This window comes from Gymnogyps californianus, chromosome 4, assembly GCF_018139145.2.
Source record: "Gymnogyps californianus isolate 813 chromosome 4, ASM1813914v2, whole genome shotgun sequence".
In the NCBI taxonomy this organism is placed as follows: domain Eukaryota; kingdom Metazoa; phylum Chordata; class Aves; order Accipitriformes; family Cathartidae; genus Gymnogyps; species Gymnogyps californianus.
The window spans coordinates 27244809-27388987 of NC_059474.1; the positions used below are offsets into that span (position 1 = coordinate 27244809).

Genomic DNA, 144179 nt, shown 5'->3' on the forward strand with positions numbered 1-144179 from the left:
ATTGCTAAGTGATAAGTCCTCTGATAAGCACTACGCAAAGCCAAGACAAATAAATATTTGATTGACACAAGTTTTATTTTATTGCATGAGCTGATGCTCACAGGTGAAAATAATTAAATTTTATGGTTTATGCCTGAGACACCTCTGGTTTAAAACTGTTGTAAAATAGCCTGATCATATTTAATAGTTAGAAGTGTACACTGCCACTATAGGATAGTAAGGTCATTAGACCAGCAAATGTTATCAATATTAATATTTGTTCTGGAAGAACATTTGTATTTGTTTCTTTTATGCCGAGGTCTTCATAAAAGCAGGTGCACTGGAAAATATTCTTGGGGAAGTGGGTTTTACATAGGACTGTAGTTAATTTGGGCAGTCAGACCTGTTATGGTTACCATGTTTTGAACTCTACAGTTCTGACAGCATCCTTATCTTGGCCATGGACAACTCCAGAAAGTTGGTACCCTGTTAACTGGGTAAATAATTGGTGTCCTGGCCAAAAGTTGCACATCTTTGTTGTGGATTTCAAGAGGGCAAGCTCCATGACCTACTCTCTCTTCGTATTTCAGGCTGTTAGCTTAGCTATACCTTAGGTCCAAAGCATCCATATGGTACTGAGGAAAGGCTGATTTTGGGATTACAGCTGACGGACAAGGTTCTGACTTGCTTGGCTTGGATGGTGCCCAAAATAGGTCCAAAAGGAGGCCAAAGACTGGGACTTGACCTTTTCAAAGATTCAATGAAGTCTGAGAGATGGGTGTTTGGAAATTCAGATGAAAGCCAAGATTTTACCTTGTGCTTGGAGACAGCACTGACAGACCTTTCTCCTGCCTGGTGACTTGTATTCTAGACACTTCTAAGAGGCTTTGTTTCCAGCTCTGAAGTGGGGGGCAAGTTTTTAGTGAAATTTTAATCATTTGACTATGGGATTCACTATGGCATCTCATTTTAGCCACAGAACCTCAGAGATACTTTTTTCCAGACATCTTGCAAAACTGTTTTCCCTCAGAAATTGCAGGCTACATTTTTGTTTTGAGATTATTAAAAAAAAAATCACAAAAGAATTTAATTTCCATCTGTTTGAATAAAAACTCATGATGGAGATATATTTTTGCTCTGAAAAATTAATCATTATTAGGAATTTTAACATATCAGCACTATCAGCATTTTTTTCAGGTAAAAATGAAAATAGCAGCTGATCTCAAAGGATGCACTAACCACTGAAATTTTCTTCATTTTGTGGATATGTTCATAGTGTCCTTTAAACCAAAACAGTAAACCAATCATGTCTAATGCTGTTTCATGCCTCCCAATGAATGGATATAATTAACTGAAACCCTTTAAGGAAGATTCAAAGAGAGTTTCTCCTTAACATCCCAGGAGGAACCATCCGGGTTGTCAAGCTGTATAAACTTACTAAACTCCATTTTAAGAGTATTTAGATGTTTTAGTTCCACTGTTCTCACTGGAAGGCTGTTACAGATGGCGATTGTTTGGTTAGGAGGCTGCTTCTTGTTGCTACTCTAAATACATGAATAGCAATTTATACCCATTTATTTTTGTATCAACTTCAACTTAACTAATTGCATGCCTGTCCTGTTGTTACCTAACTAATACAGAGCAATTCTCTTCTACTGTCCTCTCATAAAATCAGCTATTCCCCTGAAGAACACAACTCTCTATACTCCTGTTTCAGTTCCGTATTCTTGAACGTATGTTGCCAGAACTGTACAGTGTGTTCTACACGAGGTTTCATCTGTGCTACATACAATGGCAATAATATTTCCCTATTTCTTCTTATTGCCCAGAGGATCATGTTTATCTCTCACACTGCCTATCATTTTGGCAGCTCATATCCGTGCTTTGGTAGTCTGGTACCTTCAGCTCCACCTAGGTCAATTCCAGATGATGCTTCTTTCCACTTGAGACCACACGGTTATGATTTTGTATTTAGTACTACTGAATTTGATGTTGTTTCTATTTCTCAAGCCCTTGAAGCCATCCAGATTTTTTCTGCATGATAAAGCAATCTATTTGTCTTGAAGATGCCTCCTATCTTTGCAACACTGCAGATAACCCTATCTCCATACGAATACCTATGCCATCATGCAATTATGAGCATAATGAACAAGAACAGTCTTGCAATTTATCTTTAAGGAACTACATTAGTAAGTACCCATCAGTCTTCCCCTTTTAATCTTTGCCATCTTTGCCAGAGCCAGCTCCTTACTTACCTGCAGTTCCTCTAATACCCTTCTTCTCCATTTCCACTAGCAGTGCCATGCAGCATCATGCCATTTTTTTAAACTGATGAGATAGCTGAAATCTACATTTCCTGTTTATAGAAAAACAACTCCATTTGACACCTTTCATAAACTTACATTGACTTTTAGCTGATTTACAATTTCATTCTTTTATTTTTTAATTGTTTTTTACATTACGAAATCTCATCCATCATGTTTATTTCCAATATCTTTTCTCTAGTATGTATTCATTCAGACCTATGTGGGGGTGGTGGCATCAGTAGCAACTTCCCTGTCTTCTCCTCCAGCAGCCTACACTACCTAAAATTGAGATTTGTTCCGCCTGGCCATTTTAAGAGACTGGGGAAGGAATTACAGACATCCTGCTATAGCACATATAATTTTTATTTTCCTATTTTACCTTTACTTGAATTCCTCTGTACAGATGACCTCACTAACCATTTACTTAATTTATTGATGGATATTCTTGCAAAATATAAAAAGCTTAGATAAATATCTTTTTTTTGTTCTTCAATTTATTTTAAACTATATCAACTTGCAATTGCTCAGTCCAGGGTTATTTTCAATAAATGGTTATCTTACAATATCTGTATGATTTCCAAAACCAAGATTGATGTAGCAGCTCAGCTTGTTGATGCAGTATTGATGAGGAAGTTTGTGAGCTGTAACACTTCGGAATAGCTGCACTGTATGGTTACAAATAACCTGTATTCTTTCATCCGTGTCTTAGAAATCAACATTTTTCATAATGACGGAATTCCTGAGAACATTTATTCTGTTATTAACCTTCACTGTTACTCATCATTTTAATTTCTATGAATCCTTAAGAGTCCTTATCCTTCAGTACCCCTTAACAACCACGCCTGCTATTCCATCATGTATTTGTTATCCTGACAATGGTGGATGTCACACCCATCACTAGTTGTTCTGGTTTCTTCATTTTTGCTGCTCAAGACCCTCACTTTTCACAGAATCATACAACTATTGATTGGAAGGGATCCCAGGGGCCAGGTGGTCCAACCTCCCCCTCGAAGTAGGACCATAGCTGAGTCTTGAAAATCTCCAAGGATACAGATTCCACTACCTCTGAGCAATATACTGCTGCATGTAAATTATTCTCTCATTTCTTATTGTTCATCTCCCATTTCTCAAGCGCATTCCTGTCACTAAGCCCACTACCTGCTACAGCTTTCTTCTTACACTTCAACCTTCTCCTGACTGATGTTCCTTTATCTATTTTAATACCTCTGTTTCTCTGATTTTTTCTACTGGTGCTAAAATTAGTGTGCAAATTACACCTTTCCCTTCTCATCTTCTTTTCCCATTTTCCTTTTTATCCACCCTGCCAGTCTTAATCTAGAATGCCGCTTAAAATCCTTACCATGAATGACTCTTAGTGGCCAAACATCTTCATATCTTTCCTACCTCACTCATCATGAATTTACCTGCTAAGGACCTCGTCTCATAGCTTCTGCCTCCCCAGTGGACTATCGGAGGAATTACACTGAGCACTGGCTGGGTTCCTTTTCCTTTAAGCATCTTTCCCAGGATATTAACTACCCATGAAGTCATTGAATTTTGTTGCATCAGGTGAACTTCCAGAACTTTTTTCCAGCTCCTGTCAGAATTATTTTAAACTTTACATCTGCACATTGTTTCTTGCTGCAGACAAATGACTCTGAAGGAATCACATGACAAGCTTGCCAGACTTTTTAGTATTTCGAGGCTTTTAATAAAGACCCTCTCCCTAATGTCATCCATGAAGATTAAAACAAAGGTGCCAGATAAGAACTATTCATAGTGGTCTTGAACAAACTGTAATGTAAAGCAATCTTATCTATGACAAAGAAGATTTTTTTTTAAATCTCTGTTTTATCTTTTGATTAGGAATATGAGATCAAGGATATTTGCTTACTTTTCAGAAGTGTGCAACTCATCAAAATTCCTATCAGCAAGAATAAATGGTATAACGCACCAAAAGTCTCATTAAACCTCAGTGAAGAAACTCAGAGTGAGTATAGACAGGTTTTTACAGACATGCCCTGAATTCCCTGTGCTTCTCTTCCCACGCCGCTGACTGATACAGCATTGACTATTATATTTCAGAAGCTGTCATCCATGTCAACAATCTTGCTCTGTGTTTAACTCTTCATTTTACTTGTGACTCTCTGTAGATTGCTTACCATTTCTTTTCTATAATGCCAAGTATCTCCCTTGAACCCTAGCGCCCCTGTATTTTGCCTTCCTAATAAAGTAATTACTAGTGGCTATATATAAGCAACCAAAGATTGCCAAAGAAGAAATGTAAGATAGCTCTTTTCTGCGAAAGTCATAACATGGAAGGCTGAATTCAATAAGGAATTATGACCCTCAAGGAATCAGCTTCCGTTACCAGTCACCATGTTCAATATATAAATCGGAAGCATTGTGACTGAGTGAGAAACTTATCCTTGACTTATCAGTAGACTATCTATCTGACTAATTGGTATCCTTGAGGATTTTTATATCTCAGTAAGAACATTTTCTGGATATGGACAGCTTGATTTCATTCAATTTCACGCCACTTCAGCACATGATTAGATCAGATTTAAATGGATGGACTTTACGTATGACTGTTTGGAAGGACAAATCTAATTAACCCGATTGTCTTTCCATGTATTCTTTATATTTTCTAAGTTCTAAGCCCTTATTGATTATCAGTGGCCACAAAAAACAGTTGGATAAAATATGCATATACTTTTTTTGGCAATGATTATAAACCTAGATTAATCTAATTAAATTATATCAAATAAAATAAAAAATAGAGGGATTAATTATATAAACTGGAACCCCTGGAGCATTTGCCTCCTATGTTTGGAATTGGATATGCTGTGAATGAATAAACACCAATGAATAAAAATACCCCCTCCAAAAAAAAAGCAAGAAAATGTCTACAGAAGACGTCAGTCCACTGTGTTTAAACAACTTAATATCAATATCAAACGTTAAAAATATTTCCACATATCCCTATCATGTAATCATCCATCCAGTTTTCTGTGACTGAATTTCTGAATGGGATCTCACAAAGAATGCAGGAAGTTACTGATTTCAGAGTTTATCTGTACTGCAAAGCGCTTTTGAAAATTCAGCCCCTGGAGTATGTGGTAAAGGATCAAGAAGAATTTATGTAATATAATAAATGAGACCACTGGAACCTACCCTGGTTAGGAAGACATACCGGATTGTGTAAAAACTGTCCAAAATCAAAAGCTTCTCTCTGAAGCCTCCTCTAATTTTAATAAGGATTTCTATATACACCTGTGGAACATTTACTGCCTAGGTACTTTTGTAATGATCTTAAGAGTGCAGATGATATTGACGGACATGAACAAATGCCTAAAGATGCTTGTGGATGAAACCAGAGGCAGCTTTGGGGGTGCAGAGAACAAAAAACACGCAGCCCCCACATTTGCTGTAGTTGTGAGAAAAGTTTTGTGTGTGAATGGGGTGGGATTCTCCACATTCTGACTGGTACACTTACGTCAAGGGAAGTCTTTGGCTTGTGTCATCTTCAGATAAAAGCAGAAAATTTCTTGGTGGTTCATTTTCATTCAGCGTATACAGCTCGCAACCCTAATTATTTATCTGCAAACATCTGCTTACGCTGAATGAGCGGCAGAAATGTAACCCTGTTCATGAATATCTCTGCTGAAAAAGACTGGACCACAGATTATAGTGTTATTAGTCTTTAGTTATTAGTGCAGTACCGTGTCAAGTGTTACTGTCACCAAACTTTGTGAGTTTTTTGCTCAGTTCATAGACAGTATTTCAGAAAGGGAATATTTCTTTGCACATTTCTATGCATGCATACAGCTAACATTCCTTGCATCATGAACGGAACTTCTCCTTAGGAAAGCTCACAGCTTTGGGGTTTTGTCCCTTGTCCTCTTTTTATTCCCTCGTTGTAGCCTGTGATTAGTAGGAGAAAAGAAGCCTTTTACCAACATCTCAGTACTGAGTCCAGCATTGATCAATAGACCTCCAGATACTTCTTCAAGCTTGAAAGAGGATGCTTATCAATCTTTCCTGCTGCGGTATTTCTAATCAGGCAGTAAAGATAGTCGAAAGTTCACAGCTATAATTCACCGTGTTCCTCCATTTGTTGATACGGTCTCTTGCTGCAGAATTCTAAAATCTTCCTAACCTTCCTTGCATTTATTAAAAGAACACTTGCCCATCTTTCTTTCCATTCTTAAGTTTCCAATATTTTTCATGTCCTTAGTGGGTTGGACATTGCAAATAAAATACATTGGTAAGGCTGCTCTCTGATTCAATCACATGCCAAGCCTTGTGCCATACCTCCAATCTTTAAAAAAAAAAAAAAATTATCATAGTTCTTTGTACCATCTTAAGCTTACACTTGCAGTTTCTGTGTCACATATCTTAATAACACAGGGATATACCAAAATGCTGAAAGTTATGAAAATGCTGACACAGAAAGCAACTGGAAGGAATATCTTCCTATTTTGCACATCTTCAAAAAGGTTGTGGTTTCTCTTTTTCACTGCTTTGGCAGGCACTCAGTGATTAAAAGGGTAATCCTTCCAGGAAGGGTGAGTAAATGGAAACTCCAGCTGTGAGGGAAAAGAAAGAAGACAATGTTTGATATTGCTACAGACGATCGAGCAAAAATCACAAAGCAATCTGGAAGAGAGAGACAGAAGACTTCTGTTTCTTTTTCTGAAAAATGTAACAGGCATTGACCCGATGTCCTTTATTGTTTCTTGAGATTTGGACAGCCAGCTTGAGATAACCACAAACAAGAAACAAATTGTTCATTACAACTTTGCATAAAAACTTATTTTAGCTTTGCGTTATACACTACTGATACAAATAATGGAGCTAGTTTGGCTATGAGGAACTGCAATCCTATCGACCTTGGAGGAATGTTCTCTCTTTTATTCGAAATAAATGACAACTGTGTACAGATGTTAGCAACAGTACCTTCTTTCAAATCAAGGAGGACAAAATAGATAAATCATTATCTGAACCTCAAGTGCTCCATGCTGCAAGGTGGTGAACACCACCTAAACAATGTCACATCAACTTCTGTTAAAATGACTGAGAATTGAGGCCACTGGAGACCACAAAAGATTGCATGCTTCTGATGGTGACGCTATTAAAAAGACAATAAAAAGTTTAAATTTAAAACAACCTGTAATGCAAAATACTGGTTCTATAAAACACTTATTATGGGTGTCAAAATTTATTTAATAATAATTGTTGTTCATAAAATATTTCCATATTGTCTGTAATGAGGTTCTCAGTAATTAATTTGAAACACCATAAAAGCCTCCTTCTTCTTCGGATATTCAAACTGGCTTCAAATTACATATGGAGTTTCGCATATGATTTCATCTGAAAACATACAATGACTAAGAAGAAAAGTGGCAATGCGGACTCAGGAGTTGTGGATTCCATTTCCAGCCCAGCTATGCTACTGCTTGTGTGCCTACAAGCAAATTACTAACCTTTTTGACCCGAAGTCTTCATTGAACTTCTAACTAATAGTGATGTTGTGAGCATTAGTAAACTTGCACTATGTCTGGAGAGTCTCAGCCGGAGCTAAACAAATGCAAAGCATTGCATATTTTCTTTCATATATTTCTAAAATATGTGAATTATTTTACAGACATACTAAGGTGTTCTATTTTTTTTTTCCCTGACACTTAAAAGGGGGTTAGTGGAAATAGGTGTATACGTTTGGGCCCAAAAGGTCAAAACATATCCCTTTGCATCCATAATTTTTTAAATTAAGAGAGAGCTGATCCCAGGTATTGTCACTGCCAATAATTCTGATAGGCTTATAAATTTACTGGGGGGAAACAGAGAGATGTGTTAGTCACAATTTCAGATATGTCTGTGCTGGTGGTGTTGGACTGCCACAGAGGAGAAATGGGACTATATTGCTAATGAGGTAGATAAGTCCTCAGCAATTACAATGATACTCTTCTAAATATTTGAACTATCAATCATCAATGAAAGCAAACTAGTGCCTTGATGGTCCGGAAGAATCCCCTTACAACTGTCGGAAAACAAATCATTAATAACACAGGAACCAATTCCTGCTCCTCCTCTCTGCTCAATCAGCAATATTATAGCAGAGGAGCATTGGAAAAGGGAGAAGCCAACAGCTGACACTTGATTTCTTAAGATATAATTTCATGTCTTCTCTCAAGTTAAACAGTAGTGTGGTCCAAATTGCTCAACAGGAGAGACTGTATCGAACAAGAAACGACAACGGATGCAGAACAAAAGTGAAGGGGAAAGTTGGGAAAAGAAAAATTGATATAAACCAAAGGGGACTTCTTGGCTGTAAAGGGCCAAGTGTGATATTCCTTATTAAGTTTTCCAAAGTATGGCACTTTTAAAGCCATTAACTTTTGGGAATAAACAATGGTTTAACATTCTATTTAAATGAAATAAAGGCCAATCTGTGAAAGTCAACTTTTGCTAAAAAAAAATACAAACTTTAGTGTTATGACTGATAGACAGCAAAGCAGACTCTAGAAATGAATGCTTTGCATGCCTGAGTATTCAGTCCTTCCTAAATTACAAATGCTAAGAAATAAATAAGCATTCCTGATAAAGACATGGATTTGTCATCCTAGGTCCATTTAAGAAATACATGATCTTGAAGACTGATCAAGTTTTTTCCCTTGTGACATTTCATTTTGGCAGCGTTAAACATCTGGTGGTCTTCGATGTGTATTTCCACATTTCAGTTGTATCCAAATAAACCTCCTGGATATATTAATATTTTCTTTTGGAATAAAATAATCTGGTAATGGTTAAACTTAATTTACTGAGGCTATATTCAAAGCCTTAATTTTTGTATAGCATAAGCGTTTGTCAGTCGTTTTATTACACATTTGCAAACACCCAGCAGACACACTGAGAGTTCTGATTCTCTAGTGCTGTTTACTGCAGTCTCCTCCACCCGTACAAAAATGGTCCCAAAATAGCAGGTAGTTCTTGTGCCTACTTCGCAGCCACTTTAGTGAGAGATGAGTGGTTGGGAAAAGAAGTGGAAAATCAGGTTCTGCATCTTCAATTTAAAAAGTGTTAATTAGCCTAAAGTTTACTTGTAATTGTTATGGTATTAGAATCCCTATCAGCTGACTCTTGCTCCTTCCTCGTCAACAGACTTCATTACACATTCTCCTGATGTCTTCCCGAGTCTCTTCCAATCAATCTTCAAGTTTAATCATCATAAGCCAGAAATGAGGCTGATTGCGGATGTTGATTCCAACATCCTTGGTCACAAAAATATGTCTTTTTTTGCGGCTAAAGAGTAATTGAAAGCATCTGGGAATGATTAGAAAGCGGAGCAGATGGCATGCTGTCCTGGAACCCATGCTGCCAGAAGGGGGAACCTGCTGCACATCCTTGAGAGAAACCCAGCCGTACAAACCGCATGAGGCTGCAGGAGCCAAAAGTCAAAGGTGTCGGTCTTGAGGCCCGCACTTTGTTTCCTTTTGCTTTGATACCACTTCAGCCGAGTTATAGTAGATTTACAGGCTTCCAGCTAAGAACAGAAACATGTTCGCATAGCTACCCGGCACAGATCATTAAAAAAAAAATCGATATCAAGACAAGGGTCTGATTAACGAAGGGAGGATTAACCCTTTCCAAGACCTTGCAAATGGCCTATGCTACATGTTGCAGAGCGAGCAGGAGGCTTCTGCTTTGTGCTATCCAGCTCAGCCCTCCCGTCAACGTTGCTGATATACCTGTACTTGATTAAAGCTCCTTAGCTTTCAGGTTTAATGATTTTTGACCAAAGATTTCAGAAACTTATTTCAAAGCTGCTGCATTTTAATGTAATACCACTTACAGTATGAATGTTTGGGCGCACACAGCTTTGAAGAGGCTTTTTGCCTTTTTACATTATAGGGAACCAGTAACACTAAAACACAGCAACACAGCCTGAGGTGGCATGGTATTTAATTTGCACATTGCATCATTTTTGTGTGACATCACGATGCTACCACAGCATCGGGGAACCGGAGAGCAGCCTGTCTGGGACCTGTGACCTTACGATTCCTGTTCACACTGCTGTCACGCAGCACTAAGTCTCTGTCTCGCTAAACGGCTCTGGGAAGCCTGTTTGGCCCTCAGTGAGCAAACACGCCCCAGACTAGCGCCGAAGCGAGCATTCATATTGTTGCTGTTACTGTCACAACACAGAAGCACCCCTATATAGACCCTATAGAGGCAGCTGAGAAGCAGAGGTCGGGCCTGCCGCGGGCAGCAGGGCCCCAGGGGCCGGCAAGGCACTGCGGCGGAGGAAGCGGCGAGCCTCCTCCCCGACGGCCTCGCCCTGGCGGACGCATTCCCGGACTGGAGGGGGTGCCGCTCCCGGGAGGGGCCGGACTCCGAGGCAGCCCCACACTACTCCCAACAAGGCCTTGTGACGTCGCCAGGCGCGGTCGGAAGCGTGACGTCGCCGGGCCTACATTGCCCAGCAGGCCCCGCGGCCCGCTGGAAGTGACGTCCGGCCGTGTGCGAGGAGCGCGCGGTGGCGGTGGCGGCGGAGGCGGCGGCGGTGCCTTGCCGTTTGTGGCGTTTGCGGTGGGTCGCGGGCGGCCGGGCCAGGGGCGGGAGCTCGGGAGGCGGCGGCCGCGGTCGCCCCTGCCCCAGCTGAGGCGCTTCTCTCCCCGCAGGTGCGGCCATGGCGGACTCCACGCAGAATGGGCCCATGCAAGGCGGGGCCGCCGGCGGAGCTGTGGTAAGGAGCCCCCGGCCGGGGAGGGGGAAGCAGGCCGCGGCGCCGGCCTGACTCCTGGGGGGGGGCAGTGAGGGTCCTGGGCCGGCCACGGTGCTTCTCCAGCAGCGCGGGCGCCCCTTGTGCTGCTGGGAGGGTCCTGCTGGAATCGCAGTATGGCCGACTGGTCGCCCGGGTACGGGCAGGGGGAAGCGGCTCTGTAACTTTCTGATTGAAAACGTGCTGTTGCTGCGCCGCCGTTCTTGAAAACGTCTCAATCAAAGTTAATTCCGCGTGGCAGCAACTATGTGTCTGTAGTTATGTTGTGCAAGTAAGACAGTAGATAATGATATGAAGATGCTTGCAGGTTAGTTTGGTTAATTTCTGGTCACTTTGATAAAAAGGAGTCTAGGAAGACAGAGGAAAAGAGCAGTCTTCAAAAGCTGGTTAAAATGAGGAAAAAAAATTTGAGCCCTTTCAGGTGAAAAGAAGCTGATGTCCTGACTCTTAGGTACCTAATAGCCAAAAGCATGCTGTGTTTCGTTAGAGCCTTTCTGGTACGGGGCCTATATCAGGAGTGAAGAGGGCTGTGGTTAAGGAGAACACAATGACAGGAGAGGTGCTAGATTACCGTTAAATGCTTTTTGCTTTTTTGAGGCTAAGAATATGTAGGCCAAAACGATGCCACTTTCCTTATGGTGTAGTTACGCTAACTTTACCTGACCACTTCTTTTTTTCCCCTCAGTAAGAATTGTGGAGATTTAGCATGAGGTGTGTGCAGTGTACTCTAAAAGGAACCTTGAAGCAATAGATGCAAAAGTCAGTCAGGTCTGAAGACCTTGCATGATAACATTTTTGAAGCTGGTTGTTTAGTGAGGTTGGTTTGTGTAAAACCAACTACCTCCACAGAAGATCTTACCACTATATTTGGTTGTAGCGTACAAAGGAGCCTTTTGGTTCTGAGGAAGCCTAGCTATTTTTGATCTGGTTAGTAACATCATATGAGTCAAGTATCACAGAACAAAAAGGTGCTCTTTGCTTCAAGCTATAATTTGTTTCTATTCAAGGTTGGAGAAAGACTTGCAATTTAATATAGAAGGGAAGAATGTTCGTTGTATGCAAATATTAAGATACCAACTTCTGTGGGGGTTGGGTTTTTTCTTTTCTTCTTCTAATGTAGCAATTTCTGATGGCTAACAAGTTGGATACAGCAATGTGGATTTCCCGCTTGTTCACAGTTTACTGCTCAGCTTTATTTGTCCTGCCTCTTCTAGGGTATGTATTGTAATATTGTAAAATAGTATTAAAAATTTACAAGGCACTACACTCCCTTTTCATAGAGTTGTTTTTCATGTAAGGGTAAATTTCTATTATTCAGTTTACTTGGATGCTTTTTGTCAGAACAGTTTACAGATTTTAGATTGGTTTAAAACACTTTTAGATGTGTTTGAAAAATGTGTTGAGCAACTGTAAAGTAGTGGCAAATGCATGTTTTTGTGTGTAGTTATGGAGTAATATATTGAGTTGTTTTACCTTTGGCACCTGCAGTAAGTCAGTGTTACCAGTTTTTAAGTTGTATTTTGGTAATAGTGCTTATGTATGATAATAGAAATACTTCAGGTATTGTGCAATTGTGATGCAATTCTCAGGGGTGGAAGACTTCTGAGCAGGGGCTTGGTTCATATGGTAACGTCTCCTCTGATGATTTGCAGGTTGCATGAAGCAGCAAGCTTTTATCAGCGTGCCTTGCTGGCAAATGCTCTTACTAGTGCCCTCCGACTACACCAAAGGCTACCGCACTTTCAGCTTAGCAGGGCATTTCTGGCCCAGGCTTTGCTGGAGGACAGCTGTCACTACCTGTTGTACTCTCTTATCTTTGTGAATTCCTACCCTGTTACAAGTATCCTTTACTTGTGTCATCCTGGTAATGTTTTTAAATATCTTAAAAACTCGATTCTTTTCATCACCTGTGCCATGATTTGAAAAACCAGTTTAAACTAGAATATGTTTGCTATTCGTAGAACATACTCTATGTAAAATAGGAGAGACTTATGTTGATTGATCCATATTCAGGTTAATCACCTCTATAACTAGTGCACTGCAGTCTCTGGCTACGTTGATTTTCTTTTCCTGAGACTTAAGTTCGGTGGATTTTATGACCAGCCTCAAGTGATACTTTGAGAAGTTGGTAACTTTCATTTATTACCAGTACAGGGCTTATATATGACTCCTCACTGTAAGTAGTACATGTATCACGTAGAGAGACAATTATTCAGTAGTAGCTTTTTCAGATAAGTTACTAAACAGATAAAGTCTGCAAAAAAGACTTACTCTTGTGGCTTGTCAAAGGTGACACATAAGAACAGACTTTTCTTTGTGCCACTTTGTATGTACGCTTAATGTCTTACTCTTAAAATGTCTCTGGCAGAGGAATATCTATGTTCTTGCGCTCTAAAATCTGAATGGCTGGCAACTGCATGTTCTTTGGTAAAGAAATGCATTTTGTAGCATCTTTTAATAAAAAAATATTGTGACTACATGTATTTGATAGATTTTAAATAGTAACTTCACATGTGTCTTTCATGCAGAAGGAATGCATTTCAGTGGAAATGCACTGGTGTGTAACGGCATATGTTGTGTGTATGCAGGTATGCAAAAGTGCAAATTTTGAAGTTAATAAAAATGCATAGCGAAGAGGTGTAAGAAACAAAGGGAAGAGCTATAAATATAGATGTCAGACATACACCTGTCTTAATCCAGTATAGGTCATTCCAGCCAACCTCTTGCAAAGAGCTATCAAGCTAGGACTTGTGTGTTAGCATAACATCATGGAGAAATGAAGCGCTTGTGCAGCCTTTAATTTTCCTTATCACTTGCTTCAGTGAGTATTTTTCCAGTTCTGCTGTTCTCTTTGCTTCATGCTGCCACATATACAAAGAAGGTTCTTGATGTAAGTATGAGGTGATGCATGATACGATTAATACTGTTGGTATTCTTGGGGTTTATGAACAGGTTTGAGTTGCAGCTGTGGTTTCCTTTAGCCACATTAGAGGAGTTAGAGTGAAATTGTAGTATGGAATCTCAGCACAGAGAATCTGAGAAGTCTTTTTTTGGGTTGGTGGTTTTTTTTTTTCCCCCTTCTGTTATGACTCTATGTTGGAGTTGACGCTAATTATTTTTCTTCAAATGCTGTTCTTTGAAGGAAGCAAAAGCTGTGTAACAGTTGAGACTTAAGACGTCTTTTCAAGCTAAACCATAGCCTGTGAAACTTAATGTTCTATTTCAGTAGTAAAATAACAAACTGCAGGGTGAGGCTAGCAAGCAAAATACTTGCCAGTTGGACCTGCTGCTCAATGAATTGCCTTGTGCAGCTTAACGTAACTCCAGCCTTTGGTGTTCGTAACTGGGTTATCTTGCTACCATAGGTACTTCCTCCGAGTGGCCAGAATAAGGCTCGTGGCCATCTCTATGCAGTTGAACCTAAAATGGGTGGGTGAGGGAATTGCAACACCTCATGGTTTTAATTGAACTCTATGTAATTATGGAGTTCCAAGCTTCCAGTAGTTTTCTTTGGGATACTAATCTTCATACCTTTAAAGGATCTAGTCTTAAAATGCTGAAATGAGTTATGAATGGTAATTGTTAGTATTTTGATTTCTTTGTGCTAGAGAAGATAGGTGTAACTTGTATGTTTTCTGGCAATCTTTTTTCTTCTTTAAAGGCACGAAGTTCAAACAGTCTGCCCTTTCTGAGAAATCTTTTAGAGAAACTGAATGCTAATCAACAGAATATTCTAAAATTCATTGCTTGCAATGAAATTTTCCTGATGCCAGCTACAGTTTTTATGCTCTTCAGGTAAGAATTACAATAAGTATTTTCAGAATTAGAAACTTTCTACACAAGATTACTTTTTGCAATTGAGTTCTCTGTGGGTCACAGATCTCCATTTGTATGGTTCTGGGTGACCAAGGCTTGAACTTAGAGTTGAATTTATTTGATTCCTAGGCTTCTGAAGTTGGTGTATTATGAAATCAAAAAGCATTCACTGTGATATAACTGAGCACCAAAAACCCCTTCCCTTTCATAGCATGGGTTGACACTGTTGGGTCAAATCCAAGATTTTCAGGCCTGTAACTTGTGTTCTCCTACACTGTTCAGTAAGTTTAATTTTGGTCAATGTAATAGAATATTAAGATCTTCAGCTTCACTGAAAGTGAACTCTTATTTTTGACTGTTAGATTCCAGAAATTTAAGTGGCATGAAATTTCATTGTGCTAAAAGCGTGCAAGTCTGAGTAGGTTATGTCCTCTCCTGTGTTACTTCTGACCAGTGACCCTTGTTTCTTTTTTTGATTCCATTTGGTTTTGCCTGCTGTGCAGCCTGTTGAATTCATTTTAGGGATCTGAGCATATGCATGGTGGAATCCTACTGAAGTCATATAGGCATAATGACCTGCCAGTCACTGAAGTTTGGGTCATTGCCTTTTAATATTTGGAGGGAGAATAATGCCCTTTGTTCTATACAAGTCATAGCACAGTGAGAGCATTTGTCTTGAGTGGTCTCACAGGCAGCAGAAGGGAGGCTTTATCTGTTTGGAAGTTCATAGAATGCATAATTTGTCTTTATCTTTTGATACGTCAGCTGAACACTTCAATGCTTCAGCCCTGAAGGATTCCATTTCATTTAAGGCCACTTGCCAAATGACAGATACACTCTGTCCAGTATCTGAAACTTTCAAGTGCTTTAAACTTCTCTTTAGGAGAACTTTTTTTTTCCTCTCTATGGAGAATTTAGTATGTGAAGTGTCGCTACTTGATACGTCATCTAGTAGATACCGAAGCTTATAAAAGATCATATACCAAATTTTAAATTGTATAATGGTTAAATGCAGCTCTTGTGAGAATTTGTTCTTTAAACTCTTTTAGCATATTAAATTGCTTGTAAATACTGTACAGGTGCAAGATTTCCTCTTTTCCCTCTCCTGTATGTAGCTCAGTTTCCTTTTTTCACTTTATATTTTTTCTTCTGGGTAAAGATATTGCTCATATTTGAAGGAGCTCTAGTTACTGGAACTGTCACGTTCAGCTTCCAACAGAGCTTTTTAATATTGTGCTATATGAAGAAGCTTCAGTCATTAAAATTAAACTCATGGTATTTCTGTGCTTTGCTATGTATCGTTTGTATGCTATCTCTTCACTATTTTACAGCACAGTCATGTGAAACAGCAGCTTTGTAAAGTATCGAAACCTGATTTCATTGTAACTGAAATAGTCAGATATCAGCTTGGCGTTAGTATCTCAATACATCTATAATAGTCGCCAGTGCATTCTGAGAAGTTTTGCAAAAGATACTAGGAATACGGTCCAGATAGTCAAAGTGCTACGATTGGAACTGAAAAAGTTCGCTGTAACTGGACTATTTATGTCAGCCAATTTATGTGCTTGACCAGCAAGCTTTTTCTTAATACTGAACAGGCGTCCACCATCACTTCTCTGATTCTTTGCCCACCACCAGAAATGAGGCATATAAAAAACTTCATAAATATAAAATCAATACAAGAACAGCACTTCTTTAACTGCTTCATTGAGCAGTTTTATTGTATAATGTAAGTTTCTGCTTTCGTAAGTGTATGGTTATGTACTCTTTCTTGTCAGATCTAGATTATCTGAACTAATGTGACCCCAATCTAGCTTTTTTTGAGCCTAAGTAGTTTGCTTACTTTTATTAGGAAAAGTCCTGATTTTTTTTTTTGGTCAGTATTAAGCTCTACTTCTCTATTCTCTTTCAGTGGGCAAGGGAGTCTGCTCCAGCCGTTCATTTACTATAGATTTCTTACATTACGCTACTCCTCTCGGCGAAATCCATACTGTCGGTAAGCACTAAATTGATTTCGGAAGTTAGTGTTTAACTGCATAGTGTTTAGGCATTCAGAAATTTTTCATTCTAAAATGAATGTATAACTCATAATACTAAATCTGCAAATGGTAATTAGAGAATGTGGAATACACCTGGATGCTAAAAAAAAAACCCCAGCTGGTTCAAGGTTACATTTATTTCATGTAACTGAACTTTTCTGAAATGCACCACCGTCCTTGAATGGGAGCTTTCAGAACATGCTTGTGTGATTATCGCTACGCTTTGGGAGAAGAAAGTCTTTTAATTGCTCTGCAACCATTTACCAGAAAGATATCCTTATTTTTAGATTCCAGGCCTATCTGAGGCTAAGTCCATATATGAACAGGCACTTCTGAACTTGTGTAATGTTGACAGAAAAAAAATCTGTGGATGATCTTAAACATGTTCATTACCTCCTTTACTTAAATTTGTAAGTCAGGTTAATTATAATGGAAATAGAGCCTTATTGATTTGGTTTGAAAGTTGGTCAAGCCAGTACTATTGCTTTAAACTTTAAAACCATAAATATTTCTATGAGGATTTGCTCAGGTCAGTGCTTTCTCAGAATTTTCTTATGACAAGCGTTGCATAGCATAAGATTTTGCGAACATACTTTCCAGTCTGATCACTACTTGATTAGAAAATGGTTTGCTAAATTACCAAGGAAGTGGCTTTGGCTGCCATGGTATGCAAAGGCAGGTCTGAGAATCATAAACTTAATCGCCTACTATTTTGTAAGAAATCAGTTGTTCCATCTTAGTACATGTTTGGGTTTTTTAACAAAAAAAAAAAGGCGCTTTACTACTTTGGCATCTAAAAATAATTTAAGTTGTGCAATACTAAAACTAACATTCAATAGAACTAGTTTATCCAAGATGTTCTGCTGGCCTTTGTGTAGTTTTAAGGGAAACTGGTGTTGTGGGTTTTATTTGTCATGTCTGTCTTCTAATAGTCGCTTCTAGAGTGCAGAGTTCTTGCATTCTGGCAAGAAGCAGCGCAAACACAAGGTTACCTCCCAACTCCTTACACTCTTTCTGATAAAGAATTAATCTTTCTTTTTCTATAGTGTATTGTTTTTTGCTTGAAGGTGGAATTTTTCTGCTGTCTTTATCTGTCCTCAGCTGGAAGCTGCTGAACTAAAGTTAATTAAAATGTTAATGTTTAAAGGACAAGAATTCTGAAGCTCTTGCAAGATACTGCAACACTGAGTTGATCTAAAGAACTTGCTAACTAGAGTGTGTGTGGGGTGTTGAGAAAAGTAGTGAATGAAAAAGATAGATTTAGATGATACTTCTGATAAATGCTGTAGGATTTTAAAACTCTCTTTAAATCTGATTTTTTTTCAGGACTCTCTTCACTGAGCTGAGGATTGTTGTTGAACACTTAATAATGAAGCCCTCATGCCCTGTTTTTGTAAGAAGACTATGCCTCAGCAGCATTTCCTTTATAAGCAGATTGGCACCAACTGTTGCATAGCCAAATTTCAGGCACTTGTGTTTTGTGAACATTATGAGCAGCTGGCACTTCTGCTGATGATTATAAATTCCTGGTTTTACACTGATCTCATTCCAGGCTGTATAAAAATGTGTATATGCTTTTTTTGGAGATAATATGAAATTTAGCATATCAAAAGCAAGTCATGGAAACTTAAAAATACTGTGCTGTATTGCTAATTGGTGAAAAGAAGTAGCTGCATCCTATCCAAAACATGCCCAGTCATACAGAATTGGTTTTTTAGGAATCAAGGATTGTTTGAGGTTGATTAAAACTTTAAGAAGTCTGTGCTCAGTAGGTTTATGTTAGTTGGAACTATAGCTACTGTAAGATGTCTCCAGTGGATAGCAGTTGGTACACATGCCTATGCAGTACGCCTATGCAGTACACTTTGGACAGTATTCTTCTGCTTACTAAATGTATCTGTAGAACCATTTTGTCTAAATTACTGTACTCAGTGTAAAAATATGGCCCACTTTGAATTTAACATTAAAATCTATCAAGCTGACATAGTTAACACCTTTTCTGAAGGAGAGGCTATTTTTATTAATATTACTTAAAAAGAACTCTTCCAAGTTTCTACCTTGTGACATAGTCTTATATTACGTTGTCAGAAGAAATCTCAAGACTCTGATCACGGAAAGCTGCGGTTATCTTGTTGTAACAAGATGTTTTACCAAGCCAAATTGCTGACCTGTAGGCTTTTCAGACAAAGATGCAATGCTTAAACTTTTAACCATCTCTTAAGTGAACTAATCAATGTAAATGAAGTAACTTTTGCAGAATCATTGCAGATTTGTTCTTGTGTCTACACAAATGTGAGACTGCAGTAATTCAAGCATGTCAGCTTTTTAGAAAATTAATCTGTAGCTAGCTATATAAATTGTTCTTCCAGTTTCTGAGACTCTCATTGTGATGGGAAATTTGCATAAAGGATTGCACCTGTTTAGGCAGCTTCTGAAACAAATGGGTGTAGGATTTTTTGGCATAAATCCATCTGACTGATCTGAAGCCAGTGTCATGACTACAGAAGTGAATATTAATTTGAGTGCTGATTATGCATTCACCCAGCAGCTGAGAGGTAGATAGTGGCAAAAGAATATTGTCTGTCTGAACACAGCTTCTTTCCATAAATTCAAGGCAAAGTATTTGCCTAATCTTCTGTAGTTAATGTTAGTATTCTAATTGCATAAAATTAAATGGATTTCATTGGCCTTTTGTAAACTTCTATAGCACTGTGCTTAACTATTCTTCCTTGGTCAGAGAAATCTTTATGTGAAACACTTTCAAAAACAGTCTTGAAGCAAAGTATTTTCCTGTAACTATTGAGTTATCTTGTTTGTGATGTGAATGTCATTCAGACTTTCCAGTTGTATTAGTTTGTTAGATCAGAGCCATGTATTTATAAAATTATTTCATTTTTTGCTCAACCTCTTGGTACTGATGAACCAATTGGTAATTGAATATGATATTCGTTGACTACTTGTCTTGCTCTCTGAACATGATTAGCTATTTATAGAACACTTGCACACTGCAGAAGCAACTGCATGCAGTAATGCTCTACAGCTGCTAAAGACTTGCAACAAGATTCACTATATGTATATCCTGTAATGTGAGGATTTTATAAAAACTAAAATTTCTACTGCAATAAAAGGAGTGTTAAATGTAATTTGCTAGGCTCTTCAAGCTTATTTTCTCTCTAACAGAACATACTGATGCTTGAACCTGGAAGTTGAGCAGAATGCTGTCCTGTGTGTATGTGTGCATGTTCTTGTATTCCCACTGCTGCTTCTGAATTGGGTCATAATGTCTTGTGCGTTTCTAAATTATTTTATAGGGAATTTTTGCCTTCTAAAGTGCAAAAATTTATGACCCTTTCCTTCAAAATTTAACCCAAGAATAAGCACTGCAACAATGGTATCTAATCAGAGCAGGAATCTAGACCTACTTATTACCATTTCAATTCTTCAGCACTATTCTAGGCCGTCTTTCATGTTACGTGGTATATTTTTCGAGTGGTGTCATCAGACTCTGTTCAGCTCTTTGCACCACTGTGATTTAAAAATTAATTTGGTCATCTAAGTTGGTCCCCCATACTGGGAGCGGAAGACAAATACTTTTGTAATTACTGTAAACAAAATAACATGTTACTTTGAGCAAATTTTTGTGGTCTAAGACTGCTGTTATGGGTGCAGTCTACTGTTCCTTTAATTGTATGCTGTTATTAAATTAGAGAGGAGTCTAAATTGGATCTGATGTATTGCAGCTGTAACTGAAGGATGCTAAGTCTTGAGATACAACTCTATGAATAGATGAGGAAGATTAAAAGGAGTAAGTGAATGAGATTTCAGTAAGTAGAGAGTTGGAAGACAGTGCCATGAAGTAAAGCTTATATATGGATACTGAATTTCTTGTTAACTCTTTCTATTGAGTCTTAAAAAATACATGAAGAGGAGGAAGATGTTTCATAAATGGGATTTGATTTGATCTGGCTAGTAGTACATTCTTGGCTTTGCAAGGAGTTGCTTGACAAATGAGGCCTGGATTTTACTTGTGGCCTGGTAAAACTTGCCTCTCTGATGTGCCAAGAAAACATGGAACAGTGGGGTAAGAATAACTTCCAAGCAAAATAAAGAGGGCAACTGACCTGCACTCTGCATCAACTTTGATTTTTACTGCAGCCTTTAGGCTGCCTGAGTGATAACACCGAATTTCCTCAATACTGGCAAAAACATTCTGTCCTTGTGCCTGCTTCCTTACCACAGTTTGTGACTGTTTCTATACTAACGATTAAATTAAAGACATGAAATGCTGGTTGTGTCCTGATAGCTTGAGATTTTTCTGGTGAAAAGAACTGTCTGTTCATGCTGCTGGGCTGTCAACAGCTAGCCGTGATGCAGAGGCTGTAGCAGAAGTCTCTGGTAGTAGAGAAATTTTGAAACTGACCATAAAATATCCGCCAACCCCAAATATGAAGCAGAGGAGTCTTTGTCCTATGGAAAGGTTGGCTACCTAATGTGGTAATTGTTTCCACTGATATAAATCACACTGATTGTTTTTGTCATCTTAGCTTTCATAAGTTAAAGTGCTGTTGCATAGATTCTGTGGGTAGATCTACCCCCTGCTGTACACAAGCTTGCTGTAGAAGTGGTACTCCAGCTTAAGACTTGTCTGTTCTCACCTGTAGATAAATAAAGCATCAGGACCCACTAGGTATGGAGTAGCTAATGCCAGTTGGGATTTCTTACACACAAAGTAATTCACTAATGCATCCATACTTTGCTTTATTGTCTTTAATTTTATACTTTTATTGTCATTTTTGTGCTGTCAGTTTTATGTTTTGCTCCCTCCTTTGAGGGATGTTCAAGGGGAGCAATATCCATTAATATTTTAAGTTAGATGTTTTAAGGATTTTTTAATATATTATAATCATGAGCCACTGTTTGTTCCAATAGTTTTTGAGCTGCTAACTGTATATGTGATAGTACTGTTCAAGCAAATAACATAGCTGGTTATTTTGTACAGTCTGTGTTGGCCCTTTTTATTGTTAGGCACTGGTATTGCAACATTTGCTGTACAGATCCCTTATTAATTAAGGAAGTACAGTTCTTGCTCATTTTACAGACAGGAACTGAGGCATGGAAGGAAAGACCACTTGCCTAAGGCGATGTAAGAGCTCTGGCAGAGCAGGAAATAGAAAAGAGTTGGACAAGCGTGCAGGGGAACTGTGATTTGTTTCTACACCACATATGACTTCTTGGTCCTGTTCCCAAAACGATACTAGCTGCTGCTTAAACAGTTTCAAAAAGTACTGTACCTCACGGTGCTCAGATTAAGGGTAGTAAAGACCATTGAGCTAAAACAGCATGTTCTTTTTAAAGTCGTGTCAAAAATTGATTCCCACGTGCAAGAGCTAGGTGTGGCCCCTGGTATCGTCCTTTCTGGTGAGGAAAAATAACACAACAGAATAAGATTGCAAGCACTTACATGCTAGATGTTAGTAGGGTATGCTGATCTGTTGTAATTGTCTATAACTTTTAATTGCTGCAGTGCAAGTATTTGTGGCTAAACTATATATACTGAAATTGGTTAGTGTATCTTTGTACTGTAACTTTTATTGTGCTATAATTTTCTTAAAATCACAGGAAGAGTCAGGCCTTGCTGTTTTAAATCGCCTTTTAAGGATAAACCTTAAGCAATTCTTTATTTCAAAGATGCATTATCAGTATGGATAATGTAATTGAATTTAATCTTAAATGTGGATTCAAAAATATCTTTTTCATAAAATGTTAGCATTACTTACTAACTTTTCTGCAGAAGCTAGCTCTGATAATAGCAGATATCGTGCAGGTAAGGGAGTTTCATTGCTTAGTTCTGTGCCATCCAGATGGTACAAACTTCTAAAATGAATTGAAAAATTCATCTTTTACTTGTATTCAAGGACTGAGGCACAAAATGCTAATGTAAGGGCTCAGAGGGGAAATAATAGTTCTCCTGCATATTTGAGAAAATGTGAAGCCCTTTCAAGAAAATCTAATAAACATAATAATCACAGACTGCTGACACTAAGGAAAAAGCACCTCATTCGCTCTTTCTTTTATGCAGCGATTTACTGGTCCCTACTGATTTTCAAATTGGATCACTGCAGTAAATTATCCATGCCAGTACCTGTGAAAGAAAGCACTGGGATCCATATTTGTTTAGTGCTGTGCTTAAATCAGCAAGAATGATAAATTTGATGGTATGAAATTGGAAATATCAAGGGCTTTTCTCAGTGAACAAGCAAGTATCTCCATTTGTAATTTATTGTGACCCTTTTTCACTGTATGTGCTTTGTATGTCAAATATTTATTTTGAAACAAATTAAATTGTTTTCTGTATTGATACAGCTATGGTTTTATTGATGTTCTTGAAATCAAATTGCATAGGGTTTTTTTTTCTGGATTTAAAATATTACCAATGTTGTGTTGCAAAACAGCACTTGTTGTTTGAGTTCAGATCTCTGAGTTTGAGTTACTGACCAACAGCTTTCCATGTTAAATGTTCTAGGTGCGTGTTGGGTGTTGTGTTTTTTTGTTTTTGTTTTTTTGTGTGTTTAGAATAGTGCAGGATGCAGTGAGCTACTGTGGCTTCTCATTTGCTTTTTCTAGAGAAAAAGGAAGATTAAGCTGTATATCAAAACCAAAAAAAGCTGATTCCTGTCTTTAAGTCAGTGGAGCTCTTCTGCTTTACATCTGGCATAGGTAACACCAAGTCCTGTGAAAAAATTTACCTACGTGCTCAGTTTACTGCCATATTTTCAGTGCAGGTGTTAATAGAGAAAGTTGACTGTACATCTGTATTTTGGCAGGAGTCCTGTCCCTTTAATCTTAAAACAGGTTGCTTTGTGACTATGATTACATCCCACTAAGTGCCACTGCTGAACTGAAAATGAGTCATAGCTAGCACTTGATTACTTGGAATTCATATCAGTATAATAATAATTTGTTTTGCAACTAGTAAGCAAAATTGTAAACCAGTGTTGTTAATAATGTGACTCTATGTTACCCTCTTCTTGTGGGCTAGGCTTAGCTCATTTGTGATGGCATGTTAAATAGCTGACTTCTGTTCAACCCCAGTGCCAACCAGATGGGCTTTATTCTACCACAGCTGGCTACCACCATACAGCTGCGGTTTCGTAAAAGCAGTAGTGTGGATTGTTTTCTGAGGAGCTGTCTTGGTTTAGGCTGGGACAGAGTTAACTTTCTTTTTCGTAGCCGGTTAAGAAAGTTAACTCTGTCCCAGCCTAAACCAGGACAGGAGCCATGAAAGACTTTGCTCTTAAACGAAAGCAATGGTTAATTTGAGTTCATCTCCCTTTATCCTGGTTTCCATGTGCCTGACCATGTTATCTTGCTTGTGAGGTGAGTGAAGTGTTGCAGCAGTCCAGACTCCTGCCTGGGGTGAGGAAACTGGTTTCCTTGAGAACAAGTGCAAATCATGGTATTTTCATTTGCTGTGTGTGTTCCTATGAATGTTCACTCCTGCACCTTTGCCGAAGCGAAGAGCAAGAGTATGCTGGATGAACGTGGTACATCAGTTGGTTGAGATATTTCACAGGAAAATTAAGCTGAAAATCAGAAATTATAAAGGTGCAGGGCTAGATTATCTGCAAGGGTTAAAGCAATGTCAACTGTAGTTTTCACAAAGGTAGAAATGTAATAGAAGAAGAACAAAGAAGAATGGGGAGAAAAAAGAATGCAGAAGAGTTCAGCTCTGTGTGATATAAAGAGGTATGGAAATCCTACTGGGTGCTCTGTTGCGTTCACAAACCCCAATTCACCATTCATGGTTTTATGCTATCAGTATCCTCTGGATAGTACTTAAGTTTTCTAGCTGTAATTTATTTCTAATTTAGTCTCTATTAAAATACTATTGGAATAGCATGTTCAGATGCTGCCACATTGTACAAGAGCTGACAGGCTGATCTTGGTTTACTTAAAATGGAAAACAGCTGCAGTGGAATTATGTGTTCTTGTCCATTATGTTTGAAGTTCCTGTAGTGGAAAAGTAGAGAAATAAACACTTACTATGGTCTATATTGTTCTTGGCTTTTTTTTAAGCTTTTTTCTTTCCATGTTGCTTTGCTACATTTTTACATTGGCAATCTAGGGCAAGATATCATATGTGCAACTGCAAGGGGTTTTGTCCTGATTGTATGTTTGCTTCTGTGTGCGAAGACACATAACAGAACATGGTATTTGTAACATAGCATTTTAACTTTTTTTGATTTGATTTTTTTAATCTAGAAAATCTGACCAAACGGTGTTTTGAGATGGCAGATGTTTGCCTATTACAATCCCTTTCAACATACTTTCTGCTATAGCAACTTCAGTTACGTTCTGGCTAAAGCACAACAAAAATCATTGTCAATCCTTTCAGTGATAAAGTTTAAATCAAAGCCATTATTAGCAAGTTTTTTTGCAATGGCAGATGGAAATCTGAAGTTGACTTTCTGAATTCTCATGTGTCCACTGGCATTTTATCAGTTGTATAACTGTATAATACAGAGAAATATTGAAACCTTAGAAACTACAGTGATAGCATCAAGCATTAGTTCAGCGTGTGGTTGAGCATCCAGTGGTTCTATTCACATTTTTAATTCAGATTTTTTTAACATCACTCTGGGGCAGAGGTAAGCAAGACATTTGGTTGCGTCAATGTGTATGTGCTATGGATTGATGGTGTGTATGTATACTTAGAGCAGCAGATAAATGACACAATAAAACATGTAATATTTTGAGGTTTTTTTGCTGTTTGGATATGTTAATATGCTTTGCTCCTTATGATTAAAAAGCCTCTTCCTGCCCTCTGCCAGCCTTCTCTCTTTGTAGAGTGTTACACATTTGTAAGGGAAATAGTTTTTTAGAAAAGATTATTGCACTGCATAGGGGCTTCTAATATCCTGCCTTTATACACTTCAAAAGTACTAGTCAAGCTTATTTCACATTCTTGTAATCAAATTTTTTTCTTACAAGCAAAAGAATCAAGCTGCTTTTAAGCTGGTCCTTGCTTTGTTCATGTAAGAGACTGTAGGACAGGTGGAGTAGCAGGAGACTAGACCTGATGACACAGGAAGCTTCCTCCTGTCCTGTGTTCCTATGCATGTCCGCATGTTACTGTAGAGAATAAGAGTAGTTGTTTCAATATGTTATGTATTATGTACCTAGTGTTGTTTTTAAGAATTTTAAACTAGCTTTCTGCTTTAAGATGAAGATAAGTGCTGCCAACCTTAAGAGTTCTTTTTCCTTACTCAAAGCCTGGAAATCTTATTTGATGATAGGTCATTTGAAATGAAATGGAATTCTTCTTCCATGTGCTAATTTTATTCCAAACCACTGACCTCTAGTGGCTGGTTTGCAACTATGAAGCAAAACATTTTAGTAATTTAATGTGCTCCTTATGTGTCTATTGGCTACAGGAGAGTCTTTTTCCCTTTAAATTTCTCAGGAGAATAATGTCTCTTCATGATTTATTGTACTTTGGCTTCGCAAGTATCTATCTGCCTTATGCAGCAGAAAGGAGATAAAAGAAAACCAGATTTATGGTTAAGGTTTCTTTAAAGAAGTAACTACTCACAAGCCCAAATGTTTGCTGTAATTGTTGGGAAGCTAGAAGACCCCATCGTCTGTGAGAGAATTTATTGTCAAATCCTTGCAGTCATAAAGCATGGTAATTATATTAGCAGAATCCTGATTCCTTTTTGCTTAGGATGTTGCTGCTTTACAACTGAAGTCTTTCCTACATGTGTGGGTGTGGGATTATTGATCCAGGAAAAGTAATATTTTCATCTTTTTCCTGCATAACCATGAAGCGTACGTTTCTGGATATATGTTGTACGAATCTTTTCCTTTTCCCTAATTTGATTGTAGCTGCATATGTCCCAGTATAACTCCCACTGATTTTTATTGAGATAGGCAAGTGACTCTCCATTGCCTTGTGGGAGAGCAAATTCTTTAAAAGTGTAATGCCTCCCTTTAGGAAAACAGAGTATTGGGTAGCTAAAAGGAGTGCCTGCACTGGCATGTTAAATCAGAGCCATACTGGGGTTTTTTTAAGCGAATCCCCTGATTGTTCTCACTTACCATGAAACAGAACTGGAACGTCTGCTCTACGCTCGCTCCTAATGAGTCTCTGTCAGGGATACAGGGCCTGACCGGCGTGGGGGCTGCATTACTGCCAAGTTCTCCTGTGTGTACCAAGTGCGCATGGCAATGGAGGGCTTCCAAACCATGGGGAGAACATGTGGTGTCCTGAGGTCTTTTGAGCACTAAATAAAGGGCCAAATGATATCTCTACCTGTATGTCTGCTGTCAATCTCTAGCCCTCAAAATTTATCCCATCTTTCTCCTATCCTGATATTCCTTCCCTTCTTTACCGGTCCTGTCTCCTGTTGTTGTCTGCTCTTGTGAAACCCTTTCTCCCTTCTGGAATTCTCTCCCTCTGCTTTATTGTACTCCCACTTCAACCAGTTCCGCAGTACTGATGTCAGCTTAGCCTCCCAGAAGATCTGGCATGTGCCACCTGGGTTCCCGAGGGAAGGATGTGGTTGTCAGCCTGTGCTGTGGGAGGACTGCAAGCTGCTGCAGCAGCAGCAGGAGGTCACTAGCTGCCTGGCTGCTGCTGGGGTCAAAAGGGCTGGCTGAACACTGCTGCATGCAGTTCAAGAAACTGAAGATGACTCTGCTGGTGTTCAGGTGAATGAACTGCATGTGAATAATGGAAAACACTTATCCATGTGCTGGAAATGAAAGATACTTACTTCTAGTTTATGTTGATCTTTGACCCAGTGACCATGAAATAACTTTACAGACCTACGTGACTCAGAGTGGTGTTATGCAGACTTCTGTAGATTCACCATTTTGTGATTCGGAAGAGTCATTCCCCTCATGCACCTGCCCGCCATGAAATATTTCTCTTTTTCTGTTAATTTAAATATTTTACGTGAAAAAGGCTGTTTGGGATCACTGGACGCTTCATGTATTCATACTTTTTTTTTTTTGGAACTATCAGTATGTATTTGCTTGGTGTTAACAATGTACGTGTAGGATCATAAAAGGTACAAAATCAAAACAGTCTTTCCCTTTTAAAAACCTTGCTATGCTGTATGAAAGACACACAAGGCAGGATGTTATGGGAATACCAGAGAGTAATTTAAACTATATTAAGTCATTACCTCAGCTCTTGCCGCTGATCTGGGGACGCTGCAAGTCTCCACTGTATGAACTTGAAATCTTTAATGAATTACAGATTCAAAAATATTCAAATTGGCTTTATATTACATCCTTTTTCATATAAGGAACACTAAAATCCTTCACTGTATATTAGCCTTTACATACCACAGATTTTTTGCTAGGCAGTAACATTGGGGAATTCCATCATAATTTACTGTTGTAGCTCGAGTAATCCAGTCAATTACTTATTTCTTTTGAATAAACAGGAACAAGGAAAAAAGTTTCCAAAGGTTTGTATTTCAATCCAGTCACCTGTCTTTACTTAAAACTACTTACAGATCAAGAAACTTTTCAAGTGTCTCCATAAAGCAGGTTCTAAATCTTAAAAGGTTGTACCCATACAGCCTCTGTGCTTCCTGAAGACCCGGTAAAGCAACTTAACCCTCTAAGTTTTGTTGGCAAGGTAATATGCTTTATACAACAAGGTTCTAGAGTTTTTGCAGAAGGATGCCTGAGGAAATGATGCCAATATGGTAGCCAGCCTCGCTCTTCTTATGAGCAATATATCACGATCTTCACGCGATAGGTATATGAGCAACCTCTGTCCCCTAGCCAGAGGTTCAGATGGTACAGAAGCCCCCGTACAAGCATGGCATATATAAATAATATTTTTTTTTTTAAATCAGGTCAGAGTTTAGCAACTTGAATGTGAATGAGATTTTTAAATTTTTTTTCTTTAAACTGTCCTGATTTAATGAAATATGGGCTTAAAATAGCTATTGAATAACCATTATTCAAAATTAAACCTTAGGATGCAATTCCAACTATATTGAATAAAAATGTTGCCACTCAATGAGAAACAAGATCTCACCTATTCACTATGGCTATATATAGTAGTCTTTGCCATAGGCAAAAATTTGTTTAATACAGTTTGGATGCACTGAAGTAAATAAACAGTTCCCTGTCATTTAGGGTGTTTCTCCATTCATTGCTAGTGATTGATAACTAATGGTTGTGATGCTCCTAAATGAGGATTTGAGATTTTTGTCTTAGGATGCTGCAGCTACATGCCATGAGGCATGGTAATTCATTATCAGTTGCTTTATGTACTTGGCTATCCCATGGTGAATAGGCTGTTACTGATTCTCTTTTGCTTGTTCTTTGTCTCCTTCCTCAGGTTTCAGTTTTTAGCAACAGAAAGGTTCATGCAGAGCCCTTGATCATGTAAATCCTGGTTGACTGCCACACTGGTAGTATCTATTAATCTGTCTATGGTATTCCAGCTTTATTATTTTCCTTCCTGTTTCATATTTACAACAACAAAACCAGACAAGGCAAATTCAGTTATTCAGCTGGATAAAAGAGTATGAAATAGTTGAGTAATTCCATTTGGTTTTGGATAGGAAATGATAAACCTAAAGAAAAATATTTTTAGAAGTAATCCAACAGTTAGCATCTCTTCTAGAGTATAGCAGAGACTCTTCAAGAATTACAAATGTTTCCAGAATTTCTGCCTATATTCTTTCAAATAACGTTATGTGGGGAAAAGAAAGGGAACTGTTCACCTCATGTTTCTTCTTTTTTTTTTACGGTTAAGCTCTTGCCAAAATTAGAAGCAGACAGCAGAACATACATCAGCTGCATGTTAGACTCCAACTAAAATTGGTGAATTGACTCCACCTTTGCTACTTTACAACTTGCAGTGAATTTAGTATTTAACTTCATTGCTGTACATCTGTTACTTAATGATACAGCATCTGTTGCAATACTCCTGATTCACCTGGTATGGCTGCGATTGGACTATTGGGAAGACAGGTGTTAATTATTCTATGCAAGTATTTTACTTCAATCTGCCTCCATCGGGCTTCTACGAAAACTTGTATTGGCAATGCTAATGACTAGCTGGCTGGTAAAGAAGTTACGTGCCAGCAAACCTTGTTCAAAATCTAATTGGGTATGTTAAAGACAGGCACTGTAATAATTCTCCTCAGTGATCAAATGCTTTGTGGATTATCAGATACATTAATTATCCAAATTCCCTGCCAAGCTAACTTCTGGTGAGCTCCCATGTTCCTCACAGTGTGCAAATGAAGGCAAGGAAGCCAGAGGCAGTTTGTCAGTCACGTAAACTAATATCAAAGTTATACCGGAAAAACTTACAATTGCCAAATTGCTTTTTTTTTTTTAATTAAAAAAAGTGTGTACACTGATGCCAGTGGGACTAATTACATACATGCATGGTCCTGAGCCAGGCTGTAGGTGAAGAGAGCAGAAGGGGTGTCACAGCAGGGCTGGGATGGGTACAAGAAGACATCACAAGCCTCTGACAGCAGGATCATCTGCAGGGCACTCTCTGGAGAAAGTAAGTTTTTTTTATTAGATTTTATCAGCACTGATCCGGGAAGCACGTTTTAGGGGAGACCTAAGGGTAGGGGACAGCATTTTCACATAAAAATCTTACAAACAGATTCAGCTTATGTGTTTTAATATTGTTACTAGCTATAAAACTATGTCTTTTTACGTTTTTCTCTGTGCTAACACATTTATATACATGTATATGTTATACACAGAGAATATATATATTCTCTCTTTATTACAAGCAGTAAATGAGCAGTTCCTGAGCACGAGGCGCTCCCGACGCATACCTCAGATGCGGCCTCGCTGCAGGCGAGGCGGGGGGCGGTTAGGGCCGAGCTGGTTTTAAACGCTAGCCCGGCACGGAGCCGTCCCGCCCGGGGTCGGACACGGCTCCCGGCCCGCCAGCACCGCCGCGGGCACCGAGCTCAGCTGAGGTGAAGCGAAAGAGACGCCGCCGCGGCGCGCGCTGGCGGCCGCTCCGCGCAGGCGCAGCGAGAGGCGCGGGTGAGTCAGCGGCGGCCGCTGGGCGTCGCGCCCGCCCGGCAGCCCCGAGGTCCCTGCGCACATCCGGGTGCCGCGGCACCGCCCACCGCCGGCCTCCCGGCTACCGCTGCCGGCCGGGGCTCAGCGGGGGCCGCGCCGCAGCCGCGCCGGGCTTCTCTGATGCGAATCGCCGCCCGCTCGCCGTGCGGCGGGGAGCGGCCGGGCTCCGCGTTCCGTCGCCGCCATGATGCCGGCCTTGGCCGCCCAGCGGCGGGGCTGCCGTGGCCTCTACCGCCTGTACCTGGGGTGCCAGGCGGCGCCGCACCCCCGCGCCTGCCACGGTGAGTCCCTCGGGGCCCAGCCCGCTGCATTGCGCCGGCGGGCTGCCGGGAACCCCCCCGGGCGGGCAGGGCCGGGCCAGGCCAGGCCAGGCCAGGCCAGGCCGGCGGACCGCCGCTTCCCCCGGCCGAGTCTTGTAGGAAGCTGTAATCAAGTTGCGTGCTCGCGTGGGGAAAGCCGAGTGCCATCGCTCGCAGGCGGCTGGTGGCAGCCGGCCTCGGGCGCCAGCAGGGGCGGGAGGGGATTCCTCTTGAGGCGATGACACTGCCCCCGGCTGTGGGGCATCTCCGGGCCGGGAGCCGCCGGAGAGCGCAAGGCTGCCTTCTGAGTATCGACTTCAAAAAGAAGGAAAATGTTTAAGTCATAACTGCCTCGGTTGGCGAGGCGGATCCTGGCGAGCGTAATACCTTGTCGCGGGTACTTTCACACGCCCTTTGTAGGCCTCCTGCCCTGTCAGCCCAAGTCTTACGTAGAACTGATACGTCATGCTTGTGTTGGGATTGAAGTTTGCAGTAATTACATAAAATGAAGCGCGGTCTTACAGGATTTGTGTTGGTCTGAGGAGTGAGCCCTGGCGTTTCCTTTAGGACATAGATCCCATGAAATTTAAATTCTGACTAGTTTTGTCCCGCTTCATGTAATCACTTACGGTTGAATTGCAGCAAATACCCTTTTTCTTTAGCGGTTTCTTGTGTATGTATAGATTAGTAGAAAAAATGTTTTCTAAACATGCTGATTAAGTTTCCCTTTTTCAACTGCTCCAGTATCACCAAAGCTTACAAAACAACGCAGCTTATCTTGTGCCATATATTTATTGTAGTGTTTTATGAGTCGTAATCAGTAAGTTCACTGGGCTGTGTTGAGTTGATTTTTCTGGGCTTTTGTCACATTAGCAACAACTAATAGTCAGTCAGAGCTTATCTGACTTTTTTTGGTGAAATTGTTCTTCTGTAACGTTCAGATCAGTGCATGCACACGTGCAGATGCTTCGGTACTGTAGAGGACTAAAATAAAAGGAAAGCTGTGGAGACTTTTATGGAATAAACAGTTTTATAAAATATTGTTATTTTGTGAGAGGTGCATTATTCATATATGATTAGTCATGCTTTGTGATGACTTCATTTACCAGCACTGCTTAATTTTTTTTTTTTTTTTTAGATTTATTTTTTCTTTTAATGAGTGCTTTCCAAAGCAGCCAGTTTGCCTGTTGCATTTCTGGTTGGAGGAGTTATATACCCTCTCTACAGAAGTGTTTGTGCTGCCTAAAAGAAAGTGGTTGCTAATACAGGTTGGCCTGTACTGCATACAACTCTACTTTTGGTTAGTCTTTTGAAATTGTAGATTGCCTACCCAGGGTGATTTCTCAATAGGCTTTTTACATATTTATCTTGTAATTTGGCTGTTGTAAATGTTGCAAAATTTAAGATTCTTCTGTATAAAATGTTTTATACAATGTTGTGTGTTCTATGTAATTTCTGTAGCAAGTTGCTCTTAATTGTAATGCACACAGATCAATTTTTCTCGATTGGTAAGCTGTGGTTTGTACAGAGTGTACACAGAGTGAAATGAAATGGCAACGCTGGCTAATAGTTTTGTAGTGGTCTGTATTTGTTCTTTTATCGATACTTGTTTTTTAAAGATTTTGAGGCAGTGTGACTAGAATGGGACTTAATGTATCAGTAAGCGAATCTTATCAAATAGCTTTGTATCTTTTTTCTTTTTCTTTTTTTTTTTTAACTGGACAGTCATGGTTTAACCCCAGTCAGCAGCCAACCACTGCACAGCTGCTCCCTCACTGCCCCCCCCCCCGGTGGGATGGGGAGGAGAATCGGGAAAGAAGGCAGAACTCGTGGGTTGAGATAAGACCAGTTTAATAACTAAAGTAAAATATAATACTTAGGAACAGTTTAATAACTAAAGTAAAATATAATACTAACAATATAATAATGAAATATAATAATAATAGTAATGAAAAGGAATATAGCAAAAAAAAAAGGGGGGGGGGGGAAAACCCCAGTGATGCACAGCGCAATTGCTCACCACCCGCTGACCGATGCCAGAGCCGCGATCCGCCCCTCCTGGCCAATTCCCCCCTGTTTATATACTGGGCATGCCTTCCATGGTATGGAATACCCCTTTGGCTAGTTCAGGTCAGCTGCCCCGGCTATGCTCCCTCCCAGCTTCTTGCACACCTGCTTGCTGGCAGAGCATGGGAAACTGAAAAGTCCTTGGCTTAAGATAAGCACTACTTAGCAACAACTAAAACATCAGTGTGTTATCAACATTATTCTCACACTAAATCCAAAACCCAGCACTGTACCAGCTACTAAGAGAGTTAACTCTGTCCCAGCTGAAACCAGGACACCCTCTAAGATCATCTAGAGGTCTTTGGAAAAAGTACATATCGGATTGTATGGGAAAAACCCATAACATTAGAATGAAGTTTAAAAGTGGATGTTTGAAGGGAGGCAGTGAAAGCATGCTGTGTACTCCCATTTTGTAATTCCTAAACATGGGTAAAATAAGCACAGATAAGTACTTAAAAGCTGACTTTCCATAACTTATGCTGGTATAGCTGGACCACTTTCCCTTCTTTTTCCTTCCAAAATGGTTGCCTGAAACATCTTTTTTTCCTCCCCCTGTTAGGATGGCAAGCTTCAATGAAAAGTGGGAGTCTGTCTTATATTCTACCATGCAATCGTCTGCCTGTGCAGTTGGTGAGTCAAGTGAGAGTTTATACCTCCAATGGTCAGAAAAAAGATCTTGGATCAGAAGATACAAATGGATCAACCCCCGAAGAAACCCTGCATAAAGTTGGAACAGGTAGTAGTAAGCTAAAATAAAAAGTATTTATATAAATGTAAAAACTTTACGTATTTAACAATTGATAACTTTTTTTTTCAAATGTGTGATATTACAGTTGCAGAATTCTTAGTATTTGTTGCTTGTGGGCATCTATATATAAATTTCAAATGCATAAGCAGGGAGGAATGCTGAAATTTATTTCTTTGTAATTCCGGTATTTAAAGGATTTAAGTTTAGTGTAATCAAATTTAAAGTGGTGATGATAAAATGTGGATGTCAGAAGGGATTAGGTAATGTAAGGGATAAGAAATGGAATGTATTACTTGTCTTTCACCACTTTGCTTCCTTATTTGAATTCTTTTTGTAGTATTTCGGGTTTGTTGTGTGAAATGAACTAGTCATAAAGATTGAATGAGCGTGAATACTGAGCACTGTGACTTCTCCAGGTCAGGCTATAGATGAGTGGTAAAGAAGGTTGAGCTGTTTCATCTGCTAGAGCTTTCTAATCTGACAGTTGTCAGAACTGCAGCATTCACATTAAACACATGATCTAATGGACATAACATGACCCTCTTTGCTGGTCAATTTGATTGTCAATCTTGTGCTAGTTAGGTGCTTGTGAAATTCAGAACTGTCTTATCCTTGCTCCATCGTAGCATCCTCTATTTTTTCTGCTTATTAAGTGTGGGACTGCACAGATCCATGTTTGGAAGACTACTGTGCTTAAGAGATAACAAATGCTTTTTAAAATGAAAGCTCTCTTTCTGTGTGCTTTTGTCTAAAACTAAGTGGTCTACTAAAGAAAATTTCCTTCTCTTCATTGTTAGGTTAGCAGGTATTCATTCTTTCTTTCTTAACTTGTAAATTCCTGAGGCTTGCAGCAGTCTTTAAAAGTTAGTAACTATAGCCAGCTAAGAGTATTACTTTTCTGATGTTTGGAAGTACAAAAGTGGATCTTAAATGTTGTTCTGAGTGTAACAATTAGGTATTATTTCTTAAGCCTGTGATTGGATTTTAGAAGAGGATAATACTTAAGACTGTTTATATTTCTTGGAAAGTCTTGAGCTGAAGATGGTTGCTAGAGGGCGAGATTCTTGCAGAAGAATGTGTGCTTGAATACAGTGAAAGACTGTAGCGGCAGTTGTAGTTGTTGGTATTTTCTGGGTTCTTAATGTGCAGTTACTGGTGTTAAAAATCAGACGTGAAAATAGTCTAACACTATTGCTTTCGTGATTGCCTTAAGTTTATGTAATTGTTGACTGTCATCAGAAGGGATGTTCCCACCTTCTCCCACCCCATCTGATTTTTCCCTCTCTTGTGCTGGCATTAATGATGTTTAGGCCTGTTTTGTGAAAAATTAATTGCTTTCTTGTTTTGCAGAACTAGGGTAGAGGTAGGATGGATCAGTAAGCTGATCCCGCTCACTGTCTCTAAAATGGCTGAAGGAGAGATGCTGTCCTTTTTGGCAGCACAGCCTTGAGTCATAGTAAGCCTTGAGTGGAACTGCGCCACATGGGCACCATGAGACTTACCTTTTGTTGAGAGTGGAGGCTGATGTATGCAAGTGTACATGAAACTGCAGCCTAGAGATAATTGTGCATAGATGAACAATCGCTTTGAAGTTTATTTGGGAATCCGTGTTGTTATATGCGCACTTCATATAGGGGATGTTTTCTGGGGCCTAGTGGGTAAAATGTTCTTATGCATTATGGATATATTACTACTGTTTATTTAAAAAACCATGATATTTTGATAGAATTCTGGAAAGGTTACATACTACTTGTAAAGATTGCCATACTTTTCCAGTAACTTAAATATTTAGCAAATAATGGATGTCTTTTGGACCTCCCTTTCTTTGTCAGTAAACTTGGGAAATGCTTTTCCTGTTAATGTGATATTGAAAATATTAATGTATTCATCTTGAAAGTTCTATCATATCAACCTGTGCTTGTCTGAAAAACAGTAATTGTGAATTGAAGTATTCTGTATTTTTTTTTTTTCCTTGCTGATACACTGTGATTTTGTCCAGTCTCTAGGCTGAGGTAGTAAACTTTAAAAGGGTACTTGATGTACATAGATCTCTGTGCATAGGTCTCTGTACACAGATATAAATCTTGATATTTTTGTGCCTTTTTTTTCCCCCTCTGAAATCTTATGTCCCAATCTTCTGTTAAACAGTGTTGGTGTTATTTCTTTTAATGACATAAATGGTTGCATGCAGTTTCTGAAAAGAAGCTACTACTCAGTTTTTGCTAAGCAGTCTTAGCTGACGTTTTTTATCATGAATATTGGTAGATCGGCTGCCTGGTGTTTTAAACCAGGTAAGAAAAGAAAGGAAAGGAACAGCAAAGGGTTTTTTGCTTTTGTTTTAAAGTCAAACAGTAACTGAAAGGGATGACTTTTTTAGAAACGCTAGTTGTTTATGGTCCAGCCATATTTGTTGTGTAATAAGGTCAGTTTCATAAATTTGTAAGTGTTATTTTTCCAAGAAGGTATACTTGGATTGTTATTAGCCTTAGTCCTCTGTTGCTGTTAGGGCAATAACTAATTGCCTGATGGAAAGATAGTTATGTAGTCCAAGCTTCAAGAATGTCTGACCTTTGAGTAATTCGAGTAGCATGTTAAGCTAGGAGTATCTCATTAACACAAACCTGCTTGAAAAATCTTCAATTTTTTTTTTTATGTATCACTTTCAATAAGGTCAGTTTTAATTTTGTTAATGAGTGTGGATGTGTGGCAAACCTCCAATGTTAGTGTTAGGGCACAGAAGAGTGGGTATGTTGGTTCGACGTGTTATAAGGTTTTTGTTCTGAAAGCTGTGTCGAGATGTAGGAGATAAGGATGCAATATTTGTTTGTATTTTCAAGTAGTACTTCTGATTTCTGAGTAGAAATCTCACTGAAATTACTGGAATTTATTATTTTCCAAATATTAAGATTCACTTAACAGCACTGTAAATTATATTTTATTGGCTTTTTATTGAATCATATCCTCAAATTTCAAAACCAACTAAAATACTTTATTTTCATTCTAACTCCAGCTTGTGATACAAGAGCTGTGGATTTTAGTATAAATATGCTGTATTTTAAGGAGAGAGCTTTTTGTGAGTGAAAAAGCTTCAGTCCCTTGAAATTGAATTACAGCTTGAAAGCTCTATGAGACTCGGGTGATCAGCAGCCATAAACGATATAGAATTCATTATATTTACTAATCTAAAATGTTGCACAAAACTTGCCCCAAACTATAAGTACACTGTTAAAATATTTTTTAAAAATTCAGGATACTTTCTGAAGTATGTTGCAAGTTGGTGCTCTTCTGCAAGCTGCTAGGAGTTTATTGATCAATGCTATATTAAATGTCGTCTTTTGTTACTTATCTTTTTACTATTTCTGTCTTTGATTTTGGCAGTTTTAAATGTTGGAAATCTAGCAAAAATGTTTTGTAATTGTCAGGTTGGAAAGCAATATTACGATATATTCTTATTTTGTTATGTCAACCAAACTCTTTACTAAAAAGAAAAGTAGGTACTTCCATATTTTCAGTGAGATTTATTTTTATTTTACAGGACAAGATACGACCAATGCAGGTCAAAAGCAGTCTTTCCTTAAAGAGCCAATCCAAGTAAAAGGTAAAGAAATACTTCCTGTATTGAAACATTACTGCTGTCTGCTAGTAGTCAAAAGAGAGATGTGTAAGGAAACTGTGGTTCCTCTTCAATTGTGTAACAAGTTATGTGAATAACATTTTAAAACACACTTGTGTGTCAGCTTTGTTTGGTACTCAGTTGTTTGAAAATGACTCCTGAAAAATCAAATATAGCAGTATTCCTTCTAATTACTCATTCTTCTGTGTCTGTTTTTAATTGTTTCATTGAAGCTGATGAGTTTGTCAGGAAAAGACTAATTTGTTTTCTCATCTGTTATCACAGTCTGTCCTCCTTGCATGTTTTTAAGCATGTCCATTCACCATCTCAGACTTAATGTGGCTAAGCTGAATACTTGATCTTCCCCTGTTCCTTGTTCTACGTCTTCCTCTGTTCCTTCTTATTGCTGAGTTAATCTAATCAGTGTTGCTTCTAAATATATTTTAACCGCATGAACTGCCTAATCTGAGTCCTGTAATGTTCCCATTTGTGCCTGTAGTAATGTGGTGGGCTGACCCTGGCTGGACGCCGGGTGCCCACCAAAGTCGCTCTATCACTCCCCCTCCTCAACTAAACAGGGGAGAGAAAAAATATAGCGAAAGGCTCGTGGGTTGAGATAAGGACAGGGAGATCACTCAGCAATTGCTGTCACGGGCAAAATAGACTCGGGGAAAATTAGTTTAATTTATTACCAATCAAATCAGAGTAGGGTAATAAGAAATAAAACCCAAATCTTAAAAACACCTTCCCCCCATCCCCCCTTCTTCCTGGCTCAACTTTACTCCCAATTTTTCTCTACCTCCTCCCCCCCGCTGAGTGGTGCAGGGCGGTGGGGAATGAGGGTTTCGGTCAGTTCATCCCACGTTGTTTCTGCCGCTCCTTCCTCCTCAGGGCGAGGACTCCTCACACTCTTCCCCTGTTCCAGCGTGGGGTCCCTCCCACAGGAGACAGTCCTCCACGAACTTCTCCAACGTGAGTCCTTCCCACGGGCTGCAGTTCTTCACGAACTGCTCCAGCGTGGGTCCCTTCCATGGGGTGCAGTTCTTCAGGAACAGACTGCTCCAGCGTGGGTCCCCTGTGGGGTCACAAGTCCTGCCAGCAAACCTGCTCCAGCGTGGGCTCCTCTCTCTCCACGGGGCCACAGGTCCTGCCAGGAGCCTGCTTCAGTGTGGGCTTCCCACGGGGTCACAGCCTCCTTCGGGCATCCACCTGCTCTGGCGTGGGGTCCTCCATGGGCTGCAGGGGGACAGCCTGCCTCACCATGGTCTTCCCCACGGGCTGCAGGGCAATCTCTGCTCCAAATCTTGGAGCACCTCCTCCCCCTCCTTCTTCACTGACCTTGGTGTCTGCGGAGTTGTACCTCTCACATCTTCTCACTCCTCTCTCCGGCTGCAGTTGCACAGGTTTTTTTTTTTCACCTTAGATATTATCCCAGAGGCGCTGCCACCATCGCTGATGGGCTCGGCCTTGGCCAGCGGCGGGTCTTGGAGCCAGCTGGCATTGGCTCTGTCGGACACAGGGGAAACTTCTAGCAGCTTCTCACAGAAGCCACCCCTCTAGCCCCCCCACTACCAAAATGTTGCCACACAAACTCAATACAAGTAAATACATGCTTTTGTCTTTAGTTACATTGTTTAAAAAGTAAGTGGATAATATAAGAGCATAACTTTCTTTCATGTTTTTAATTTATCATGACTTGATTTCACTCCATCTTCACTCCGATAGTTTCTATTATGTTATTGTGAGAATTATGCTATTAAAAACTCCTGTGCTTTTGATCAGTCCTAGCCTTCTATGTATGAAAAGAACTTTATCAAAACAGAAATTGCCATTTCTCTTTAAACTGCATCCAAAAAAAAAAAAAAAAGTCTCTGGAGTGAAAGTGACTCAGCAGGCTATAAACTGTATCAAAATTCTTTCCTGTCTTTCCCCAAACTTAAAGAAACATCAAATCATAATACTTGTTAGTAATAAGGTGAGATCAGTGTCTATGTATATTTTCTGTACACTTTTGTGTACATCCTTTATGTCAATTTCTTTGGGTCTGTTGTCACTTCGTGTATGCATGCAGGAGCAACATACAAGGTAGGAGAAATTAGATAGACTGTGAAATAATTGTAAAAATAGATATATGTTTCAGTGAGAAGCGAGTTTTGCCTCTGTAGATTATAGAAGTGCAAGCAAGAGTATTAATATTAAAGAAGTTGATAGCGTCTAGAAAGTGGAATTCTAGTCTTCAGATACTGCTGTGACTTAAAAACTTACTGATCCAAGTATTACTAAGACAATAACATTTTTAAAGGATCACTAATCTTAAAAATTTGTGCTATTTAAAGTGTTTTATTTACATCATCTTTTGTTTGACTTCATCCTTCTCTTGGAAATACCAAATTGATTTTTGTTTTCTTCACATTTATTGCCAATTTTATACAGTTATTTGAACTAGGGGTAGGATTGTTGAGATATTCTGCAATGTACAATTGGTTATAGTATTCTCTTTTAGTGAAATTTACCTGTGTTTCTGAAAGATGGATTAGTAAGTGATAAATCCACAAGTTATTTTTTACTAAGGTTAATACACTTTGGATATATATCTGTTTTAAATAAGAAAAGATGGGAAGCATTCTTCTTGTTTAAAAATGTTCATCCTGTTCTAACCTTAGTAAATAATAGACTGTTTTTAGGAAACCTCTAATTTTTTTGTCACCTTTGCTCAGGAGCATTGTGGGATGAATGTGATTACTCAAGTACTTAAATTGTTTAAGCTGAAACTGGATGACAGAAGTCAGATTATTATGGTAAATATTGATATCTGTAGTGTTAGTGCATTGTTGAGTGTCAAGCAATATATTTTGCCTTTAAGCTTGCAAAACTCATAAATAAGACAATGTAGAACTCTGGGAAATTTTTTCTTAAAGTCTTTAAATGCAGTATCTTTCTGTAAGTATCCTGTGACTTAAGGAGAAGTTCTGAACTAACTATAGAAATCATATCAATCCTGTGATACGCAGGAAGTTCATGTGTGTTTGTAAGTCTTCTCGCCTGCAGAATTTAAGCTTTTTGTTTTCAGTTGTGTTCTTTAACATTACATCCTTCAGCAGTTGTAACTTTTCTTCCAATAAGCGTAACGTTTTTAATGGAAGTGAGTGTATAGTGACTTACATTTGAAAATAAGATGAAGTTATGTACGTATAGACAAGCAGGATATAATGGCATAAATTTAAAATTCCATTTATCCTTTTTCTCAATACATGTGGTATTCTTTTCCTTGTGCATGAAAATCTGATGTGATAAGAGTACATCTTCTAGACATACAAAACATCATAAAGAGTATATATTTTTAATTGTTATAAATGCCCAATATTAAGTGTGCTAATTTTGAAAGTAATAGTTGAGAAAAACAACATATACAGTCTGTCTCAGTTCTCTCTATGGTCTGCAAAGGCAAAAATCTTATCTCTAGAAGGTGGAATGATTAAGTATTGGAAAAAAAGAAATGGAGCTCTATGTTGCCATTTCAGTTGCTAGAGCGAGGGTTTCCAAGTTGCCATATTTGAATGCTATCTTAGTAGCCAAACACCATCTCTGATGTCAAAGTTGGAGAAGTAGCTGACAGTGGCAGTTAAGTGTGTGGGATGTTTGAGAGCCCTGAATGACAACTTAGCAAGTAGCATTTCTGGAGGTAAATCATTCTCTTCTTACTCATTTCCACAATGAAGAACATTCCTTTCTCTTCACTGTAAGTTTTCGATCTCACTGACAAGCATTGTTTTTCAGATCTCCACTTAGAGGTATCACGATATGACACTAGATTGAATTAGCTTTTGAAGTTTCTGCTGTAGTGTCCGTGAGTGACTTGACTTGCTTATCTATTTCTGTTTTTAAGTGAAAGCAGTCCTTAAAAAAAGAGATTATGGACCAAAATACACGCAGAATAACTTCATCACTGGAGTCAGAGCAATAAATGAGTTTTGTCTTAAATCCAGGTATGATGGGTTTGAGTTGAAATTTAGATTGTGAATATTTGTTTGTTCGTATGTGCTTCAAAAGTAATTGTGATTGTAGAGTGATTTTGCACAGCAACTTTTTCTAAATGCTTTTGTGGTATACGTAATCATAAGTGGCTGAAGTTAGTTCTTGTTTACTTAGTGTTACAGTGAATTAGGAACTTGCACTTAGTTTGCATGTTTCCGTAGTTGCTTCTTAAAGTAATTTATTGTACCTATATGACCGTAAATCTAGTTGGGGGGAGTCCACCTCTAGAGCAGCTAGTTATGGGGGGGAATGGCAAATAACTCTTGTTTCAGCATTTTGGGGTCATGATGGTTTCATGTGAACATCTCTAAAAGATCAGTGGAAACTACATGTTACGTGAGGTCTGTAATTTGGCATAAAATATAATCTGGTTCATTGCAACCTAACTATTGTTCCTTGATTCCTATTTACTGCCTTTTACTATGTGCCATACCTGCCAGCAGGTCTTACTGAGTATCACTATAGTTGGGGTGTCTGTCAGATTACATGCATATTATGTGTGTGGCCCATATTAAATCTAAAGGCTTAGCAGCTTTGTTCATAACTTTTTATGTTGTCACTGTTCCTCCCCAGTTTTTACATAAAGTATGTCACCAGACTTGGTCTTTGCTGAAAATCCAGTGACAAATTATGCTTAGTCCTCTGCCATATTTTTATCATAACTGGCTTGCTGTGTAGAGAAATAACTAGCTAAAGTTTTCCTGGATTGACCAAAAGGGAAAAAGAAAAAAAAAAAAAAGAAAAAAAAAAAGAAAAAGGGACTAGATAATTGGTTGGGCTAAAAATGAAACGGTTTGTTGTATTTAAAAAAAAAAAAAAAAATCCCTGATGCTTCTCACTGCAGATGCCCTAATGTGTAGCTCAGCACAGGAAATTTATCTGTTCCCCCAAGTAGTTTTGTTATCTCCAACCTTTTGCAGCTTGTGCTGGGTGTGTAGGTTTTGAGGTTAAATTTCTTAACTTTTCATGTCACGTGACTTCTGATTTCCATTTAGAGATGTTAAGCCATCAACCCTCTTGTGTAGCACTTGTGCACATTATCAGTTACATGCAGGTCATTCATTGGATGTTGTATTATTCAGTGTTTTATTACTTTGTCTTCCATGTATAGTGTTTCGTAGTGTGAGGACATGATTTGGACTTTTGAGTGTGGAAAACAGTGGTTTTCAATAGCATCCTGGAGATAGCTTGCTTCATGTTATGTATCTTTTTTCTTTGGCTCAAGTCAACAACTTCAGTTTTTTTGTAATGCAAATTAATAATATCAAAATTGTCGAAGATCACCCAGACATAAAAGTAAAATTAGAATAATATGAACTTTTTCTTGCACTAAACTGTTTGTCCACTTTCTTTAGTGATTTAGACCAGCTGAGGAAAATTAAACGACGAAGCCCCCATGATGACACTGAGACTTTCACTGTGTACCTGAGATCGGATGTAGAGGCAAAGTAAGAACATTTTTATGAAGGAAAATGTTTGGATCATTTAAAATGGATTATATGAGAGAGAGAGAGAGAAAAAAAAACCTTTAAAAGTCAGGTTTACAATGTGAAAGTGCAATAATATTTTCAATTTTTTTATCTGAACACATTTTATATCCTCATTATTGTAATAATTACATGGTGTATATAAAATTGGAGAGTATGTTTCATGTGTCCAAAGATTAAGTGCTTGTCCTCAGCCCCCTCTTGCCTAGCTTTTTATTCTGTAAAGTAGTCTGCATGGCTTCTTATCAGAAAGAATGATGTGATGTTCTGCTTTTAGGAAAGGCATTTGTAATGTAGCCAAACTGAAAAGAAGTTGTATAAATAGAACCATTGTTAAGTTACCTTTACTCTGTGTAGGTCTCTTGAAGTTTGGGGTAGTCCAGAGGCTCTTGCTAGAGAAAGAAAACGACGTAAAGAGGCAGAGATCAAGTACAGAGAAAGTGAGTATGGAGTTTTCAAATAACTTCAAATGTAAACAACGAAGTATGATTGTTAGAAATCCACTAGATGGTGTGTTATTCATTGAGAACATACAAATTTGGAATTAGCAATTACTGATGAGGTTTTATAGCATAGTGTTAGAGTAACACATTACTATCTATGCAGATATAGTCTGTTACTATCTTAAAATTTATCATCTATGTGATATAGCAAGAATATACATTCAGTTGAGATCTAGAGTCATACTTTGGTTTTTGGGGGGCTTTCAATTTTTAGATTATAATTAACATCTTCATTGGTTTTGGATTTTTTTATTGAGAATTTTGAAAACTCTTAAAACCAATCCAAATCTTGATACCATACCATTACTCATTTATTTTTCCTCTGAAATGAATTCAGCTTATCTTTGTGCTTCAGAAGGGGGGGGGAAACACCCCCAAATCATCTTTTTGCTTAAAATTATTGTTGTCATCCTTGCTGGTATTATCAGTAACAGGTACAGTCAAATCAGTAGTTTGTAATGGATTTTGATCTGTCTCGTCAGTTAAAATCACAATAATGTGAGAGGCAATATTGTTTCAAGGTACTTATTCCAATTGTGCACCTTAAAATTAGAGGTCTTTTGATTTTTTTTGAAACAGTTGTACCACTGGAACACCCTCCTAGTAAAAAGGCTAGAGCTGCAGGCACTTGTTAAGGTACCTGTAAGTGTTTGTACTGAGAGTGCAGTCAGTAGCTTCAAAATTTTTAGTGACCAGCAGAGTAATTCTTGGACATAATCCAAAAAATGAGATTTAAAAAAATACTGCTCAGTCATAATAGCATGCTGAAACATTGTGTACTTGAAGTGGTAACTCCCTTTTTTTTTTTACAGACTGTCCTTGTACTCCACTGGCTGTTTTAATCTATTTAAATTATTGTGTACAATGTATTTTGTATAACTTTGTAGGGGGGGAATCCAGCACTACAACTTCTAGATACTATAGTATACCAATGTTTATTTTGAAGTTACTGAACATCATTAGTGGATGGAAAAATACTGATGTTAACAGACTTGCTCTGAAACATCCTTCCCCCTGTCCTTTGTGGTTAAGGGGCGGGAGGAGGGCAGTAGAATGTCTGGATTTGGTGCAGTGTATTTTGATTTTTTCCCTCTTTGTATCATCCTTTGTTGGTAGAAATGGCAACGATGTATAGGATCATAACAGATCGTATTTGGCATTTTGCATGAGTATATAACAATATGTGTTTCTGATTAACAATACCAGGAAAGGAGTTTTTCACAAAGAAGGGTAGTCCATGTAGCTCTTACTAGAATTTGACTGCTGCATTAAAAAAAATAGACTTCAGTTCCTGAAACTACTGGTTACTAGTACGCTTTCATGATAACAATTTTGTATTGCAGATCTATTTAGAAACCAAAGGCTGTTGAGGGAATACAAGGAGTTCTTTGGAAATACTAAGGTAAGAGATGCTTTAAAGTTTTTTGGCTGGAAAAATGCCACGAGATGTACTATGACACCTTTTGAATGAAAAAGTTGTGAAACAATTGCATAAGCTTAACTAACTGAACAGTATTGGAAGATTTATTTGCACTGTAATATACCAGATCTATCTCTGATTGTAATGCAGTGGTAAATGTTATGATGCCAGTTTAAATGGGTTCCTACTGTGGCAGTGTAATCCACCAGTAATGTTTTTTTTTAGTCAGTTGCCTTCTTATTAACAAAATTGCAGCTGTATTTGTGATTTCATCTATAGCCTATAAACATATATGGTAAATATATTGTTAATTTAAACAAACGAAATGGGTTTCTTAAGGAAAAAACCCCAAAACATGAACACTTTGCTGTATGCCCTCCTGGCCCTTCCTCTTTGCTTAAGCAGACCCATTCCCTAGATCCAGGTGCTCTGCTATGGTAGAATGGTTTCTTAACCTTTCTGCTGCACAGCTGGCTCCTGTCCTTATGGTTGCAGTGGCCCCTGCTGGAGGCTTTGTTCGTTGTTTATCCTTTTTATAGCCATCCATGTGTAGAAATGTGTCAGACCCAACTGCAGTTTGGGTGAGCATTCAGTAGTAAATTAGTAGGCTTCAAGGACTGTAGCTTCACTTTTGCAATACAGGGCAATGCAGAGTTTTTATTTAATAATTTGTATGGTAGGTCCTTCATGAGGTTAAGATTTGGTTATTTTATTTTAATAACCTCTTATTTCTTTATGTAGCCACGCTCCAGTGCAGCAGCTATGTTTTTCAAGGGACCAGGGAAGGTGGTAATGGTAGCTATTTGCATGTAAGTTGAAAAAAATAAATGTTTTGTTTATGCAAGTGTAAAATAATTTATTTTTATTATCCTGGAAATGAGAACAGTCTGTGTCAAAGATACCTGCGTCTCTAACTGAAGTTAATAGATTTGTTTATTCATTGTTAATGGGAGAGAGTTTAGGTAAATACATTCATCAATATATAGAAATCAGGGATAGAATATATCTCTGATCAGAGAAGAGTAAATTTTTTGATGCTGATCAGACTAAACCGTTCATTAAAGTAAAAACTAAAATTTTGAAGGACATAGAGAGGCAGGCATTTAAAGTTGTCCTTTTTTCTTGCTCCTTCTTGAGAGGAAGCTTTTCATGTTTTAAACAATCTTCCATATAACCAACAGAAAGGAATTCTCTTTTCCCTTTCTGCTGTTACTCAACTCTTTTCTTCTCTAACTGAAAAGGGGATATTTTAGGAGGTTTTTGCCTTTCACATGTCTTACAAATTTGAATGAAACAAAACTAAACTAATGATCCTGATTTAAAGCAAATGAACACAGAGACTATCTGGCATGAAATATACAGAAGTGTGTTAAGTTTCTCTCAGGAAATGATGACTAAAATTTACTTGCCATAAAACCTGTGAATTTTTAAAATAAATTTGATTTTATAAAAGGTATTTATTTGCTAAGACACTATTGATATAAGGGAGCAAAATAGAAACATAGGGAAAATGCTTCTTTGGCACAGGAAACATCATTTTGAGCGGAAATAACTCTTTGAGTTTTCCTACAAAACTGTATGCTTTTTGCTTGGGGGGAAAAACCACAAAGCTCGTTTGACTGAAAACCTCCCTCTTTCTTTATTGAGTATTCTACTAGTAACTATTCAGAGCTTTCTAAGTTAAAAACATATAAGAACTGCTAGTATGGATGTTTCTAATGGGGGGGTAGGGAAGGGGGGGTGGTGTTCTATCCTCCTTCACTTTCTTACAATGATCTAGAGAAAACAGACCTTTCCTCCTGCTTTGTAAATAGGGCATTGCTATAAACATTGCACTCGCTTCACTTCATAAATACCTTATGGATGATTAGGTACTTATATAGATGAATGCCTGGCAGCCAGGCCAGCAGAAGTTTGTAGAGGCTGTGGTATTGCTCAGTCATCTTTTTGTGGAGCTTTTTTAGAAGTTAAAGGATCTCATGGCCCTCAAATAGCTGATGACTTTTCAGAGATTTAAGTCAAGGCCACCATCAGTGCTCCTTTGTTTGTGGCCCTGATCTTCTTGACATCAGCATGATTTTTAATGGCTTCTGGTTTTGGGTCAAGAGAGGCCAATCAGTCTTAACTTCTCCAGTTGGAATGATTTGGTAGGCTTTTCACAAACTTCAGGCTTCCCCAGTGAGGATGAAATGTGGTTCAATCAAAAGCAGAGTTCTTGTCTATAGGTCCATGTGTGAGGGTATACCAGCTGCACTGGCACACTCTATATTGTTAATAGAATTCTATGTGTGAGGAAAAACTTTGAAGCTCTGTTAGAGAAATACAGGAAGGTAATGTTTTTTATCAAAAAGGGAATGATCTATTATTAGCAAAACATTCTTCAGGGTCTGGCATTGTTGAAGTGATTTCATTGTCATGCTAATACTTTACCTTTTAAACAATACAAAGTTTGCACAGTATATAATTTAAAAAAAAAATAGTAGTGGTCAAGGATGTTAGTAATGTTACTGCTTCTTTGGAAATAGATGTGATGAAATGCATTTAGTTCTCAAATCTAGAGCCTAAATAGAAGATTTTTTTCCATAGATTCATAATGGATCTGAATATTTTCAGTTTGATTTTTTTAATTTTGACTTTTTTTTACTGTACTTTCTTCAAAAGCTAAATATTTTATGTAGGTAGACAGGGATGGTTGTGTAAATCAGACCAGGTCCTTCTAGACCATTATCTTATGCTGTAAGGTAGAGTATAAAAAGTGGGCAATCACATGATGGTACAATTGCCTATATATATTTCTCAATTCCCTGTAATTCCTGTTCCCGATATATATCTTGGGGTTTTGAGGTGGTTATCTTTGAAACAAATTTGGAATGGTAAATATGTAAAAGCAAGTATTAATGCCCTTCAATTTTTCAAGTTTACAGTTTAGTCAGGATAGATTTATTTGAATTTGTTTTAATTGTCATTTAAATTGTTAAGTTAGGAACCTTGATTTGAATAATGGATTTTGATCTAGTTTTGTGTATTTTTGTTTGTTTTTTTGTCAATGAAAGGCTGATTCTGTTTGTGTATCAGTACGTTTTAAAGTTACCAATTAAATTTAGACTTTACACTAAAATTGACAAGACTTCTGGTAGCAAGGAAGATGTATATCTGTTTCAACACTTCCCCCCCCCCCCCCCCCCCATTTCCTCCCCTTACTGGACATCATTAACAGATTGATTTTGCTGGGCCTGACATTTGAAAATCTTAGTGTGGTTTCTTTTTAGATTTCTAGGATGTCAAATCCCTCCACAAATTTTGAATTTGTAGGGGTGAAATAAAATATCAGCTGAGTGCCTGTTGTGTCATCTGAACAGGTGGGGGCCCCACAACTGAATTGTACCTTCAGATAAGCTGTCAACTCCATTAATACAACATTGAGAAGAACAATACAAAAGTCAAGAGACTGTGCTCATGAATCCCACTGTAATTTATTTCATTTTCTTTCTATGCTAAAGATGCACTATGCTGTGAGTTGGAAGAACTTGTAATTAACACAGGGAGTTTAAATTATGGTTTAGTGTTACAGCAGCCTTCCTTTCTTCTTGGGTTTTCCACTAACTTATGCATTTCTTTACTTCCCACCTATAAATTATGGTGATGCTTCACCATCTCATGAGGAAATGAGACTAAACTAAAAATTGTAGAGCGTGTTCAGGTCCTTGGATGGAAGGAGGTATAGAAAACAGTGCTACTTCTTGCTTGAAGAAGTGGATGTACTCTCGCAGAAACTCTTTAAGGATGACTTTGGCAATGAATGTTATTTAATCAACTATATAATTTGGTGTATGGCAAGGGGCTGGACTTGTGCTTCCTCTAACTTAAATATTATTTCTTGGCATGTGGTTGTTCAAAAATTAACAACATCTTGTAGTTGCATACTTATTTATAATACTTAATTTCATTTGAATACTTTTAAAAATTGCCAATAAGCTAAACTCAGATATATTAAAAAAGATAGAGGAGAATGTTATAAACCTCTAGTCTGATTTTCTTTGCAATATGATCGTAACAATTAACCTACTGATTCTGATAATGAATGTTTGAGGTGAGAATGTAGACTTGGATTTTAGTGCTGATAGTTACCTTTCTCTGTACGGCATAACACAATACTTACTCCAGTGAGCTCGTAATCTAAAAAAGACTTGACAAGTCACACTGGACATCTTAATGGAAAAGTTCCATAGATAATTTTTACAGCGTAATCTAATGACAGCCTTGTCTTCCTGTCTTTTGTCTTACATTTGTATCCTACTGGGAATTGCCCAAGCTGAGATTGAAGTGGGGAACCTTGCACTCCAGTATTAGGAGGGGATGTATAGGAGGCAAAGGATTGAAGAAAGAGAAAAGGAAATTGTTAAGGCTTGTGTTCTCCCACTGGTAGGCAATTAGTTGTTCTGAGTAGTGAATGTGGTGGTAGTTTTCAGGAAGCGTAACTTACTCAGGACTGCTTAGAAGTTAACAATTTTTGAAAAATAAATTGTACATCTTTACATATCAAGGTTAGCTCAGAGGGCTTTTTAACAGTAACCATGCAGAAAATCTGTATGCCTTATCTGCCTGTACAGGTCTCTAATGATTAAACTGATATTTGGTTTCACCACTTGCTGGCAGGTAATGCATGATTATACAGCACTTGTGGTTTTGCTGAAAATATTAAAGACCAAATATTCGGTTGTTCTTTAGCTTATTTCTTCTCTTTGTTTTCAGAAATGGGTTGAATTTTTTCTTTAAGCTACTTGCTTGGGTTTACACGGGTTCTGCAAGTATGTTTTCAGAAGCCATACATTCTTTAGCAGACACATGTAATCAGGTGAGTATTTTTTCCATTCTGCTTAAGTTAGCACTTGTAATAATTTTTCAGGAATGAAGACATACTTATAGTAGTTGTATTACACTTGAAAGCAATAATTCAATCGACTAGTGTTCCTTAGTTTGCCTATACTGTCTAAATAGTAAGCACCAGAGAAATGAAAACAGTATTTTATTTAGGAGGTCTAGAGCACATGGCAAAATACTTTTTCTTTACAAACTTTGCTCATAGATAACATCGGCATTTTAGAGAAGCGTAGAAATTCCAAGTTTATTAGCCACAACTCTTACTGAAAATGACTCGCGGATTCTGCTGTGGTGTGTATTTACAGTGCTCTTCCTGTTCAATACCTGTGATCATTTTTGTACTGTTTTGTATGATTTACATGCTTCCTAGAATTAATAGTAATATATTCTAGGAGGAAAAAAGCTAGTACTTAATCTAATGACCATTTAAATAATTTTGAGGCCAAACAGTCCTAAAGGTATTTTTTAAATAAACAGTTTCATTTGGGAGAGTTTTTGTGTTTTACTTCATTATTAAATAATTTCTGGTTTCAATCATTCAGATTACAAAGCCTGCCCAGAGTGTGACAAGCTCTGTGTGCATGCAGTGGGAGGAAGATGTGCTCTTTTCTGTGTGTGTATAGTATACGTGTATATTTTTTAGCTTCCCAGAGACAAAAGTGAATCTCGCTTACAAAGTAACGTTATTTTTCTATGCAGTTTTTATCAAACTATAGGCAGATGAAGGCGTATTTTGTCAGAAATTCACATTACTTCAGAAATATTGCTAAGCCCAGAGCTCTTTCTGCTGTTTGCCAATCTGAGTGCAAAGCTGTTGTTACTCTGCTGTAAATTTACTTGCAAAACCTAGTGGTTTCAACTAGTGCTTTCTACAGGTTTATCTAGCTGCTCTTTTTTTTTTTTTTTTTTTTAATATTGATGCCAGTAATTTGACGGAGGGTTTATAAGCTAACAGTAAAATAACTGACCTAGTCTAGAAGCCTTAAATGCAGAAGGAATCTAGAGTCACCTGTAATTATAAATAAAATCTATTTGAGTGGTGTTTGGACTGGTATTTCTGCTAATATAATGCTATTTGTAATACATCTACATTATTTCAAACCACCTGCCCCGATTATTTCTGTTCTTCTTTTCTAAACTATTGTTTTATTATTTTATATAATTGATTGTTCTGTACTTCAGTTGCAATTTATTTTCTCTATAACTATCAAGATGAAAGTGCACCAAAAAAGATTAAACGGGTTATAATTTTAGTCAAATATACAAACATTAGGAAATAAGTCCCAGGACAGGCTTAATTTTGTTTGTCACAATGCATATGCATAATGTGATCAGCCTTATCTTTAGGAAGTGGTGTCAGAACAAAATCTCAGTAATTTAGGTTACATGCTTATTCCTCTTTGCCTTGCTCCCTGCCCTTCCCGGACAAGAATGGTGTATCAGTCATCTTAAAGTATTACTGAGTGCCTGTCCAGATAATAAAAAAATTAAAATTGGGTCTTTTAGAACTTGTGTTAATGTAAGAATGAGACAAGTCAGAATGTAGATTCTGAAGTTTTTTTAGAAATGAGTTGAAAGAGAGGAGTTGTGGTAAGCAGAACTATACTCGGCTACTTCATGGATCATAAGTGGGACTTGAAACTAAGATGATGTACAAAGTATACCTCTTTCTTATTTTGGTTAAATGTTAACTTGCAATACTTTTCCTGTCAGTTATTGTAATAGCATGACAGACTTTGTTGCTTAGTCATCCCTTGGTAGAATAATGATGAGAATTTGAGCATCTCAGTTTCTTTTTCTATTCCTAGGCTGCCTTAGCCGCCTCTTGCAGCACAACTAGCCACATACCTGGCGCATTTACTTTGATAGGTGGTGTGGCAGACTCAGAGCTGGGCACATAATATTGGTGTGCAGGGACAAAATTAATGTTGTTTTCTCCGCTATTTTCTTTAGTATGCTTGAGGCATACATTATGAGACCTTGAAATTTTCCCTTCTGCCAGTGTGCAAAGAAACTTTCTTGTTGCAGTTTTTGATACAGCGAGGCTTTGGAAACAAAAAAAGTGCTTAAAGATGAGTGGCTGAAATCCTCCTGCAGCTCAAGCAAGAGGAGTCCTTGGATAGCTTGCGACTCATAAAATGCAACAGTCTTGTGCTGCTCCAAATTTGAGGAATGTATGGAACCTTAGAGCAGACTTAATATCTTAAAAAGCATTTTAACATAATTTTGGCTACCTTTTTGCTTCAGTTGAACCTAGCATGCTTCTCTGTCCAGAAAGACTGAGTTGAGGACTCACATTTTGTTTGCTATTTTTCTGTAAATGGTTTTACACAACGTTTCAGCTGTTCCAGCTGTAAAGCGAAGACAGGAGGCAGCCTTAAAGTGTGTGATTTTCATTTGGCCAAGTGTGTCAGTTTATAGGTGAACCAAGTTTGATAGTGGTATTCTCTTCCACATAGAAGTGGTAGATCTATTCTGGTTTTTAAACGTGAAAGTTAAATGTTCCACTGGAAAAGCAGGGAGGTTTTGCTCAAATATTTGAATATGTGGTTTTGGGAAAAACACAGAAGAAACCTTGCTGCCTCAAAGCAGGTTGCTGCTGTGAAGACTAAAGTGTCTAAATTTTAATACTTGTTATTATGTTTCAGTAATTCATAGTCCTAAAACAAAGCACGTGCTTTGCAAAATTGAGGTCTAGATTTATAACTTACTGCATCAGTAGTTTAATACATGCCTAATTAAATATATCCCAAATAGACCACTTAGATAGCAAGAGGTTTTTATTTCTTTCTTCAAAATAATTTTTTTCTTTAGTTTGGAGAATACGAAGTTCACTACTGAAAGAAGCTGCAGTGTAAAATTATTGCTTTAAATGTAGTATGCCATCACCATAGTCTCTGTATAATTTCTCAAGAGGGATTTATTTAAATAGCTTTGTTCCCTGAACAACTTTGTTCCATTGAAGCAGAGCAACAACACTTGTGATTGCACATAATGTTAATTTTCAGTCGCAATTCTAAAATTATAATTAACAGTAACCATATATATATATACATACACGCTATATAATTGTCTACATATTTTATATATATGTTTTTATATATTTTTATATATATATATGTCGAATTAACAATTTTTTGGGGGCGGTAGATTTAGATGACAGATTTTGAGGATTATATTCCAGTGCTAATAAAATATCAGTAACAAAGCATATGTGCAGATCAGCAAATTGCATCTGCCTTTATCTTTCAAGTTCGGTTGATATAGAATGTTTCTAAATTTTATTTATTTATTTATATTTTTTTAACAAAGATTTTTTCCTTTTGTCCTAAATAGGCATTGCTAGCTTTGGGCATCAGTCAGTCTGCAAGGACGCCTGACCCTAGTCATCCGTAAGCTTTTTGAGTAAATAATGATTTTGGTAATTATATATAGGAGTAAGATCAGTTCTTGTTTGTGCATCACCTTGTTCTTTTTAATCTGCCGTTTCACATCATTTCTGAAATGCATTGTTTCTAATTTTACAATAGATAAAATAAGAAAAGGGATTTCTTCTGAACTGCAGGAGTTGTAGGTTCAGTGGTTTGATGCGTGTTATTTCATGATTTTTTGTGTGGTATGCTTTTTGATGTGTATTATTTTAATTGACGTTATTTCTTTAAGTTATTCTGGGCTCTTCTACCTCTTCCAATGGATAGACTTACTTTGTTTTTAAACACTGTTCATGTGAATGACAAGATTTTTAAAAAATAAAATACTGTCCTCTTCCTATTTTCAACAAAGTGCTTTTCTGCAAGGCAGCTACTTGTATCATAAGGAGATGTGTTTGACTTAAACTACTCTTTGTTTTTATCTGAGTAATAGGTATATTATTGGTAAGTTCTTACAGCTTCATGAAAGTTAGAAGCTATACTCTCCATGATATTTTCTTGGTGTTGACCTTCTTTACTCTTCACACGTTTGGGCAAGTCATTCGTACTGTAAGCAGTAGTTCAAAATACGTCTAATTTACAGAACTAGTTAAGATTTTCTTCATTAAGAGCATCAGGCAAATTTGAAAAATATTTTAATCTTAAATTTGTCTAAACATTCATTGTATCTCCTTCCCCTCTCACTTTTTTCCCTTCTTCCTCAATACAGTCTTTTGTACTATTGGTTTTTAAATGTTGCTAAAGAAATGTAAGGTACACTTCTAATATTGCTTTAGCTCTTCCCACTGCTCTTAAAAACTGCAAGTGTTGAATGTCTGCAGTTAGCTGAACTACTTAAAGATGTCACAAATTTTATTCCCTTTAAATTAGCATTATAAAATATGTAGACTGGCTGCCTATAAGGCTAGAGTTTTCATTTAGAAGTAGCATTTCAATAAAATGTAAAAGTGACATGAGTGTTGGTTGGTTTTTTTTACAGTAGTAAAATCCTCAGTCTCTGTACAAGAGCTAATACAGCTACGTAAATAGCTTGTTTAAAAACAAATTAGAAAAATATTTATGCTTCATATCCTTGCATGTACTAGATACCCTTTTCCAGGTGTTTTTTTTTTTTTTCCTTGGATTAGGTTGGATTTAGCAGCTTTGTCTTAAATAGATGTTCAGTCATATGATGGCAATTTAAGACACATAAAAATTAATGAAAAAAACCTTGTAGATATGTTTGCAGAGATACAGAATTTTATTTTCCTAAGTCACTTTCTTTGTTTTCATCTAGGTATGGTTTCACAAACATGCGCTATATTGTCTCCCTGATTAGTGGAGTGGGCATTTTCATGATGGGTGCAGGACTTTCTTGGTACCATGGGATCATAGGTTTACTCCACCCTCATCCTATAGAATCTCTTCTCTGGGTAAGCTAATCTTGTCTGATATTGTATCTAACACGGGTGACTTAATAAAAAGTAATGGCACAGCCTGAAATTCACTTCCTGAGTCAGTTTGAATCCCAACACGATTAACTCAAACCATCCTTAATGAGAATGTGTTTTAAGAAAAAAATCATGTTAAACTATAGCTGATTATAGCAAAATGAGCTGTTCTTCAAACCCTGCATCTTCCCTTCACACCTCCCAAGAGGTCCTCCTTTCCTGTTTTGCAATATATTGCATAATTCAAATGTTGTTGGTTGCCTTCTGTTTAGGGGCAGCTACATGGCACAGTGGGTAATGAGGTTCTGGAATGCTGCGTTTGGATAGTCTATGGTGAAGAGATCTGTGCAAATATGCATATAACATAATAATTGAGACTTTTTTTTCATACAGGCATACTGCATTTTAGCAGGGTCATTGGTATCTGAAGGAGGTATGCAGTTTCAAGAAATATTTCTATTTAAGTATTCGTAATCTCTAAGAGTACAATGTGAGTAATTACAGTAATAATTGGTCCTTGCTTACACAGTAAAGTTTTGAGCTCTTGCAAATACTTGTGTTGTAAACAAACAAACAAAAAAGTGGAAAATTTTTTTTTATCTGTCTATATAATAAGTAGTTGAACACATCATTTGGAAAGTACATGTAGAATGCCTTTTTGGTATTAAACTATCAGTGAATATAACTGTTCTGATTTGTATGGGAGACATGCATGTAGAAAAGAAGGTAGCTTTATGCTTTGTCATTATTCAAAGTATCAATAGTCAGAGCTTTCTTGATGATCTGTTGCTATGATATAAAGTTCTCTCTTTTCAAAATGGAAGCAAGTCTTTTCACCTCTAACCATTTTCAGCAACTACTTTGGTGTTGTTTCAGCTACCCTTCTTGTTGCTATAAATGAAATTCGCAGGAGTGCTCGAGCCAAGGGTCTGTCATTTTATCAATATGGTATGTGTCCTTATAGCAATAAGGTATGTGGTTATTTAAAACAATCTATTTACCAGTATTTGCATAATGACAGAAACAATTTTCTCTGTTTTCCCTTTCCCCTTGCTTTATTGATCTGTTTTCTATTCTAGTAACAAATACATTTTACAAATTAGGTGAAAATCCATTGATTTAAGTAACGCTACTTAGATACTTTTAGTAAACTACTTGCATTTTTCAGGATAAATGCCCTTTTAAGTTTTTCAAACATTTTGGAGAAGTTTCCATAATTGGCACAAGGCTTGTTCTGTGTATTTGTGAATGCTTTCAGTAGTGTGTGCATATGCAAAAATTCGGTTTATACCTATATACTTAGGGAAATTTTTCTTTTAAGTTGCTGGTGTTAGTATAGTTTAAATACTGTGCATAATGTAGTAAAGCTAAGCTTTCCAAAGCAATGTAATTTTTTTTGTTGTATACGCAGTTGTGCAGAGTCGTGATCCTAGTACAAACGTGGTGTTACTGGAGGATGCTGCAGCAGTTCTGAGTGTAGCTGTAGCTGCTACCTGTATGGGTCTGACTTCTTTAACAGGTAAAATTCTGTGTCACACTGAGGCAAGCAGGATGTGAATTTCCTCCTGTGCATGATATGAAGACAGAGCATTTAATTTATATTGGTTGACTTAAATACCTCTCTGCTCTTTTTCTCATACTTGTGCTGTGTAAGCTTCTGGAGGTTTATACTGTTCTCTGATCTGATTTCTAGTAGTTTGAGTTGAAAATATTTAAAATAAAAAAAAAGTTTGGTTTTTTTTCATGTGTCTGTTGGTGGGGTTAAGCTTGAAACACTACATGCAGATGGGTCTAACTTCCTTTTGAGCTATTTTGTCATACAAACTAGGGTATCTTTTACTAAAGGTATATTTATTGTAGTCAGTTATGAAAATCACTTTGTGCCATGGTGGGAGTACGTAATTTGAGCTTCCTTATCCAGTGGTGTGCAGCTCCATGTGCATGTGGGGAGGATTTAAGGAAGCAGTTCTTTCCTTCCTTTTGATACGTAGTGGTATTAGTGTTATCTTCAGATTACAACAGCTACTCCTGAACAGTGTGGCAAACCTAACTCACGCAGGTAGGATGATCTATATGGCAACTGATTCAAAGTCTGTCTTTGCTGCACAGTTAAGTTTTCTAAAGAGGGAAGATTATTTATTTGTCCCTTTTTAAGTATTGGCTTTGGCTTTTCAATTGTTTAAAAAAATAAATATGGTAATTTTGTTTCTTTGTGGCTTCTAATAAGTTAATTGCAAGTTTCATTTTTTATGTAGAAGTCAGTTTTTTATTCCATCTCTAGTTTCCTTCATAAACTTAAAAACACATTACTGTTTCTACAAATCTGAATATGAATGAATATGTGTTGTAAAACATTATATAATAAGTACTGAATTCCAGAAATGGTTAATACTTGCAAGTTTTTGAGTTACTGATAAAAGAACACAAACTTTTGTGCTACTACCTCTGTTTAGGTGTGTATAATTTTAGATTAATAAAGGTAAATCTATACACAGAAACCCAAATAGCTGACAAGAGTTTACTCATTTATTAGTCCTGCAGGAGACAGGAGTGGCTGAGGGACAGGAGGGACTTGAGTCTTTATCTTAAGATAACTTGTTTTCTTACAGCTTCATCTTGTTCCTCAGTAGAAAAGAATTGCCAGTGCATTAAAAAAAAGCCAAAAACCAAAACAAACAAAAAAATCCCACCAAGAAGCAAAACCAAAAAACTCCAAAACTATGTACTCTTTTCAGTGTGAAATCTGAATTATCTGCTATGTTTTAGAAATGCTCTGTGAAACTAATTTGACATGTCTTGTTTAGGAAACCCTTATTATGACAGTGTGGGGTCTCTAGGTGTTGGAACTTTGTTAGGAACTGTGTCAGCATTTCTAATCTACACTAACACTGAAGCCCTGCTGGGACGATCCATTCAACCTGAACAACTGCAACGACTCACCGAGTTGCTGGAAAGTGATCCTGTAGTAAGGTAAGAATCTTTACAGCTCAGTCTCTACTAACAACAACAAAAAGCAAGAAAATAACATTTGAAAAAAGTAGTTCAAGCACTTTAAATAAGAGAAATCTGGTGAGATTGATTATTTTTAGGGTGGATTCTTCTGTGCTGAGATTTTAGAATCTTAATTATTACTAACTTCTATTTCTGTGCTAAAAATTTCAACAAGTGAATACTCGTACCTCTCAGGTGTTCCACAGCTGAAATAAAACTGCAAATATGTTCTAACAGTTACTTTAATTACAGGAGTTGACAATGACTTAATGAAAAAGCCATCACAAACTTAAAACTATTTTCAAATGCATGAAATGCAAGCACTTAAATGGTACTGTAATGTTGCTTTTATAGTTTATTAGCACTTAAATATTTAAATTCTATTACTGTTAATATTCAGTGTCTGGAATTCTGTAGCAGTTGGCAGTGAAGTACTGCAGTAGTATTATGATGTAATAGATTCTGCATGTTAGATGCTTACAGAATGAACTCAATGCTAATTTTTCTTTGGAAATCTGCAATTTGTAGTGAAATAAACTTATAGCTCGTAATTCTGAAATCTTGTTTAAATGCTTTTTAAGGAGCTATTTTAGCATTAACCCTATTAATGTTGATTTAGAAGCAAAACCGTTCTTGTTTTCTTCTTAATCTTTATTCAGGAATATATTTCTGTGTAAATCAGCTGGGATATTTCAGTGCTTTTTTTTTTTTATTCGTAGTCGTTACTGACCTCTGGAGGGAAACAAACCAAGCCCATTAGTTAACACCAGAATACTTGAAAGAAACTTAAGTGTTGCATCATCTCAGTTGCAAGCAACAGGTCTGAACGAAATGCCCTTCATTCCAGAAGCTAAACAAGATTCCTATTTTGGAATAGAATTGTGTTTAGAATTTTCACGTGTCAGTAACTAAACTATGTTAAAGTATTTGTGGTGGCCCTGGATTGGTCTGAGTGGTGGAGCATGTGTCAACAGTTCTGTGTTAGAGTAGGTGAGTTCACATGGTTATTTGTACATGACTTCTGTAGTTCTTTTTTCTAAAGTGCACAGGTGGCTTTTGCTTGTCTCAGGAGAAATTTTATGATTCCAGCCTATCCCAAGCACCATGTTATATTATATTCCATTTTGTAGATGGCTATAACTTCTCAACAGAGCAGACTTAGTTCATCTCCTTCTTGCTGTAGACATTTTTTTAAAACAAGAAGTAACTTAATTTTAAAAAAGCATGAAGAATAAAAAAAGTGAAGACTTGGTAAGAAACCGCGTGTTTCTCTTAAGGTTAGAGGCTGAAACACGTTTAGGTGCTTCTCATAACACTGGTTGCAGGATGTTCTGTATGCACTTTGTCTTGAGTGATCTCTTTCTTAGATCCATTACATTATCCGCTTTGATTTCTTTTAGCGCACATTTTGTCTTTGACCAAGTTCTTCTTGTAACGAGCCTAGTATCTTGAGCTTGGTTAACTTACATCTTCTAATAAGGTATGTGGTCTTGATCTCAGAATTCTCTGAGATGTAAACGTATATTACCCTTGCTTGTAACTAGGCATAATTTGGGGAAAAAGCTACTCTAATTTTTTTTTCTTATTCTAACCTTTGGTTAGTTAGGTTTTTTGGTTGGTTTGTTTTTAACTTTTTCCTGTGAAATGAGGAAGTCTTTTAGCATCAAGTATTTCTTCAAAGGCTACTTGTACATTTTCATCAACATAGCTTTGGGCTTGTAAGAGTTTCAGCATTTTCTTGAACATTGAAACTCTCCCATTTTCTTAAATGGAGTTGTGTAGTAGTAGTATGTCCTGCTCTTACATGTTTCCTGCTGACACCAAATGTAAAAGAAAAAGCTCCTGAGCACTGGTCTGCTTCTAAAGCTGTGACTAATATTTGCTCTTTTTATTTCAACTTTCAGGGTTTTCAGTTATCAAACTGTATCCGAGTTCTCAATGCAATCCTTTTTGCAGTTGCTGCTTCCCAGAACAGTTCTCCCTTGTTCTTTCAGGGAGGGTTTGCAATCTTTATTTTCAGATGTGTTCTGCCAAATATGAAGGGGATATACTAGGGAATCATTTAGTATTCATCAGAAGGTATTTTAGATCCAAATTTACCAAAGGATCCGGAGGCTCTGATTTCCGCTCCCCCCTGCCCCAGTCAGCACCACCACCACCACTTAACTTGCTATTCCAGCAGTAGCTTGTCTGAACATCATATTCTGCTGCTAATTATAAAGTACTTAATTTATCAGACAATACTAACTGCTGTACTACTAAAATAAATAATCTCTGTGGTGTTGATCTTTTTCTCAGCTAAATCTTGATTTTTTTTCTTAATTTTTTTTAAGGGTTGTTTGACAAGACCTACATTCCCTAAAACCTTAATGACTAGTATTAATGCTCTTAATATATAATTTTTTTCCCCACCTTTTTCACTATTTTTCCTTGGGTTGTCAGGTGAAGTTGTCTTTAGTTAAATGGATTGCCTCATTTGCTGTTCTTAAATTTTGGCAGTATTGTTAATCTACTCTTTTTTTTTTTAATTCTCATCAGTATTGCAGGATGAAAAATTAATTGGCCTTCAGAGTTATTCTTAGTTCTTTTTACTCTTGAATGCAACTTATGGAGCCTGCTGAATTAGAACCATTTTTTTCCTTTTAAATATCCAGTATGCCTCTCTGCTACTAATAGTGAAATGCTTTGTTGTACTAATATATTGTTTTGCTTTTTTAGATCAAGACGACAATGATTATTGCATGTTTCTGCCTATTCTGTATCATCAGTAACAATTTTACCATTTCCATCTAGTAGCAGGCTTGTTTCCAGGTTATCCTTTGGTTTGCTATACTTTAAAAATGTTGGTTTGTATCACATACAATGCCTTTTTTTATGCTTCTCTTATCAGTTTGCTGGACTTTATAATTTCTTTTTTAGGCTCATGGCTATTTACTTACCCTTTCTTTTCATTTTGCTTGGTAATTTCTAGTTGTAGCCCTTATTTCATTTGTGATCCAGAATGGGCTTTCAGTCAGAGTTGTTCTCAGCTGGAAAATGATTTGATTTTATTTTTTGCTATACAAACATTCCATTCTTAACTCTCATTCACACCTTTGGTGCCTAAATCTTTCTTGTGTTCAGCTTAACTGAAGTGTAGGAGATTAGGCTTTCAGAACTGTGAAATAAAATATATGATGTGGTACAGACTGTCCTGATTCTGTTCTTTTGGAATGTAATCACAGATCCCTAGGCATAAACTATTCTTAGTGACAGTTTCATCTTTAATTTTTACTTCATTGTAACAGCTATTGGGTAATTGTGCTACTGTTGTGCTGGAAAATCTGTCATTCTGGTTTGGAGGGAACAACAACAAAAAAGTACTACAACTGATGGCTCAAAAACAATAACTTGACATCCTCTGACAAATTTTTCTTTAGTGTGAAACTTGCTCTTTTCCCTAGTTTGAATTGATGGTGTCTACTAACCATCCAGGAGCTTCTTCCATAAGCAAGCTTTGTAGCTTAAGTTGTAGTGTACACATTTGTATTTTTGAATTATTCGTGATTTTTCTCCTCCTGACTCGCTGTCTTATCTTTCCTGCACAGATTATAAGCAGTAAGGTAGACTTTTTTCCTTCGCATTTACAGAATATGCATCATTCCACTGAATTTTGTCAGGTTACTGCTTAATGAGAATCTCAAATATCTCTTGTTATCTTATTGCTTAGCTCTGGTAGGCACTTGATATATCTTCAAATTTTTTGAATCACATGGATTCAAATTCTCTTCAATAACCCTCATTGAACCACGTCCGTTATCTTAAATACCCTCTTGTGTGAGGAGGTAGTTTGATGCCAGTTAGGTTACTCCAGTTAATACTGTTTTGGTTTGGCAGCTTCCCACAGAATAGCTGTGTAAATTTGATTGGAGCCAAAAGTTCTTTATTGCTACCAGTAAGCTGATAGTTCTTCTAATCTGCTTAAATATTTACTAAGATGTATTTTTTGGTGTCTCTATATTTAGTTCATGTTCTATTTCTTTTTTAATGTGCTTACCCCTCCTCCACCCTGAGTATTACAAGAAATATTCCATAAACATTTCCTGTGACTGTTCATCTTAAATTTCTGCCTCCTATTCTTTGTAGGCTGTTCACTCTAGCAGGCTACTTCCGAAATATATGCCATCTGCTTTCTTCCTGCACCACCTGTGAAGTTAGTTCTGATTTATAAACATTCAGATGAGAAGAAACATTTCTAGTTGGGAAGAGTAAATTTGCTTAAGACAAAGGGTATGCTAAATTTAAAGATGCTGTGAAATTGCACAACTTAGTAAAATGAACGGGGAAAGAAAGTTTAGTACTTTCAATCAAGTGAGCTTTATTGCTGAATCTAAATTTTGTGTTAGAATTTTAAAAATTGTCAAGATTGCATTTTTCTGTTAATAACACCAAAGTCTTTGGAATATTTTATAGTTGATCTCAGATACTTGTTTTGCTTTGGAAATGTCAGAAGAAAGAATTTAAAAAAATTTAAACTTTTTGTGATTTATGTCCCATATTTTAATCTCCACTTTTTTTCTGGCCTTGATGGAAAAATGTGGAAACTTACTCTGCAGTGGCAATTTTAAATTCTACTTGGCTTTACAAATAAACTAAGCTTGTGTTAATCTAATTAGAAAAAAAAGCTAGATTATTTTATTTTATGATTTTATTTTATATTTATTCCACTGTTGAAATGCACCACAATATGTCTGGGTCCTGAGTTTGCTTCATATCTTATTATCCCTGAAAAATAGAGGGCTTTTTGTTTATTACCTAAATTCACACATCATGGAGTTTATCTAACAAACTGGAACAAAACTGTGCTATAGAAAAATAGAAGTTTTTGAAGGACCAAAATATAAACATATGGCAACATTCATATTCTAGTATCTATTAGGAACCTTTAAATAAATATACATTTTCAGCATTTACAAACAGCTGTATTGTGATTAGTCATGATCAATAATTCAGTACAATCAAAAATGAGTTCCAAACACAATATCCATAAATTTTTCTTATATCAAATCTAAATTTGAATAGAAAATTCTCCAAAAGATCATGCCTTTACAAATTGTAGTTATCTAGGAAAGGACACTTCTATAATTGCAATGTGTGCTTTCAGTAATTGACAACAGATTATTGTTCCTTACCTCAGAATTGAGGGTACTTAAAGATTGTTAAATAGTGTCATGTAGATGTACATGCCCAAAAACTTTTGTGCAGTAGCAAATAAGTTGAACTTAAAAGTTTAACTCGGAATAGGGAAATTCTCACTTTCTATTGTGGGATGGGGTTTTGTGTTTTTTTTTTTTTAATACTATTACTCTAGTTCTAAATCTGTGGTGCTTCTTGTAATCTGTCTTCTATTACAGTGAGCCATTTATAGATGTGTTGGTGTAGCTGATACCTGTGGAAGTGGCATAACCGGTTAAATATAAATCAGTGTTTAATGGAAGAGTGTGGTGGCAAAATGAGGATATGTTAGCCAAAGGCAGGGCCTTTTAAAATTACAGGATTGTTTTACTGTGGCAATATTGTTAACATCAGAAGTCAAACTAGCTAGTTGTTTGTTTTATGTTGTTCTACATTTTCTTTAAAAATTATGTGTTTCAGAGCAATTCATGATGTTAAAGCCACAGACATGGGAATGAGCAAAGTGAGATTCAAGGCAGAAGTAGACTTTGATGGACGGGTTGTTACTCGTTCTTACCTGGAAAAACAAGACATTGAACAGCTGCTCCAAGTATGTTTAAAAAAAATTATTTTGTAACTTCCTGTATTTCGTACTTACTTTCCAATTTCAAGTATGTCTAAAACCAAGATCTTCAAGTAGATGAGATATATTGCACTTCATTTTGAAGGACTGCAGATGTTTTACTTTTTGTTAGTGTGTTAAATATCTGTATACGGAATCATATTATGTGCTGCTGAAACAGAGCCACTTCTGGGCTGAGTAGGGCCTGGGTAGGAAGGCAGATTTTTTTTAGTGCAATTTTTTGTTAGAAAATACAGATTTGTCCAGAATAATTTTGATGAGAACATAATTCTTCCAATAAATTTTTATTGAATTACAAGATCTCCAGTTAAAACGGGAAGCTTGTCACCTGAGAATAAGCATCTGTTCTGGCAGAGCCATTTGCCTTGGGTGCTGAAGATGCAGTGTTACGGTTAGAGATCCTGCCATTCAGACTAGGCTTGAATATGAATTGCTTGCATCACATGACTTAGCATTTTGACAGTGTTTAACAATTAACCACTCTTAAGTAAGTGTCTGTCTCCGATTTTAGTGTCGTTCAGAGTAGCTTTTCTTAATCCCTCTCTTCAATATAGAAAAGCAAAACTGCTTTCAGCTGGATTCTACATGGCAAAGCTATGAAGTATGAAGTAAAGAATAATTTATCTAAATTACAAGGAGAGTTCTAAGTGGGCAAAATGTTTTGCTTGCTTACCTGTTTTCACCAGTAACTTGCTTATATACATTTGCTTGTGTACCTGCAAGATTTCTTTCTTTGCTACCCTTTCAAAATGAAAAGTAGATGTCAGGTGTTTGCATTTTATGTCTGTCTGTTAAACACAACTTAGAAGTTATCTGAGTTTACATTTAAATTACTGCAATTTTTTAAACCATTAGTCAGTGTCCCAGTTTTTGAAAAGTACTGCCCTTTAATGTCAAAATAAGAATGTATGTATATTATATATATGTAATGCAATAAGTGATTTGTTCATGTATTGGATTTCAGTTTAATACATTTTTGAGAGGAAGAGTGCTGTCAGCTTTGTACAACTGAGGCACTGCAGGTTTGCTTGGTTTTATGTTGCCAAGTCTCAGTTGCTTTACTGTTGCAGCTGTTCAGTATGCTACTTTTCTTTTCAAAGGCTTTGTTAGCTTTTGTTCTTTAACCACTGTTCCCTTTGGCGATTGCATACAGCCTCCGCTGGTTCTTCCAACTAGTATTGTTGGAAAGTTCTTCCTGATTGTTTCTAGGATGGCAACTGTTACTTACACAGGTCATTGTAGTTTCATGTAAAAACCTCATGTCAGCTATAAAACCATTATTGAAGGATAGCCGCTTTCAGCAGGACTCAGCCACCCGAAGTCAAGGGCAGACACAGTGCTTGCCTTTTGATCTATAGTTTTTCAGATAACTGGCTCATTCAACTAGCATTGCTATCAACATTACTCTTTCTAAAGTTGTGAAATATTTGTTGAAATGCTGTCATTCAGATTAATCTCGTTTCTTTTTCTTGTTAGACTTGCCGCGATCGTAGTCGTAGGTTATTGTGGTTGGAATATCTTTTAAGCTCACTCAATTACATTATTCCTCTTCAGTTTCAGAGTAATGGACGGGGGGAAAGAAATTGATGTTGTGTTGTAGTTGTATACACAAGAAGAATTAGCTATTTAATAATTACTCTGTCTGTTAGCAATAACCTGCTTGTCCTAAACACACTGCAGCTGTATCGCCTAAACTATGGCTGAGATACTACAGGGCAAATGGCTTCTGGCCAACTTGGTGTGAGCCCTCTAAGGAAAGCTCATGACAATGCTGTAATACCTGCTTTGGTGCTTCTGATGTCTGTGGTTTTTTGGGGGGAGGAGCATAGCATCCTGTCTTCCTTAACCTCATTCCTTCAGTCTCGTATGCTATGGGTCTCCTAGTCTGAGTTCCTATCAACTATCTTTGACTTTTTTGATATTATGGAGGAGCTGTATTTACAGCAGCATTCATAGTAATCCTTGTGGATTTTCAGATGAGTTGGTAATGTGATGCCCAGAGTAAGCAGTGTAATGGAATAGCAAGAATGTATGAAAATGAGGAAAGAATACACAAGGGTACCCTGCTCTGCCTTGCTGTGAGCAAGGGATACCCCAGAAACTTCTAGAAAATGAATGAAATTCTCTGAACTTATTTGGAACATAAAGGAGGAAATCCATTAAAGATAGAAGAAGGTTTTATATCAAGTGCAGGTGTAATAGTAAGCCAGCTGTTTTCATTGAACAGATGCTACTCTTCTGTGTCTTTGAGATGTAAGAACAGATGACGTTTTGAAAGGAAATGGCAAAAGCTGAAAAGTGTTTGTTTTTTTGTTTTTTTTTGTTTTCCCCACTTGAAATATGTCAGGACCCTCTGTAGTGTTATTCCTTTCTTTTCTTTCCCTCATCTCAACCTCTTAAGTTTGATTTCTTCCTAGGAAATTCAACAAGTGAAAACCCTTGAAGAATTAGAAGCCTTCATGCTTAAGCATGGTGAGAATATCATTGACACACTGGGAGCTGAAGTAGACAGACTTGAGAAGGACCTAAAGGTAAAATTTAGCTGCTTATTAGGGAGTGCGTATTCTGTGATATATTTTAAACAATATGACTACATCTACTTTTTGGGATTTTGTTTGTAAATATGGGAGAGGGGAAGAGGTGGATAATCCTAATGCAAATTTTCTTGCTATAGTATCATTAACTAAGTTCTGACCAGCAGCAAACCCTTACTTTGCCATTTATCTGTTTGTTATGTATTTTGTTCAGTTTTATACCACTGTAGAACAATATTTTCATGAGATGAGACCTGATTGTGTCTTGTTACTGTATTCTCAGAATGTCGGGTTATTTACAGGCTGTTGAATTCTGTTTTGGTTATAAAGAAGCAAATTTCAATTTTATTTTTTTATTTTTTTTTTAAATCTGGTACTTAGCATTGTATCAAATATATCAGTGTGTGATGAGGGCTTTACTCAACATTTTTTGCTCTCGAAGGAGTACAGTGTTTACTTCTTTTATAAGCCTGTCAACTTTCTTATCATTACTTTTTTTTCATTCTGTGATTTAAATGTCCTTTGGTTGATGCAACAAAGGATTGTTTCCGTTTTTAATTTTATAATTATATTGTGGCCATTAATCTTACCTTTTCTGGCATGAATACAGAACTGTAAGTATACTGACTGCCAGATGAATACAGTCCTGTCATCACTGCCTTTTCCGGTCATCAGGAGACGCTGCTCAAGAGCATGTCTGTCCTTGCTGTCCTGGTTTCGTCTGGGACAGAGTTAACTCTCTTCTTAGTAGCTGGTACAGTGCTGTGTTTTGGATTTAGTGTGAGAATAATGTTGATAACACTCTGATGTTTTAGTTGTTGCTAAGTAGTGCTTATCTTAAGCCAAGGACTTTTCAGTTTCCCATGCTCTGCCAGCAAGCAGGTGTGCAAGAAGCTGGGAGGGAGCATGGCCGGGGCAGCTGACCTGAACTAGCCACAGGGGTATTCCATACCATGGAACGTCATGCCCAGTGGTTAGCTCAGTTGGTTAGAGCGTGGTGCTAATAACGCAAAAAGGTTGTGGGTTCGATCCCCAAATTTCCGGTATATAAACAGGGGGGAGTTGGCCGGGAGGCACGGATCGCGGCTCTGGCATCGGTCAGCGGGTGGTGAGCAGTTGCATTGTGCATCACTGGGTTTCTTTTCCTCCCCTCCCCCCACCCCCCCTTTTTTTTTTGTTATATTCCTTTTCATTACTATTCTTATTAGTAGTATTAGTATTATTATATTTTATTATTGTTAATTTTATATTTTACTTTAGTTATTAAACTGTTCTTATCTCAACCCACGAGTTCTGCCTTCTTTCCTGATTCTCCTCCCCATCCCACTGGGAGCAGGGGGAGGGGGACAGGGAGCGAGGGAGTGTCTGTGTGGTGCTTGGCTTCTGACTGGGGTTAAACCATGACACTTGCTTATTATATTTGATAAATATTCTAGTTTTAGTTTCTGTCCCTAGAGTGGTGCTGTTTAAAAATCAACATATTATTTTTGAGTTTAATTGCACCAGCAGATCCAGTTCTTCATGGTTTTTGAGGAGTAGGATCATGACTACTATAAACGTGAATACTGTTTTTTGGTATAGGCAGGGATTTCAGTGATTGTGTTGCTGTTGAATACGCTTTACTAAATATGCTAGTCAGATTCACATGCTGGATGACTTTGAAGTCGGTGACTTTCAGTAAACCTCTCGTGGATTATACCATCCATGTAATGATGATAACATATTTCTACAATATCAGAAAATGCATATTTCTTAATAGAAACAGTATTTTGAATCTTTATAAATAGCTTCAATGACATAGAACAAATTATTTCAGCAATCTTATCCATTATTCAGGAAAGTATCTGTTAAAACTTTCTTAAAGTGAGATATATGTATGTGTTTATTTGGACAGTTTTATATAAAAACTAATTGCCTTTTTAAAATCGAGAGCTGCTTCATACTTTATAAAGCGAAAGACCTAATTTATCTGTGATGTTCAAAAGTATTTGTCAAATAAAAAGATGACTTAGCCTTCAAAAAATTGCTTATAGTATGGGCAATGTTTGTTGAAGCTATTCCTCATTTTAAAATAGTCCCTATGTTAAAATAGTCCCTATGTTACCAGAAAAGGGGATTTATTATCCAGTTGCCAACATCATACCAGAAATACATTATTTGTATCCATGTGCAAAAATGTGTTTGAATATTTTCAATAAAAATTTTCTTTTTTAAATTTTATTTCAGCAACGAAATCCTGATGTTCGTCATGTGGATTTGGAGATACTATAGACTTGGCAGAAGAAATCTTCAGGTTGCTACCATTTTGGAAAGAAGTCATGTAAAGGGCTGAAAAGCTTCTGAAATTGCAGTGACCTCAGCACCATACCTCGCTTACTTTTGCTGTAGGCTTCCTGGACTGTTAGCACTGCTTCTGTTTCTGGAAGAGCGCTAGACTTGCAGACAAAAATTCCCATGGCAAAATCAGTTTTAAAAAGCTACTTGACTTAAATTCCACAGGAGAGTCTGTCAGAGCATATTTACTGCAATTCAGAACTTAAGACTTGGGGTTTAGTTAGGCAAATACAGCTGCCTGAAAATATACAACACACTTAGTTTTTCCATTTGGTGTCCCTTTGCAGTCAGTTTGCACTTCTTTAGTTTCTTTCAAGATATCATTAAAGGTTCTTGGGAGATATTAAGATTAGCTAGGAAGAGTTTGTTCCAGTGGAACCTGCCAACCTTAAACTAATTGTAGTATTTCAACTGTGTGATTGTTTCACAGTTTTTCTTTTCTATGAGATAAATTCTTTCAAACAGGCGCTGGCCCTCTCTCAAGTACCATGACCTGGAAACCTGCTTTTTGCCACCATTGTGATTACCAACCGCACTTCAGAAAAATAAGGTTTTTCTCCTCAGTGGAGTCAGCTATATGTGGTTAGCCAGAGTATGTTAAGTTACTGGGAAGAAATTACTATGTAGAGATTTCAGTGAACTTCCTCTGTTTAAATTTTGTTCTTTTTTCCCTACTTTGACACTTGTTCTCTTATTTGTAAGTATCTTCAGGTGTAATCTGGGAGGTATTTATGGTAGCGCTTATTAAAAGTTACCTGGCATTTTTGGCTTTTTATACTTTTAATAGGCTGTATTGCCAGATATGGTCTTTGCTAGAAGGTGTAAGAGATGTAGTTGGAAGTTACAATAGTAAAAAATGTATTAGAACTATTTATAATTAAACAAATGAATACATTGTATTTTTAATTTATTTATCTCTAGACATTATCTGTTATCCGAATTCTAAACCGCTTATTCTGTGTTTTTTAACAATTGACCTTGCTTGTTTGGAAAAGTAAAGTAATTCTCTCAGTGGTCCTCAACAATCCTGAGATAAGCGCTTAGACTTTATAACTTTGAAATGTGCAATTCTAGCACTGTATATAATCAGCCTCAAGGCTTTCTGCAGTAGGCACCCAAGTTGTACCAGATTCTTTGAGACCCAGTCTTTATTAATAAAGGCTATGAGTACTGATCATGCAAATTGAAATATAAGTGAAATAACTGCATATAAATAACTGAGGAAAATCCTTTATGCACTTTAACATATTTCAGTAAAATGAGAATTGCTCATGGGTGAGAGGTGGTAGTAAGACCCTCCTATGGACTCCGTTGCTAAGTAATGACTGACTTGCTGAAAGAAGAAATGTTGATATGAAACACAAGTCTTCAAAAATCAATTTAAGATTAAATTATAAGCATTGCAGCAAATAATAATTGTGGAGACCAATATGTCCAGATTTGACTAAAAGCTTTTTAGAATGTTTTTTTCATAGTAAGTGTCACCAGTGAATTACGAGAATTTAAAATAGCATGCCTTTTGACAACTGCAAAGCACTTTGCATGCTGGTCATTTTAAGTAGAAAAACATTCCAGAGTTTAGTTACAGATGGGACTTCACATACAGTAATTGTGGGTGAAGGGATCTCTTTAGTACCCTTGTCCATAACCCCTATTCACCGGTGGCTTCTTTATAGCATATTAGTTTATTATGGCTAATCCAAAAGGTGGCTTACTTCATCTGGTTTTCTCCTATTGTAGAACTAGTTAGTATATTTAAGCCTGATGATTTGAAATGCAGTTTAAAGGTAATTTGGATGTGTACTGTACCAAGTAAATAAGGCATATTTTAGCACATTATAAATCATTCACCTTTCTCCTCAGTGTTCCATGTAAACTTCATCTCATCTCAGTATGCACTCTGCTGATGTTAGTCTTATTCATGAAGACCACTGGAATCTGATAATGCATAACCTCTTTCCTTCTTCCTAGGATATTTATATGGATTTTGAATTTGAATAAACACTTTAATAAACCCGTTATTCCAGAAATCTTAAAAACCTGAAGAGAAGTAAAACTGGGAAAACCTTCTTACTGGGGAGGTTAGTGAAGACAGCCAATGTGATCTAAGTGGTTTGTATGCTTGAGTTACTGATGAATGAGTAGTGTTAGTATGCACTTTGCAGGGCAGAAATTTCACTGAGAGGTTAGTAAATGTTATCTCAATACCGAAGTGTTCCCATATCTTGTTTAGAGGAGGCATGAGTTTATATTCTTACAGGGCATCTGCTCCAAAAGCCTATAAAAATGTTTTTTTAGTCATCAGAGATGTAATTTGTATGAATTCTGATCTTAATTTCCTTATCTGAGTCAGAAGCATACCCATCCACACACCTTTTGTTTGTATTCCAAGATAAAATTCAGATCCTTGTCTCCCAATAATGTTACTGATTATAGCATCACAATATGTCAAATTTAAGAAGCCGGAACTTGAATGTTTTTGGGTACGTAACAGTTGCAAAGTTTGAGTTCCATTTTTAAAAATTACCTGGATGGTGATGTACCACAAAAAGGCAGGCAGACTGGTTTTGGCAGTACCTTGTAAGTTTACATGTCTTGCAGTTGGATGAAAATAGCGATTCATTGAGCCTGCCGGGTTGGAAAGGAAAAGTAATTCCAAGCTGTTACATTTTAATATATGTTATAATTTGCAGATTGTTTTTAACAGTTTTGACATTTTTTTCTGCTTTTTTTTCTTCACTGTCTTCATGGTCTAAAACTTGAGGTGATGTGGGTCCAGTACTTAGTTTACCTTTGTTTTAGTGTTTTTGGGGAAAATGTTTAACTAGTACACTTATATGATAGAATCCTCAGAATTAAAGAAAACTTATAAAGTGTGGAGGACTGGATTTTTTCTTTATCACAAATGCAATTACATAATGTTTCTTTTAGACTGATTTTAAGGAAAAGGAGCGAGGATTTAGCTAACAATAACGTTATAGTCCAGGATATTTTCAGTTAAGGTGTGGTCTTTTAAAATAATTTATTTTTGTAGACTGGCCTTTCAGGTTCTATTTTTTCAAATTGTGTTCAAAATACTACTGCCTTCTGCTTTGTGAAAGATTGCTTACGTGTTGCGTGATGTCTCGTAATTCTGTAAAACTTGTGATGTTTGAAAAAATTGTCTCAGTGTTCCGATATACTGAGTGATCTTAATGTATTTTACGTCAAATTTGGCTGGACACTAATAATACGTGTTTTCCTGTAGAATTTGTTTTTCTATAAAAGATAAAATTCTGAAGTGATTATCTTTCCCCCATGCATCAATTTCAATTCTAAATTGTCTCCTTTATACACTGTGGAATTTAGTATTTGATGTGGTCCCCCTCTACCCCTCCACTTTCTAAAACCTTTAAGCGTATTCTCATAGTAAATACTTTAGTGGACTACTGTATTACAGAGACAGTTTGCTGTGTGTTCTGGTCTAGAAGTAGCAGGGACTTGGTGAACAGGAGAACATATTTTTTAAGGACAAGTTGCATCCTTTATCCTCTGTGACTCATACTCAACCTGAAGGTTTTTTAGCCTCTGCTTTTCTCCTTCCTTGAATTCCCACACAGATTTTATTATTTTTTTTAATAACTCTCACTTTTAGAGGAGGAAGCCATTATGAGCATCTTACGTTTTTAGTAGCAGGGCTAGATGCTACTCTTCATCTCTGGATTTTGTGCTGTACTTCTTGTTCATTGATAGCTGACAATAGTGATTGCTGTTTTGAAAGCTACAAATCATGTTAGCCAAAACTACCAGAGTTTTCTGATTCTGGCAGGTGCATTTTTTTCAGCTATATCCAGAGACTCAGTTTTTATTAAGAGATTTTTACTGGCCTCTCTTTGATAAGATGGAGTACAGGGAGGCGTTTTAGGTATGTTTTGTCAAGGTAACACACTGATTGCAATTCTGTGTTCTCATTTGTTATTATTTTAGCTGACTTTTTTCCCGTAACAAAGAAAAAATTATGCATTATGGAAGTACCTCTACTAATGATGAGTGCATTGAATACAGGCTTCCCACAAAGAGTTTTTAGGCTTTTGTGTATTGAAAGTGTGGCAATTTTTGAAAATTCTGAATTAAGTAATTCTTTTTCTAAAGTTGATTTAGATGTGTTTCTTACAAAAGAATCCACAGAAGCATATTGTTTAAGATTTGAAAGAAAAGTATTTCATTTTATGGTCATGTTCTTCAGGCATTTTGACTTGGTAGAATAGAGCAATTGATTAATATTGACTCCTGTACAAAGACTGGACTTCTGTGCATGCCTAAAGCTTACATTGCAGAAGTGAATATAAAACGACAGTGTGCTTTTTTTCTTCTAGCTTAAGTATTGTGCTGCTTCTGTTCTTATTGTTAGCTCTGAATAGAGAGTACAGCTAACATCTCTTTTGCAGTTTACCTGCTTAATGTAAATGAGAAGTCGAGGTGTACCAAAAAGATTTTTTTGTAGAGGGGTTGTGTAGCTTAAATAAGTAATTTTTCCTTTCTTGTTAGTGAGACACAAATAATTAAGATCAAAAGTAGACTATATTACATATAAAAAGAAATAGGAATCCAGGCTTTAAAGCACAACAGTCAGATTTTTGAAATGCATGTCCTTTGAGGAAAATAAAATCTGCCAGGAGCTCTGAGTGGTTGTATGGACTATAGAAACTGCAGTCAATCAGGCTTTGCTGAAGCAAAAGAAAAGAAACTATAACAAAGTGTGTGGTAAAGAGAAGAGAATACAAGGAAGGGAAAAAACTAAGGTGTTGAGCACTTGGGAATAGGAAGAGATAAACTGAGTCTAAAAAATGTGGCCAGAAATAAGAAATGATGATTTGAGAGGAAAAGAACAGTAGGAAATGATATTTGATTAGAATGCATAAAACTACATAGTATGACATTCTCTTTCTTTTAGCAATATTCAGATAGTTGGGCAATTCCTCCCTCCAACCCCTAGCAAAAACTCATCTTTTTTTTCCTGTAATGAAAATCAATGCCTCTATTTAACTGTTTCCTAACATGGTATTCAGTCTTGCAGGTATAAACCTTATTTGCCCTCTGAAAATTTAGTCTTATTGCTAAGGGTGATGGTGTAATCTCAGTGTGGAGCTTTGTTGGTGAGGTATGTATTTGGTGAGTGGAGGGTAAGTAATTTTAATTGTGGAAACGGGAGCTGGAGTGAATTAAAGAGAAAATGAATTGATTCGGTCGGAAAATGATTGAAGCACCATACTGAAGATGTTATGGAAAAAAAACGTGCAGTGTTCTAAGGTCTACAGAACTCTTGCAATGGACTGTAATCATTGGTGAATATGTTAGTCCATATTCTTCAAGTTGCTTAAATGTCTGAGGATAAGCAAGATTTCTAGTTAAATCATCACATTCTGAAAAGGAGTTAAAGAAAACATTCAAAACATAATGTGAAAAGGATGTACGTTTTTTAAATACCACAGACAGATACTCTAACAGATTAGAGTAGATAGGCAGAAAATTGTCGTTCTATCCTTTATTACACAAGGCTCTTGAGGACAATTTCTTTTTTCTGTGTAAATCAAAGCCACCAATTAAAATAAAAGGTCTTGGTTACTTTTTATAAGTGTTACACTAACAGTAAGCCCGGTCAATGTTTTGTATTGTCAGTGTTCATAGTGCTGTTATGGGGAGAAGGTGTCTGTTAAAATAGTGGAATACAGCTCCACACTCTAGGATACGTTTGATTTTTCTAACCTAAATTTAGACTGTATTTAAAACTTTTGAGGTTGTGATCAGCTGCTTCAAATCTGAAGACAGAAGGAAAAAAAATGCAATGTTGTATAAACGATGTAACATAAAGGTTTTTTTGTAAGTTTCTGTTCAAATTAAAGATGCTGAAGAACTATGGGAGAAGAAGCATTTGAAAAATGCCTAAAGCATTTGGAAAGCATTTTGGCTATTGACAAAGTTGTATTAAATCTGAAAGTCAGCGGTGAGGATTTTCACTGGTGGTAGAACTTTCAAAGGGCCATCTCAAAGTTGAAACATGTTTTTTCCATGCAGCCTTTTAATCAAATGTATTCCCCCTCGCCTGTGCTTTTTGGTGTATTGGCTTTTTCATTCTGTGTCTTGGTTACTTCATATTAGTATGGGGAAGTCATTTTGATTTGTGAGGTGTAGACATTTAAATATTTCTCTGCATATGTTCTTTCTTTTGTAATTATACTTGAATTCGGTACATCCTGTAAAATGTCTGGAAGTTGTAATTACTCAGTAAAATGTTACATAGCCAGTAAAGGTTGTGTTCTGTTAATTCAAGCAATTTTATATATATTGTAAAGGTAAGCAATAACACTGGCTTTAGGCAGTTGATGATTTGCTACGTTTCTGAATTCACAATGCATACAACAGTACTTTATGGATGCAAAACAAAGGTTGTATCCATCTATTTGTACTAGTTATTCAGTTTGCCTTTGTGATGTTGACAGTACACACTCTGTTAAATAGCATGCACGCGGTACGTGAGCAACCTGCCTAGGCTAGCCAAGCTATATTTATTAATACTCTGTACTTCACTGGCAACTGTGCCTTTCATCCTGTTCACCCCCACTCCCACAGAGTGCATTTCCTTCCCCAGTACAGAGTAAGCTCTTTCTGCCTGGCTCAGAGGCCCCACTGGCACTGTCTCCAGTTTGGACTACCAGTCCTCATCCAGATCTAAGGATGACGTGAAGAAAGGTAGAGACAGATGGGTTGCATGTCTGTGTATAGGCAAGGGTATGGCGAATTTCTTGAAGAGGTTGGGTTTATGTATTAGACTTACGTAATAACTGCAATTTGACAATCCCAGCAAAGCTGTCCAAGCCTCTTAAGAAAAAGCTAGGTATCATTCACTTGAAATTAGTCAGCTTAGAAAGGATTTAACATACTGTCTGGTTCATTAATGTGCCACTTTTTATCACTAATACTGATGAAAACTGGTGATTTATCCAGTTATGGAACGAACTACTTCTACTTGGGCTGAAAAAATCTCTGTGTGGTTGGAAAGGAGACAAAAATGCAAGAAGCCTGGGCGATAAAGTGGAGAAACTTGAAAAACTGGAGTTTTTGTCTGTATGGTATCTGATGCCAGAAATAAGGTGGTCAACCAACATATATCAGGAAAGATTTTGGATATGCAGCGTATGTCTTGATTGCTAAAGACGTTTCATTTCATAGTTAAGAGACTCCCTTTCTCAAGGGATTTTCTTGCAGGGACACTGGACAGTAATGTGTTCAGATTGCAAAAGGCTGCATGTCATAAACTCATCTTCCACGTTCAGCAATATTATTTTTGGGTGGTGATACGTTCAGCAATATTATTTTTGGGTGGTGATACCATTGCCAACAGTTTTGGTTTGGTGGTGGTTTCTTGTGGGTTTTTTTTTGTTTTGTTTTGTTTTTTTTAAATGAGCCAAATGGCACAAAATCTGCCTGAGCAGGGAAGTGACAGACTTCAGGGCCTTGTCTGTTTGAGGTCAAGTCCAAATATTGGACTGTCTTTTGGGCTGTCTGAATAACCAGGCAGATGGACTCAGCCACTTCGAAAGAGGGAGAGAGCTCTGTCTTTTCACATGACGTAACCTGGAATCTTCAAAATCCTTTCTTTATTTGCCATTTGTGGGATTTGTTGAAGGGCCATTTTTAAATAATTGTGTTAAATGGTTGGTAATGGGTTGAAGTGGGACCCTGCAGTCAGCTGGTTGGAGGTGATCTTAACAGTTCTGTTCAAGAATCAGTTTTGTCTGTCTTTCCTAATACTTTATGGGGGACTTCATTAAAAGATGATGGAAAGTAAACCTTCCTTTACCATTTGAATTAAACTTTTTGAAAACCGTAGGAAAGGGACATAATTTCTGACTTCACAGAAGCTGTGCCAGCTTGGCCTCTAGTAAATTACCTATATTGACTCAGCCAAGTTCTATACTAATTTTTTTTTTTTTTTTTTTTAATTTAGACTCCTTCAGTTCTGGTGCTGAATTGGGGCTTAGGATCTTTCTAGGCCCTCTTTCCTACAAACGAGGTGGCTTAAATGTTATTCATTGCTCTAGTGTAAACTGATATTCAGTGTTTTAGAGAATTTTTTTTTCCCCCAGAAATACTGGTTGAACAGCAGTTTACCATTGAAATAAATCAGGCCACTCTGGATACACAAAGCATTAGGTTTAGGGTCGAAATGTTTTTTTCCAAAGCAAGCTGCAGTAATAAAGAAAATCCGTCTTGCATTTGATGCACATACAAATACATTCATATGTCAACTTGTGTCTCTGCATGTTATGATTGTATGTAGGTGTCTTTGGTTGTAGATTTGTACCTCACTGATGGTGTTTCTCATGAAAGAGAACATATCTTAGCAAAAACAAATACTGTGGAATATTATTCTAATGAATTTGGACAATTTGGAAACCTTGATGAAAGGAAGACATTTCAGTGAGGCTGTGGCTTTGAGAAGACCAAACTTGTGGTGTTCTGTGTTCTGCCCTACGTTTTCATCTGGCTGCTGTCTCTGACAGCATAGAGAGGTTTAGCAGACCTGTGGTTGAACCCTGTGTGGCTGCTCTTACGTCTTTAGCCACTCAAACTGACATTAGAGAAAGAAGGTAGGGAAAACCGAGCAATGAAACAGTTAACTTCACAAGTATATTAAGTGAGACACCTTACAAGGGGATACCTGACCTTATACCATCACGTGTTACAGCGCAAGCTAAAGTTAACAGAAATGGAATGGATGCTCTTCACAACAGGGAGAAGTTTGAATAGTTTTATGATGAAGTTTATTGCTTTGATATCCTCAATCTCCAGTGTACATAAACAATTTTCAAGTGACTTGGATAGAGATGTATGATTTTTTTCACATTCTCTGCTCACTTTTGTTTACTAGGGATGCATAATTTTGACCTCTATATGCGAAGGATAAATTAAAGGTATGTCAGTGCTAATCCTTACCAAAAGCTGATGCCTAAGCAAGACATCCAGGGCTGAGCTCAGATGAATTCCTTGGTGGGACAATACTTTTGGCAGCTCTCAGTTTCTCCTGACAGCCCATTTTCTAGCCCCCTTCCACCTGGAGAAAGGATCAAAATGATGTATCCCCAGCAGAACAAAAGTGAGCAGAGACCAATGAAAATCATATACCTCCCTCTTGCATGGTCTTCTTTCAGCCCTAGCCTTAGGCTAAGGTTGAGGCACTGGCAAGGCAAGTCCCAAGTCTAGTCCTGGGGACGAGTTTCTCATGGGAGAATTTTGCAGCCTTTAATTTCCTTCAGCAGGTATTGGTCTATTAAATACAAGAGACAAAGAGAAAAATAGGAGAAGGATGAGAGAGGAGGAGCCACATTTGTGGTGGTGGTTTGTTTCTTAATCTTGAATGAGATCGCTGCCTTTAAGATTTGGTCCCATGGCGATAGACATGAAATAATGTTTGCTTTGGTAATTGTTGAATTTGAATGAGGAAGTGTTCCTCTTGCAAGTTATAGTTGTGCAAAATTTCCATGAGATGCCTACTTATGACCCCAAACACGTCTATTGCTGGAGTGAAGCTCCTGAATAGGTACGCTGTTCACATTTCTTAATTCTCTCTGAGCATAAATATGAGGGCATTTGTTCTTCCGCCATTGAAGAAAGCCAGGCTTTCTCAGAACCTAATTATCCCCAGCTTCTCTAAACAGTTCAGATCTGTTGCTTCCACTAAGAGCTTAGGTTTTGATCAAAGGAAATAGGTAAATACTTGTATCATCTCATCACTGAGAACTTAGCAAAGGACATGACTGCTACTTTTAGCTAGGCCTATGCAAAGCTTGTGGAGTTTGACCCATTCTGCTCCTTCCCCTTTGTGCCTTGCACTGATTTCCTTGGTTCTGACCTTCAATACATAGCTTCAGTCTCCAGGTGGTTCAGAACAAGGGTTTTGGGTGGAGGAGACTAATTCCAAAGTCTGTGTTCCAAGAGCTCCATGTGCTCAGTAGACAGTTGGATACTTCTGGATCATCAGGGGAGATGCGCAGCGATGCTCTGGCTAGCGTTTGGTGGGTTTACGAATGTGCCAAGGTTAATTTTTTTTTCTTAGAGATTAGTCTCTGGAACTGTCTTCCTGATGCTGTGGATGGGAAAGGTAGCCTGGGTGTTTCCTTCACATTCCTTTTGCCAAGAGACTGTGTTAGAACTGCTTGCTGCTCTGCTTCTCGTTTTGGATTATCCTGTAGAAAAAATTCCCTCTTTCCATCAGTTCAATAAGTAGTTCTGTTGTTGGCTCTTTCAGGTTCACGTCCTTTTGCAAGAAGACTTCAGTTTTTCACTCATGTTACTACAAGGCATTTTTGAAAGGTTTAATTAGACTTTTTCTGCTGTACTACTGACCCCGTTCCTAAATGGGAACTAAATTGAATATTAACTTTTCTAATAGGAGACTACTTTGAGTCATTAGCAAACGTGTTTCTTTCCATTTTCCTACAAAGACTGCCTTGGTTGTGGCAATTATATCTGCCAGATGAGTGGGAGAGTTTAAAGTGTTTTTAAGGAGAAAAGGGTTTTCAGCTTTTTCCCAACGGTTATGTAAGTTCGTGTCAGATTTTTTTCTCTTGACTCCGGTAATTACTCTGCTGGTGTGGGTTTTTTTCCTTTTCCTTAATGCCATACATCTGCAGTGGAAGCTGATTTTATGCTTCAGATGTTGAAAAGTCTTTGGAGGAGGGTTTTTGTATTCACAGGGCAAGGTCATATACAGAGATCTGCCAAGTATTCCGAGAGACTCCACACTGCAGCAGGGAAGATTTATCCCTGGAGAACTGTTCATGTATGAACTTGCTAGGAAATAACCAAGACAGAGCCTTTGATTTAAATAGGCCGCACTCAAGGAGTGCTCAAGTCACATCAGTGGTATTGGTTTGCTGTATCAATAAGATTTGTATGATTGTCACCTGGAGCTGTATTCAGGCTTTCCTCCTGCTGAAGCACCTGGGGACCATTTCTAGTCACCCATGGTGCAGATGAGCGTAAGTAAGTGCCAGGTAAGGAAAGATGAGTTCGTTCTTCCCTGTTCTTTTTGAGATATCACCTATGTGCAGGTTTACAAACCAAAGCTAAACTTTGCAAGTCAGTACTCATCTTGCGTTGTTGTCCATGCTGTGTGAGCTAGTTCATTGCAAAGCTGTAAGAAGAAAACATTGTGGAGGCAGTATCTTAAGGACTCAGATGTTAGGAGAGAGCAAAATTAATGCTGCTGTGCAAAAGTATCTCAGTCTCCTTGTGCCTGGGAGTCCTTGTGTCTACTCTACAATGCTGCTGTTGCCCAGCACCCCAGCCTCCTGCAGGAGGATGCTGCTCCTTCAGCAGTGTTTTGGTATTTTGTTTTATCCTCATCATTTGATCTGTGGCCTGGTTTTATGTACTGCATGCACTCGAACTACTCTGCAGGCAGGCTTGTTACCGTCTTCAAAGGCTTTTCTGTTGTGCTTAGCATTATAGCTCTGGTTCTTCAGTAGCACTAATCTTCACAAAACCCCTATGAAAGAAGAGGTAGAACTATCCCAGTTTTGGGCACAGCGGGCTGAAGGTTGAAACATGCCACCTCATGCTGCGTTCCCTGGGGCTCTGATGTTTCAGTCTCCTCACCGTGATGGAAGCACTTCCTATTCTGACACTCCTCCTTCCACTGGCTTCGGTCACAGAGGTGCCTCAGCAGAGGGAAGGTGGCAGAGAAAACAGCAATCCCTGCCTAGCTGAACTCCTGAGGGCTAGATTTTGCAACTTGGGTAGTCTTATTAAAATAAGATTACAAAGACTTTTATAATGTGAGCTTGCACATGAGCTTGTCCTAAGCAAATGAGGTAAAAACTAAATTCCTTCATATGCATGAGATTCAATGGCTGACTTTGACCTTAAAGGTTCTCTTCAGGGACATCTTAGTACTTGAGCAAAGGCCTAACTGCCAGCAGCTGTGGGCGGACCAGCACTGTGGCAGGGCAGATCACGGTTTAACTACTTCCTTGCCAGTATGTTTAACAAGTATTTAGTGGAAGAGTGATAAAATGCGACATTACTGAATTACACCCCCCAGCTATGCTGCCTGTTACCCTTCAGTTATTTCCCAGGCCTGGTTCTCCCTGATCCCAGGGACCTCTTCCTACCCCTTCTCTCTGCCTGTCCAGCCCCAGTGGCTACCTCTCATGCTTATCAGCTTCTTATAGCCTCCACTGTTAGACCTAATCTCTCTGGGGATCTTTCCAAGCTTCAAAAACCCAATTGCTGCTTCTGGTTCCTTACCTACATGCTCTCCTTCCCTGCCAGCTTTCCCTGCCAGTTTCCTGCCTGTACTGCCCCATCACCCTGTCTGTTTCCCCATAGCCCATCCCCCTTTGCTCCTGCCTCTGGATCTACCCTCTGACATTTCAAGTCATTGCCCAAAAGTCTGGGAAGTCAGGGCTTTCAAAGAGAAGTTAATTATAATTTTTTTCAGAGGGATTAACAGAGTTTTTTTACCTACATTTCTCAGAATTGCCTGAAATTATTTTGGTGAGGGTTTCACTAATAAGGGTTTTCACTAATGAGGATTTTCACAAAAAATACAGTAGGCTGAAGCCCCTGGTCTTAGAAAATACCAGCCCAACCCCAGTTAGTTTTGCAACATTACAGGCACCCGAAAGCTTTGTTTTATAATGGAAATAGTTGGCAACCATTTCTAATGGATGACACCAGCCTGCGGTCAGGCCCGTCTTCCTTCAGAGCCCAGCAGAAGGGGTTTGCCATGGTGAATGTTTGTCACTGTAATTCCTCTACAAATTATTTGGAGTTGGGATTTTCTAAAGCGTTTAAGAGAACAGGAGACATTCAGCCATCACTGAATTTTGAATTAAAATGGGATTTAAATTTCACCGCTCGAAAATCCAGGTCTTAAGATTGCAGATGGGTGCTTTCTCTGAGCGGTCTTTCTATCTAACCAGTGCATAAATATATGTGGTTATATTTTGAGGTGAAAATGATTTATATTATATTCATACTTGAATTCTTCATAATCTGTCAATGCGCTCGCCAGTGCTTCATACTAAACAAGCATTTAGTGCAAAAGACAACCCTCTAGCCTTTTATATAAATCTAAGTCTAAAACTTTTAATATATATTTATAGTGAGAACCAGTTGTGACGGCTGTCACACCAACACAACAATGCCTATAGAGAAAGAGAGAGACAGGTTAACCAGAGACTAACTTTTATTGTGCATTTTTATGCAACAGAACAAATGGAACTGGAGGTATGTAGTAATAAAACCAATATTCAAATTAGAATTAACACCTGAAATAGTAAACTGTAGGTAACAAATGCCTTTATAATTAAAAAATATTGACCGTTTAAAAAATTCTCTAAGATTTTTATATTCTTTAAAAGAAATGTGTGTTGCCACATAGAAAACAATTCACACATCCTATAGAAATTGTCACAAAAACCTTACTAGTCTATATTACACTATGCACTTTTTTTGTACAATATCTGGTAAAGGTCTATCCCTAACCTGTACTTACTCTACACAGTACAATCATCATTAGAAAGTATTCATAGAATTAACTACACCATAACAATAAAAATATCAGGATTAATGGTTTTTTAATCACAGTTTCTCCACAAATATTTGTCATAGAAAATATAGCGAAGGCATGTTGGCACAGATGGGCGTGCGGTACTGCTACACAAAGTTTGAGAGAAGGCAGATACATAAATGACAGTAAGATTAAAGAGTATGGAAGGCTAAGACAAGAATCTCTATCCTCCTGGGACTTTCTGGAGTGACATGATAGATAGCGGTTTCCGTCTGTCGCAAGCCTGCTGTCTACATCCAGAGCTGGGAAGGGATGTGCTGACTTACAAAGCACACTGCTTAAATACGGATATCTCACTCTGCAAGGGCTTATGTGCTATCTATTATTTCAGGTCCCATACTATTATACCTAACATCTTGCGGATATTTAGACACTTCAATGTGTATGAATTTATAATGTCTCATGAACAAATTAATCAGAATAAGCTGTTGTGAAAGGTTTGGGTTTTTTTTTAAATGAAATGGGTGGGTCAAGAGTCAAATGGCCATGATGGCAATTAGACAGACAACTGAGAGAAGTTGCTGTACTCTGTTATTTTAAAACCAAACGAACAAAAAAACCGATGAGCTGGTGTTTGCTAATGCCTGTCTGTGACTACGATTCATGTCACTGGCCAGTGCACACAAGCAACTGAGGGCAAAATTTTGTTCATAAAGAAAGGTCTAAACCTGCAAAGCCATTTCTAGTGCCAAAGTGGCACTAGATGAAACTATACATTTGGTTATTTTGCACAGTATGAGAGCAGAGGATTGTGAGCGGTTCCAGGACGCTGGCTACACTTTCTACACTAAAAATAAAGCTAGGCTTACTAGTTATTTCAGCAAATCTTTAGGTTATTAAGTGAGAGAGGTCTGTCCAGTCCAGTAATGCTGTTCTGTGACTGTTAAAAATGAAGCGTTCCTATTTTTAACCTCATACGATTAAACATTTGAAAGGAAACCATCACAATGTTTACAAAAATACAGCATGATACATATTGCGATGGACAAATTTACAGTATAATGTTGACTCACACGTTCTGACATGTTTTACCAAGTAGTTCTGGCAAGTGTCACCACATTAAACATAGACCAGCAAGACTTACACCATCTGAGCAATGTAACATCTTCTATTATAGTTCTTTTAAAAAAAAGTGTAAGTTCAACACTGAAAAGCTACTATAGGATATCTGTACCATGACATTTCTATACACCGAGTTTCTCCTCCAGAAGGCCACCACGCACCATTGACCACTCAAAGAAAGTCACCTCCTGCCTGTAGTGAGGGATGCTGTCCCAAACCCCTTGGCCTGGTGAGGTCTAGTGTGACTAAACTGCTCATTCACTTTTAGAAAATAAATGAGTTATTCTGGGGTAAGTGAGTGCCTTTCACCCCCCTTTTAAAAATCACCAAAAATAAAATGAATTGAGAGGTATTGGACATTTAAGGGCCTAAAGCATATCCTGGCTGAGCGAGGTCCCGACTATGGCGGTGCACGGTGGAGCCCGTGTCCCGAGATGCCCCGCGGGCCGGCCGTGAGAGACCAGTCACAACCGCAGGCAAAGAGGAGGCAGATGGCGGGAAGAAACTATCATGTGGGTGAGCTGACCTTTGAGAGACTGCCTCAGTCCTCCATCCGCGGTCAGGCTGGAGCTAGAGGAGCGCTTCACCCCAGAGGGCCCTTCCTGATCTTTGAGGAAGGGGTTGGCTGTCTCCTGCCCTGCCCAGCGCACGGGGAGAAGGTCGGGAAGGAGAGGAGAAGGGTAAAAGGAGCAATTAGTAGCTTCTCTCGTGGCTTGCACAAGGCAGGAAAGCTGGGAAGTATGAGATACGCGTTCAGGAGAGTCAACGCTGATGAGGTAGCAGTAAGGATGGTCAAAAGCGAAGTGAACTTTCTTTCCAGAAACCAGTTCCCTGTACCTGCCAGTGGGGAAAGTTGCCTCAAGGAGAGCTGGTTCAGGCTGGGAAGGATGCCAGCACTGGCCTGAGTGACCGGACAAGGGTAAGGAGATGGAAACACCCTGACACGGAAAGGAAAGGGTATTCTTTCTTTGGCATTGCGTATTTCTGGAGTGCATCAATTTAGAGGGACAACGGACTCCTAAGCCTTTAAAATTAAAGGTTTTCAGTGGACTGATTTTTTTTTTTCTAAGTTGGTATCTGCTTCCAATGTTGTGCGCTGTTGTGAATTCTGCTCTAGCACAGTTCTTTTCTTACAGCTCTTAGTTTGCATCCCATGCTTACTTACAACAAAAGGTTAAACTAGGCTCTTCTTACCCAACCCCTCCCTGAATGCAACACTGAGCATCTGACTGTTAAGACCAGCACATTGCCTCATCTATTTCAAGGAACGGATATAAAACACAAATGAAAGCAAAACCAAGAAAAGGCAATTTAAAGCCTCTAAAGCTACATAATATGGCTGCAGAATAGGAACAGACAAAGCAAAACCTGTCTTCTGAAATGGCAATTTGTTTTTAGCAATCTTGTTTTAATGAAAACTGTCATGATCAACTCTAATCCCCTAGAAATCTAGATAAATATAGTGTCTATCTGATATACAAAGCAATTTTTATCTATTAGAAGTGCCTGTTATTGTTCTGGGTCTTTGAAGGATTCTGCTGTTGACAAGCGCTGCTGTTTTACCCGGGAAGCTTAATTTCCTGGCAGAGTTGGCTAAAGGAAGTCCCTGAATTTTCCACCTTGTGCGGTATTTTAAGGTAGCATTTATAATTATGTTATTTTCTGTTAGGAAATGGGAGACCACTTCTTTTTTTGTTATAAGCATGCAGACTTGTTCTTACATCTCCTACTCATGGAAAGCAAATAGTACCCAGCTGTTCTGGGTCCAGACCTGGGCTTGTTATCAATAGGCAGACGAGACAGTAGCTGCTGTTTCTTTTGACATTTTTATAGTTTTTAAATGACCTTTCCTCTAGAACTAGATGAAATGAACTGCAATTTCCCTTTGAGGGTGCTATGAAGGATTTGCAAATAATAGGCACTGAGAAGTCCCACAGAGCAGGTCTTGAAATTGATTTCTTTCTGTTAACGGGGGCATGGTAGGATGGAGAAGCTGAAATGTATGCAGTATGTGTTCAAACATGCTTTGGACTCTTAAATGACAGCAGGGTAAGTATGTTTAACAAATAGTCTCTCCTAAATTAAGTGGTTGCTACTGTTGTATGAGGTTCTTCTCACTGCCATCAATCGCCAGATCCGTCTTGCATACCTCTATTGAAGACTTCGTCCTGTGATCCTGGATGGTCAGTCCCTTCGTAATACGAGTTCCCATTGTGAAGGAAAGTCCCCACCGCACGCCCTTGACGAGCATGTCCTACTGCGTCACTGAATACCTTGTTTATTTGCTCTTCGGATGGCATCCACCAGTCCGGGTTGGAAGTACAATGCATCCTAATGAACTCTGCAGGAAAACATGCAAGGATAAAAAACAACTTGTCTTTGCAGCACCCGTTGTGGCCCAGGCATCAAAAGCTCATGGGAAATAAGAAAGGGGGCATTACTGCTCTACTTAAGCAGAAGTAAAGCCTTATGGGGGATGCCATGATAATGCCACTTGGACCTATTTTATTTCTGTACAAGTGTGTTTCTCCACATGCAGTGTATGTTGTTGTACCTGAGCTAATTATGTGACGCATGGGACCTGGAGATAAAGTCCCTTCTTGTGGAAATAAAAAGAACTAATTCGAAGTGACTACTGTGATTCAGCGTGTGCAATACATGTGAAAGTTAACATGAACTGGGATGTATTTTATTTGAAACCTGTTGTGTATTTATACCTTAAGGTGATTACTCTCGTGGATCTTTATGATCTCCCTCTGCTGGCTGCTTCAACATATGCAGGCTGCAGTAGCCCACAACCTGCTTGAAAATGTCACTACCATTATTTCAGTTTGGTGCTCCTTTCTGTTTGGAGTATCTTTCATTTTAAGTCCTGTTCTTCCCATCTTCCTGAATCTGACACCTATTTTTCAGAGACTAAACTGGCCTTAGAAATAGCTAAATGAGATGAGAGGGCTAATTTGGGGACCTTTGCAATAGTTTTCAATGCAGGAGAAAATGAATTGTACTGCATGTAATTTGGCTATTTGAGTAGCTGCTGCTTCCATATACAGCTATTTGTATGTGATGATTACATTTTTTTATAATTTCTTTTTCACATTCTTTGACATGCAATATACTAAGCTTGCAGAAGGCGCCTTACCAATTCTGGAGTTGTAACTGCTAGACATAGCTCAAATAGGTGTATTTGGACTTTGAAACACCCAAATACAATTTTAAATGTGAGGGCACCTTATTAGATATATTGGATACACTGTACCTCATATGGAAACTGAGCTTCTTATTTATTCTGGAACATTAGTTATTCCCTCATGCAGTATTGTGTGTCCCAGGATATTTTTAAATTCTATTTTCTACTGTTGACAAGCCAACAGCACAATAAGTGGTGTAAGGTAACTTCATTACTCTCACCACATCTCGAGACCAGGGAATGCTGTGCTTTTACGTGAGTTCCCATGCCTGCAAGGTATCTCATCTGTTGGACAATTAGGACACGATTTTTGCGTAGCTCCTCCAGCAGTGTGTCTGCAAAAGTGATAGCTATCTCGGTTTTAAATCCATTTCCCTGGAAATTCACACCGGCAACAGTAATTCCTACCTAGTTATGTTCACGTGGGGCTCCACAGACTGGCATTTTTCTCAGAGAAATGGTTACCATGTAAAGGAGTAATGCTATAATTTAAGTATGCCAGGCTGTTTTAAAGCTGGTTCCAGACATCAGTCAGTTGTAGGAATATATTAAAAATGTTTATAGATGTTTAAACTACTCTGAGTGCAGAGAGAGAAGCAGTTTGTATTCCCCACTATGGTGGGAAGGCATAATTGGACGTGTTGAGAATTAGTCAGACACTTGTTACCTTGGCTTGCAAATGGGTAGGAGCCAGTGGCCAACTCTTGCCACCAGAGAAAGTTGTCATGTTCCCACCCACGCACGAAAGCCGAAAGGGAGATCTGTCTACTCAGCTTTCTTAACTGGTCCTTAGACACTGAATGTTTTGGCTTCCTCTTCAAGCTTCTGAAAATTAAAGAAATTGGCCTTTCTCTTTCTCCCAAGGAGCGCTCTACATGTTCTGTATGTCCAGGACCCCAGAAAGGAGAGTGGCCATAAGCAAAAGTCCATCCACAGGTGGATTTACTGTTAGTCTTGGTGGGAGGCAGGGGGAAGAAAGGGTATTAACGCTCTGCTTGTGCATAAATTACTAGGTGAAATTTAAAGTCATTTAGTAAATGGTTAATGCACTTGTATTCAGCCATCAGTTTCCATGAGAAGTTCTGGGACTGAATCTTACTCCAGACCTCTGTGCAGCATGGTGTGCAATGGACTTGCTCTTCTATTAAGCTCTGATAAAGTATAAGGTCTGGCAGAGTATCATATAACAGGTTCCTTTGTAGTAAAAAAAGAGCCTCTTTGCCTAATTTGGCTGTATGCAAAATCTGAGTTCATTACCTGGTTACATCAATGTACCCCAAATACAAGTCTTATCTACTTGGCCTTGTTGGATTCTTTTACCCTAGATGGGATGAGGCTCTGCCTGATGCATATAACCACTCTGGACTCCAGTTGGATGACTAAAGATATTTTTATCACTGACTGATGAAAACAACAGCTTTTTACACTGCGTTGATTAGTAAAACATTCTTGAAGTCAGTTCAACCAAAATTTCATGTATGTGCTCACAAAATACTATAGTTAACTGTGAGTTAATTAAAGAAATGATAAGCATATGCATTTATAAAAGGCAGATGCTGATACTACAAACGTTTTTAACTGGGCTTTAAAAAGTCCTGTTTTGTATGTTTTGTTATAAAGCTCAGTACCAGGCCTTTCAAACAACTTTAGGAAAGCAAAGTATGAACTGCCACAACAGATAATTCTTCTCAATCTGGACCCTTTCTCTGTATTGTCCAACATCCTCACTCTCTGACATTGTGAAATGCTTGCAAAACTTTTCAGGCTAAACATGGGGGAAAGTTGTTCCCTAACTTTTTCAGTCCATGTTGCATCAGTACTCCAAAAAAGAAGTTAAATCCTTGACAACGCATTTGTATACACTTTGTATGTAATTAACCTGTAGATATTTTTGGCTCTACAAAATGTTCAAACCTATTCTGAAACTCGGTTAGCTTTTAACTCCAATGATGCACTGTGGCCTTGAGTGCCATATGCTTCCTACACATTAGGCTATAAATATTCCTTTGGTTAATTTTGCTGTGTATCAGTGTTAAAGAATGCCCTGTTAGTTTATTATAAAAGAGTGTAATCAGGATTGTCTGATTTTCCTTCTTTGTTGTTTCAAGTATGTCAGTGTCATGTGCCCTTGTATTTGTCTCCTCTCTTAAACAAGCAGCCCTATTTTTTCCCATTCAAAAAACCCCACCCCACATATATAATACATACATACATATATATATGTATGTATAAAAAAAAAAGCGGAGGGTTTCTGGCTGCTTGTCACCTGCCTGTGAAACCCCTTCTAGTTCTGCAACTGTCAGCCAAATGCTTCTACTGAGCCAGAGCCAATGTGGTGAAATGAGATCACATACGGTGGACACTGAGCGAAAAGATGCAGTACCTCTGAGACATGTTACTTTTACTGGATCCAGAGGACGTCTTTCAGGACCTGTCTCTCCTGACTGCACTGACCTTTTCCTTTTTCCAAGGCCGCATGAGTACTTAAGCTCATCGGTTGTGAAAACAAATCTGATGAGATAGCGAAGGAGCCGTCGTCCATCTTTCTTGGAAGAATTTACAGCCTCATCCCACTGTTTACTAGTGATGTAGACAGGGTAGTTGTTCAGCAACTGCTTGCTCCCCTGAAAAAGTGAAATATTTCCGTTGCTTATTTTACAAGGCGAGTAAGTAAAGATGTCAGATGCAATAAAAAATACGCTTTTTAACTAGCCACGATACTGACAGCGAAACACATCCTGAAGTGAACACGTAATTGCTCTTACTGAGAATGAGTACTTTTAAAATTACATTTCCATTTTCTAGAACTCGAATTTGGTGAGGTACAAGGAATATGTTTTGAGAGGTGGCTATTGATAATTTCCACTTTAACAAGCAGATTAAAAAGAGTTAAGAATCAGTGGCTGGGTATACTATTTAAGTATAACCTTTCTTCTTAATCTGTTAAAATGCATAAAAAGGGTCTTTGAAGAGCGTGATCAAATGGATCGCTTCATCGCAGCTGACAGTTTACTTCAGAGGTGACTCCTTTGGTCTATTTTTATAATAAATTTATTACTTCTGTAGAACACACCTGAAACTTGACAGCAGTTATGTTACTGTGAAAAATGTAAAGAAAATAAATAAAGGAACTATGAAAACTAAAAGCTTCATTATTATTAATGAATGCTGTATTAACTCAAATTATAGCTTTACAGAAATGCCACCATGTCAGCTGGAAAGAAATTTTGCTTTTAACCTTCATAATTTGTGTGCTTCAATATTCCAACATTAAATGAATGCTGTGGGACTAATTATGGGGATTCCTGTAATCCACACACATTTATAAGCCCTCTTTAGTCAATTGTACCTAAATTGTATTTAATTCTTATTGCCCATAAAATGCTATAGTTCAGGATTATGCAATTAACGTAAGATGGTACTGTACTGTTAATATACCTGAAATAATTGAAGTACACAAAACACCCAAACCACACCCTTCTAGAGACTCATTCACTTTTACAGCTACACCTCCTCATTAAAATGCATAAATCTGGAGGCCCAATTAGTAAAATCTTTATATAGCCCCCAGCTTAGATAGGAGCTCAGAGTGAACTAGTGAAGCAAGGGTCTGATTCTCAACAGAGGCAATCAGCTGCATGCTGCACTTGTGGGCAACTGTGGCAAAGTCCTCCTCCTCGCTTCCAGATCTTTGATACTTGAAAACTATTTTGAGGACTACCCTTGCCTCCTTTCATTATTTATGATAGCATCCTGGGAGACAGCTTGGGAGCATCTTTGAAGTTCTTCCTCAGGTATTTGCTTTTAATTTTTTTGCAAGTTTCATAAATATATGGAAGGTTGAATTTAGTGAAGACCGTGACGAGGGGGTCATTAGAGAATCTGTATGATTTAGGGTACCACCACCTCCCAGGGGGGTTAGCATCACTGGGAGCTGAGCCTATGTGACTGTCTGCTACTTGTTCGCCTCGGTGCAAACTGCTGACAAAGACAGCTACAAGCAAATCCAAAACTCAGCAAAGGAAGCCAAAATAGGAAGAGATGGGCTTTGTCTGATTGAGGGGCCCCTCCCCTCCCCCCAAAACATCTCAACTCTTCGTTTCCCCTGTAGCTTGTAAATCCAAGCTTGTAATCCCTAAGAGAAAGACCCTTCACCTATAGTCCAACTCTGTTATCATTTGAGACTTTCTCTTTGCACTTCACTTGTCTCCTCCCACCCCTGCAAAAGGGCCAGGGTCAATTCCTCCCCCTCCACTCGTGATACAAGAAGCTGCTCTAATTTTTGCCAGGTACACATACCCTGGGAAGCCAGTAATACATCTGAGGAGCTCTGCCATGGAAAGAACATTACCCTCCATCCAGTCCAGCTCCTTGTCCTCTGCCAACATGGCGAAGGGGCTGGAGAAGGAGGAAGAGCCCGGCGGCAGCATGGAAAGCTCTTTGGGGGTATTGCACTCTTACGCTGAAGCAACTGTGACCACTCCATCTCAGGGGGAGCTGACACTAGTATTTCCTTGGCTTGTTCCACCACAGACGTAATATGCAGGACCATCTGATCCCCAATTTGGTACTTATTTTTTTCAGCAGCTAGCTCCGCATCCCTTTTATATAAAGCCAATTATTTTCCTACCTTAGATTTCTGAAACCTATTTCTTTTCCTGTTAAAAAACCTGTAGTGAAGCAAGGACCTTTCTTACTGATACCAGTGCAAAGTACAAGCTGCAGCTAACTCTGTAGGCACTGCCTTGCTTTTAAGCCCTGGCGGGCAGGAGCAATGCAATGCAAGCCCATAATGGCACAGTGTAAGGCTCCAGGCTTGCTCATATGTGTTAGGGACGGGTGCTCCTATGTGGCTTTGCTAAGTAGCAAGCTATCCTAGAAGCTACCTCTGTGTTTAAATGTATTGCACTGATGGAAATAGGGTCCAGAAAGGCCCAACATCTAAATTTTATGAGAGCTCACATTACTATTAACTGAAGAGAAGGTAACAAATTTTGTGTAATTTCCTCAGCCTCCATTTTATTACACTTCTCTCTTAATCCCCCTGAAATTTTGGATATTTTTCCTCATTCTTCTCCAAAGGCATGATATAATGTTATGCTACTCTGTTAAACAATTACTGGGTTCCTGCTACAATACACTTTCATTATTTCCTCTGAAAGTAAAGCACTTCTGGGCAAAAGATTCTCAGTAAAAATATGATGCAGTTTGGTGTGTCCAGCAGTCATTAAACTAAAACAAACAGAAAACCTTCCAGAAATGAAATAAGCAGACCCTGAAGGAAGAACCAAAGTGCAAATGCGTTCATGCTTGTATTTGTACATGATTAAGCTTATGAATAAAGATTAGCATCTATGTGTTTAATTGAATAAAAAATTCTGTCACATCATTACAAGCTATTCCATGTGGGATGTTACAGAACAGCCTCAGTTTTTACAGTGCTTGAAAATTTTAGTTAAGCAAAGAGCATTAAAAAAGGAAAATGAATCCTTGGAATATATTTAAGTGATAAGAGCTAATGATAAAAATAAATATATATAACTGTTTCCACAGGATCAAACTGAATGGAGGAGCAAAGTGATGCACATCCTGAACTGCTGCAAAGCATGTTCAGTGAAACTATGGTAAGTTGGACTACGTCAGGTTTGCACTACATATCATTTATGTGCAAAGGGAGGTCACACTAGACCTAAGTCTTCCCTCTTCTGATTTTGTTTGCATGAATAATGGGTAGTGACACATATAGACTACATGCACAAAAACATACATAGGAAGAGCCTCAAATACAGACAGTCTAAACTAGAAAAGTCAACAAAACCACTTCATTTGAGGCATTTTTACAAGCCTAGATAGAAACACACTGGAGCAAAATTAACGTGAGTTACACTAGAGCTGATAGATAAATCTATACATCTACCTTCTAGAGAAGGGGAGGACTTAAGATTTCCTGCTTTTTCACTGCAGCACTTTTAAACAGAACATAATTACAAAAATCCCCAAACTCCGTATCAAGTATAAAATTGTCAACACTCAACATTTTGTTTGGGATGCTTTCTGAAAAGCAAGAGCACTGCAAAGACTTGCAGAAGTCTATATTTGGGTTTGTCTGCAAATGAAGGAAACGTGTATTTTAGTGTTAACCATCTCAGGGCTGCATTAGAGCTATACTAACTGTACACACATGCGTGCCTGTGTCCATACACACGACATGTTGGTACCCCCCACGCACGGGCTGCAGCCCCTGTGCACCAGCAGCCACCACGGTGGCCGCCGTCAATCACCCACCTACAGTTCTCAGCAGGCTAGCCCTACCCTAAATTCTACCCACAAAAGTGATGTTTCTAAGGAAAGGTGAGAGAAAAATTACCCAAAGCAAGGCAAGTGCAGCTGGTGCCGATGGAGGGAGTTATGCGCTGCTCAGTAAAGTCATCCTAGATTATACTAGTGGTGAGTCTCCTCCATTTGGGGGATTACTGTACCTAAGAAGGACAGTTTAATAATAGATTTTACATATTTTTACTACTAAATATATTCTTCCAGCGCCTACTGATTTACTTGCCTACGTTTTCAATGAATTGTCAAACATAGAGAGATGCAGCTTGTCTTCACTGTACACTACCTCAGTCGGATGGTCTGTTGGCTGTGGTACCATAAGCTGGTTGTGATGCTGAAGTACAGTCTTCAAATAATCTAAAACAGTCTGGCAGGGCACTGCATAAAACAAATTGCAATTACTGTATATTAGCTATCTAGCACAAAATAGAACAACAATATTAAATCAAGCAGTGTTCTTCAGGATCTGTTTTGTACGTCTGTGAGATTTATTTCAAATAGGAAATACTTCTCATTTTGATTTGTGCAGACATTTCATTCAATAAATATACGACGGATGTTGTATTTCCTATGTTGAGATCTCTGACATTGCTTTTATTTTCTGCCCACTAGTTTTCAAAGGTTTTTTGTCCTAGTTTGAAATTATAATTATTACAAATACAAATTAGGTCAGCAGTAATGATAATAAGAAAAAAATCTGTAAATACTGTAAACAGCCCAAACCATACAAAGGAGAAAACATTTCTTGGACCTAAATCATGCACTGATTAACATGTAAATATGCTCAAATGTTTTTGAAACTACAGTCTGATTAACTATACTGAACAGATTTAATGATTCATATACTTTAATTTCTTTTCCCTCCCTCCTCCCAAATTTGTTATAAAACTAGGTGTTAGGCAAATTGCTTTATTTCTCTTTCCCTCATCCTCCCCCCTTTCCATTCCCATCACTCTCAGCCATTTCAGTAGTGCTACCAACAGCCTATTCCCTTCTGCTGAGGTGATAGGTTAATTAGGGATGATTCAATTACGGGTCTCTCTTAAGCAGATGCTGCCACATTCCTGATTAACTCTGGAGTATTTTTGAGATACAGTGCTTTTCTCCTGAGCCTGAAACACCACAGGAGAATTAAACAGACATTAACCCAACATTACCACTGACTTGTGCAAGACTAAACAAGCATTGTTTTTAAGGTGCCTTATCAGTCTCACATTTCATATGGGTTGTTTTTGTAAAATATTCAGAGATAATCTCAGCTTCAGCTAAGAATCCACAAAAAATATTTCAGTGTTCCTTCTTCTTTTTTTTGATTATTTCTTGGCATTCAGCCCTTTACACCTGGAAAAATGTGGTGGTTTGGGCTTTGTCTTAAGCTGGCAATCTGAAAGCAAGCACTGAAATCACTGAGAATGTCTCAAGGTAGGATTTACACGTATTTTGCACTCCTTCCTGGGCATTTACAGTGCGCAGCAACTACGCCCCTGTCTAGGCAGACAGGGTGCAAAACACCTTTACTCTCTGCAAAACAGACTCTTTACTAAGGGCTAAGCAGTGTTACGTCCAGCAGTCCTCATGCAGAAGTCATGCAAAGTGCCTGATATGAATAATAAATTCCTATGTCATTTCACCCCATGCTGTCTTCTCTGCAACGATGACCCATCAGTGTATTTACCCCTGTTTCATTTGATATATCACGCTTTGCCATAGGAGGCTAGGATTAGGCAAAAGTTAGGATTTCAGGTGACTTGTACCTGTTTTATTTCTCCAGTGACTTCCCTGCTTGTTGCTATACCAGGGCAGTGTCTCAGTAGCGTAGCTGCTACACAGTGACGCTGCCATATGAGCAGGAGAGCCTGGATGCTTTTTTTTTTTTGTAGGAAAAAAAGCACTTTTAATGTCATCGGATGGTTTCAGAAAATGTTTCCATTCCGAAAAAGTCAGAAGGGCAGTCAAGCTTAACAGACCCACCAACATGTTCTGTGGCCTTCCTGTAATGCTGTGTATTTAGCATATAGCAGCAATCAAAAAATTCAATACAAGTTCTTACATGGAATAAAGGAGAAAAATAACCACAGGTAATGTTTTAGTACAGTGGCTATTTGTAAGAAGGTGTGGCAAAAAAAGGATTTCGCCCCCCCCCCCCCCCCCCCCCCCCCCCCGTTTTTATATCCAGGAAAGCGTATGTGGGAAAAAGAAAAATTTTTTTTTTTCCCCCATGTGGATGGGCTGAAGGATAAGATTGTATTTTGAGACTCTTTTCTTACACTCTGTGTGTGTTTGCTGTCTGGCCATGTCCAAAACGAAGATTAAACTAGGAACGCCCATGCACAGGTTACTCTCTGATTAAGCAGATGTCCAAGAAAGAGGGACAAGGATCACGAAGGCTCGCTGCCCCGGGCAGCGTCAGAAACCCTGTGACAAATTCAGCAAAACCTCCCACCTGGGTGGAAGTTACCGCAGGCAACCAGCATCTCCCGTGAGATCCCAGCATCTCCTGCGAGGTGACAGCAAGGATGGAAGAGGCTATGACGGGTGGTTGTACTACTGCCTGAAAGATGCCTGATACTTGATCTTGGAGGAGAGTTGAGTGATAATTGGGAAATCAGAGATACTTGCAAAGTATCCTTTTCCTGCCCTGTCTAAATGTGTCGCTTTTTGTTTAGCAAGCTCCCTGAAGACATAGTTGCCGAAGCTTCAGCAGTACCTGGAAGCTTCAGACTTCTTTGGTCCCCATGAAGCTGTGCTCAAAACAGTCTGTGAAGTTTGCACTTGCTTTTCTGGTTATCTCTATTAGCAAAAGTCCCTGGTGATGACCTGATGGCTCTCAGCCATACTCGGTACTATTACCTGTAATTATGTGGAACAATGTGGCCCCTGAAAGGGAACAGAATATAATGCATCAAAAATTTCTAATTTTTAGGAGCTGATCTCACAGCAGGATGGTATTTTACCCACAGTAAGTAATTTCACTGCAGGCATCCAAAGATGTATTTACCTATGTTCTTCCAAAGGGATGGGACACTAGTGAAAAGACAACAGGAAACTATTTAACCTGTTGTGTCCCCAGCAGACGAAGTACAACTCTACTTTAACTGTATTCTGCTGATAAAATGCTTTCTGATTCCCGGTGAGAAATACGAAGGTACTAAAAGCTGGCTGAAGCTTATAAATACTTCTATCTTCATAAAAGCAGTAAAATTTCGAGCACAAAATCGTATGATTTTGTTATCATTCTAGTGACTGGATGACTCTGAGCACTTTTGACTTGTAAAGCCATCGTACATCACAGTTCACTGTTGGTACAAATAACCTCAGCCTTTCAAACACCAGATGCTACTTGCAAAGCCAGGCCTCTTGGGCTGCCGTATTAACCGAAGCCTAAAGGATGCCACAAAGAGGACAGCACAAGGCCGAGAGTCAAAGCTTCGGTTTTGCTTCTGCGTTCCTTTTATGGCTCTGCAAATATTCTCTTTGCCAAGAGATAAGAGGAGCCATTTCCTCCAAACCCTGCAGCAAACATAACTTTGTAAGAGCCTGCGGCTCCCAACTATGAGGATGAAAAATCATTTAAACCTACTACCTTATTTATTTTGTATTTCTTTGACTTTGATGTGGTCTCTAGAGAGTTAACAAGATCATAACCCCGAGAGCGGATTCTCTGCAGGCTTATGCACGTATCCACGATCACCGACAACACCAGCAGGGATCTGTGCCTACTGTAACCAATGGGAAAGACGCTAATGTCAAAATAACAGTTGCTTGTTACGATTTAGTAGAAAGCCTGCGGGGAGGCAGTAATTTTCCTGCCCGTTAGGAAGAAGTTTCCATGGCCTTTACTTTCTGAAAGTGCCAGTGTCTCAGAAAAGACACTGGAAGTGGCAAAGTAACCTGGCCTGCAGCGAGTGAAAGAAGAGTGAGATCTTTGCGGGAGCTAAACGGCGAGGAGGAGGTGCTACAGGGGACTCAGCGTGCTGTGGAAGGCTGGTCTTGCTAAGATGCCAAGCAATGACTAAGCAGGACACGCGTGTAAGAGGTGGCAGGTCTTTGCTGTTTATTGATCCAAGTTATAAGACTTCGTTGTTATTCTAGGCATCTATACGCTGTAACAAGTGCTGCTTTGGCATAGCTTGTCACAGCTTTCTCTGTGGAGTATCCTAATTTCTAATAAATAGTTGAACAGTGTGGTGGCCACCGACTCTGCCGATGACAAAAGCTGGGGTGTGATCTCTCAGTCTGACCTGCCACACAGTGCAGCAACTGCCCCAGACTAAATCCTCTTTGCACCAGACCTTATCAGCAGGTAAAACACAGTGCAACTCAAGTTGTCATCTCCCAGAAATGCTGTTTCTACCCTTGGCTTGTTGTTACAGTGTGCGCTATTTCACCCTCAGTAACATACACCTTATTTCAAGTCTGCATTTTGTTTTCCTTCAATTGGGTTTTATAAAATCTTTGGGAAAGAAATGGAAAAATGTCTGTCACCTGTTGTGTACTTATAGTTAGTGGTGAAGTCATTTCTCCATCTTCTCTTTGCTAAGTTCAACACTGACCTTCCGAGATGCTGGGCTCGCGCTAAAAGCAGAGTCCCTACACCTACTTACGTGTCTGTACATCCAAAGACCACGCCAGCCCTTTTGGCCACGCTGTGCATCAATACTTGGCCAGAAAACCACCATGTCCTCCAAAAGCCTTTCTCAGTGTCCATTTCCCAGGGGCTGAAACCAAGTAAAGCAATGCTCTCTGTGCCTCAACACACGGTAATGCTGCACCGTGTTCGGCCAAGTCTGTCGCCTCCCATCTTCCTCACTCACTGCTACCTCTGCACCGCTTGCAAGCTGTGAGCAATGATTGTATGCTTTCTTTCATCAATGAAAGTATTAAAAACATGGGCTGTGAACAGTTTCACAAAGAATCCCTCCAGAAATTCAACTGCATCATGGCAATTTCCTGAATACAAATATATTTGCATTTTTTAAATCACTTTTTGTAATATAATGTTATGTAAGCTGTGAGCAATGATTGTATGCTTTCTTTCACCACTGAAAGTATTAAAAACACGGGCTGTGAACAGTTTCACAAAGAATCCCTCCAGAAATTCAACTGTATCATGGCAATTACCTGAATACAAATATATTTGCAATTTTTAAATCACTTTTTTAATATAATGTTATGTAACACCCTGAATATCTGCAATACCCTCATCAACCAAACTTTTCACCTCATCAAACCCATAATTTGGCAAGATGTTGCCTGGTACTAACTCCATTATTCTCTTTTAGGACTCTATTAATTGAAGCCGCCATCAGCTGTGCAATTAGTTTGTCTGGGCTCAGTATCAGGCCAACAAGCCTACAATCATCCGGGACATCTCATGTGTCCTTTTAAAAAAAATAGAGTATTTGCATCTTTCAGTCTTCTGGAGCATCCCAAATATTCCAAAACATAAAGTATATCATAGTCAGAGTCCTCTTTGTCCACCTTCATTTTTGTTTTAGCTCCTGAAGTGAGTTGTCCAAATCTCACGATTTTGAAAACATCACGCTTTGGTAGCAGCTGCCTAATGCTTTTGGTAATAAGTTGATGAGCACTTAGGGATGAAAAGCTGGTGTGCCCAAGCAGTTACTGCTCCCAGTGGCCCGTGCTGCGGCTCTCCTGGCAATGCCAGTCTCTGAAAGAGGGACTCCTGACTCTGCTCTTGAACCACTCTGTCTTACAACCAGGGCTGGAATCAGCATCCCTTCATCATTTCTAAAAAGGCCAGCAATTCTGGTGCTGACTAACAAGCTCTTCAGTTGTCCTGATGTTGGGAGGGAGTTGTGGCAGACAGCTGAGGTTGCAGTCCCACCTGAAGCCGCTGCTGAATGTGTGCTATCACGCAGAGTTACGGTGGAAATGGAAAATATTTCTACCTGCTTACCACCATCATCATATTGGTGTGACTGCATCATTTTACTCTTCACAAGTACCAGAACAGAAATACTCAATGAGCCATTCCATATTATTGACAAAACCTGCTATTTCCATCTGGTAATGGTCTGATACTGTTATTAGGATGCCATATTTTTCCTTTAATTTGCCAGGGAAAGAATGCCTCCTCGACAGAGTGCTCCAGGTTTAGTTTTAATTATTAATTTTCCACTGATCCTAACCTCTGCTTTTTACTCATCACCATCAACTTCCCCTCTACTCCATTTGTTATGTTTCTAACTGTTCTTTGCTTTCCCTCTAAGCTGGTTGTTTTCGTAACCAGCATGAAACTTTTCCTCCTAGATAGTCTTTTGGGGCCTTCAACAACAGGCTTTTAATGTTTCCCAATTATCACCCACTTTTTTTCTTTTTCTTAACCTTTGGCTCTAATAATTGTTCCCAACTTTTTATGAAGTGCCAAGAACATCTCTATTATTGGTTTGGGCTGGGTTTTTGCTTGTTATAAATGTTATTGGGCCACAATCACTTGTATTGGTATCTGTCAAAATGAGGGCTCTCATTTATCCTCCCCAAAATGTGGCCTCCAGTGTAACACACTCCAGGGCTGTTTATATTGCCAAAGCACAGCACTGTTGTCCTGGTTTCGGCTTGGGCTTTCTGTAAATAAGGTATATCTCCAACCTCTCCCACGGCATCAGACAGCCCTAGCGAGAAGGGATGGCTCACCCCCAGCTTGGCTGCGTGTCTCCCTACAGTGGCCTCAGCCCCATAAGCAGACAGTAAGAAATCTGGTTATTCTGTTCATTAATGAGATTTTGTGCTCTGTAGCTGACACTGGCTAGTATTCCTCCTGGTGTTTTGCACAGCAGAAGACGAATCCCATAGCACTCAAGACTATTTACTTCTGACTCGCCAGCGAGGAGGAGAATTGGGAAGGGTGTACATCTACATCCACCCCGCTCAGACCGGCAGCTGTTAGTTAAGACTGGCTCAGCATTGCAATGTGTCCTCCTTTGCTTGACCTTGAGCGATGCTTCACTCCGAGTTCATTGCAGGGCATTTCTAAATTGATGCTCAACTGTCAAAAAGATGTAACAAATGATAGAGAACCTGCTGACGAACTACATGGCAGTGTGAATTTCTTATAACATTAATGGAGATACCTTCTCTGCCTGAGATATGGACAAGTGTGCAGTATAACACGGCTTGGATTATTTTAGCTCATACGCTCATTTATTTCAATAGTCAGCTGAAAGCCAGCGAAAGCTGCATGGACGGGCCGTGAAGACAAGTTGTTGGGGTGCGATGAGCTGGAAAAAGAGCGAGGGGCAAGGAGAGATGGGGGTTAGTAAAGAGGAACCGATCTCAGTACTCAAGACCCTACAAATTTGGATGTTTGTAACTGGATGGTAAAATAAAACCAGCACCCATTTGTAGTGAAAGCAGCCAGCAGAAATCAGAACAATTGACACTAGATGCAGAAGGGTGTTAAAGATTGGCTAAACTGACCTACGTGCCTGCCAAAAGCAGGGAAGGGAGAAAAAACTATAGCAAATATCCTGTTACTTTTAAAATCCCTCTCAGTTGTGTTTTCCAGGTGGAGTGGAAAACCATTTTACTTCTGTTAATCTGCATCTGAAAAGCCATTGTATTTCTTTTAATTTTCTTTTGCAAAAATATTTCTTCCAGAAAGGAGAATGAATGTGCCCCTTCCATACACCCCTGGGATGCACACCTCTGCCTAAGCAACAGAAGAAAAGAGATACAACAAGGCAGCTGTGCCTCTCTCATTTAAGCGATGCTGCCACATGCTCCTGTGGCTTTTTTTTTTGTCTGTGCTCCCTCACTTTCCTTCTACTTAACAGAAGATACCTCTTCTTGTCCTCCCTTTCAGCCATGAAGTCTTCACGGCAGGGACCTCCCCTGTAAACCCCTCTACGCATTTATACTGCTGATAACTAACAGGGAAACCAAGGAGCTCCCGGTGAGCGGGGACAGCAGTTTGTGTCACTAAAATGCCAAATGCTGACCCGCAAAATGCAAACCAAAGTTGAGACTGGGGAGTTCAGCCTCACCAGGCTGAACCGCAGCTCCCCACAAAACTCCCACCAGCTCTTGCTCCCCAAGGTAGGCTAAGAAACCTGACCCCTCAAATTCACACAGGTTTTTACCCAGAAGCATGGAGAAAACAGATTAATAAAGCCCTGGTCTGCTGCAGTTACGTGTTTCAGTAAGTTTTTGTACTCAGGCTGGTTTAGCAAACTAAGCCGGCACCCCTAAGCTGCAAGCAAAGCCGTGCTGCAAATTCAAAGGGGTTCTCATGCCAAACACTGGGCGACTGCGCTTGAGGCTCTCTCTTCCCGAAGTAACTTCACACTTTGAAGCTGAACAGCAGAACGAGGCCAGAGATCAGACCAAACCATCCAGAACATCAAGGGAAACCAAAGAAGTGGTTAAATGTGAACATCAAGAAAAAGGACAAAAAAAAAAGGGGGGGACATGAAAAAATGTTCGTCATAACCCTTGATGGCTGCTTTATCTACGCTGCTGCTGTGGTAGGCTCTTTGGAAACGCGATGCTCTGAAAGTATAAAGGAGACAGGATTTGTAGGGAAAAGTAATATCTTTTATTAGATCATCCGATATAGTCAGGAAAAAGAGTCAAGCCTTGGGCACACAAAACCTTCTGGAAAACTTGTCTGACTTTTTCAATTACATTGATATTAACTCTACCTGCAAATCCCACTTTGCTTTGGCTACTTCCAGCCACCATGAACGTTGTCTCTGTAGGTGATCACCTCTCTACATTTGAGGGGGTTTTTCACCCCCATTCTCCTGTGGGTTGCTGGAGTATTTTTTGCTGCCGGGCCAACAAGGTAAGAATAATTACTGTATTTATCACACACTGCTTCATCTTACTTACTTGTACCTTTTCACTACTTTCAGGCTGGTTTGCCTGAAACCATGAAGCAAAGCTTGGAGCACCAGGAGGCAAACCCTCACTCATGACTCCTGGCCTTTGCTTTAACCACCTGGAAATATCTTCTCCCTTTTAGGCTGAAAGCTGTGAGAAAATCCTGCTGACAATACCGAAGGAGAACTGCTTAATATCCTTATATATTAGAGGGTCTAAATCCAGGTCTTACATGCAGTCTCACAAATAAGTCTTTAATTTTACTATTGGGAATGTATCACAGCCCTAGTAATTTTTATACAGAGGAAAGAGATTAGGAGACATTTTCCTCCTCATATAGACGGATTACTTTGCTCTGTTCTTGACGGTCTCAAAACCTTAAAGAGCCAATGACAAGTTTGCCAAACTCCTTCCAGGAATTATCTAATCTTTAAGTATTTTTCAAAACAAGACAAAATAACACACTGAATGAAAATGTTTCTCTTTTTTTCAGTTGAACTGAAAACTGAAAATGTTCAGTTAATGGTTTTGCCTAAAAAAAAAAAAAATATTGGGGAAAACTGCACAAATTGCAAGATGTCACACTGCTCTAAACCAAAGCACTGAACCAGGAATTTTTCATTTATTCCATAGCTGAAACAACTAAGATTTCACACAAATTTAAGTATTGTTTCAGTTAACTCAAATGGCTATTTTTTGAGAAACACCCCCCCAACAACCAAAACATATGCAATATTTCACCCATGTAATTGCTTTTCTCCAGTGGTGGTCTGCCAAAGGGTGATGCTAGGCTATGGGCAAAAAGATCCTACAAGACTGGAGGACTTCTACAGCAACAGGGCAGAGTCCTGAAAACAGAAAAATCTTATTTTCTGTGTCCAAAAGCTACAGGAGGATATGTTTTGTGCAATATTTGTTAAAAAAAAGTCGTCGCCTTTACATCTGCTGAGAAAACACTCTTCTTCCCGGTAGTCTCTTTGTGAGCCATGCAAATGGTGCTTTGCAGAGTTAGAGACAGAGATGCAGAGCGGTAACTATTTTTAGACCGCAAACTCTCATGGATTTTAAAAGGGCTTTTGCATATGGAAAGTAAAAGAAAAAATAATGTAAAGTATTTCAGGAAAAGGATAAAATGATTCATAGACAGTTACAGAGCAGAAGGGAGGGGTTGGTGCTTTTATCTTCTGTTGACTGGTTGCTAGTGGGAGCCTCAGGGCCCGCGGGGAGGGCATGGCGCAGGCCTCCCACCACCCCACGAGGTCCCCTGCAGGCCTCACTGAGCAGTGCTGGCCCACCTCTCTCAAGGATGAGAGGGAAAACCACTACGTCAAAAAACCTGCTCTTTCAGCAGCTTGATGGGACAGTATGGCAGCCTCCACGCTCATCTGGCTGCCTCCACAGTCGCTTTTCCCCTGCACTAGCCTCCTTGCCTGGCCTGTCGGATGCCCAGCGTGAGACATATGAATGGGCAAGGAAGAAAGTTTGTGCTCTGAGATGAGTTTGATGTGATAGATGGTGGCAAACAACACTGAAACCCTCTGCAGAGGGCTTTCTGGCTCCCTCACGATGCACGCAACGTCTTGATGGGCAAAAAAAAAAATGCTCAGAGAATGAGCGCTGCGCTTGTTTACATACAGAGTTGGGCGTTTCAAGTCATAGAAAAATTTCTGCCGGCTTATTTGGTAGCAGAAGCTCACTGGAGCAAAATCAGCACTGGAGACAAAAATAATTAGACAACGCCTTTAGTTGATTTTTGATTAACCTTGCTCAGTGGTGGCTGTGGGCCTGCCTGGGGAGCTCAGACCGCTGTCCTACTATGTAGCAAAATCCGAGGGCACCTTCTGTGGCTCTCAGCGCTTCCCCAAACACCTGGGTCACTTTAGACCTATCTGTATACATCACCCAGACAGCAGCAGATGCATCTGATGACGACTTTATGTTGGCTGATGAAGTCAGATATCCTTGCATATTTATTTTATGTTTGTCTACTTCCTTTGAAACACGATTAACAAGGTGTTTCATTACTCCTGGGGGGTGAAAAATTACTGTTTATGTATGTTTATCTCTCTTTTTAAGGGAGCTGAAGGGTAACTGTGATGACCCGGGTAAATACTGGCTGCTTAGCTCGCCATTAATCCTAGCAAAATACAGGCAACCGCAACGGGATTCAATTGACTAAGAACTAAAGAATATGAATATAATTAATGCCAGTCAAAATGGCCTTATGGAAAGTCGATCTAGTCAGACTAACCTGATTGTCGTTCTTTGATGAGATTATAGGTTCGCTTGAAAAAGTTGGGTTGAACAGATCTAATATACCTAGACTCCTGAAGGGCATTTAACTTACTACCATGAGTTATTTGATTGCGAAAGCAGCAACACACAACATCAGTAGACTACAGCATACACGGATTAAGAACCTGCTACCGACATCTCGAGTATTTGTCATTGGGGGAGTCATCATAAATAGACGTGTTTCTGGCAGGGCTCGACAGGGACTGACAGCAGCCTCAATATCATTCAACATTTCTAGCCAGAATTACGAAGTTAATTTGAAAACAATAAAAAAAATTCTGGATGACACAGAAATTGGTGAACCAGCAAACAGTGAGAAAACAGGGCAGCCAAAACAATCTGCATCACTTAGTACATGAACACAGCCAAATACAAAGTATGTACATCTAGGAAGAAATCCACACAGAACGAGAAGCTCAGCTGCACGACCGATGGCCAAATGACCAGGGCAACCACGAGTGGGAACAAAGAGACTATTCACCTTCATTCAGGCAGACAGGAAGATATTGCACGTATTTCCAGTGCCCAAATTTTAAAGAAATGAGCAGAGAGGAGAAAAGAACTGCAAAGGAGGATTCAGCTCATTTGGGGAGTTTTAAACAGCTCTGCTTACTTTATCTAAGACGGAAATTAAGTCAGCTTTCATTCTGTAAGCACCTTCACCTGGAAAAAGCACCCAGTCCTATACAGCACTTCATTTAGTGGAGCAAAGCATAAAAGTCAATGGCTAGAAGCTGATTTCAGATAGTCAGGCAGGGAATTCAGCACACATTTTCACCAGTGTAATTAACCACTGGAGTCAAGTGTCAGGGTAAGAGGTAGAGCCACTGCTCACCAGAGTCTCCCACTCAGGACTGGAGGCCTTCTGAGATATTACTTGAGTCAAATGTAAGTTATGCTTTACTCGAAGTCAAACTGGGTTCAATACAGGTGATTGAATGAAAGCTGTAGGTCAGATTATAGACCCTAATGATAATTTTTGGTCTTACACATCTGAAGCTAGGACCCGACAGGAGTTGAAGTCCACATGATTCCCTTTGTCATGCAGTATTTCCATGTGATGTACAAACCACTATTGAATCCAGTCAGAGTGTACGAGTTATGGTGACTCCGGATTTTGGGAGGGGTGGGGAAGTATTCTAAATTTTGGGCTTTCTCTGCCCTGAACAATGTTCGTTATGGGATTTGCTGATACCGCCTAGAGACCAATGCACAACAGAAAAACACAATGTAATACAAATAATTAATAATACATCACTGATAGCTGGGGAGAAGAATGATGAAGACTACTGCTTGCTTTTTGCTCAGATTTTGCAACTGCACCTACATATTCAGGCAGTAGTTGGTTGCTGCCTTCTTCCTTTCTGCACAGTTAGCAGCTTTGGAGTATTTTCTCTCTTGCAGCCCATGCTAGATTACCTGCGCTTTTCTGCTATTTAGGGATTAGTTCCATTACCTTTGCATGGATCTACCCTGAGCACCTCAAACTTTAGCTAGCAAAGATGCAGCTCCCTAGCACTTATAGATGTGTCAGAAGTGTGTTGTATATTTATTTGCTTTGCTAAATTCCAATTTGCTTATAGTATTATTACTTGAGGTGCAATTTTGCCTGTGCTTAACATTTAGAGGATATGGGTCCAAGATACTTTGTTCTTATCTGATACCACTCTTCAAGTATCTCGGCACACCTTAACAGTGAGAAGGCCTAAGTTTAAAGGGGTGAGAGAAGTTTTTCACAAAGGTGGTTTCTATTAGATGGGGTTTTTCTGTCTGCTTTCTCCCCCACAGTGGCTGCTAGGTATTGCTGAACTGGAGAAGTTGTTGTCAAGATTTTTTTTCAGGTTTGATTTGAAGATGAATGGGAGGAGATGTATTTATGCTTCTCACTGAGCTAACAGCAATTTAAGAGATACTGTTCAAGGTAAAAGCCAAATGTATTTCAGTTAAAAGTATGGATGTAACTTTGAATAGTTTAAGTAACCAAAAAAGGAGCCCCAAAAGGGAATTAGGTTTATAAGCTGCAACATTACCTAAAGAACAATGTTGATAATAAGGTATAAAAGCGTATGTTTGAAATTACTGTGACAAATCACCTGATGATTGGAATTTGGGATTACAAGTACATCCCATCCTAAACACAGCTCATTAGTCTAGGACTCATGATTCCTATCGATGAGTATCAGCAGATAATTTTCCAGTGGGCACAGCTACAGGAATTTTGGATGGAGACAAATTCCAGTGTTTGATTACTATGACTGCAACCTTAAAAGACAATTAGAACTTAAACTATTACCCAAACTGTTTTTATCACTGACTGACATTATATGGTGGGGGATTATTTACCTGGAATGCTCTCCAATTTTCTACGAAGTTCCTCGTTTTCTTGTTGCAATGAAATTACCTCCTGCTCTAGCTCTTGACACCGAGGGCAATAACCTTCTTCCTCTTCCTCCTCTTCCTCCTCTGGAAGTGTAGAAGATGACGGGTGACCATGAGATTCAGATGTTGCTGGAGATGTCCATCCACCTAAAGTGTGTACTGGAGAGGTTGAAAGTGGATCCACATCTGCCAAATGGCTAAAATCATTTACTGATGAGGTGTTCTGAGAAGGGAAGCTCCCAGAAAGCAAATAGTTCTGAAGGGAATCGGTAAAAACTCTCAGAAAGGCTGAGGTTTGTTGTTTCTTTTGCATATACTGCATCTCTATGTCTAAAATGTCTGACGTCTGACTATGGACCATTTTCCCAAGCTGACATTGCTCTTGTCTTTCACTATAATTTGGGTTTTCCTGCTTTATACAAGAAATCATGGACTGAGAGTGATTGTTGTCCAGTAGTTTTCCACCACAATTTAAGAGACTTAGAACCCGGCTGCATTGTTGGGCAAAGGCATCCAGAATCATTCGACTCTCTGCAACAGAAGAAAAGATGAATCACAGAAACCTAACGCAAAAGGTTATGCCAGGCAGTAGCAGCTAGATGAATGTACACAACAGTTTACAGTAGCATGCATTTTATTTCTGAACACATTAAAATTATGGCTTCTGCTTTAATACTTCTGCAACACTGTGATTTAAAACAATCCCGACTTTGCTTCTATTTTGAGAGTGCCCTTGTGCCCTTGCTGTTAATCAGAAATGCATTGTGATGATAGTCACTGCTTACTGCCATCTTCTTTCAGAGGGATTAAGACAGGAAAATGGGGAAGAAAACACAAATTCCATCCAATTTGCTACAAGTAAAAGTTCAAGTAAGTACTCCTCTGGAAGCCTATTTCAAGCTGCTGGTGGGCATTGCCTGTACATATTTGCAGGACTTTGCACTACACCTTCGTCCTATGCCCTGCTCCTCTCCAACAAGGCTTCCAAGCTTTGTTTTTTCTCCCTTTCATCTTTGCTGCACTTGCTTGACTTCACGTGACCCACGCCCAATTCTATGGACTTTGCTTCTGTTCCTTTTGCTTTAGGTTCCAGGTATGTTCAAGAACAACTCAAGAGCGATAAGCACAAACCCCTCTTCTTACAGCAAGGAAAGGCATCAAATGCACAACATGAAGCTCCTCTGGTCAGAGGAGGAACTTTTTCTGTCCTGCTGACCTCCTATGAGCTTGTGGGCAGGCCAGTATCACGCAGTGGAGAGCAGTGCAGAGTTCTTCAAACTGCTCTGGACATAATCAGGAAACTCTACGTGGGGCTGTGCAGCAGTTTCTGGAGGCAGCAGCTTGGCTCTGGAAGTAGGATAAGGATGCCATGCCACACCTAGTCAGCCTTGCCTCTAATGACAGGAGGTGTCACGTCTCAGGGAGCAATAGCCGCTATAACCTAAACCTACACAGTAGGATGGTTCATTTCTGCAGTGTCTATGTATATAGCTCAAGCTGCTGTAACAGTTCTTGGACCCAGATGGAAAATGACCAAGACATTTATGGTACAACCTGTCAGGTTCCCCAATAAAAATAATGCCTTTTAAAAATTTTTTAGCTTATTCATAGCTGAGTTCCTCTAGGTGTCTAAAAAGATGTAACTAACATTTTGCATGAGATAGAAAAAAAAAAAAGACTGGTAGGTTTAAGCACTGCCAATTTTGGAGAGCTCTTCTCAGGCAGGCTTGACTTTTAGAAAGTGACAAACGCATTTACTTTCGAAAAGGCAACCTGCTACAGATGCATGACACTAAGCACCCTAGACCTTCATTTATCTTAAATTCATCACTAGAAATGAAAACATAGCCTCATCACACTGATAATACGTAAAGAACAGAAACGTTCAGAATTCAGGCCTTTAAGAGGTGGCACTTCTCACGGTACTTCTCCATAATCCAGAAGATACACCTTCTGGTGGAAAACCTACTTCACACTGAGGTTAGTACAGCTGGCCTGAAGAATATTTGAAACAACGCTAATTTGCATTTTTACCATCCTCCAGATCCCTGCAAAGAGGGCAGGGCTGAAGCAGCGTACAAATGCTTTCAGTCTCGAACGCAGCCGGAGGAGATCTCCCCGGCACAAAACCCAAGGATGTGATCTCCCGAGGACTTAACCATAAGAACAGGGACGTGAGGCAGACAGAGTAAGCACAGGTACAGTGCTGGGCTACGAGGCTGCCCAGGGCCAAGCAGAGAGCGCCCACCGGCACGTGAAGGATTGGGGTGGCCCTAAGACCACTTAAAGCATCCTTGCAATCAGCCTCCTGTGCTAACAAGGTGTACCACACCCTTGTAGATGGGCTCAGACGAACCAGGGCAGATTTCTCCAACACATCTTTGATCCAAAACGTTAAGCAACACCCTCTGTCCACACTGCAAACTCAGGACAGAAATGCACAGGCACTGCTGCCCCCTTTGCAAGTGGGTGCTGGTGAGGTGCCAGGTGCTCTGTAGCCTCCGTACCTGCTGTCCCTCCTTACCTTTTACTCCATTAACCTAAGGCTAGCTGTCTTTAACCCTTATGATGCAAGTGCAAAATAACACAGCGCAACAGATATATATGTTAAAAGAACGGAATCCCAGTGACATTGCAGCTTTCTAGCTGGGACCTACTGATAAACCAAAAGAAAAGCAAGAAACTCAAGCATCACTAACAACCTCAAGTTGTGCTTTCTTTGCCTTATTTCTTTACTTCCCACATTTTCCCTTCGAAATTATTACAGGATGATATTGATTGGAACTTTGCAATCCTACTACAGAGCAGTTTTTCCTTTCATTTTAATCCTATAATCCGATTCCAGACCTGAAGTCATATTTACTGTTTGTATTTTAATCATTATGGTCCCTGTTGACAAAACAGTTACTCATTCTTTGCGTATCCTTGTTGCAAGGGGACAAAATATGAATGAAACAACTGAAAAGGGATTATATAAGAGGTGTTATTCTAATATTATGGTTTCTCCTAAAATACGGCAAAAAGTAGCCTGACATTTCAAATACTAGTTTTGAAGAATGCTATAATACACACTAACATCAATAAAGATAAAATTAATGATTAGTTTTGTCGTAAAATTGAATGCATTAGGCACATTCACTGTGATAATGGCTTAAAATGTAACTGAAATTTTATACAGAAATGACAGTATTGATTTAATCTTCAGTTCAGTATTGGATCTGCTACAAAGACACAATAACAGCAATTGCTGTTTTCTTCTTAACTTTAGCCCATACTCAAAGATATAAAAATGAAAGTCGTGACAAGGCAGGGCTATTTTGAAATGCTAACACAAAGATTCACAAATGATTTTTTTGTGGGTACTGCTGGGCAGCAATAGTGAGGGATGCTCTCAGCACACATTCTGGAAATATCTGGCTCTGTGCTGAAGCGGGTACCACTTTGAAGAGACTTCTACACCAGTAACGGTACACGTACCCACAGTCTGAACAACCCTAAATGAGAATAACTATGGTTATTTCTTGTGATGGAGAAAAAACAAAAACAAATGCTGCCCGTTTAGCATTATCGTAGAAATTGGGATTTCAGCTTTTACGGACTGACTGCAATTAGAAATGCAAGCACTGTGCAATGTCTAATCACTAAGAAATGACAAAAAGTTCGTTTTATGTGATTACTACTGAATAATCACTGATCTATGATTCTTAATTGATTTGATGTAATGTATATATTTTCTAGGAAAGGAGGATTCTATTGAAATGACTGCACCGGACTAAAACAGTGTAAACAGTTTATTAAAGTCTTATTGTGATATTCCTTTTCCTTATTACAATGCTCACCAACCATGTAATTCTAATGTCTCAGGCCCCGCAGTCTTTAGTCATACAGAACTTCTATTGACTTTAACTAGACTTTTGCCTGAAGGTGAACTTGCCAGATCAGGCCCATAAAGTGCTAATAAAGCAGGATTAAATTGCTGAAAGCATAAGTATTCCTAACTAGATTATTTGAGAGTGTAAGCAACCAGAAGATACTATCATATGGCAAATCAGGTACCAGCTCCTGGATATAGCATTCATCTTTACATCTTTTTCTCACTGATGCTGAACTATGGGGCTGCTTAGCTATCCAACTGCCAGACTAAAACCAGGGTTTTAGTAAGAGCAAACTTCTGAAACTCAACCTGACGACTTACACTGATGCATCAGAAAAGATGTCTGGAAAGACTGGCAGTTGTAACATCAGCTTTTCCTACACCTGAGGATCTTTTCAATACTTAGACCAGACAGCTTTATTAATAAGGCATTGTGTTGGGTCTCAATGGCTCTGGATTCAGGTTGTGGCTTTTCCATAGTTTCCTTCGTAATCTTGGGCAGCTGATTTAAAAAGTCATGTTTATAACTACTGAGTGGGTCTGAATACCATACATTCTCCCCTGCAGGGAATGTATTAATTGGTATTTAATTTTCAGCAAGATTCCAAAATCCAGGTTCCTTAGCGATTTCAATCATCTCACTCTTCACCTTGCAGTGTTTCAGTCCTCTTACCTGATGATTTCTATTTCCTGATTTGTTTGATTATTATCATATTATTATTAATTTAGATCCTGAGGCAGCAGCTCTGTACCCCCCAAATGGCTTTGTCCATGCATACAGACTTTGTCATTATGTTTTTAGACATGAACACTGCTGTAAATACCTATGCTTGGGTCACAAAATTGAGAGCATTTGACACCTCCCATGACGAAGCGATGCTTTCTTGGGCATTTTGCATGAAGATCACCAAGACAGTCCCGTGGATGAACGCTACAAGTGTTTGGCCGTTTCAGGACTGATCTGATAGATCTAATTCCAGATGAGGGTTCCCAACTTCTTGGTTAAGGCCAAAATAACGATCTTCACCTTCTATGTTCACTATAAAAAACTTCTTTCTGTCCAGGCACGACAGAGCTTTATTAACTGGTTGTGTTAAACATGCCAGGTTGTTGGCACTGGAATAACACCTCTAGGACAGCTCTGCTCTTCTTTCTCTGCTTTCCATGAAAGCCCACCTTAACTTTTAAGGCACACTGTAAGGTCTACATCATGCTTTCCTAAGGAAAAGGAGTTTCTTTGGTGGACTACGATACTGTCTAATGTACATGCTACCAAAGACAAAGATACACATTGTTTTCATACCAGGAAAATAATCTGAATAGACTAATAAAGAATTAATATTTTTTAGGAGAAAAAGGGTATCCGCTGGTGCTTTGAATGCATCAGTTTGTGTGGCTTACTCTGCAGCAGCACTGGTCAGAGTAACCACTATTCACTTGAGGAGAGGGAAGGCTCGCATTGCAGTGCAGCTCCGCATTTCTTATTGTAAGATGACATTTCTCATGCAGGATCTTTCCCTCCAAGATGGGATCTTAAGCTAGATCTTTCCTCACCATGGTGCAGGGTGGAGAACACCTGCTTTTCCTCCTTCTCCTAACCCCTCTTCCCGTAATTCTTCTGGAGTCTGGAGGCCAGGGTGGTCTCTTAGAGAGGGACTGAGGAAGAAACCATCCATTCTTGGCAAGACCTCTAACCATTAGGAAAAGCTTCAAAAATATGGAAGCATCCTTACTTGTAGCTGTGTTTGAGGTGCCCACTCTCAAAAGCAAACTTGGTACTCTGAATCCCAAGGGGCCAGAAATGTCTTGCCTGAAGATTAAGAATCAACTGCATTAAGTGTTTAAGTTGCTAGCGCAGTTTGACATCCCAGGAATGGTGTTTTACTAGCCAGCTTGCCCACTGTTGCCTGCACAAGTGAAGAGGTATCAGCAAAAAGAGGGGAATCTCTGAAACTGAACTTACGAAATGGGTGTCCCTAAAAAACTGTGATCTACAGCCCTCCACCCCTTCATTCAAGTAAGCACCTGCCAAGTGCTATGGGTAAGCTAAACGGGAAAACTGTGCAAGTCATGGGTGGTGACTGTCTGCCTTGTGGAGAACAGCTCAGCGGACCTGCAGCTGGATACCTGCTAAGGGAAGGATCCTTCCCTCCCTGCAACACCCACCACTCGGGAGATGAATCTCTGGCCAAGAGGTGTTCTGGAAAGGGCCCAGCCTGTGCCCCTTGCTGCTGGGGGGAACCCAGGAGCCGGGTGGGCAGAGACCCTGTGGGCGCTGGGCAAAGTGCAGAGCAACCGTGCATGGAGCACAGGCAAATGCTCCCACTCCCCAGTAGCAAAACCCCAGCTCCGCTTCCCCAGCGGCAGCCTGAGCTATTAAATTGGCTCACACGTTCACTAAGAGGATTTCAAGGCTCTGGACGACGAGATGGAAGTCCTTCACATACATACAGCCCCGAGGTCCCAACTAGCTCACCCTCAACAGCTCCCTGCTCAGCTTACCGGTGCTACGGCTCCTCCAACACAAGGCGCCTGGTGTTTCTCCATCACTGAGCAGGAAGGATAGGTGCATAGCTCAGCAAAGCACCTGTACCTCAGGGATTACAATACCCAGGAGGTCTAAACCTTGCTGCTTGCTTTATCAGCCTCTGGTAACAACTTGTACAAAATCCCACTTCTGCACACTGTAGCAAGTTTCTGGTTTGTTTTCTCCTGTCCTGTTTTGCTTGGTACTTAAGTCTTAGCTGAAAGAAGGGTATGTTGGGACCCATATAGGAACCTAAAGTAAAAGTAAAGCCTGGATGTGCAGGTGACGAGACGGGGACTTCACAGAACTTCAGTACACAAACAGCAGTTCCTTAACTATCTTTTTTTTTTGCACAGGACTGAATCAATGACAAACTCTGAAGCCTGCTCTAGCTCCTGGTTAGTATAGTCTACAGGGGCAGGAAAAAGTCCAAACTTCTTCTCATCAAAGCCCAGAAGGCTTTGCTGTGAATATGGCCTCATATATCATCTACCAGACAGCTGAATGTCTTCCATGGTGTAATCTGCTTCTGTAAAGAAACATAGGTGTCACGTTTATCAGCAGTGTTTTGATTGTGGGCCACAAAAAAATACGGAAATACCACCATTTGGGCATTTAAAATAAGAAGTAATTTCAAGAAAAAAGAAAACATGACCTTCCGCCACAGACCACGGGACTATGCGTCAGACCCATGAATTTTCAGGCTAATCTACTCAAGTATTAAACTTTTTTGGTAAAGTACTTGAATTATTTGTAACAAGACATGATAAATTCATCCGGTACACGGCTGCTTCTGAGTGAAAACAGGCATTAAAACATAGCCATATATCCTATTAAGTAGTATATCTCCTTGTTTAGTAAGGAAATGTCATCACATTTGTTACAAAGGCAAACAGCAACATACCAACATAGGATCCAATTTTTCTAAATAAATAAATCAATGATGTGTCAAAAATTAACAGATGAGTTAATATACCCGATGTTATCAAAACCAGATGGTGCTTCATAATATTCATCCTGTTCAGTCAAACCCTCAATATATTCTGGACCATCAGTATATAAAATAGGATGCTGCTATTTGTGATGGCAAACAAAAGCAATCATGCCTGCCAAGCACATACTATAACAGGCAGCATTTCAGCTCTGCTAGACAGAAAGTAATTAGAATGCTTTTAATGTCCAAAAGAATGATGCTGATAGGCTGCCACAGATGTGTAGATTTATGAATATTTATATGGTGGTTTATAGCTGACACTTTTATCAGTTGAAGAAGATAAAATATCTGCCTGACTCAAAAGCTTGACAGTCAGGTTAATAAAATCTCATTAAAGAGAATGACCTATGCAATTATATAGGATTTATTGTAATTCATTTTTGATTGTACTCTGCTTAAAGATGCAATTTCCCATTTCCTGATGCCAAATTTAGGTTGCATATCAAGATCTACGTGGTTTTTAACTCCAAGCCATCACTAGAAGAAAGATATGCCTTCAGCATCTCGGTATCTTACACCTTTAAAGGGAAAAAAAAAAAAAAAAATCTGATCTCCTGTTCCTCGCTGCATCTTATGAAAACGGTGCAGGCAAGCAGATGATCTATTTTCTTTCTGTTAAAATCACCACCTCTTTAGCAGCAGCCTCTCCATTACCAGCAGCTCCCTCCGGCAGCCAGCCCCAGCCTGCCGCCCTCCCCGGCCCCGGCCCCGGCCCCGGCGGAGCGGCCGGCCCGGGGCTCCCCCCGCCCCGCAGACGGCAGCGGCGCTCCCGGGGGTGCGAACCGCCCGCCGGGCGCTTGCCCCGCCAAGTCGCGAGCGGCTGTCGGCACAGCCCCGACGGCGGCGGCCGCGATCCCCTCCCCGCCCCCTCGCCGCCCCGGGGGCGATGCCGGCCGGGCAGCGGCCCCGGCCCCGACACCGGCCCCGCCCGCCCCCGGGAACTTTAGCGATGCCCGACCGACGGGCGGACCCAGCCGCTCGCCCCGTCCCCCCTCCCCCCCCGCGCCCAGCCCCGGGGCGCCCCGCGCCGCCAGCCCCGATGGGGGGACCCCGCGGGGGCCCGAGCCCGCCGCCAGCCCCCCGGGAGAGGGGTGTTTGTGTGTGTGTGTGTGTGGGGGGAGCCCGCAGCCCCCATCCCGCTCCCGCCTGCTGCAAAGTGCCCCGCGAAGTTGCGCGGCGGAGAGGAGGAGTTGCGGGTACCTGCGCTCAGCTCCGCGCCGCCGCCCCCCGCCGCCGCCGGGCAGGGGCCGTAGCGGCCCGAAGAGCTCGGGGCCGGCGGCGGCGGGCGGGGGTGGCTCTGGGCAGCGGCGGCGGGGGCGGCGGCGGGGCGGGCGGGCCCGTTGGGGAAGGGGCCGTGCGGCGCGTAGGGCAGCGGCTCGGCGGCGTGCGGGAAGGGCTGCCCCGCTCCGCGCCCGCGGGGCACCTCCACCATGGTGGGTCTCTCGTAGCGCTTGGCCAGCGCCGCCCGCTTCCCGGGGAAGGTCTTCAGGACGCTGTAGGGGCCCCGCTGCTTGTAGATTTTGGGGGTGCTGGGCCCCTCCTCCGCCGGCTGCATCTCCTCCTCCATCCTCCGCCGCCCACCCCGGCCCGGCCCGGCGCGGCGCGGCCCCGCTCCGGGGCTGTGTCTGCCGCCGCCGCGGCTCGTCTCTGTGGCACGGCGGAGCCCCGGCGCGGCGGGGCGCCGGCCTGATTGACAGGCGGCCGCGCCAATGCCTGGAGGGAGACGGGCGGCGACCGGCAAGTGTTTAGGGTAATCTCTGCTAATGGCAGCGGGGCGGGGAGGCGGGCCCTGGCGGGGCGGCCACCGCCCCCGGGACCCCCCCGCGGGGGCAGGTGAGCCGCCGGGCGCCGCTGCGGGGGCCGAGCGGCCGCCGACGCCCGCCCCTCCTCCGCCCGGCCCGGCTCGGCTCGGCACGGCCCGCCGGGGCCGCGGGGTGCCGCCCCGCCCCGCGCTGCGCGGAGCCGCCGCCAAAACTTTGCGGCCCCGCCGCCGGGCGCGGAGCCCCGCCGCGGGTGCCCCGCCGGGCGCCCGGCCCTCCCCTCCCCTCCCCTCCCCTTCTCTCCCCTCCTCTGCCCTCCTCTCCCCGCACGGAGCGAGCCGCGGGCCCGCCTCCCCGGTTATTAGGGGTGAGATAAATAATGCCATAAATAAAAGTATTTGGGAGTCCAGGACCTGTCAGAGTTGATTAGGGCACAGAGGACATTTTCTTTCTCATTATGCAAAAGCATTTCATGGCGAAATAAGAGAGGTTTCGCTGTAACTCATGCATGTCAGATTTCCAGGAATCCGGGAGATTAATCACATTTAACATTACTTGCAACGTCTCTTCCCCCCCCCCCCCCCCGCTTTTTGCAAACTGCTTAAATGAGGCGGACACGTGGGGCGAAGCCTCGTCCCTCTCCCCTCCGCCTCCTGCCCAGACCCTATCAGGGACAGTTAAGAAATAATGAAACGCTGGTGAAAGACAGGAAGAGAATGAGATGCCATCGAGAGACGTTTCTGAGAAATGGTGGAGATCTGGGTGAGATGGGAGACAGCTGAAACTGAATGATATGTTGAAGAAAAATAAACGATAACAAACCGCTCGCTCGCTCTCCCCATTCTTTTCTGCGAGGCAATTTTATATTTTGCATTAACATTTCCCTTCTTCTGTCCCACTTCTCTCCTGCTTCTGCTGCTATAATTTATCAGGATTACAATAAGCCCTCTGGCTTGTGGAAGTAAAATTACAGAACACCTTAGTTATATTTAAGCGGTGGCGGTGGGAAATCATTCCTCTGTCATCATGTGGAGTTTCGGCCACTTATCGTGGTCATTGCTCTCCCATTTCAGCTTTATTTATTTAGTTGAAGTCGAGCTTGCTGGAAATGAAAAGCGACCCTTCTCTACTGATGTAATTAACTCCCACGGTCTTCGGCCCCTCTCCTGCAGAAAAGTCGAGCTAACTTCTACAAGCCGGGCATTTCTTTCATGCAGAGCATACAAGGAGCTGGGCTGTTTCTGGTCTTGATTTTTTTGACAAGTAGAATAAATTGATTCCTTATAGCAGCCAAAAGCCTCTAAGTAAAAGCTAGTGTAACAGAAATCACTATTTTACTTCAGCAAAATCAATCATAAGTCTTTTTGTTTTCTGACTGACTCTTTGGTCGCCTGTGCTTTAAAAAAAATATTGTACTGTAATGCAAAAGAGAGACTGGAAATAAGTGTGCGAGAAACTCTGCTTCCACTCAGAAATGGAATGTGTCCTCCACCTTGTCTCATCTGACTGGCCTCCACCACAGCTGTGGCCAGCAGCTATCAGAGGTCCGTACAGTAATAAAATTGTATAAAGTTAATATTAGGCTCTTAATAGTTAGATTCAAATAACAGCCCAAAATTACCTGCTCAGGTGTCAACTACATTCCTAGGAGCTCACTGCTCTCTGGTGTTGATGCCTACCCCTCTGCTCCTGGTGGAGGAAACAACCCTTGTCTACTACAAGCCTTGCACAAACAGAGAAAACCGGGGCTGGCAGCGATACCAGCTGTTTTAATTGTACGTAAATAGGCCTTAGTAGTTATCTTGTAGTTGTCGCTATCTTGTAACTGCTAGAAGTTATGTATGTGAAGCATTTGCAAGGACGGATAGAGCTTTTTTAACAAGAACTTATCTTAACGTAACAACCGCAAGGACACGCTCAGTCAACGAGGGATAGAATGCTTACTTGACGAAAATAACAACTTAATGTGAACTTTGTCTTGGAATGAGTAGAGGGGACCTCCCCAAATGACCACCGATGACCACTCGGGACCCCAGCACATGCGTAGTATAGTTTTCCAATGTTAGCAATATGTAAATGTAGTAAATAGGAGGGATTAGTGTGACGCGTATGTAACGTGAATAGGATGTATGAAATGGGATGTATAAATAGGCTAAGTTTTGTATTTGATTTTGGACTCGATTTGGGGAACTTTCCCCGAGTGTCTGATTCTGCGCACTATCGAATAAAGCAATGTCTCCTTCCTAAACGTGGCCTTTCTGTCTGCATTTTGGAAGTCAGGAAAAAGAAACAATAACAGCAGGTCATGTCCTCCAAGCTGCCTCCTTTATCCAGGCTCCCTGCAGCTCATCAGGCAGATGCCTGGGTCTCCATGGACATGAAGAGAGAAGCAGGTTTGGGGTTAATGGGGTCCAAAGCTACTGAAATGAGGTGGGGACCTCAGCCAGGAGGAAAATGGAATGCATACTTATGCACTGAATTTCCTTCTGCTGAGGTTTTTGACAGTGCCCATCACTGGACCACCGAAATGCCCCTTCAGCTGTTTTTAGGAAGGCTTGGCTTTTCCTCTGCTCTGCTCTCAGTGATTCTTCTGGGTATGCAGACTTAAAAAATGCGTTGGGTTTTTTTTCCCCACCACTTTCCTTCTATGACTCTGCCCCTGAGTTTCAGAGGAGGGACTCTGGTGCTGTGGCCCAAGGGCTGTGTGTTGTGCCTAACCTGAGGGGCTCTTGCAGCTCAGTCCTGTGGAGCAAAAGTGTTTATCCCACATTTGGCTTTGTGGGATGCCCCTTTTTAGGGCAACACCATTTTACTCATAAGATCTGTAGAGGTATGCAGTCACTCTTGTAGGAGGACTAATGTGGCTTCGCAGTTGAGGAGCATGGCCCTAGACTGGCAAAGAGGCAGGCTGGATGAAGTGATGGTCTCAGAGTATGGGGAGATGCCACCATACCTGCTGTGAGCAGTTGTGGGCTGCACCCTTCCACGGCTGCTCCCTGTGGCACATCCTGCAGGACCCGAGTGGTCTCGTGAGTAACAGCACGTAGTCATGAAATTATTATTAGCCAAGCATTTATCTCTGAATTACAGTCCCATTTTGGTTGCACACTGGATTAAAACAGTTAACACATAGCCCTTGCCTTGATCAAGTAAAAAAAAAAAAAAAAAAGCCTTAGCTGATACCAGCAGCTCATTTGCTCATTTCAAGAAAGCCAAACACCTTCATTTCCCTTAGACTGTGCCACCACTTGGGATTTGACCCTGAAGCGAAGGTTGTGTCTTTCCCTACCTGTTTACTGATGCAAGTTTTCACTGTTTTACTGACGCTTAGGGCTGGAGAGCTGTAACAGGATTATTTCAGAGCACTCTGAGTGGAAAAAGGATGGGAAGTAACTGACCCTCAGAAAAAAACCTAATCAAAACAAAGACAAAGGGCACAACGAAAAATAAAAAACCCAACATTGCTGCAGTGTATACTCCTCTGCTCCTAGAAATCACCGTGAAGAGAATATTTGTCAGTATATAGAAAAATACCCGATCTAGACACAGGCTATCAATCACTGAACATGCCTGTGTTGAAGGTACCGTGAGGTACTCAAAGAATAAAAGTGTGATTCATCTCTATCTTCCGAGCAGGGGCTAAATCTTGCTCCACTTATTCATGGGAGCAGTGCTCCTGTGATAAGTAAAGCATGCAGGATTTGGCCATGAACTGCCAATATTGCTCTGCACATTTGGAGTGCATGATGAGAGCTAAGATTGGCAACCCTCCTCTGTAATCTAAACCACTCTGCAAGCAGGCTAGCCATAATTTGCTGCCCTAAACATTTAACCCCAGCTAGTTAATTTAAGCTTAGCTCAGTTGCTCATGTTTATGGATAAAGAAACAAAAGGGAAAGCATCAAAAGGAAAAGATGACTGTGGAATTCAATATTTCAGCAGCTGTTGATAGGTAAATGTTATTGAAGTGTGGCATTCAAAACCAAAGGCCTGCATTTATGATAATGAGCCTAACAAGGAAATGAGATTGACACAGCAATTCTCTGTTTTTGTTGTCCCCTGAGGTTAGAGATTATGCAGCGCATGGTGCTGTTTTTAGCCTCTTTGGTGATTCCAACTGTGAGAGACAACGCTGTGCATATTTGTCAAGGTTGCACTTTAATCAGGTGACTCAGGAGCTTTTTGAGGGAGAACATGAACTGCTGGTCTCACTTAAACCTTAATCCACATCCTATGTCAGAGATCCATCAGCCAAGCGATGCGGCTTTTAGCCCCTGCTTTTCCCTTATGCTTAGTGCTCTGTGAAAATGCTTTGAAATAATTGAAATATATCTATCATGGTTACATTGTATTTTGAGAATTACTGGAATGTTTCTCAGTGACATTAATTGGTTTTAAAATATTTTTGTCTTTCTAATTAGTGCAAGATTGACGAGCAGTGGAAAGGGCATTTATACACAGGCAGACACATATTTCCATGCTACATTTGTGTCTTAATAAAATGGTAGCTAACTGGATTCTTGTGCTGAGTAAACACTGGCAAGAAAGAAAATATCCTATAACTTTAGGAGGAGGAAATATCCTGTGTTTTAAATGGGATCACATTGTGTAAAAAAAAAAAAAAAGAACCAGTCTCCCTGAGGGCTGGAAAATGGATAAATGAATTATTTAAATATAGTTAAAGGACACACAGGAAAAAGTAATGGCTTTGATACCCAATGTAGGGAAAATTATTAATATTTTAAGGAATCAATTGTGGACACATGGAAAAGCTCATTTTAATTAAAGATAGCTTACATAAAGCAGTTTGAAGAGGGGAGAAATAGTATAGGCTACTTGTTGCTGAGAATTTTTTAGAAATACGTCATGGATCAAACAGATGACATAACATAGTCCGAACTTTTGTTTGCCCTAAAAAAGCTTCACTGTCTATGTCAGAGTGATTTGGAATGGCTTCACCTCCCTAGAGCATTAGCTCTTGCCCTAGCCGCTGCCCAAGCTTGGTGCTCTCATCTTGGCCAGCACCAAGTAACATAGAGTTGCTCTATAATGTGTAGTTGCTCTTTGCAACGTTTAGTCCTCATCTTGCGGCACTTGGCATTTTGAGAGTAGCACCTCAAAAGGCCTGCTGGCTGCGTGCTGAAAGGGAGAGCTGGTGCTCCACAGGTTGGGATCCGGTTGCTTTGCCAAACCTGTGTGACTCTCGCCAGTCCTGCTAGTTCGTGCTCTTCATGTACTTTCCAACCTTTGTTATCCAGGCTTGCAAAAAGGTGGTCCTTGCAGGACAGAAGTCACGCTGAGCTAGAACTCAATTAGAGTAGAAAACGTTGGTTTCCCCAAGTAGAGACGTTATTGATATTTTGCATTGAAGTGTTAACGTTCGAGCCCAGCACCTACACAGCTTGGAGGCTGTTCAGAAATACTGTTGAATTTTGTCAAGCAAGCTGTGCGCATCAGTTGCAGTTAAAACACAGATGGGATGGACAGAGGAAAACAGCTGGAAGTGGAATCTTTCTTAAGCTCATCTAGATGGGGAACCTGACTGCGGTGCAAACACAACAGGATATACATGATCAGCCATGAGGCCTCTGCCAAGCAGAGTCAACTAGGTTTAATTTGATGAAAAAGACAGGCCTGACAGATGCCTGGAGATACCACCAGTGCTGGAAGCATGGGAATGACACCTGATTCTTTGCTGAAGATAGGCTTCACCCCAGATTAGATGCCTTTCCCAGCTTTAAAGAGCGCCTATTAGGAACTGAAGGGTGTAAAATCTTCCCTGCATTTGCCTTCATCACTATTCCATTCTCAGGCAGCCCCTAAACCTTACATGAAATCATGACAACTTAACAGCTCATTCTTAAATGCAGAGTTCAACCAATTCACAGAGATGAAATGAAGGACTTCCTCTACATTAATAATCTTGTAGATGTAACACTGGTAATCCTGTGGGAAACCCCAAAAAGCTGTCCTCAGGGGCAAAATAATTACTTGCAGCCCAGAAAAGAAGAAAGCAATGGGCAAAACCTGGAGTCTCCTGAGACTTCGATTGCACACCAGCTGGTGCAGCACAAAATGGCTCAGTTGAGAGAGGTGCTAAAATCTTTGAAACACAAACTGAACTGAATGCCACATTAAAAGAAATGGAAAAAAAAAAAGACAACAGTACGTAAAGGCAAAATTGTGTGGGAGCAGGGCCAGGATACTGCTGTGGTTTCAAGTGAGAAGAAATTCCGTCACCCTGCAAGTCTTTGTGCCTGGGTACATGTCCATCACAAGCTGCATCTGCTTAGGAAAAAAAAATAGGTGAAACTGTTTGCTTAATGGTAGATGTACAGATGTTTTTGCAGAGGCTGAAATTCACCTGATGCACTATCCACCTCTGGCTCTCTGCACACAGATGAGTTGAACCCAAAAGACGTCCAGAGGTGATCTCAGAACAGCACTTCAAATAAGTGACATTCTATAAAAATGTATGCTTTTTCTTGTTTAAATGCAAAGGATCTGAAAAAAATTGATGATATGTGTGTGGTTGTCTCAGATAATAATACGATAATACCCCGAGCATCTATCAGCTTTACTTTTGTGATTACTGTATCATGAGTATCATGTTATGTCCTGGCCATTATTCAGCATCCTTGTTATTATATTCTTGTTTCTTTGCTATGTGACAATGGGTTTACATCTTAAAACAGGAGAGAGACTTGCCCATCAATATCAAGAGAGGTGAGAGTTAACTTTAGCTAATGCTCTGTCCCTGAATCTCTTCATTTATAATTGAGAAAATCTTATATCATCTGCCATCCTTGGAAATATCTACTGGTTTTGGTGCTGATTCTGCCACCCTTAGTTAGAATAAAGGAGATCAGAATTTAGGTCATTTACATTATTTTAATCTGGACTAACATTTAAAAATTTATTAAAATCTTCTTCCCAGCTGGTAGGAAAGTGGCTCTTCAAGGAAGACAGTATTTCTTGCTCTCCCTCCACAAACATCCATTTCACCTATGTAGGATTTAGTTTGTTAAGAAAAAAAGGGGTTGTGGGTTTTTTTAATTTTTTTTCCTTTTTTTTTTGTCTCTGTAATTCTCCAACCCCTTTTATTTTTTAATACTATGGTTACTGTAGTTTTCTTTTGCTGGGATAAAAATCCTTTCTGATCAGCTCCATTAATGATGGAGGAAACCATACTTTCCAAAGAAAGACCATTAGCTTCCCTAATTGTTGTTTTCAGATGATATACATGTATGAAAGCAAGAGACTGGCTCCTGGAAAACCCAAGTACCAAGAAAGATAGCTGCCCAGGTTTGAAAGAAAATACATTGCCCAAATACTTCTGGCCAAAGCATGAGCACAGACATAGCCTTTCTTTCTTTACACTGTCTTGCAGACACACATGCATCCAGAAAACTGGAAAACTAAATATTAAAATCTGACACTTGCCCAGTTAAGATTTTACATGTTCACTTACATAGGCATCTGATTAAAAATGCAAATGAAGCTGGCTTCACTGAGATGCTGACCTGAGATCAAGCTTTCTGAAGACACGCTATTTCCACTTTCCTCAGAAGAAAGAAAAAAAGTCAGGAGTTTGTATTCACCTGGATGAAACAAAAAAATGTGTAAGAACTATTTATAAATATGTATGAATAAATATTTAATTATATATATGCTGAACGGTTTAACTGTTGTTCAGCAAATACATAATTTGTTAATTTTGCCTGCTTCCACTGAATAATTTATTCATCAGATCAGCTTTTTTAATATTCACTAGATGATCAACTGATCAAATCCTGTTAGCTGAATATGTTATTTGATTTTTTTTGCCCTTTTCAAAAATCACTTAGTCTATTGGAAGAACATTGCTGTGATTTATTAGTGGTATATTCCATCCAGTCCATGGTGACATTCTTCAAGAGTAACCTCTGAAGACAGTAGATTTCTTGCTCCTGTCATATGATATTAACCTTTTGTAATCCTCACACGTATTAGATGTCTTTGACCAGGGAAATAAAACCCCATGTCCGACAGCACCCTTTTGTGTCACACATTCATGACAACATATGTATGATGTGTTTTATTTTTCATTTGGTGACTGAATATTGAATTATTTAGATTAGCTACATCAATCAATCCTATATGCTGGTTCATCCAAGTGTCTTTCCTGCAGTTTGTTCAGTAATATGTCTCTGCAAAGGATTTCTTCTAACCCCTAAAATTGCCATGTATCTTCAGAGATACCCTGACATTATAGTGCGGAACAAGATGGAGAAAGGACAGTGTCTAATCCTTTAAAGTCAGCCTTGAAGTCAATCATCTTATAGCCCTTTGTAGCTAGAAAAGGACTTCTTACACTTACCACTTGAAAAGGGAGATTCTTAGCTTTCAATTGTACTGTCTTCATACCCAGGGAGGTCTGCAGACATCAGGAAGTAAAGCCATGATATCATTATGTTTGGAAAATTATTTTATGTTTTTATAGTATTCTTTTAAATTTTCATAATTTTTAAAGCTTCTGAGGACATACTTTTTCCCTTAAGTTACTGAAGCCTAAATATTTGAATAAGGCTACGTTTGTAAGAAGGAGGTTGTAAAAAGCAGCATCAATTCAATTTAAAAAAAAATGTTCTGAAGCTAATTCTCTGTAACACTGCTCTATAAGACTTAGAGTATACAGAGAATAAACAACAGGGCAGTGACTCCCAAAAGCATTGAGAGCACCACTCTGAAATGACCTGTGTAATTTTGTGCCAGTGCCAGTCAAGACTAGTGCCGACATCTAGGATTCAGATGTGTGTGCCACAATCTGTGTGCTACAGCCTAATGTATTCCATATTTCAATATCCATGCATATGTAATAGGCTATATAATATTCCATACAAAAATTGCATTAAGAAAATGTTAAAGTTGCCTAATTCGGCATTTAAAAGTCAGGAAATAAAATTAAGGTTGCACATGCAACATTAACTCTGTTCCCTAGTGCATTTGCCTATGATACAGTCTAATTACATGATCAAATATTATTTCTCAGATTATACAGTATAATATCTACATTTTTTTCATCTTGCAAAGTGTGAGGTGAATTAGGCAGGACCCAGCTAGGTTTCTATAAACCTCCATACGAAAGACTCCAAATAAACGTGGACTCGTCAGTTTGGAGAAGGGAGTTATAACAAGGGGTTATAAAACCATGAGTGGTGTGGAAAAGGTGAATGAAGAATGATCCAGTATACCTTCCACTGTAAAAGCTGGGGGACATTCACTCAATTTAAAACAAGCTTATTTTACATGCCACATGTATGAACTCACCACCATAGAGTGTTGAGGAGGTCCAAAGTATAATGCATCCAAAAGACATCGGGGAAATGTGCAGAGGACAGAGTCATTGCTGACTATTACATATGAATTATGGGTACAATGCCCATGCCAAGAAGTCACTAAATTTTAGGTGGCTAGGAATGGGGAGGATCTACCTGGGAAGGGCTCATTTCATTTTTCTTCTATTCTTTCTCCAAACAGCCACTGCTAACCATGGTTTCAAAAGAGTAGCAGTTACCAGTGTTTCCATACAAAGTAATGATGATGATGATGATGACAACGATGACGACAATGACAGCAACACCCTGTATTTGGGATCCCTGCCACAAGGAAAGGAGAGGTAAGTGTGATCCCTTGGTCTAGGGAAGATGTGGCCCCTGTTTACCAGCTGAGAACCCCATCCTCTGAACCACTCCTTACTGGAGACGTTTCTGTGCACATAAATAATCCAATGATACCAACCTAAAAACTTTGCAGGACTGTCCCTGTAAGACTCCATCCCTGCTCACTGCTCCACACTCAAGCAGGATCTTATCTTAGATCTGTAGACCTGGCTGTTTTAAGCACTGAGTTGAGGACAACTGGATCCTTCTTCGTATTTCCCTGCAATTTGAGGCACATGTACCTGTGCCTCAGTGGCTTCTCTCCCTGACTCAGGTGCCAGAGGTGTTGGTTACGAGATTGCTGCAATCCAGTGCTGGCTGGCATGGGGTGCCCGCGGTGGGCCAGCCAGTGACAGTGAGCATCCCTGGGAGCTCTGGACCAAAGGTGCCCAAAGGGGCATAGGAGATGACACACTCTCCAGGTACAGGCTCTGTTCCCACATGGAGTGGGAAACTTAAGTGAGCCTGTTTTCCTATGACATGGGAGTGTATGTCAGAAAAAAAGCAGGTGGAGATGGCAGCCATGTGATAGACTATATTCACAATAAATTCCATTTACCTTGCATACATTATCTGCCTGCTTCACCTGCACTGTGACTGCTAATTCATTTCTACCAAGAGTCTTTTTCTCATGCTAATGAGGTTCTTTAAACAATTGTTGCTAAAAACGCACTGAGTTGCTAGAGGAATGGTCTTTTCTTTTCCCAAAATACAGAACAGTCCTTCCTTCACCGCCTGACAGGCCTGAAATGACAGTGTTGTTCCACTGTCAGTTTTAAGGTCTGTTATTTCACTCTTTGTTGGGTCTAGAAGTCAGTATTTTACATAGTTAAAGATCAAGAAATATTATTTTGGGGAATTAGATTTTGAGGAAGTCGTGACAGATAGCAAGGTATTATGTATAATTAACACCAAATGACCTACAATTAGAAGATTATGCATATACAAAGGTTATTTTGGGGAAATTAAGGATATTTTAGAAAATATGAGTGGTGATTTTTACTCCCTCTGAAGTCCGAGGTTCTTCATGTCTTTGCAGACAAAGCAATATAAAAATAGTGTCAATTTTCATTTTAAAAGATCTGAATTCTTAATTTTGCATTCTGTAAAATGTCTGTAACTGTCTGTAATGCTGATCTGTCTGTGATATCTGAAGATTACATCTGGGTGAGGTACCAAATAAAAACGCTGGTCTGTCTTTATCGAGGGAGGAGCTAATTTTCTGTATGTGGGGAAAACAAGCTTGATGCTTACATCTGCCATGCCACAGTGGCTCATACAATAGGATTTTCAAGCAGGGAGGGGAAAAGTAAATGTGAGAGGAATTACAATCTTGTGGTAAGGACACAAACTTGAAGTGCTGACTGTATGCAGCTGTCCCATTACTTACATGTACGGTAAAAAAGAGGTTGTTAGTAATTTGGGGGGGTTCATTCCCTTTTTTTCTGCCATTTAGGTGGGGTATAAAATACAAGCATTGTAGAAACACTTTGCACTGGAGCAAATGAATGCACAACACTCACAGCACTGGGGAATGTAACTCTGTGTCCCATCGCATGTCTTTAATGTGGAGATCATAAACAACCCTTTTGTCTCTTTGTTTTATTTATCAACAGTATTTCTTTTCTCTCCCAAATTGGAGACTAACCATTCCAGTAATGGATAGACAAGAGGCACCAATCTTTTTATCTCTGTGAGAGACCCAGCTACCAGCAGCTACCAGGTTGCTGGTAGCAGGACCAAGCGCTGTCCCTGGAGAGCTCAGCAGCCTTGGTCTGCTCCTGGTACAGCCAGCGGGACATGTGTGAGTCCTGTGTGGACTCTTCCCATCTTGTACAGCAGAATTTCTTTCCAAAAGAAGAATCCTGGTGTTGTTCAACATTCAGCTCTGCAGTCTGATATTCCTTCCACGGCTAGATCTGTGGAGGACAGCTGCCCTGGAGGGTGCACATGATTGGAAGCAGCTCTGTCTCTCAAGACATGTCTCCAGTGCCTGTCCCCCACTCTGTGCCATTACAGTTGTGCCTGGCCATGTGCAGGATTTGGCACTTGCCTTGCAGGTGACAACATCACTGGAACAAAGCGCAAAGACGTTTGGGTTAGAACAGTTACTGCAACGGTGATGTCCACAGGTGGAGCAGGTATAAAGGCAGCCTGAGAAGGAACCCTTCATAGCTGTGTGACTTCCTGGCACGCTTCAAAACCTCTACAAGCCTGAACCAGCAGTTTGATGGGACAAAGTAGTTTCTTTTGGAGTTGCTGGTGAAAGACAGGGCACAGGTAATAAGATCAAATGAATAAGATCACCCCCCCAAGCAAACAGTCTGGGGTAGCAAAATTTGTGGGGGAAGGCAGCATCAAAGATTTTGGACTCAGACTACTGTTCTTTAACAAATCACACCAGCCATTTTAAGCTTCATGTGATCTCAGCTCTCTGTCTGGTCCCACCACCAGAATTTTTTGTGCTTGTAGCCTATCAGGCAGAAAAAGGAAAGAGCATAGTCCTGCAATGTAGTTGTGCAGTTCACAGTCTGAGCCTGCAAGTTGGTCTGTCCACAAAACCCCAGAAGAAGCAATGTTCAAATGCCTGAGACCTCACAGTCTCGCACCTGCAGGAGAAAGCAACCAGAGACTGCTTCTTTTCAATATCAGAAAAAAAAAAAAAAGATATTTAAAGAGGCAGGAACTTATGGATTCATTTGTTCAGACTGATAGAAGCCATTAAATGTTTGCAAAGCAGTTTTTCTCTGTAACATTACACTTAATGGGAACAAATTAGCTGAAAGATATGATTGCAGGAATGGTAACAGCAGGATTCTGTATAAGCTTCGAGTTTACACAGTGTTTTTTCTGCTCCTCCATAAAGGAAAGAGCTCTTCGTTTATAACTTCTGTGGCATCATAAATGTAGATTTTAAGCGAATAAAAGATGGCATAACTCTTTGCCCTTAAAATTGACTTAAGCTAGATGATGCACAGACACAGATGAGATACAACTCTGAACTATTGCATTCTTCAGGGAGGACACAGTTCTTGTAGACTAGGACTTTTTTAATCAACGGGATGAACGTGGTTATAATAAATTAGCGGAAGTTACATGGCCCAAATTCTGTGTTAAATGGGTCAAATATTAGTACTGGCTCTGAGAAAATAAAAAGAAGCTATGGAGAGAGCATTAATAAGACATTCACAGAAAGAACCAGATGAAGCTGTATCCAGACTTCGATGGCAACAGTAGGGTTGTGGGACAGTTGTCAAAAACGATGCTCAGTAAAGCATTAAGACTTCACGTGAGAAGACAAACATCCCAAACCCTAAGTATTAAAGCTATCCCCATCAGAATGTGCACTGACATCCAGCCAGACACTGTAATGCAAATGAAATGGCTCTGATGCTTAGTCCTTCTATGTTGCATTTCTAAATTTGCTGTATTAGACTCCTGCTATTCCTAGCATCAGACCTCAACCCTATTACAGCAAAGAAACTGCAGAGGATATATAATTTCAAAACCACTATGCGATCTTGTGTAGTCAGTATATGTTGTGGTCTTATATAGTGCTCAGCTCTTCCAAAAAGTAAGGTTTAGAGGTTTGCCCAAGACCGCATAACAAAGCTGGCAGAGCAAAATATGTTTTAGGATCAACCACCTACCATATGGCACTTACTTCTCCATCCTGTGCTGCTTCTTGATCATGCTAAGTTAGTCACAGCTCTAGCAACAGAAATAGGAGTTGTTGTTTATTATCCTCAGTGTAATAATGATACCTCAGGCCACAGTGACAAGTAATTGAAACAACAGGGGTCTTAGAGATACTTAAAAGCAGAGATCTTAAAATATACAGAAACTGGTGTAGACAAATGGAATGTGTAACTAATAAATTGCCAGCTATCTGCAGTATAATATTACAACCCAAATTCAGTCATTCCAGAGACTTCCACAGTGCCACTTGCTACTTTTCAGAGTGTAAATCTCTATCAAGCTGAGGCTAAAATAACAGCAATAATAATAATAATTAGTTATTCACACATACATTTGCCTAAAGAGATTTCCACTTGTAAATGCCAGGCAGGTGAAGAGTAAATTTAACACCAAGGTGTGACAACAATCACATCCAATTAAGGACCTAGTGCTATGTGGTACTGAATATCTATGGCCTAAAGCTGATGAGAAGTTAATCAAGTAAATAGCAATTTTTATAAATATTGTTGACTTATTGTATCGTGTTGTGCTGGCCTGAAAATATGTTATGTCATACTGACTACAGATTTAGAGATTAAAACCAAAACAAAGTGATTTCTCCACAGTTGTATTTGCCCTAAACAGATGTCATGGAGCCCTTTATTATAAGCTCTCAGGAAGGAAGGATACAATCTTCAAAGTAAGTCTTATGCCATCAGACCCACTGATGTGTATTTCTCTGTGTTCTTTATTAAATGAGATTGCATTTGATATTTTTCATTTGCCTTTATGATCTATTAATAACACTTTACCTACCCATCACTGTATTTTCTGCATCATTTTATCCAGTGCTTTTGCTTTTAAGATGGTCCTAGAATTTATAGTACTATTCCATGTACTGTATGCATTTTGGGCATATATTTTATGCAGCTGAGATATATCATACTTAACAGAAAGTTTTGCAAAACCATAGTCTCACATTGTAATGAGATACAGAGAGATTAAGGCTATTTTAGTACTTTGGCTACTGGATGGCAGATGAAGGGCAATATGATTAAATGCAAGATAAAACTGTGAGCTGAGTGATAAAACCAGACAAGTACATGAAAGATTCTTCTGTCAGAGGTTTTTCTTATTTGTCATGTAAATATTGCCTGAATGCACTATTACTGAAACTAAAGTTTGTAATTTTGTGGCTAGTAATTCTCCATTAGAGGTACTGTTTCATTTATCACTATGGGATTGTCTTTGGAAGACTAGGAAATAAGACAAAGTCATATAACAGTAATCTCCCTTAACCCGTGCTAACCTGGCTGTACTGTTTATTTCTAGTAGCGTGCACCATTTGCCAGGGGTGAGACCTAGCAAGGTACTACAAGTGCTGCTGGTGTGGCTCTGCAATGTATAAGATCAGTAGCTGGCCCTAACAAAGTGCGCCAAAAAAAAAAAAAAAAAAAAAAAGAAAATCAGATTGCCAGGCTCTCTAGATCTTCAGTGGGGAGAGATATGTACATCTGGTGGGTGGGTAATACGCTGAGTGGGGAAACACCAAGAGTTAGCCAGTAGGGTATGCTGAGCAGCAGGACCTACTCAAACATCGTTGTGGATCGTTTCTGCCATTCAGGTGTGGAAGAGTGGAGAAGAAAAGGGTGTGACACTCCAGCAACCTCAGCTGACCTCTTTCAGGACCCAAGGTGATATCTGCTTTGGAAAGGTCCCAGCTCACTCAGCCCTGGCTTGGGGATCCTGGTGCTGCACTGGGGAGTGTGGTGGGCTTCAGTTCCCCCAGGTTCAGCCCACTGCCCCCGAGTTGCTGGGGAAATTACCCTGATTTTGAGGGTGTCAGTATGTAAAGAATGAGGATGTTAACAGTTGGCATTATCTCTCTGGTAACAACATTTGCACCAGGAAAAATAGGAGACCCCTTGCCAGCAATGTTCCAGCTCCATTTTTATATCATGCCACAGAAACCTAGTCTGATCCAGGTTTTTGGGATGTGGCTGGAGCACCTGAGCCTCACGCCACCAGTGCACACTAGTTCTAGCACGGGACAAGGTTTGCAGAGGTTTGTAGAGGTTGTCAGTGCCTCTCGCTGAAAGGCTGTGCGGGCTGCCTGCCCACTAACGCAGCTTTGGGGGAAGACAGTGCCCACCATAAGCTACTTCAGCGAACTGTAGGCTTTGTGCAAGCTGCAAAAATTACTGGCCAAAGATTTTGAACAATGAATACATTTGTTCTCAAGCTATTTATGAACAGGGGAAAAAAAAACCCTCACAAAAAACAGCGATGGGTTGAATATGCTTTGTTTGCCTGGCATTAATGGATATCTGAAGGAGCTGGGTTGCATGACTCATTCAATCAAGCTGTAGAGATAATCAAAAGGGGTGAGAAATACTTCCAAAGGATCCTATTCTGCATTCTTCAAACATCCCAAACTCCCAGTGAATTCAGTGCAGAAGAATTAAGATGAGGTTTCCATCCTCGCAGGTCTCCCGTCTCCCTGGTACTTTCTGTACAGCAGAACTGAGACTAAACCATCTCCCAGAGCTCATATGGGAGCTGCACAATTGCCACTTTCTGTATGACAGTTGTTACATGCATTTCTAGTCCCTGGGTGGATCTATGCAGTCTGCATGTGACCTGCTGCCTGTCCCCTGCCACACTCTTTCCACAAGGCCCTCCCTGTCACCTGGGGATGGAGACCTGCTGTGCAGCCCCGGGTGTCTTAGTAACGAGCTATCTGGCTGCTCTTGCTGAAGTTCTGGGGTCCCTCATGGATCTGTGACACCCAGGAGTAAAATGGAATTATCACTATAAAAAAATCTGATCTTTTCATGTCTGTAATTTGTTCCTGTGTTTGTGTGTTGCATTGCATTAAGCTCCCTCTAAAAATAAAAAGCTACAATTCATAATCAGAGAGAGAGAGAGAGAGAGAGAATAATGCTGGGAATCCCAGATTACTGAAAAGGAGAGGAAAAAACCAACACAAAATTGCTGCCTGAGATGATTAAAGACACTTCAAAATTTTATAGGGAACAGCCTGCAAAACTGCTACAGAAAATGGTGGGTGATAAGGCAGAAAAGGAGTTGGTTATCAGAGGAAGAAGTTGGGGATGTTTTTTGAAAAAAAGTCGCCATATGAAAATATCCTCTCTGGTCTCCAAAAAAACCCCAGGTGCCAAGAGCAGATATAACCAAGGAACATATAGATGATCAGTGTCCCATGCTTCATTCAATCAGGCAATCAAGATAATTAGAAAGTATGGGAAAGATTGATTAATGGCCAAGACAGACATTGAGTTGACCTTTTCTTTATTACTACAGCAGTACATTTAAATAGTCTCCACTTAGTAGGGTTTAAAATAGAAAAGTGAGCTGTTATAGATATAGTAAATGTGTAACTAAGAATGCATGATCTAACACCCCTATACCGTAGCTTGCTTCCCACCTTTAATCTCCACACTATCTCATCTGAATATGAATTAGTTTAATTTCTTGAATCCATGCTCCAGCAGCAGTACTAGTTACTATCTTAGAGACACGAATTTATTTAACGGTAGTAAAATAAATATAGTTTTAAATGTTTTTAAATTGAAAATACAAGACCTAGGGGTCAGCGTTACTTTGTGAATTGGCATCAGTCGTGTTATTCAGGGGAGTAGGACCAGGGGAATTGAAACAGACTCCTCATGCTGGGAGCCCCAGGCTCAGTGACGAATGAGGGAACTTTTCCAGGGCTTCTTGGTGGTACCTGCTGCTAGGAGAGCCTGGCGTGTCCTCAGCTGGGTAACCTGGGATGCTCCTTCTTCATGTCAGAGTTTTTGGCTCACCGACCCACAGCTGGGGCCAATGGAGCTGCCACATCACCAGTGCCAGCAATGACAGTGGCAGAGCACAGAGAGCAGACAGAAATCTCAAGGGGGAAGAAACTTTGCTAAGGCATCTTTAGCAGTATTAGCCAGTCTCCTGGGTGTGAAGGGATTGCTACCAAGCAGGCTAGAGGGCAGGAACCATCTGTAGTGGGGACTGGATGGGTGCATAGCAGGAAGGGGACACCATGCAGGAGAGGCTTGCAAGGATTTTCGATACCCATAAAAAGAGATCCTGAGCCAAAACACATGGCTGGCAATGCTCACCTGAGAGGGCCTGAAAATATAACATGGGTCACAAGTTGCAGGGGCTGGCTGACTTGCGCTGCTGGGCCGACAGTGCGGAGCTGGCCACCTAAGCAGCAAACTTCAGGGCACAGCAGCGCTGCCCTGGTAGCGCAGGTAAGCTGGGACTCAGGTGTGTCCAGGGAATATCCCCCTTTGGAGAAGGGTTTCATTTACCTTTTTATACAAAACATCCCTCACTCCAGTGAGAAATAAAGCGAGCTGGGCTCTATAAGGTGACCCTAATAGCAAATGTAAATGAGAAGCAGAGGTAGGTACAGACACTTCTCCGCAGCAGAGAGTGGGAATGAATGATGCTCGATTTTGCCTGGAGGCAACCCAGGGCAGCAGTGTTGTCAGATCTTGCAGAAAGATAGTGCACTGTCTATCCTGCCGTCAGCAAGGCCTGGACTGCAGGCGGCGTGGGTCTGAGCACCGCCGAGCCCACTGTGGAGGGCTCAGTTTCGCACTGAGGTCCAGCGATACCTGCTAAAGAGTCACAGCGTTTTCTCAGCTGCTGAGCTGAAGAACGGCGTGTAGTGCTCAAGGCTGTTTGCTGAACAGTGTTCTTCCTCACAGGCAGGTCTGCAGGGAAAAGAGAGGGAAGTTAATTAGTAAAACTGGAAAGCATTTAGGAAAAAAAGTATGTATTCAGGAAAAAATCCACACCAGCCTCTGCGGTATAATGCAGGTGAAATCAATGGCCTCTACAGAGAGTGTTTTTGCAGAAGTTTACAAAATCTGCAGGGAAATTATGACATTAAGCAATGTTTACAACTACAGAATGGTGTTTGAAGCAAAAAATGTTATGTGTTGTTCATTTGCAGTAGTCAATTCCCCCCCCCAACTGGAGTGTTAGCCTTTAATTTTGTAGAGTTGAAAGCCATTGGCATATTGTATGAAAAGTTTTCTTCTGTGAGTTATCTCTATTAAGCAGAAATAATCTTGATCACCAGCATTGGATCAGACATTCAGGTCATGTAAATCAGCAGAACTCCTCTGGTGTCAATAAAACCACCTTGATTTACAGTAGCAGGAGATCTGAGCAGCGTATTGCTTTGAAAAATTGAGGTGTACGTTTATTCATTGTTTCAAAGGTAGAGGCTTGATCTGCTCTGCTGGGACACAGCTTTGCTGGGTCAGGCAGCTCCGGCCAAGGTCCCTGCAGGCTCAGGAGGACCAGGGCTTGCTTACAGCATGTACTTTGCAGCATCAGCTCCTCATTGAATAGGAGCAAGTCCAGCACTTCCCGAGGAATGCCTCTTTACCCTAGCCCATCAAAAACGCACTTGCAATGGCAATTAATTGGTTCTGGGATACCCTCCAATGCAAATGGCCAGATCCAAAGCCCTCTATTTTGCTGGCTTCAAAGGGCAGCAGCTTAGTCTCAAGGGTGTCAGTTTTGAGACTGGTGCTGGTGCTTTGTATGCATCTAGGTCACATTTCATCTGCGCCCAAACACGCGAGCTGTGATCCTGCGCTGATCTCAAAACGGGTGTAGGGCCACGTGGAGCCTTTTTTAACCCCACTGCTCCACTTGCTGCAGCGTGGGTATGAGAGTGGAGTGAGGCTACTCAAGTGCATGGAGGTGCTGATGCCTGTCTGCGTTTGCTGGACTGGACCCAGGCTTCGTAGTCCTGTTCCTATACCACTGGCAAGTAGCTGAGACTCCAGAGCTGGTCTTACTGAGAATGTTGCTCTAATTCAAATAAATATGTTAAAAAAAAAAGACTAATAAGGAAACGTGCACCTCATAATATGAAAATGTAACTGCATTTTAAACAGGAGGGCAACAAACAACTGTTTTGGAGACTGCAGAAGGTGCCATTGCGTTAGAGCAGGGTTTGGTGTTTGTACTGCATTAAACACCATAGAACTGGTGGTTCAATGGGGTGAGATGCAGAGCACTTCTGTCTAGTGTTGAGCATCTTCCACTCTCATTGACTTCGCTGGAGGAAACTGAGGGAGCTCCATACCTTGGAAGGTGACTGCAAGCGCTGACAGTTGAATCATATTAATAAAATAGTTTCCCTTGGTGGGATATGCATTTCCCCTCCCCCTAAGTTTCAAACAATACTACTCTTTAAAGTAGGAACAAACATTTTACTTATGGCTAGAATGCATTTATTGGTAATTTTCACATAAATCAACTTATATGAAAATGTATTCATAATCCAAGCCTTCTCTATAGTGATAAAATGTTTCTGCTTCTGTGGTAGAAAATAGCTTATTATGCAAACAGCATTGCTAGTGTTACATTATGCATGGGAGTCACCTGGAGAACATCACAAAAGCTTCAACCAAAAGGAAAAAAAAGAGGGGAGAAAATCGGGTGTTCCATTTACTGCACCACTTGCCTATTATAATTAGCTGTAAATGAGCTGATATCTGTACTTTGAAATGTATTTCATATATGCCTTGGTAACACTGTACAAATAAGAAAAGCAGAACAGAATGGAAGAATATGAAACTCACCAAGGAATGGCCTTGCAAAATGTCACCCCAATTAAAAAGCGAAAGCCAGTTGCCATTTTAAAACTGGTTAGTTGTATTTACTTTGAGAATACCTTGGTTATATGTACATACTACTTGATTTAATTCAGGATGCTGCAAGTTCCCACCAGACTGTCATTATTATGAATGACATTGTTGAGAAGTTTGATTAAATAAGATCTGCTCAGGCTAAAAACCATATTGCCTCAGACTTTTTTAAAAATAATAATGAAAAAAAGAATTAGTCCCACCACAATCATCCAAGGCCCAGTGTTTCATGTGGCCTTTCTTATTGACGGATAAGAGGGTGGTTTTAAAGAAAAGTGGGAGGATCACTGCAATAAGGGTAAGTCCTCTGGAGACAGTGAATTCTTATAGTTGTTCTTGTGGCACATCTTTTGGGAAGTTCTGGAGAGACAGCACATACCAGAGCAGCTCTTGCCTGGAGTGGGTTTGCAGTCGGGGTTGTGAAAGACGCGGTCTCTGTGATTTTGTAGTTTAAGGACTGGTATTCAAGTAATTCTGAGTCTTTCACAAACCACTCAGTTTCTGGAACTTATATGACTCCCTGCACCAGCCCTATCTTGGCCACTGTCTTTATGCCTACAATGTTGTTACATCTCTTAAACCTTCACTGGAGGGATTCTTTTGGCTGCAGTCTTCTTGCGGGGGCCAGATGTTTCCATCGTCTTCTCTATATCAGCTTGTAAACAGCGAGCTCTTGACTTCTCTGACGTTCTTGGCTGTGTCTATAATGTAACTCAATAACTAGTATTTCCCTAAATCATTTGGTTCTGAACACATTTGGCTAAGCTGGAGCAATCTCTTTTATGATGTATTCATTTGATCAGCGTTTGCGGCAACGGCAGGACAAACATAAGCAGGGCTTCGCTGCCCTTCGCAATCTTTTAGTCTTGCCAGTCAGCCAAGAGATGAAGTTAGCCCAGAGAAAAACAAGATGACACCAAAGTGAGGAAGGGAGATGCTGTGAACCAAAACTGGTGTGTGGTGTCGCTGCTCTATGGCTTGCTGTCAACCGACATGCGTCCCTCAGGGAGGGTACGGGGCTTCGCAGCGCTGCCGCCTGCAGCATGTCTGCCGTTAGCATCTACCAGATCGCCCAGTCTGAGGCAGCCTGAAACCTTGTGCAAACCTCTTCGTGAATCAGCAGTTTGCAACAGTGGTGTTCCCCAGGCAGTCCCTGGGGCTTGGACCGGATCTGACCAGGATGGACTATAACCACAAGTTCCTGCTTTTTCTAGCCCAGCCCAAATTTGCTGTATCTTTTCATGTCCCTGGCAGATACGGCTGCAAGTTCACCTGATCTGAGGGAACGAAAAAAGTTAAACGGTGCATGATATCGTGATATCCCAAAACCCTGAGCACTGAAGGGGCTGCTCTAAGCTCATCAGTCACTAGATGTTTGCTGGCCCAGGAAAGCACCCTCTATCCTCGGAGGAGGGTGGTTTTTAATGCTTCACTGCAACCAGCTCTGCTGGGCTCCAGGGTTGAGAAAGGCAATTCTGCCTCATGAGGTCTCATGTCAGCATCTTGCTTAAGCAAGAAGCTCTGGGGGGTTCAAGCTGCAGGGAACTGAACCTTTCAGCATGAATCAGCTCAGACCAGTTAGTTGTTATACAGCAGATCAGGTAAACTCAGGTACTAAGTGAAGTGAGTATCTATCTTATGCTTTTTGTCTCTGCATGACTACTGAATGACACACGGCAGTAGGAGGAGAACCAGCTAAGAAAGCATCCTGAGAAAAAGGCACAAGTTGAAACTCTCTGAAAATGTGCCAGACAATTGGAGATGGTTTAAATCTCACTTCACCATCCACAAGATGTGGAAGCCAGTGAACGAGAAGGAAATCAGAAGGCAGTTTTGTTTCTGGCAACACTTTGATCTGTGGTAGCTCATGTGCTTAATGGTTTTCGTTTAGCTTTCTTTTGGAGACATCACTGAGAAATTGTATATGGAAATGTGAGGTGTACTGTGCTGCCCAGAAGAAAAACATGTTGCTAACTTTGCATACACATACTATATATAAAAAATACATAGTATATATACATATGTATATACATGCAAACATATGTGTGTATATGTATATATACACATATATATCTGTCTAGAAATCCAGGACTTAAAAAAGAGAAACATAGTCTGTGACTCATTTAAGGCTAACAAACCAGTTCTGGGGTCCAAAGTCTTTAGTAAGAGACAAGATTGTGACAAGAATCTGGGGCAAAATACTCACAGGAGTGACTGAGAAGTCAGAATTAATCTGTGGCAAAGAAAATAGCATTTCCGAAAGGCAGTAACTGAAGCTGCATTTTTTCTGATGGAGACTACATGAGGTGACACTGTAGCTGGTAGGGGCAATCCAGAATATTATATGAAAAGAGAGTGGCAGAAGGTCATGGCCAACAAAAATAGCATATAGGGATGCACTGAAAACTAATGTAAGCAAAGATAATGCCTGATATTTGGGAAGATACGCAAAATTGAAATGGATTATGTTACTTTGCAAGAGTGCATATGCCACCAGAGTGTGCACAGCATGGACAAAGAAGATGACAACAGCATCACTAGCTCAGAGCATTTCCTTCTTTGAACAATGGACACTGCTTGCAGAAGATGAGTGGAATATTAGCTTGAAATCAAATGGAACATTTATGAATTTTAAGTTGGACACAGGTAGACAAGCTGGTGTGGGGCCAGAAACTCAGATATTATCACGGAGATAGCAGCCACAGGCAGTAGGAAATGAGTTGGAAATGTTGGGGCTTACAGTGGGAAGCTTATCTCTATCAAGAGAGTGTGTGAACTAAATGTATAAGCAAATAATGAATTAAGAAAAAAGGATTTGCAGATGTGCCAAAGGTGGGCGGGGGGGGGGGGGGGGACGGACCTATTTTTGACTTAAAAACTGATAAAAAAAGTACAGTTATTAAAGTAAAAAAAGACTAAATCTATTTTATTAGAATTTGAGGGGATCTTCCAGAGGGTAGGGAAGGAGGCAAAAAACCCCAGACTAAATCTGAATAAACCTATTTACCCCCCATCTAATGCCTCCAAGACAGGGTTTTCCCTCATCCTAAACCAGAAGGCAAAAGCGCAGCCAGTGAAGTCGTTGCTATTGAATCACAGAGTAAGTGAAGCATCCCACCAGAGTGGATACAATTTCTGGGCATTGCACGGGAAAAGAGAACCTGTGGTTACTTATTGATACATTAAATAAGGATGTTGTCCTGGTTTCGGCTGGGACAGAGTTAACTCTCCTCTTAGGAGTTGGTACAGTGCTGTGTTTTAGATTTAGTGTGAGAGTAATGTTGATAACACTCTGATGTTTTAGTTGTTGCTAAGTAGCGCTTATCTTAAGCCAAGGACTTTTCAGTTTCCCATGCTCTGCCAGCAAGCAGGTGTGCAAGAAGCTGGGAGGGAGCATAGCTGGGGCAGCTGACCTGAACTAGCCAAAGGGGTATTCCATACCATGGAACATCATGCCCAGTATATAAATGGGGGGGAGTTGGCCGGGAGGTGCGGATCGCGGACCAGCTACTAAAAAGAAAGTTAACTCTGTCCCAGCCGAAACCAGGACAATATCCGTCCCTTATTCTATACCATTTACGTTATGCCCAGATCCCACACTTTCCAATACATTTCCGATTAATCACCATCCGTTTTCCTGTCTTTTAATATATACATATAGATATCATTCCCGCGGTCTATGGGCCATCTCTATCAAATGTCTGTTGAGTTCATTCAGTCCATGACTTTGGGCTCCATCTATCGTAACAGTCTGTCTGGGCAGGAGGGATGATGCAAAGTCCACTCAGTCGGCAGAACAGGATTGGGCTTCGGTGTGATGTGGCAGGCAGGTGACATTGGGCGCAGCAGGAGGATGGTGTGTGGTGTTGGATTGTTGCGTACTGAAGTCAGTCCTGGTTCCATCACTACTGCACTTCACTCAGTTTTGTCAAAGTTCATTCTTCATTAATCTAAGTAATTCTTACTGTAATACCATTAATATAGCACATAACAATTACGATAATGATGACATACAATGGCAAGATTATATAGCAATTAATAGCATACAATTTAATCTGTTGGCTGTTCTCACCTAAAATCAAATCCCCTTGAGGCACACATCGGACTTCCCCATCCTTCCGCATCACCCACCAAGTGCACCCAGGCCCTTGAGCAAAAGCAATCCCACGAATGGGTTTGCCTTTGCCTGAGGCAGGAGTAACCCAAACTGTTTTTCCTAGCATATTTTTTATGTGCACTACAGGAACTTTATCCCCTTCTACAGTATGTAAAAGTTCTGATTGAGCGGGGCCAGCTCGACTGACAGATCCTCTAGTGTTGATTAACCAGGTGGCCTTTGCTAGATGTGTATCCCAATATTTGAAGGTCCCACCACCCATTGCTCTCAAGGTAGTCTTTAACAATCCATTGTATCGCTCAATTTTCCCAGAGGCTGGTGCATGATAGGGGATGTGATACACCCACTCAATGCCGTGCTCTTTGGCCCAGGTGTCTATAAGATTGTTCTGGAAATGAGTCCCGTTGTCTGACTCAATTCTTTCTGGGGTACCGTGTCGCCATAAGACTTGCTTCTCAAGGCCCAGGATAGTGTTCCGGGCGGTGGCATGGGGCACGGGATATGTTTCCAGCCAGCCGGTGGTTGCTTCCACCATTGTAAGCACATGGCGCTTGCCTTGGTGGGTTTGTGGGAGTGTGATATAATCAATCTGCCAGGCCTCTCCATATTTGTATTTCAGCCATCGTCCTCCACACCAAAGAGGCTTTAACCGCTTGGCTTGCTTAATTGCAGCGCATGTTTCACATTCATGGATAACCTGTGCGATAGCGTCCATAGTCAGGTCCACCCCTCGTCTTTCCAGTCCATTACTGCCAATGCATTGGCATACGATGATGGTGCACTTCGTACAAACTTCCGCCACATGGGTCGTGCACATTGGACTTCATCTGGATCTGTGGGTAACCGCTCATCATCTGGGTCATAATAAACCATCTCCCGCACAGCTAATTCCCTCAGGTACTGGATACCTCTCTCCATGGTGGTCCACTTGCCTGGGTGACATACAACGTCTTCCTTGAAGGGGTACCTTTCCCTCACGCCCGATAGAAGTCGCCTCCAGAGGCTGAGGGCTTGTCTCTTTTTTCCAATCGCCTTGTCAATGCCCCCTTCCCTAGAAAGGGATCCCAATTGCTTGGCTTCCTTACCCTCTAATTCCAAGGTACTTGCCCCATTATCCCAGCATCGGAGCAGCCAGGTGATAATGTGCTCACCTGGGTGACAGCTGAAGTCTTTTCGCATATCTCGCAGCTCACTCGGGGATAGTGACCGGGTGATTATCTCCGGTTCTGCCTCTTCCTCCTGTTCTCGTGATGGCCCTGCTTCACCTTCATCCTTCGGTAAGCGAACTGATTTTTTTGTATATTTCCTCTTCTGTATAGGGGCGATGATTGATATTGGCACTGGTTGATTCTCTAGTTCAGCTGCATCATCCATTGCCAAGGTTTGAGTAGCCACAGTGCCTGTTGCTGGGGTTTGAGTAGCCACAGTGCTTGTCATAGGGATTAGAGTAGCTGCATTAGCTGTCGCCAGAGTTTGAGTAGCCACACTGCTTGTCGCTGGGGTTTGAGTAGCCGCAGTGCCTGTCGCTGGGGTTTGAGTAGCCGCAGTGCCTGTTGCCAGAGTTTGAGTAGCTGCATTACCTGTTGCCAGAGTTTGAGTAGCTGCAGTGCCTGTCACCAGGGTTTGAGTAGCTGCAGTCGTGGGCGCTGATCTCTGGGTGGTATTTTTAAATAGTTGTTTAACCCTAGACAAGATCTGAATCACATTCAGGAACAGGCTGATTCCTAGCAATAGGACCATGCTAAGTTCAACATCCCAAGGATATTCAAAATCTACAAACTCCTTCAATGCTGTTGCAATTAACCTGGTAAAGAAAGGGAAGATGTGGAAAGATGTCTCCCCAATAGGTTGGCTCCCCAAGGAGAAAAGGTAGAAAGTGCAATTATTAATATTCTCTAGGAGATAGCACCCGAAGTACGGAGATCTCTCCTCCATAGATTGGCTCCCAGAGGAGAAAAGGTAAAAGGTACAATTATTAATAGTCTCCCATAGGCAGCTCCTGAAGCACAGAGGTGACAACAATGCCGAGTACAAACACCCAATTAGTTTCACGACCTGCACTTCTGTCATATCATAAACCAGTGTTACAAACAACAACAACATGATAACTCTAGCCCAGTTCCCACAGATGATAAACAGCACAACAGGGAGCATATACTGCAAGTGGGGCATTACATAACACAACTTCAAGAACCACAACACCAACTTTGACAGCAAAAGAACCCACATTGTAACCAGTAACTATCAAACCAATACAATGAATACTTACATCAAGTTTCTTTTAACACACTCTGATCAGATCCGTCGTTATTTCAACCCTTCGTGCCCCACATTGGGCGCCAAAAAGGCTGTTGTGGTTTAACCCCAGCCAGCAACTAAGCACCACGCAGCCGCTTCGCCCTCCCCCTCCCAGTGGGGTGAGGAGGAGAAAAGGAAAAAAAAATGTAAAACTCATGGGTTGAGATAAGAACAGTTTAATAACTAAAGTAAAATATAATACTAACAATAGTAATAATGAAATAATAATAATAGTAATGAAAAGGAATACAACAAAAAAAGGAAGGTGGGGGGAAAGAAAAAAAACCAGTGATGCACAATGCAATTGCTCACCACCCGCTGACCGATGCCCAGTTTGTTCCCGAGCCGCGATCCGCACCTCCCGGCCAACTCCTCCCTGTTTATATACTGGGCATGACGTTCCATGGTATGGAATACCCCTTTGGCTAGTTCAGGTCAGCTGCCCCGGCTATGCTCCCTCCCAGCTTCTTGCACACCTGCTTGCTGGCAGAGCATGGGAAACTGAAAAGTCCTTGGCTTAAGATAAGCGCTACTTAGCAACATCTAAAACATCAGAGTGTCATCAACATTATTCTCACACTAAATCCAAAACACAGCACTGTACCAGCTACTAAAAAGAAAGTTAACTCTGTCCCAGCCGAAACCAGGACGCTTTTTTTCCTTTCCTCCTCCCCACCCCACTGGGAGGGGGGAGGGGGAAGCGGCTGCGTGGTGCTGAGTTGCTGGCTGGGGTTAAACCACGACAGATGTGAAAGCTAAAGTATGCTTCTCAGAGAGTGACATCTTTGGAAACATGGACATTGCCGAAAGTACTCTGTGTGTGATGTGCCAGTGCCATCTGGGAAGCTCCCTCAGTGAAAGTGTTTGCTCACCCCACATCGTGTCTTCTTGAGGAGCAGCTGAGGAGGTGCTGACTGCGCTAGATCATTATATGTGCCCATAGGACCAAGCTGTGTTCCCAGGGAGAGTTCAGCAACACCCCCACCGTTCCACACCTAGCTTTTCCCTTGTCTTGGTTGAGAAATTTGTCTCCACTTTCACTGTCGTTTTGTCCTATCTCTACCTTGTTTATGAGTCTACCTATGTTACAGTACTGAGGAGTTGATTCCCCCCCCCCCTTTCTGACCATTATTTAATGAATTACCTAATGAAAAGATATTTAATGAGAGCATACTTTGAAGCTCTGCTACTCTTCAAGCCTGTGAGTGCTCCTGGTTCATTCTGGGGTCTGGGTTACAGGCCTCCCCCAACTCCATAGTGCCCTTTGTTTCTTTGTCTCAGGACACTGTCTGTGTGGCTCTCCAAAGGTTATAGAGAAGTCTTGTCTCAGCAGGTAATTCCTTTTTTTCTTCCATGAGTTCACCCCTACAGTTGGCTGGTGGGCAGGACTAGCTCACAGTGATAAACCTGCAGAAAAGTGATGGAGGAATATTAACTGAAAACTCTCTCTGTCCCCAAATCAGCATCACAAGTGCCCTGCCTGGCTTTACGAATGAAATGACAGACCTGTGTGAAAATAGGAGCAAGTCTCAGACAGCACATGTGCAGATTGCAGTAATGAACACTGAGTTACAGGATGCTGAAGATCCTGCTGCTCTCTGAGTCCAGCATAAGGAAGATGAGTCTTTTCTGGTACACAAATGGTGATGACCATCTTGAAGTCCCTGCTCATTACAGGGTGCATTGGATTAAATGACCTTTAAAGGTCCCTTCCAACCCAAACTGTTCTATGATTCCATGATTCTATGATCCTGCCTGTGTGCTGCCTAGCTGGTTTTGCTTCTGCATGGAAATGTGTAATGTCTTCATACTCCACCAACCCCACAAACTTTGTCTTCACTTTCTTAGAAAGTCTTATCTCATACCCTAAAAAAATGAAAAGTCCTTTAACATTCAATATACTCAGCTGAGTTTAACTAGAAATGAGCAAAAATAGATTTAAGGCAAACCAGAGAGGCAGAGACAGTTTAGTGGAATGACCTTTCCTCTTCCTAAAGTTGTGTCTTCATCAGTAATTTCTTGTTCCTTGAGAGAGGCAGTAGCTGGGCTGGAAAAGGTAGAGTTGCTGCATCCCTGCACCCTTCAATGAGATGCTACAGGTTGTGTCTGCCCCACTGCAGGCCTTCAGGTCTGGCATGAAGACCAGTGGGATCACACTTGTTATCATCCAAGCTAATTTTCCGGCTCTTCATTGGTATGCAAATGCCAACAGAGAATGTGTTTAAAGACTC

At 39.9% G+C, this 144179-nt stretch overlaps 3 protein-coding genes across 6 annotated transcripts; 2 read left to right on the forward strand and 1 right to left on the reverse strand.

The window, feature by feature from the left end:
• The first annotated feature begins 10833 nt into the window (after positions 1-10833).
• TMEM33 (transmembrane protein 33) lies at positions 10834-21232 on the forward strand. Its single transcript, XM_050895981.1, has 8 exons — positions 10834-10877; positions 10970-11034; positions 12191-12285; positions 12723-12910; positions 13893-13960; positions 14732-14865; positions 16799-16882; positions 18252-21232. Exons 2-8 carry the CDS (start codon positions 10978-10980, stop codon positions 18379-18381), a joined length of 756 nt encoding a protein of 251 aa, XP_050751938.1. The 5' UTR covers positions 10834-10877; positions 10970-10977; the 3' UTR covers positions 18382-21232.
• Positions 21233-31141: 9909 nt separating this feature from the next.
• SLC30A9 (solute carrier family 30 member 9) lies at positions 31142-71863 on the forward strand. 4 transcript variants are annotated; one of them, XM_050896747.1, is made up of 18 exons: positions 31145-31294; positions 33939-34118; positions 37663-37725; positions 41627-41726; positions 43131-43223; positions 43620-43702; positions 45109-45167; positions 45927-45994; positions 49938-50040; positions 53403-53458; positions 54774-54909; positions 55321-55360; positions 55804-55875; positions 56339-56446; positions 57732-57897; positions 63553-63682; positions 66133-66246; positions 68476-71863. In XM_050896747.1, the coding sequence occupies exons 1-18, from the start codon at positions 31198-31200 to the stop codon at positions 68518-68520; spliced, it is 1713 nt and encodes a 570-aa protein (XP_050752704.1). In that variant the 5' UTR covers positions 31145-31197; the 3' UTR covers positions 68521-71863. The 4 variants fall into 4 exon arrangements, 3 of the variants coding, with proteins under 3 accessions (XP_050752706.1, XP_050752704.1, XP_050752705.1); XM_050896748.1 differs by having other exon boundaries at positions 31146-31294; positions 33939-34115; XR_007766478.1 differs by lacking the exons at positions 66133-66246; positions 68476-71863 and adding an exon at positions 58638-58738 and having other exon boundaries at positions 31142-31294; positions 63553-63614.
• A 9876-nt stretch (positions 71864-81739) lies between these two features.
• On the reverse strand, positions 81740-115266 carry BEND4 (BEN domain containing 4). Its single transcript, XM_050895767.1, has 5 exons — positions 114900-115266; positions 106269-106835; positions 93073-93164; positions 88837-89077; positions 81740-85604 (listed from the first exon to the last, which is right to left on the reverse strand). Exons 1-5 carry the CDS (start codon positions 115264-115266, stop codon positions 85387-85389), a joined length of 1485 nt encoding a protein of 494 aa, XP_050751724.1. The 3' UTR covers positions 81740-85386.
• Positions 115267-144179: the final 28913 nt, after the last annotated feature.

Bases quoted from the DNA above. Each gene is read 5' to 3' on its own strand.
- TMEM33 (XM_050895981.1), top strand. From the start codon at position 10,978: ATGGCGGACTCCACGCAGAATGGGCCCATGCAAGGCGGGGCCGCCGGC. The intron at 11,035-12,190 runs GTAAGGAGCCCC...CTTCTAATGTAG, and splicing joins GGGCCGCCGGCGGAGCTGTG to CAATTTCTGATGGCTAACAA. The intron at 12,286-12,722 runs GTATGTATTGTA...GATGATTTGCAG, and splicing joins TTTGTCCTGCCTCTTCTAGG to GTTGCATGAAGCAGCAAGCT.
- SLC30A9 (XM_050896747.1), top strand. From the start codon at position 31,198: ATGATGCCGGCCTTGGCCGCCCAGCGGCGGGGCTGCCGTGGCCTCTAC. The intron at 41,727-43,130 runs GTATGATGGGTT...CACTTTCTTTAG, and splicing joins GAGTTTTGTCTTAAATCCAG to TGATTTAGACCAGCTGAGGA. The intron at 57,898-63,552 runs GTAAGAATCTTT...TATGTGTTTCAG, and splicing joins GAAAGTGATCCTGTAGTAAG to AGCAATTCATGATGTTAAAG.
- BEND4 (XM_050895767.1), bottom strand. From the start codon at position 115,266: ATGGAGGAGGAGATGCAGCCGGCGGAGGAGGGGCCCAGCACCCCCAAA. The intron at 93,165-106,268 runs GTAAATAATCCC...TGTTTTATGCAG, and splicing joins AAAATTGGAGAGCATTCCAG to TGCCCTGCCAGACTGTTTTA. The intron at 85,605-88,836 runs GTACTGCATCTT...GTTTTCCTGCAG, and splicing joins AAAAGTAACATGTCTCAGAG to AGTTCATTAGGATGCATTGT.